Source organism: Bufo gargarizans, unplaced genomic scaffold, assembly GCF_014858855.1.
Source record: "Bufo gargarizans isolate SCDJY-AF-19 unplaced genomic scaffold, ASM1485885v1 original_scaffold_1365_pilon, whole genome shotgun sequence".
Lineage (NCBI taxonomy): Eukaryota > Metazoa > Chordata > Amphibia > Anura > Bufonidae > Bufo > Bufo gargarizans.
In genome coordinates, this window is record NW_025334325.1 from 311,509 (window position 1) to 435,747 (window position 124,239).

At 45.2% G+C, this 124,239-nt stretch overlaps 1 protein-coding gene across 1 annotated transcript; it reads left to right on the forward strand.

The window, feature by feature from the left end:
- Positions 1-59,695: 59,695 nt before the first annotated feature.
- On the forward strand, positions 59,696-114,607 carry MARK1 (microtubule affinity regulating kinase 1; the record flags this gene model as incomplete). The annotated part of the gene is made up of 3 exons (XM_044273957.1): positions 59,696-60,168; positions 112,393-112,596; positions 114,554-114,607. Coding segments are annotated over exons 1-3 (309 nt in total), but the record flags the coding sequence as incomplete, so codon positions are not given.
- Positions 114,608-124,239: the final 9,632 nt, after the last annotated feature.

The window sequence follows — 124,239 nt, forward strand, 5'->3', positions numbered from 1 at the left end:
TTGTTGGGACCTTATATATATAATTTTATTACACCATTTTCTTTCTATCTTATGATCTATCACAATGGAAAATGTGGAATTGGCTCGGTTTCATTTTTGTGTTATCCAAATGTCCCATCCCTTTCTTCACCCAAAGTGCACCATGACCTGCCTTTAAGAAGCATGACAAAGCGTTTACAATGCCTTTTGAAAGTATTCACATCCTTTCACTTTTTTCACATTTTGATATGTAGCAGCCTTGTACTAATAAAAAAAAATAAATCAAGTGTCCCCCTTATTTCTGCACTGAATCCTCCATAATAAGAAAGTGAAAACAGAATGTTTAATATCTTTGCTAATTTATTTAAGAGGAAAAACTAAAATCTTGCATTGACATAAGTATTCAGCCCCTCTACTCAGACTTCGTTGAAGCACCTTTGGTAGTGATTACAGCCTCTAGTCATCTTGGGGAAGATGCCACAAGGTTTGCATACCTGGATTTTGGGATTTTCTGTCATTCTTCTATGCAGATCCTCTCAAACCCTTTCCGGTTCGATGGGGGTAGTTGGTGAACAGCTATTTTCATGTCTCTCCAGATAATTCACAGAGTTGTCCCAAAGCCACTCCAGTGTTATCTTGACTGGTGCTTAGGGTCATTGTCTTGTTGGAAGTTGAACCTTCAGCCCAGTGTGAGGTCCACAGCACTCCGGATCAGGTCTTCAGTAACAATATCTGTGTACTTTGCTCCATTCAGTTTTCCCTCAACCCAGACCAGTCTCCCTGTGCCTGCTGCTGAAAAATGTTCCCACAACATGATTCTGCCACCACCACCATGCTTCGTTGTAGGGATGGTATTCAGCAGTGCATGGTTTCCTCCAGACATGATGGTTAGAATTGATGCCAAAAAGTTCATTCTTGGTTTTATCAGTCCTTTGGTGAAGCAGTAATATTTAACCTTTTTGAAGTTTTACCCATCTGCACACAAACTATTTGGAGCTCAGCCAGAGTGACCATTCAATACTTCACCTCTTTTACCAAGGCCTTTCCCCCAATTATTTAGTTTGTTGGGGCTCTAGGAAGAGACCTGGTTGTTCCAAACTTCTTCCATTTAAGAATTACGGAGGCCAATGTGCTCTTGAGAACTTTCAGAGCAGCAGACATTTTTGTACCCTTCTCCAGATCTGTGCCTCCACACAATCCTGTCTCTGAGCTCTACAGGCAGTTTCTCCTGATGGTTTGGTCTTTTGCCCTGATATGCATTGTCAGCTGTGAGACCCTATATAGACAGATCTGTGTCTTTCCAAATCATGTCCAATCAACTGAATTTACCACAGGTGACTCCAATCAAGGTGGAGAAACATCTCAAAGAGACCAAGAGAAATGGGAGGCCTCCAGAGCTAAATTTCAAGTGTTATAGCAGAGGGTATGAATACATATGTCCATGACGTCAATAATACTCAGTAAGCAACCATGTATTACATGACCACCATATTTTTGATCACCAAAGGGGCTGCACTTAAAAAAGGGGTTGCTTTGATCGGACAACCCTTCAGTTTATATGAAAATCAAAATGTGACAGGTTTGTGTCTTAACAGGACCCAAGGAGCAAGCATGCGCCATACATAAGTCTATAGCAAAAATCAAAATTTGTAACAGAGTTGGGTTTTACGATCTACTGGTCACTCCACTGGCCCCATAGCAGCCGCATGTTCTGTAAGCCTTTATATAAGTTCCATATACATAGGGATCCTGACGGGATTAGCAGAGCCTGTTATAATTTGGCCTCGGCTTCAATTACATAGAAGGACCTGTTCTGTTCGGTTTATTGACGACTAAATCATTGAACTTTGTGTGTCTTCCAGCGCTTGCGGATTTGGTCTCTTTCACCTCATTGTCTGGTGTGTTGAAGCCCTGCTTGCCTGTGCGCACTGGTAATTAGCAGATGATTGGCATGCTCACAGGAACAGGAGATAAGTGCGCCTGTCATGTTTGCTTGTGTGTGACAAGGGCAGCGTTATCGAGTGAGTGGCAGTAGACAGCGAGCAGGGAGCCAGTATTTGCTTCTACAACAGTAAAGCATAGTGATACGGGGCTATAGGAAGGACAAGGTAAAAAAAAAATCTTGCCCCATATAACCATTATACATGAACGGCAGAAGGGAGCACCTATTGCATCTTAAAAAAGCACCTGTAAGCAGGATCAGCCCTATTATACCAGGCATTCGGGGGTGATCCTGCTGATTGAAATGATACCTGTCTTGTGATAATGGATTGTGGCAGTTCTGAGGGGGAAAAAAGACTTTTATTCTTTATGCAAATGAATAATTCAGTACATTGGGGGGCATGGCCAGCACTGCAAAGCTGAAAAGCTGTGGTGCACTGAAGGGGCAGAGACCTGTCCTTCAGTGCACTTAAGCCTTAAAGGGGTTATCCAAGACTATACCATCTTCCCCCATATGCCGGGCTCCTCACAATGAATATACTTCCCTTCCTGTGCCGCTCCTGGTTCTTGCGCCACTGGTGTCGGGGGAGGGGGGCAGCAGCCAATAGCAGGCGGGAACGTGGACAAGCCTCCCTAGCGTCACCTGGATGTTTTCATCTGCGCACGGGGAGAAGCAGCAGCGGCAGTGCGAGGACCAGGAGCGGCAAGGGAGTGGGGCGCCACATAAGTAGATTCAGTGTGAGGGGCCCGGCATATGGGGAGCATCTTATAGTCTTGGATAACCCCTTTAATTTGCATAAAGAATAAAAGTATTTTTTTCTTGGGAATGAGAGTCGCAGGTACAGTATTGTTTAATCAGCATTATCAGCCCTATCAGGCAGTATGGCTGATTTTATAGGGTTGATTCTGCTCTTTAGGGCATAGTGCTAGGATATGCTGTAATGCAGGGACTGGTGGAGGTTTGACCACAGGGACCCCCCACTGATCCCTAGAATAAAGGAACCAACCAGGCACTGTAGAGTACTAGGTTGAAGGTGGCCCTATGCATTACTAGTGCTGCAGTCACTAAGGGCTAACGATCAGTTAGAATTCCAACTTGCTGCCCACGAGACACCACGATGCTAAATAGATAAATGAGCTCTGTAGGAACACCATTATTTTTGCTGTGAACCATCAACAGGAAGCCCAACCCAGTGCCACCCGTCTGCCTCCCAAAACAGGCAGCCATGAGGTCCTCTACAGATTGCAGAAGTTCTACTCCAACGGGAAATACTGCAGCAACCCAGCAAAAAAACTAAAATAAAAAGACAAAGAAAATAACAAGTGAGATTTTACAATTGATACATAAATAAATAAATAAAGAGAAATGTCATGATTTGATCACATCTACAGCTAGACAAAAATAACAGTGTTCCCTTTATGGTTATTGAGGTTTTCCACATATGTAGCAGAGCTGACTAAAGGCCTTTTTCTACAGTCCGTTCCTGTGGACGTCAGTTCGACCGATCATGGTCCTATCTACATACCCTTGTGAACAAATGCATTTTTTCAACTGATCACATCTTTTATGTTAGCATAAAAATAATGGTTTCTTGGCAGAACATCTTCCTGTGTAAATGGGATGTGCAGCTGACAATATGCCAACTTAATGTGGCGGGGGAACGAATGATCGTATTAACTATCATTCGTCCCCTGTACAGTGTGCATCGGCCTATGTAAAAGTCTCTTAAATGAGTGCCAATCGACTTGTTATATTCTCGTTCAGGGCAGAAATCAACACCCTAAATGACTTTTCTCTTCTAGCCTGTGGGTAGGTTACAAATATAACATAAGTATATTTGTGTTTATTGACATGTGGCTTTTTAGTTACTTTTATAGCTATACAACTATGTTAAGATTACTATCACAAAAGCCGCATACATGTAATGTAATTTTGTACTTCAAGGGCACATCTACTTCAATAAGTTCTTCCCTTTGGATAATCTCTCATTTTTAAACAGGCTCCATGACACTAAAAATAAAAGTCTCCCCCTGCAGGGAGTAAGTGTTCAACTTTCCTGCAGCGCCCCCATGGGGGAAATTAATTATTACACAGTGCCCATTCAAATCAATGCGTAGTCTGTGTAATACAGGAAAGGACATGTCCTCCAGAACAAGAGATGTTCTTTGTAACCTCCCCATTTGGCTGGACCTGTAAAGGGAAGATTACTTACCTGCTTTCCGGGGCTGGCTCACTGCTCTGCTTTGAAAATTCATGTCAATATGGGTGTCAGGCAGGGCACGTGTTGGAAATGCTATGGCCAGCATGTGGTGCTAAAAGAGTCTGAGACCAGGCCAAATGAGACTTATCAAGAGTCTCTCTTTACAGTATGCAGGGTTGAAGTTGTAGTACATCCAGAAGTATTTTATATACAAAGCAAAGTCCTCCAAGATGCCCAGCATGAGCTAAGCAGAATACAGCATTGGCCCTCAGATTTCTCTGGCTAAAATATCCGCTATAGGGATTTCTGGCTAATAGCTGTGCCCTGGCCACGATGGCTGTAGTGTTCAGTATTTTGGAGTGCATAGGGCGTCTTAACTTGTTATCCCTCTCCAGCAGCAGGATCTGGATTGCCTTAAGCTGGGTTACCTTGCTGTCTCTCTCTCTTTCTCGCTGTAGCCATGCAAATCATCCTCCTTTAGTTCTTGCTTGATTGCATCTCCAGGAGCTCGTGGAGGTGCCAGAGGCTCCAGGGCTTGGAGCTGGAGTTTATGGGAGAGGAGCACATGGAGACGGCTCATGCTTCTTCCCTTTCTACAGATCTCACTGGAACATTCTGGAGCCAAATGGTGGAGCCAGCCCACACCCTGAGCTCCAGAGAGGGCTGGGCCAGGATAGCTAACTCTGGCTCATGCTGGAACAACTGAGTATGCAGTATATAGCATTAGCATTATAAACAGTATATAAAAAACCCGATACCCCCATTATGCATTATGGTGGTGACAGGTGTCCTTTATGACGGGAACCCCCCTCCCTAAGAATTATAGGTGCAGCAAACCCAAAAACCATAGCAAATTAGTCTTGACTTCTATAATATAGTTATACAATTTATATTGTTACAGTTTTATTTGTCTGTTTTATAAGTTTGCACTTTAAAAACAAAGTGAATTATTTTACTAATTTTCTGAATTCTTTGAGAGTCTTTTAACCACTTCAGCCCCGCTAGGTGAAACCCCCTTCATGACCAGGCCACTTTTTACACTTCGGCACTACACTACTTTCACCGTTTATCGCTCGGTCATGCAACTTACCACCCAAATGAATTTTACCTCCTTTTCTTCTCACTAATGGAGCTTTCATTTGGTGGTATTTTATTGCTGCTGACATTTTTACTTTTTTTGTTATTAATCAAAATGTAACGATTTTTTTGCAAAAAAATGACATTTTTCACTTTCAGCTGTGAAATTTTGCAAAAACACCGACATCCATATATAAATTTTTCACTAAATTTATAGTTCTACATGTCTTTGATAAAAAAAAAATGTTTGGGCAAAAAAAAAATGGTTTGGGTAAAAGTTATAGCATTTACAAACTATGGTACAAAAATGTGAATTTCCGCTTTTTGAAACGGCTCTGATTTTCTGAGCACGTCATGTTTCCTGAGGTTCTACAATGCCCAAACAGTAGAAAAACCCCACAAATGACCCCATTTCGGAAAGTAGACACCCTAAGGTATTCGCTGATGGGCATAGTGAGTTCATAGAACTTTTTATTTTTTGTCACAAGTTAGCGGAAAATGATGATGATTTTTTTATTTTATTTTTTTTCTTACAAAGTCTCATATTCCACTAACTTGCGACAAAAAATAAAAAATTCTAGGAACTCACCATGCCCCTCACAGAATACCTTGGGGTGTCTTCTTTCCAAAATGGGGTCACTTGTGGGGTAGTTATACTGCCCTGGCAATTTAGGGGCCCAAATGTGTGAGAAGAACTTTGCAATCAAAATGTGTAAGAAATGACCGGTGAAATCCAAAAGGTGCACTTTGGAATATGCGCCCCTTTGCCCACCTTGGCAGCAAAAAAGTGTCACACATGTGGTATCGCCGTACTCAGGAGAAGTTGGGGAATGTGTTTTGGGGTGTCATTTTACATATACCCATGCTGGGTGAGAAAAATATCTTGGTCAAATGCCAACTTTGTATAAAAAAATTGGAAAAGTTGTCTTTTGCCAAGATATTTCTCTCACCCAGCATGGGTATATGTAAAATGACACCCCAAAACACATTCCCCAACTTCTCCTGAGTACGGCGATACCAGATGTGTGACACTTTTTTGATGCCAAGGTGGGCAAAGGGGCACATATTCCAAAGTGCACCTTTCGGATTTCACCGGTCATTTTTTACAGATTTTGATTACAAAGTACTTCTCACACATTTGGGCCCCTAAATTGCCAGGGCAGTATAACTACGCCACAAGTGACCCCATTTTGGAAAGAAGACACCCTAAGGTATTCCGTGAGGGGCACTGCGAGTTCCTAGAATTTTTTATTTTTTGTCACAAGTTAGCGGAAAATGATGATTTTTTTTTTTTCTCTTTTTTCCTTACAAAGTCTCATATTCCACTAACTTGCGACAAAAAATAAAAAATTCTAGGAACTCGCCATGCCCCTCACAGAATACCTTGGGGTGTCTTCTTTCCAAAATGGGGTCACTTGTGGCGTAGTTATACTGCCCTGGCAATTTAGGGGCCCAAATGTGTGAGAAGTACTTTGTAATCAAAATCTGTAAAAAATGACCGGTGAAATCCGAAAGGTGCACTTTGGAATATGTGCCCCTTTGCCCACCTTGGCATCAAAAAAGTGTCACACATCTGGTATCGCCGTACTCAGGAGAAGTTGGGGAATGTGTTTTGGGCTGTCATTTTACATATACCCATGCTGGGTGAGAGAAATATCTTGGCAAAAGACAACTTTTCCAATTTTTTTATACAAAGTTGGCATTTGACCAAGATATTTTTCTCACCCAGCATGGGTATATGTAAAATGACACCCCAAAACACATTGCCCAACTTCTCCTGAGTACGGCGATACCAGATGTGTCACACTTTTTTGCTGCCAAGGTGGGCAAAGGGGCACATATTCCAAAGTGCACCTTTCGGATTTTGCAGGGCATTTTTTACACATTTTGATTGCAAAGTTCTTCTCACACATTTGGGCCCCTAAATTGCCAGGGCAGTATAACTACCCCACAAGTGACCCCATTTTGGAAAGAAGACACCCCAAGGTATTCCGTGAGGGGCATGGCGAGTTCCTAGAATTTTTTTTTTTTTGTCGCAAGTTAGTGGAATATGAGACTTTGTAAGGAAAAAAGAAAAAAAATGAAAAATCATCATTTTCCGCTAAATTGTGACAAAAAATAAAAAATTCTAGGAACTCGCCGTGCCCCCCACGGAATACCTTGGGGTGTCTTCTTTCCAAAATGGGGTCACTTGTGGCGTAGTTATACTGCCCTGGCAATTTAGGGGCCCAAATGTGTAAGAAGTACCTTGAAATCAAAATGTGTAAAAAATGGCCTGCGAAATCCGAAAGGTGCCCCTTTGCCCACCTTGGCTGCAAAAAAGTGTGACACATCTGGTATCGCCGTACTCAGGAGAAGTTGGGCAATGTGTTTTGGGGGGTCATTTTACATATACCCATGCTGGGTGAGAGAAATATCTTGGCAAAAGACAACTTTTCCCATTTTTTTATACAAAGTTGGCATTTGACCAAGATATTTTTCTCACCCAGCATGGGTATATGTAAAATGACACCCCAAAACACTTTCGGGCCCCTAAAAAGCCAGGGCAGTATAAATACCCCACATGTGACCCCACTTTGGAAAGAAGACACCCCGAGGTATTCAATGAGGGGCATGGCGAGTTCCTAGAATTATTTTTTTTTTTGCATAAGTTAGCGGATATTGATTTTTTTTGTTTTTTTTCTCACAAAGTCTCACTTTCCGCTAACTTAGGACAAAAATTTCAATCTTTCATGGACTCAATATGCCCCTCACGGAATACCTTGGGGTGTCTTCTTTCCGAAATGGGGTCACATGTGGGGTATTTATACTGCCCTGGCTTTTTAGGGGCCCTAAAGCGTGAGAAGTCTGGAATATAAATGTCTAAAAATGTTTACGCATTTGGATTCCGTGAGGGGTATGGCGAGTTCATGTGAGATTTTATTTTTTGACACAAGTTAGTAGAATATGAGACTTTGTAAGAAAAAACAAAAACAAACAAAAAATGTCCGCTAACTTGTGCCAAAAAAAATGGCTGAATGGAGCCTTACCAGGGGGGGAGTGATCAATGACAGGGGGGTGATCAATGACAGGGGGGTGATCACCCATATAGACTCCCTGATCACCCCCCTGTCATTGATCACCCCCCCTGTAAGGCTCCATTCAGACGTCCGCATGATTTTTTACGGATCCATGGATACATGGATCGGATCCACAGAACGCATGCGGATGTCTGAATGGAGCCTTACAGGGGGGTTATCAATGACAGGGGGTGATCAGGGTAATCAGGGTGATCACCCCCCTGTCACTGATCACCCCCCCTGTAAGGCTCCATTCAGACATCCGCATGATTTTTTACGGATCCATGGATACATGGATCGGATCCACAGAACGCATGCGGACGTCTGAATGGAGCCTTACAGGGGGGTTATCAATGACAGGGGGTGATCAGGGTAATCAGGGTGATCACCCCCCTGTCACTGATCACCCCCCCTGTAAGGCTCCATTCAGACATCCGCATGATTTTTTACGGATCCATGGATACATGGATCGGATCCACAGAACGCATGCGGACGTCTGAATGGAGCCTTACAGGGGGGTTATCAATGACAGGGGGTGATCAGGGTAATCAGGGTGATCACCCCCCTGTCACTGATCACCCCCCCTGTAAGGCTCCATTCAGACATCCGCATGATTTTTTACGGATCCATGGATACATGGATCGGATCCACAGAACGCATGCGGACGTCTGAATGGAGCCTTACAGGGGGGTTATCAATGACAGGGGGTGATCAGGGTAATCAGGGTGATCACCCCCCTGTCACTGATCACCCCCCCTGTAAGGCTCCATTCAGACATCCGCATGATTTTTTACGGATCCATGGATACATGGATCGGATCCACAGAACGCATGCGGACGTCTGAATGGAGCCTTACAGGGGGGTTATCAATGACAGGGGGTGATCAGGGTAATCAGGGTGATCACCCCCCTGTCACTGATCACCCCCCCTGTAAGGCTCCATTCAGACATCCGCATGATTTTTTACGGATCCATGGATACATGGATCGGATCCACAGAACGCATGCGGACGTCTGAATGGAGCCTTACAGGGGGGTTATCAATGACAGAGGGTGATCAGGGTGATCACCCCCCTGTCACTGATCACCCCCCCTGTAAGGCTCCATTCAGACGTCCGCATGATTTTTACGGATCCATGGATACATGGATCGGATCCGTAAAAATCATGCGGACGTCTGAATGGAGCCTGACAGGGGGGTGATCAATGACAGGGGGGTGATCAATGACAGGGGGGTGATCAGGGAGTGTATATGGGTGATCACCCGCCTGTCATTGATCACCCCCCTGTAAGGCTCCATTCAGACGTCCGCATGATTTTTACGGATCCATGGATACATGGATCGGATCCGTAAAAATCATGCGGACGTCTGAATGGAGCCTGACAGGGCGGTGATCAATGACAGGGGGTGATCAGGGAGTGTATATGGGTGATCACCCGCCTGTCATTGATCACCCCCCTGTAAGGCTCCATTCAGACGTCCGCATGATTTTTACGGATCCATGGATACATGGATCGGATCCGTAAAAATCATGCGGACGTCTGAACGGAGCCTGACAGGGCGGTGATCAATGACAGGGCGGTGATCAATGACAGGGGGGTGATCAGGGAGTTTATATGGGGTGATCAGGGGTTTATAAGGGGTTAATAAGTGACGGGGGGGGGGGTGTAGTGTAGTGTAGTGTTTGGTGGGACTGTACTGACCTACCTGAGTCCTCTGGTGGTCGATCCTAACAAAAGGGACCACCAGAGGACCAGGTAGGAGGTATATTAGACGCTGTTATGAAAACAGCGTCTAATATACCTGTTAGGGGTTAAAAAATTCGGATCTCCAGCCTGCCAGCGAACGATCGCCGCTGGCAGGCTGGAGATCCACTCGCTTACCTTCTGTTCCTGTGAGCGCGCGCGCCTGTGCGCGCGCGTTCACAGGAAATCTCGCGTCTCGCGAGAAGACGCGTATATGCGTCCAGGAGGAATAAAGCAACCACCTCCCGGACGCATATACGCGTACGGCGGTCGGGAGGTGGTTAATGCCAACACATTAGAAGACACGGAAATTCTTTTGTCCCCTTCTCCTGACTGATGCCTTTTAACAATGAGATCCCTCTGATGCTTTGGAAGCTCTCTGTGGACCATGGCTTTTGCTGTGGGATGCGACTAAGAAAATTTCAGGAAAGACCAACTAGAGCAGCTGAACTTTATTTGGGGTTAATCAGAGGCACTTTAAATGATGGCAGGTGTATCTTGACTCCTATTTAACATGATTTTGAATGTGATTGCTTTATTCTGAACACCGCCATATTCCCAGTTATAAGAGGGTGTGCACACTTTTGCAACCACATTATTTTAGTTTTTTTGTTTTCTTCACTCCACATAAAAGATTTCAGTTTGTTTTTCAATTGAGTTGTACAGTTTATAGGTCACATTAAAGGTGGAGAAAGTTCTGAAATGATTTATCTTTGTCTCATTTTTTTACATCACAGAAACCTGACATTTTAACAGGGGTGTGTAGACTTTTTATATCCACTGTATATGCAGAATGAAAAAATAAAAATGGGTGCATGTTACTGCCCCTCCATTTCCAGGCAGTAGATCCCAGAGCTTTTTAGCTACCCAACCTTATGGGAGAAATGAACAGTGTGATTAATGGCAGACAAAGAAAGAAGAGGGTCCCCATTCTTCTCCAATAGCGCCTCGTAGATCACCCCCACTTAGCTCTCTCTAGTAATCACGAGCCATGAACATTATCTCAGTCTCTTACATGCCATGTAAGGTGAGAGTGGGACCCCAAGCAACTGTTTTGGTTACACATATGGTATGTCTGTAAGGTGAGGGAGAAGAACACCCACCTTGAAAACACCACCCCTTTCAGGAACCCAAGCAGCACAGATCACCAGGAGCAGGAGGTGTCTACTCATTCTAATGTATATGGACTGTATTGGCTACATCCAGTCACTATGATGCTGTTGCCCAACATATGGAGACACTACATTGCTCTATGGAGAAAACAGAGCAAGGATAAGGTCAGCTCCTTGTAAGGGAGCTTTCAAATAAGGACTGGAGGATCCATCAGAGGAATTTGGGCACAAGTCCACATGGCTTGCACACAGCCTCTATGCTGGGGGTGAGAACTAGAAAAGTCTGCTACAGCAGGCTGCAGTAGCAGGTGAAGAGTGCCTGCTGCAGTGATAAGGTATCAAGCACCTGAAAGTGTACCCCCTACATGAAAGTGGCACAGGAGCACAATGAGGTGCATATTCTCCAGCTGGGGATGCACCATAGTGAGGCCTGGGTCACTCATGGGACCTGGAGACTTAAAGTAGAGTTCCTGACTAGGCACTGAAAGTGGCTCCATAAGAGAGACAGTCCACAGTGCTGCAAAATATCCTGCAGATGAGACAGCAGGACAGGCAACTAGCAGTAGTGACAGGTCAGAAGAGCTGGCGCCCATTGAGAGAGAAGGAGTAAAGGTTAGTACTGCCGGCCTAAAGAAGAATCAACGCCCTGGTCTGTGCAACAGCCCCTTGGGAACATGGGAAGCATAATGCCTGGGGCAGATGTTGCAATTGCAAGGAAGTGGAGTTCCTGAGCTGGAACCTGGTGGCCTGGAGGTCCAACATTGCTTCTGTAGTTGTGAGGTCCCCCTTGGAACTATCTGTGGACTGTAAATAGTCAAAAGTGACTATGCCTCTATTTGAGTACCATTATGTTTCCTGAGCTTCTGCATAAACGCCATGGTGAGGTATATTTGCACAGGTTCATACTGCCTATGAGAGCAAAGGATAGGCCAAACTTATCCGGGGCCCTCCATGCTAGTTAGACTCAATTAGAGATATAGAAAAGGATAAGGTGTATGGAAGGTACACATGAAGGAGAAACCCACCAGACATGAATGCAGTCAACAAATGTATATCTGCTGTTTGTGTCAGCTGCATTCAGATGGCTAACTGGGGTCAATATCACAGATTCTGCATGTTTCATGGTGACCTGCTCCGAAAGGGTCAATTAAGTTCCCGGCCTGTTCCTCTTTTTATCTAAGGTACTGAAGACACCATGCAATAATATTTGGCCCATGACTATTTATACGCTCATTGACATGATATATAGCGTTACAGAGGCCACACCTGTTCCTACATCTGTTAGTGTCTTGTCCTGTATTTGTTTTACATTGACATCACCTGCTGCCTTGAGATAACATGGAGAATCCACACTTGTGAAATTACACACCAACTGAGATGACGGGAGTAAGGGCTTATTCACACATTGTAGTCATTTTGCATGTTTTCTGAAACTGAGGGTCTGTAAGGGGTATAAACCTAAGGAATGACCTAAAGATAGGTCATCAGTATCAGCGCTGCAGTACCATCCATTGCCACCAGCCAAGGTACAGAGCTGTGCCTGGTTTCTCCAACCAGCTTATCGGTGGGGGTGTTGGGAGTCAGACCTCCACTGATTTAATATTGATGACCCATACTTAGGCTAGGTCATCGATAGTAAAGTCCTCTTTAAAGGGAGTCTGTCTGTCATCAAAGTTTCACCTTTTTAACCCTTCCCATAGCTTTCTAGCAGCCTTACAGTTAATAAAAACGTTACCTTTATGAGCAATCCCGGCAAAAAACAACTTAGTAGCATATGCAAATGAGGGCTCGCAAGTGCCCAGGGGCGGCGTTACCCTCGTAGGTGCCCAGCTAGCTCAGCCTTATTGTCGCTTCCCCCCGCCCATCCTTTTCCTCTGCCCGCCCATCCTTTCCCTCTGACCGCCCATCTACTTACTTCTTGTTTCGCCGAGATCCTGCGCCTGCGAACTTAGTCCGTCGGCTGGTGCATGCGCACTGCGATGCCCATTCGTTGTACGGCATCACGTCCTCTTTAAGGGTATAAGGGGAGGGAAGGTTCCAGGTTTTTCAATTGATGGGCTGTCCTTAGGATAGAAGAGTAAAAGTGTCAAGGACCATTATGGTGATCTGGCCAGAGAAATGTACGTACCGTAAACTATGGCTTTATGTTGATCCAGGTGCTTCTATGTATATTGCTATGTCTTCATCGTACCCAGCTGATCAGAAATAAATGGCCTGTCCTAAAGATGGGTAACCGATTGTAAATCTTTGAAATAAAGACTTTTAGAAGAAATAATGTATTATTCGTGAAGGACAGGGTGGCCAAAATATATTAAATTTCACATGCCACTGTATCGACTTCCAGCGAGCTCTTCGACAAAACAAAAAGCACCAATAGAGCTTACATGTCACCATTCCCTGAGCATCAGTCTTGTGTCTCTGTCCAAAAATTGGTAGAGCTTATGTAATCCCCACCTATAAATGGGCATTCTTGGTTTAGTTGGGGTGTTCCCATGGGGAAGGGTTTACATGCCCTGAATTTACCAGTTACAATGTTGGGAAATATGCATATCCATACAAAGTGCACCCAAGCTAGTTGTGTTTACTAGTGTTGGTCGAGCACCAAAGTGCTCGGGTGCTTGAGTCGAACACCTTGGGATGCTCGGGTGCTCTACCGAGCACCCGAGCACAATAGAAGTCACATGAAAAGGTCAGAAATTGATGGAAACACCACTGAAATGGTTCAGGAACAGCATGGGGAGGATGTCTGGATGCATCTTGGACTCCCAGGTCGCTGCTGGGAACGATGTTGTCCGAGTAGTACGCCACTTTTACAGACTGACAATATTACGCACAAAACCGAAGATAAAATCGATTTTAGAGGAAAAATTGTTAGGAAACATTCTTTCCTGTATATTTACTTATATATAAAGTGCAAGTGCTGCCAAAAATTACAAGAAAGAGACACTCCGATACAACCTGTGTATCACATAAAGGAGGGCCTCATTCACATTGTGGTACAATTGTTCAGGTAGTGGGACTCCTACACTCATAAAGTCTATGCACTAAGTGAAAGGGGTGCAAAAAATTACAAGGAACCGCCACTCCAATATTATTACATTTATTACACATAAAGGAGGGCATCATACACACCCTTGAAAAATTATGATTGATGGATTGCTGGTGCCCCTTAAAAACTATTGGAGCAAGGGCCTGCTGATCTGACCATCCAAAACATTAGGGGCGAGGGCCTGCTCCTGATCTGACCATCTAAAACATTAGGGGAGAGGGTCTACTGCTGAGCTGACCATCTAAAACATTAGGGGTGAGGGTCTGCTGCTGAGCTGACCCTCTAAAACATTAGGGGCGAGTGCCTTCTGCTGATCTGACCATCTAAAACATTAGGGGCGAGGGCCTGCTGGTGACCCTCTAAAACATTATGGGTGAGGGCCTGCTGGTGACCCTCAAAAACATTATGGGCGAGGGCCTGCTGGTGACCCTCTAAAACATTATGGGTGAGGGCCTGTTGGTGACCCTCAAAAACATTATGGGTGAGGGCCTGCTGCTGAGCTGACCCGTTAAAACATTAGAAGCGAGGGCAGCCTAATAAGCATGTTGATATGATGGAGGAGGAGGAGAAGGACGAGAAAAGGGAGATTGAACCATATACCCTTTTTTGTGTTGGAAGGGATGCATGGGAATACAGTGTATTCAATGCACCATAAAAGCCACATTTAGTGCCTTTATTTTTAGCCGCTTTCCTCTGGCGGAGTAGAGAAGTCAGGGGCAATCCAGGCCTTGTTCATTTTTATAAGAGTCAACGGGTCAGCATTTTAAGTTGACAGGCGGATACGCTTTTCAGTTATTATGCCCCCAGCAGCACTAAATACACGCTCTCACAAAATGCTGGTGGCGGGGCAGGCCAGCATCTCCTAGGCGTAGAGCGCCAGTTCATGCCACATGTCCAGCTTGGACACCCAAGAGTTGTAAGGCACAGAGGGATCATGGAGGACAGTGACACGGTCTGCTACGTACTCCTTCACCATCTTCCAAAACTTTTCACTCCTTGTGACACTAGACCGCGCATCAGGTTGAGGGTGCTGGCGGGGTGTCATAAAACTGTCCCAGGCCTTGGAGAGTGTTGCCCTGCCTCTGTTGGAACTGCTGTGTGTTACCCTCGTCTCTCCTCCACGGTTGGTCAAGGAACTGTGTACTCTGCAGCCAGCGTTGTCAGCTGGAAATTTTTGGAGCAATTTTTCCACAAGGACCTTCTGGTATTGCACCATTTTGCTCGTCCTCTCCACCACAGGAATGAGAGATGAGAAGTTCTCTTTGTAGCGGGGTCGAAAAGGATGAACAACCAGTAATCGGTGTTGGCCAAAATGCGTACAATGCGAGGGTCACGGAAAAGGCAGCCTAACATAAAGTCAGCCATGTGTGCCAGAGTCCCAACAGACAAGAATTCGCTCTCCTCATCCTCATGACTCTCAATCTCCTCATCCTCTTCCTCCTTTTCTACCCATCCACGCTGAACAGATAGAATACAATTTCCATGAGTACTACCCTCTGTAGCAGAGGCAACCGTGTCCTGCTTCTTCTACTCCTCCTCATCATCCAATTTGCGCTGAGAAGACGAACTGAGGGTGGTCTGGCTATCACCCTGTGTACTGTCTTCCCCCATTTCCACCTCTTCCACATGCAAAGCGTCGTCCGTAATTGTGAGCAGCGAGCGTTTGAGTAGACACAGAAGTGGGATGGTGACGCTGATAATAGCGTTTTCGCCGCTCACCATCTGTGTTGATTCTTCAAAGTTTCTTAAAACTTCACAGAGGTCAGACATCCACGCCCACTCCTCGCTTGTAAAGGGCGGAAGCTGACTGGAAAGGCGACAACCATGTTGCATCTGGTATTCCACTACTGCCCTCTGCTGCTCACAAAGCCTGGCCAACATGTGGAATGTGGAGTTCTAGCGCATCCAGTCGATGACTTGTGTAACATCCCAGAGTATGTCACTAAAACTCTGTCTCCCTGCTACAATATGTCAAGTGTATATTTATTACCATCCTGTGTAATCTATCTTTGCATTTTCCTGTATGTGTACTTTCCAGGCTTGTATTATGTATTTGCTGTAATTTCCCTGTCCGCCAGCAGGTGGCAGCAATATGTAAGCAGACCATGGTTAGGTTAGTATATCTAGTCTGGAATAGTCTATTCCAGTCTAGGCTCCCCTGTGTGAGCAGAAGTGGGATGGTCCCATGTCCTGTTTCATGAGGAGGAGAGGAAGTTTAGTTAGTGTACCAGCCACCCCTGTCAGGGGTAGGTTGTGTTAGTAGGAGCTCCCAGAACCAGGGATCCCAACCCTGGATCCCGCCTCGGCTGAGGCAAGGATCCATCTTCCCAGCCCGAGTCATCTACCTCAGCTGGTTAACAAGCAAGCAACAACCTCCAGAACTTCAGATCTCCAGGACGACATCATTCCCTGCGAGCAGTGCTGTGAGTACATATCCAGAGTCCAGGAGAAGCCAAATCCCTCCTCAGCTAGTCAGGCCCACTACAAGCAGAAGATAAATACCTGCCAGATTCTTTAGGCATATGACAAGAAGCAGAATAGATGTAAATTCCTGCCACATATTGCCAATACCTGCTGGGACCCGAAAAGACTATTGCTGTAACTCGTTTGGATATCTGTTGCCATTAAGTAAAGACAAGTTGGATTATATCTCCTGTCTGGATCTCAGTCATTCCACCATTACTCCTACTGACCACACTCAATTTATTGCAAGTGAGCCAGGATCCAGGCGTCCAGCCGTACCAAGGTAGGAGACACCGTTGACACTACCATATCTGCTATACAGAGACATTATCCCCCTCTGGCATTCCTCACCTGGTACGTGAGTTATAACATCTTAAAGGGCCCTGCTACAGTACCTGCGCAAGCTGCAATTGGCGTCACAAACTATTACACCTTTATACTGACCCACTGCATAGCTGACCCACTGTACCAGTGTCCTGCTCATTGCACTTGCGTAAATCGGCACACACGCGGCGCACCTTCACCAGTAGCTCTGGCAAATTGGGGTAGGTTTTGAGAAACCGCTGACCACAAGGTTGAACACGTGGGCTAGACATGGTATGTGTGTGAGCTTGCCTAGCTCCAAAGCCGCCACCAAGTTACAGCCATTATCAGACACAACCATGCCTGGTTCTAGGTTGAGTGGCTAGAGCCACAGCTCAGTCTAGTCCCTTATCCCCTGCCACAGCTCTACGGTGGTGTGCTGTTTGTCATCTAAGCAGATCAGTTTAAGCGAGGCCTATTGCCGCTTCCCCATTGCAGTGCTACACTGCTTCCAGCTACTGACTGATGTCTGACTCGTGCTGCAAGATGATAATTCAGAGGTGGAAGCGGAGGAGGCGGAGGAGGAGAAGGTGGGATTGAAGCCACTAAGTAGGTGGTTGCAGAAACCCTGATTGAAGTAGGGCCCGCAATCCTTGGCGTCGGTAGCACCTGTGCCATCCCAGGGTACGACTTGCTCCCGGCCTCCACAACGTTTACCCAGTGTGCCGTCAAGGAACTGTAGCGTCCCTGGCCAAAAGCACTTGTCCATGTGTCAGTCGTTAAGTGGACCATCCCAATAACTGCATTGGTCGGGGCACGGGTGATGTTACGGGACACATGCTGGTGTAAGGTTGGGACTGCACACCGTGAAAAATATTTGGCGGCTGCCGTGGGACAGCTGCCGCCATCAGGCTGCAGAAAGCCTCAGTGTCCACAAGCCTAAATGATAACATTTCCAGGGCCAGCAATTTGGAAAGGTACGCATTGTTTCAGGTCACTTAGTCCAATTATGTTATCTGTGGGGTGGTGGGTATTTGTGCTTTCGTTCAAAGGCCTGGGGTATGGACATCTGTATGCTGTGCTGGGACACAGAAGTGGATGTGCTAGCTGATGGTGCTTGTGAAGGTCCAGGTGCATGGCGAGAGGCATTCGGGCCTGCGTCTTGGACAGGGGATTGGCCAGCACGTAACAAAGGGGAAGAGGAGGCAGTGGTGTGAGCCGCAGACACTGGTTGTGGACCCAGGCGTTCGGCCCACCTATTAGGGTGCTTTGATGCCATGTGGGAGATCATGCTGGTGGTGATGAGGTTGCTAGTGTTCACGCCCCTGCTCATTTTTGCACGGCACAGGTTGCACATGACAATTATTTTATCGTCCGCACTTTCCTCAAAAAAGCGCCAGACTGCAGAACACCTACCCCTTGGCAAGGGAGATTGCCACAAGGGGGTGCTCCGGGGTACAGTTGCGGGCCTGTTTGGTGTGGCCCGCCTTCTCCCTTTTGCCACCCCACTGCCTCATCCAGCCTGTTGCGGTGCTGCGGATCCCTCCCCCTCTGTACTGCTGTCCTCGCTCGGCTTGCCACCTTCCCAGGTTGGGTCAGTGACTTTATCGTCCAGCACCTCCTCTTCCACTTCCTCACTCTGGTCATCCTCCTGACTTGACCTAACAACAACCTTAGTTATTGACAACTGTGTCTCATCCTCATCATGAACCTCTTGAGACACTAATTCCGGTTGACTTATTGGCAACTGTGTCTCATCATCATCATCATCATCCAGGGCCGTAGATAATTTTTTTTCCTGGGGGGGGGGGGTTCAGCTAAGAGTCATCATCCACATCCACAGATATCCCCCCCCCCATAACAGTGTCCCTGACAGTGTCCCTATTGTAAGACGGACCCGCCGTTCTTTATGTAAGTGACTAAGTGAGCTAATTGTGCAAAGTATATGTACTACTACTATCTAATAATCTATCACTAACTTAAAATACCCCAAATTGGGTCCTAAACTGCAAAATTTGGTCGCCAAATTTAAAATACATATAATTGTAATAAAAAAACATGGAGGAGAATACAGCACCACATATCTCTTACATCCAGGGACATCTCCTGTCATGTAGACCTTCTCTTTCCTCTTCTCCTCCATTTGACCCAGACCACCATGGCAAATTCTTTCAGCCGCCTCTCGTCTCTACAGTTTGTAACACAGACACGTTAGATTTCTCAATTTTTCCATCAACCTCCTCATCCTGGTGTCCCCACAGTGTCATCCTGCAACCCCCAATACTGTGCCCGTTGTGCTCCCCAATGCCCCAGGAACTATACTGCTGAAAAAATAGTGACCCTAATAGACATAATTGGGGTAATTTATCAAACTGGTGTAAAGTAGAACTGGATTTCCAAAAGAGCTGTCAAATATGAAAGGTGGAATCTGATTGGCTGCTATGGGCAACTAAGCCAGTTCTGCGTTACACCAGTTTGATAAATTACCCCAAATGTTCCTATAGTGTCCACAAAAGCTATAATGTCCCCTAGAGTGCCCCCAGTAATAATACCACCCTCTAATGTGCTCCAGGAAATAATCCCTGTATAGTGTCCCCAGAAATAATAGAATTGCCCCTACAGTGCCTCCCCAATAGCAACACCCCCATATAGTAATTTTCACCACACTGCCCCCACATAGTAATCCCCCCATAGTAATTTGCCCCCACACAGTAATTTCCCCCAAACTGCCCCCATATAGTAGTTTGCCCCCACACAGTAATTTGCCCCACACTGCCCCCACATAGTAATTTCCACCACACTGCCCCCACATATTAATTTCCACCACACTGCCCCCACATAGTAATTTGCCCCCACACTGCCCCCACACAGTAATTTGCCCCCACATAGCAATTTCCCCACACTGTCCCCACATAGAAATTACCCCACACTGTCCCCACATAGAAATTACCCCCACACTGCCCCCACACAATAGTTTCCCCCACACTGCCCCATATAGAAATTTTCCCCCACATAGTAGTCCCTCCCATAATAATTTGCCCCCACACTGCCCCCACATAGCAATTTCCGCCCACACTGCCCCCACATAGCAATTTGCCCCCACATAGTAGTCCCTCTCATAATAATTTGCCCCACATAGTAATTTGTCCCCACATAGTATTTCCTCCCATAATAATTTGGCCCCATACAGCCCCCACATTCCCCCCCCCATGTACTCGATTTATCTTCCCTAATATGTCCCCCTGTGTCCCCCCCCACATGTCCCCCAAAGTAGGCACGTGAAATAAAAAAATAAATAAAAAAAAATTAAATCAAAAGCTAAATACTCACCTATGTCCAGGGCCAGGCGCTTGCTCGCAGAGGAAGGCGGGATGAGTCAGGCGCGTCACAGTGCTGCGTCCCGGCACAGGCACGCGATGACGTCATCACGCACACCTGCGCCGGGATTTCAATACCGCATAGGCCTCAGGCCTACAAGACCTGAAGCCTATGGCGGTGATCGGCGACGGGACAGGGAGCTATGCGCTCCCGTGCCCCGCCGCAGTATGTGGGCGTTCGGGGCAGCATTGGGCCCCCCAGCGGTGCTGGGACCGGGGCTGCAGACCCGAACGTCCCTATTGTAATCCGCCACTGATGCTGAGGAGAGACACTCTGGGGGGGGGGGGGGTTTGAACCCCCCTATCTCCTCCCTTATCTACGCCCCTGTCATCATCCATTTAGTGAAACACTAATTGTCGGTCCCCACCGTCATCTGTTCTGACTGTGGATGCTTCAGAGTTTGGGAATCAGGGGCACAAGATCTCCTCATGTCCCTCTTCAAGCGGGCTTGGCGAGAGGCCCAAATTAAGGAATGGTGATGAAAATAGCTCCTTGGAATATCCGAGTGTTGGATCACTTGTTTGCCAAGACTCTCCATGGTGGGTGGAAGGAGTATCAGGGTGAGGATTCTGTTGACCAGACTCTTGGCTACTGAGACTTGACTTCGTGGAAGACAGGGTGGTGCTTAAAAGAATAACTGTCATACTTAGACCCTAATTTCAATTTTCATATATGTAGTTACTAATAACATGATGTTCCAGAATCAGTTACTATTAGACTGACTTACCCCATATTTAATAAGATTCAGCCCTTAGCAACCAGTCTGCATAAAACTGCAATTTCACTATTCAGTTAAGATGGCCGCCACTGCCCTCACCCTGAGGCTAATCCCGCCTGCCCTCACTAGCCAGTAACAATAGCCCCCCAAAAGTGTCAGTAACCAGAGCTCTCCCCCCTAAAGGGTTAATCTCCTGCAGCACAAAGGGGTCCTCTTACCACATGTTGCTGTCATTTATACACTGAGCAGATGGCAGATCTTCCTTCCCTGGTCTGCGCTGCTTCAACTCTACTTCTCCAGCTCTGCTGAGTGAGGGAGCGTCTGCCAAGCGCAGGGACAGGGAGAAGTGCACACAGCCCAGGCACTGTTATCAGCTGCTGGGGAGGACCTGGCTCTAATCATTTACTTACAGTCCCTGGCTGTCTGTAATCTGACCTTGCAGGCTGCGTGCTTCTGCGTCCTCAGTCCTTCAACACATAGACGGACCATGCATAGCAACACTATTTTAAGCACAGGTAAAAATAGGCAGTACAGGGAACAAAACTGTGGAATTAAGGGGTAATTGAATACACAGTGAAAAGTTGAAATAGGGCCACCAAGGAGATATTAATCACCACAATCCAAAATACGACAGTTATACGTTAAAAGACTGGAAGCATTATCTGCTGCAATCCTACCACCACATGGTCACACTGGTCTGACTTCGAGAGTGGTGTCCTGCGCCACCCTGCAAACTGGCACATGAAGCTAGGTATCGTGGATGAGTGTGTTTCTTGCGCTCTGGCAGCAGGCACAGTTTCACTGCGCCCAGGGCCACGGCCTCTGCGTGCACCGTCAGCAGCACGGCCACTTCCCAGTCCCTTACTGCTCGCCTTGTGCATATTAAATGGTATATATGCTTGCAAGTATGTCACACGTACAGTAGCGCAGGATTTGTAAGTCTATGCACAAATAAAGTACACAGAATGTCAGATACTTTTAGGATGCGCACACGTTAAACAGGAGTTATAGTGCAAGTAATGTCGCTGTCACCACCGCCTAATAAAAGATAGGGCAGATATATGTTTCCTGCAAAAGACACACCTACGGTGTGGTCGTATTGCTAGATTTCCTCAACATCAATATTCCCTCTGGATTCAAAGCACCTTCACGTCGGCCTCCAGAGGAGTAAGCATAGGAATAAGCAGACATGTCCCCTTTACCACTACGCTGAGCCTACAAGATGAGAATGGGAGGTTTATTTTTGTAAAGGGCAAATTAGGCAACTTTACTCTCCCCCTAGCATGACTTTATGCTCCAAATAAAGGTCAATCTAAGTGGATTACAAAGACGCTCACTAAACTCAAACAGCTTGCTGAGGGTGCGATATTGGTTAGAGGAGATTTCAACATCGCCTTCAACCCTCTCTTGGATACATCCACTGGCACCTCAGCTCACTCCCAGAAGTCTCTGAGTGGCATTCACAAGACACTCAGAGACATGCAGCTGGTTGACACGTGGAGACAACATAACCTGTCCTCCAAAGATTATTCATTCCAGTCTTCCATTCCTCATTTCAGAGGCTAGATTATATCCTGGTCCCGAATTATCTCGCCAGTGTAGTAAAAAGGGTGGGGATTGGAGTAGTAACTGTGTCAGATCACGCACCGGTATCAGCTACACTCTCTTTTTCGTGGGCTTACCAGCAAGGGAATGGGTCTGGAGGCTGAATGAAACATTACTAGATAAGGAAGTAGATGTTCTAACTTTATCCCAAAAACTACAAAATTATTTCACTGACAACCCCCAGGGAGACACATCCACCCAGATAACTTGGGAAGCACATAAGGCTTTTATTAGAGGGGAGTTTATAGCTATGGGCACCAAGATTAAAAAAGAACGCCAGAAGTTGCTAAATTCCCTTATAGCCCAGATATCCTCTATTGAATCACTGCACAAAAGATCAAAACTATTTAATGCTCAGAATGAACTGATATCGCTGAGCCAACAACTTAAAGATCACCCGAATGTCCAATATGCTAAACACTACGAATATACTAAATATAAATTCTACGCACATGGCAACAAAGGTAATAAACTGATGACACACCTTATTAATGGATATGTCCATTCTATCCAGTCAGGTATTAGAGGCAGGGTCAAGGAGACTAAAGATATTGCACAGGAGTTTGTCAACTTCTACCATCAATTATACAACCTCCCTAGGGACTCAATTTCCCCGGGGACACACCCAGATCGGAGGTCATAGATAAATTCCTATCTAATCTAGACCAACCTTGCCTTACAGAAGAAGAGAACCTCCAACTAGTTCAACCTATTACGGAGGAAGAGATTTCTGCGACACTGAAGTCAATGCCCCTGGGGAAGGCACCAGGACCTGACGGATTGCTGGTTGGGTATTATAGATCTTTTTCTTCTATCTTGATTCCCAAATTGGTGGCTTGGTGCGGCTCGCTCTTGTCAGGGGGCTTGCTTCCAAAACAGGCACTTAACGCAACAATAACCATCTTGCCAAAGGAAGGTACCCGAATTATGCGCCTCCTATCGCCCCATATCGCTTATAAATGTGGATGTTAAGATTTGGGCAAAGGTTCTGGCCCTTCATCTTGGCAGGTTGGTTCTGACTCTGGTTCATCCAGAACAAACGGGCTTTGTTAAAAACAGAGAGGGAAACCACAACTCCGCCAGGCTTATACACGCTATAAAATTTGCAACCTCTAGAAATCTACCGTTGGTGTTACTTAGCACTGATGCAGAAAAAGCTTTTGACAGAGTGGATTTGGAGTACTTACAAAGAGTCCTTTTGCGTTTTGGCGTCCCACCCCTATTCGTTCAAGCAATCATGGCTTTATACAACCACCCTAGTGCTAGAATAAGAGTTAAAGGGATTTTGTCGGCTTCGTTTGAAATTTCTAATAGAACCAGACAAGGGTGTCCTCTATCTCCCACATTATTCATTTTAGCAATGGGAACTTTACTTGAAGCTATAGGAGAACATAAGCACATTCAAGGATTAAGGGTGGGTGAGGTTGTGCACCAAAACGCGGCCTTCGCAGATGATCTGCTAATTCTGAATACCAACCCTGCTATGGGCTTCCCTCATATAATCAAACTGTTTGAGGAGTTTGGGAAACTCTCCAATTTTAAAGTTAACTACACAAAATCAGAGACCCTCAACACCTTGCGCAAAACGATGGTTTTTAAGTGGCAGTCGTCCCAATTGAAATACCTGGGAATCTATTTGACCAGGGACATAGCTGGCTTATACGGAGCAAATTATCCTCCATTGATTGTAGAGATTAAAAAGATGTTAGCCTCATTGTTTATTCCCTTTGTCTCCTGGATGGGACGAAAGAACTTGTTGCGCACATACAGTATGTTTTGCCCAAATTTATATATATATGCTTCAGATGGTACCCATCTTTCTCAACAAAGCATTGTTCCGGATGGTCAGATCCATCTTCTCCTCGTTTTTGTGGCAGAAGAAGAAACCGAGACTGTCATACAATACTCTTATCCTCCCACGCTCTATTGGCGGCTTTGGCTTACCAGATGTATTGATGTATTATGAAGCCATTCAATTGAGGAGGTGGGTCTCACTATGTGTGGAAGGTAATGCTGCCCTGGGTGTGGACATAGAGCGGGCTGCACTGAATGACCAACAGATGTCTAGTCTATGGGGACTGACCACGCATAAAACCGCAATCTCAGGCCTGATGAAGGGAATCTATTGTGTCTTTCAATCCCTACAGGACAAATTTCCACTTCTGTCCAATCTTCCAATCTACTTACCCAGCCAATTAATCCCATACTATGTTCTTCCCTCCCGCACTCATTCTCCTAGCTTCTGGACTAAGATTAAAGATAAACCGTTTAGAGAGCTTTTATCCGAAATAGGTACAGAGAGTAATATCCCACAGTACTGCTCAACCGTATTACCATCAGGGAACTTTCTGGAAATTCATGAGCTCTCCTGCTCCCTTAAGATGGTCCTTCCCAAAGGGAAAGAACAAGGGGATCCTACCTGGCTAGAAAAAGCTTTAAACCCATCTAATACACGCCCTAGATGGATCTCTTTTTTGTATCACTCCTTAGTATCATTACAGCAAACACCTCGCCCGGCTTACATTGGGGGTTGGGAGAAGGAGCTACATAAGAATTCTACTGAGCCAGAGATAGTCACAATTCGCCTTAGATCCCACAGGTTCTCCAGGTGCGTCCATATACAGGAACACTCTTTTAAAGTGTTGACCAGATGGTACACTTTCCCTAAGAAACTGTTCCAATTAGGCCTATCACAGGACGATAGATGTTGGAGATGCCAACAGGAGCCTGGCACCCTCCTTCATATATTCTGGTCTTGTGTAGTCATACAAGGGTTCTGGCAAAAGGTAGAATCCAAGATCAATGTGATTTGCGGTACACACATAAGACTAACCCCTGAAGCTGTACTATTATGGTTACCAGGTGCCTCGTGGGCGCCATTGGCATCTTACTTACCCACTCTTCTGGTGCAAATAGCTCGCTTATTGGTCCCCCTTAATTGGCTCAACACAGACCCACCAACACTTAATCAATGGTATGATAAGATTATCCAGATTTACAGAATGGAAGAACTGGCTAGCTGGGCTGCCAGGAAACACGATAGATTCATTAAGCTTTGGCACCCGTGGAAACAATTTAGTTCAACTCTTGGGACCCAGGACCGTGGTAGTGGCTCAAGAAATGGACATTAGTTACCTCCCCCTCCCCCCCTTCATCCCATCTAGCTTGATCCCATATAACAGGAAGAACACACCTTTGTTTTTACATGCCACACTTTTTCTTACCCTTTCGCAACAACATATACTTACTCAGCTTCTTTAAGTTCTTTCTCATGAGCATATGGAAGTTGAAAGGATGTATGATGCTTTGTGCCATTACTGTATTATTGCTACTGTAGTACTATATATGACTGTAGTACTATATATGACGCCTGTCTTAACACTCGCTTTATTGGGAGTTGTACAATTTGTTTGTTACGACTGTTTGTTTCGCAACATTCGTGTATTATTTCTCTTAGAAATCAATAAAAAGATTTATTCCAAAACATTACACTGAATGAATGTCACTGATATTTAGGATGCACAAACGTTATACAGGAGGTATAGCGCAAGTAATGTCGCTGTCACCACCGGTTAATGAAAAATTACACTGAATTATTGTCAGATATTTAGGATGCGCACACGTTACACAGGAGATGTAGCGCAGGTAATGTCGCTGTCACCACCGGTTAATAAAAAATTACACTGAATGAATGTCACTGATATTTAGGATGCACAAACATTATACAGGAGGTATAGCGCAAGTAATGTCGCTGTCACCACCGGTTAATGAAAAATTACACTGAATTACTGTCAGATATTTAGGATGCGCACACGTTACACAGGAGATGTAGCGCAGGTAATGTCGCTGTCACCAGCGGCGGAAATAATTACACTGAATGTCACTGATATTTCGGATGCGCTAACGTTATACAGGAGATGTAGCGCAGGTAATGTAACTGTCCGCAGCGCACACCGTCTACAGAAAAAGTACACTGGATGTCACAGATATTTTTAGGCTGCGCACACGTTAGACAGGAGATGTAGCACAGATAATGTCGCTGTCTGCAGCGGCCAAACAATTGCAAGCTATTTAGCTCAGGTTGCGCTAAAAATATATATTGCTGCCACACAATAGTCCTTAAGTATAAAATCTAAAATATTCCTATTTCACTCCCTACACTATCTCTCCCTTCTGCTCTCCAGCTCTCCCTGACTAAGACTGAGCCGAACACGTTGCATCGGGTGCTATATAGCACTCGATGACGCGTTTCGGCTAGCCAATCACTGTAATGCGTAGCAGCCAACAAACATGCGGGGAGTAGACCCGAGCATCGCGCTCGAGCACACGCGATATTCGGCCGAACACCGTTATGTGCTGAGCATCGAGGTGCTCGAGTAAAATTAGTGTTTGGCCAATCATGCTCGCCCAACACTAGTGTTTACTGTGTGCCCTCGTCTTTTGGTGTCTAATATCAAAGGGCATATTTCTTTCTTTCACAATTTCAGCAGTAGCTTGTATTATCAGAAATAAATCAAGTTTCTATGTTCAATATATTAAACTTTTTTTTTTACATTTTTCCTTTCAATATCTATATAACAAAAACAAAAAAATCCTGAAATCTTGCCATTTTCACACTGACCACCAAGCTTAAAGGGGTCCTCTCACTTCAGCAAGTGGCATTTATTATGGAGAGAAAGTGAATATGAGGCACTTACTAATGTATTGTGATTGTCCATATTGCTTCTGACTGGATTCATTTTTCCTGACATTATACGCTTCTCATTTCCATCGTGACAACCACCCTGTAATCCATCAGTGGTGGTTGTGCTTGCACACTATAAGAAAAAACACCTGCCTTTCTGGAGGCCGGGACCGTGGGAGCGCACATAGTCTAGTGCCTTTTCCTATATTGTGCAAGCACGACCACCACTGATAAATTGCAGGATGGTCATAATCATGGAAACAAGCAGTGTATATTGTGATAGAAAAATGAATGCAGCCAGCAAAGGAGGCAATATGGATATTAATAATGCATTAGTAAAGGTACTTTCACATGTGCGGCAGAGGATTCCGGCAGGCAGTTCCGTCACCGGATCCGTCAAAACACATGCAAACGGATGGCATTTGTCATACGGATCAGGATCCTGATCCGTATGACAAATGCATTGAAATGCCGGATCCGTCTCTTGTGTGTTATCTGGCATTTATTTTTTTAAATTTTTTTGCGGTCTGAGCATGCGCAGACCGCAATGCCGGATCCGTTTTGCTGCAATACTCGGGGCCGATTCCGGAATTAATGCATGTCAATGGGAAAAAAATCCGGCATTCCGGCAAGTGTTCCGGAATTTAAGACGGAGATAAAACCGCAGCATGCTGCGGTATTATCTCCGTCCTGAAAAGTCAAAAAGACTGAACTGAAGACATCCTGATGCATCCTGAACGGATTGCTCTCCATTCAGAATGCATTAGGATAAAACTGATCAGTTCTATTCCGGTATTGAGCCCCTAGGATGGAACTCAGCACCGGAAAAGAATAACACTAGTGTGAAAGTACCCTGAGTGGCTTGTATTAACTTCCTCTACATGATAAATGCTGTATGCTGAAGTGAGAGGACCCCTTTAATAATAGGCTGACACTTCCTGTTCTGTAAAGCATGAAAGGAATCGTGACCAGCATCTTCTCTTTTCCGCAAGTTTTACTCCAGTTCACATACAGGGGTGGATTAAGTGCATGATAGGCCCGGGGCTGTCTAACCAACTTGGTGTCCCCAAAAATAATAGAATTGCCCCTACAGTACCCCCCCAATAGCAACACCCCCATATAGTAATTTACACCACACTGCCCCCACATAGTAATCCCCCATAGTAATTTGCCCCACACAGTAATTTCCCCTACATAGCAATTTCCCCACACTGTCCCCACACAATAGTTTCCCCCACATTGTAATTTGCCCCCACATTGTAATTTGCTCCCACATAGCAATTACCCCACACTGTCCCCACATAGAAATTACCCCACACTGTCCCCACATAGCAATTACCCCACACTGTCCCCACATAGCAATTACCCCACACTGTCCCCACATAGCAATTACCCCACACTGTCCCCACATAGCAATTACCCCACACTGTCCCCACATAGCAATTACCCCACACTGTCCCCACATAGCAATTTCCCCCACACAATAGTTTCCCCCACACTGTCCCCAGATAGTAATTTGCCCCCACATAGTAGTCCCTCCCATAATAATTTGCCCCATATAGTAATTTGCCCCCACATAGTAGTCCCTCCCATAATAATTTGGCCCCACACTGCCCCCACATAGTAATTTGCCCCCACACTGCTCCATATAGTAATTTGCCCCCACATAGTAGTCGCTCCCATAATAATTTGCCCTCACATAGTAATTTGTCCCCACATAGTATTCCCCACATTCCCCCCCTCATGTACTCGATGTCTCTTAATATGTCCTACTGTTTGTCCCCCACCCCCCACATGTCCCCCAAAGTAGGCACATGAAATAAAAAATAAAAAAGTGAAATAAAAAATGTAAAGCTAAATACTCACCTATGTCCAGGGCCAGGCGCTTGCTCGCAGAGGAAGGCGGGATGAGGCAGTGCGGCGTCCCGGCACAGGCGCGCGCTGACGTCATCACGCACGCCTGCACCGGGATTTCACTACCGCATAGGCCTCAGGCCTACTAGGCCTGAAGCCTATGGCGGTGATCGGCGACGCGACAGGGAGCTATGCGCTTCCGTGCCCCGCCGCAGTATGTGGGCGTTCGGGTCGGCGTTGGGCCCCCCAGCGGTGCTGGGTCCGGGGCTGCTGACCCGAACGTCCCTATTGTAATCCGCCACTGTTCACATATTACACAAGGGAATGTTTCGGCCTATATCAAGCCTTTCTCAAGCCATATTGTATGTCTCACATTAACAGATTTAAATACATACAAAGGAAGGGGTCATCAACAGACTGTGTATAATTACTAACATCTCCATACCAATCACAAATATTTGCATAATGTGAATTTAAATCTCCTCCATACAAAAGAGAACTTCTTACATGACGTTTGCTACAATGGACGAGTGAACTGCAACATGGCTGCAACAGCGTGCCTTTCCAGCATCTCGGCTGTGCATCTGCGCATGTTTTAATACCACGCACATCCGTGCGGACTGCGCATGTCACGTAACGTGATCTTCACCAAACTTTATTTATATGGACAATCATCTTAAGCCAACTTTCACAGCATTTCCCACACTACTCCTCGTGTGAGCATGTGCCAGCTAACGCCCAATGGGTAACAGGCCCAATGTTCCAATGGCAACCTATGGCCTAGTTCACACGAACGTTTTTTTGGCGAGTGTACAGACCGTTTTTTTGTGTTCCGTATACGGTCCGTATACGGAACCATTCATTTCAATGGTTCCGCAAATAAAACAGAATGTACTCCGTATGCATTCCGTTTCCGTATTTCCATTTTTCCGTTCCGTTGAAAGATAGAACATGTCCTATTATTGCCCGCAAATCACGTTCCGTGGCTCCATTCAAGTCAATGGGTCCGCAAAAAAAAAGGAACACATACGGAAATGCATCCATATGTCTTCCGTATCCATTCCGTTTTTTCTGAACCATCTATTGAAAATGTTATGTCCAGCCCAATTTTTTCTATGTAATTACTGTATACTGTACATGGCATACGGAAAAAGGAAACGGAAACACAACGGAACTCAAAAACGGAACAACGGATCTGTGAAAAACGGACCGCAAAAAACTATAAAAGCCATACGTTCGTGTGAACTAGGCCTATCACTCATAGGGCGGCACTTCATGTACTCGCATCCTGTAGGACTCCGTCTGTGTGCTTCGGCTCCCCTGCCATTTTTCCATTTGCCATTTGTACAAAATATTCCTCTTGTCCCACTGTATGCACTTCAATATCAGCCAGCAGACAGTTCAGTTCGTCCTAAAACAAATGCAAATAGACACATTGTGTTATATATCCACTGTGTGTTCAATTGGCATCATATCACCTATATGCGATTAAGGGTACTTTCACACTAGTGTTATTCTTTTCCGGTATTACAATCCGGTAAAGGGTCTCAATACCGGAAAAAAACGCTTCCGTTTTGTCCCAATGCCTTCTGAATAGAAAGCAATCCGTTCAGTATGCATAAGGATATCTTCCGTTCCGTCCCTTGTACGGTATTTGACCGGACAAAATACTGTAGCTTGCCGCTGTATTTTTTCCAGCCAAAGTTCCTAAACACTACCGCACTTGCCAGATCCGGCATTGAAATGTATTAATGCCGAATCTGATACCAAGTGCTCCGGAAATTGCCGCATTGCCGGAGGCAGTTTTCCGGTCTGCACATGCGCAGTTCTTTGTAGCTTTGAAAAAATTAAATACCAGATCCGTTATTCAGGATTATACCGGAAAAACGGATCCGGTATTTCAATGAATAAGTCTAACGGATCCATATCCGGATGCGGAAAAATAAGATATCCGGAACTGCCTGCCGGATTCTAACAACGCTAGTGTGAAAGTACCCTAAGGCTACTTTCACACTTGCGGTAGTCTTTTCCGGCAGGCTGTTCCGACGGGAGAACAACCTGCCGGATCCTTGCTACCGCTAGTGCACCGTGCCATCGTATGTCCGCTCCGGCCCCATTCACTATAATGGGGTGGGCCAGAGGTCAGGCCACAGCGCAGCAAACATGCCGAGAGGCGGCCGGACAAAAAACGCACCATGAATGGTGGAGGATTTGATAGACCCCTTTCTTTGTATGTGCGACATACAATATGGCTTATGAAAGGCTTGATATAAGCCGAAGCATTGCCTTGTGTTATATGTGAACTGGAATAAAACTTGCGGAAAAGAGAAGATGCTGGTCGCAATTCCTTTTATTCTTTACAGTTTGGAGCGGAGAATATCCTGAGCGCTGGTGACCGCGCATCTTGCTAAAAACTGGGAGATTGGTGCTGTCTTCATATACTATTGACTTCCTGTCCTGTAGAGATCACTTCTCAGCAGTCATCTCATTATCACAGGCAAGATTACAACAGCAGCTTTCACCTCTATATACAGTAGATAACACAGTATCCACCAATCACCCTCCCTGCACAATGACAGTGGCACAGGTCACTGAGCATGCCCACAACACTCTCCCATAAAAGTCAATTAACATCTCCAGTCTACAGGCTCCTATAGTCCATGTAGCTGCCGTAAAGCAAAACTGTTATAAGCCAGGCAAACATGGCTGCCCCATAATCATGTACAGAAAATAAATGATAAAAAATTTACAATCAGGGAATAAAAACAGACTATAAATAAAAAAAAAGAATATGTCTCGCTACCCGGGTATTAATTAGTAAAAAATAAAATAATGCATTCCCGTCAAGTTATAAGCTAATATCCTGCCTGCCTTGCATAGCGAATTAATTACATTTCATTACATATGGTAAAGATGTAGTCGTGGTAATCGCTAGAAATTGTCAGCCATAGCAGCCGTTTTTACAGGCACATCAATCATATTTGCTATCTGCTTGTTATCTAGCTGTGCTAACAGGCCCACAACCATCACATCTCGCAGCCAGTGGGACTGAAGGGGTTAATGCATTGCACACATCTCACTGCCGTGCGCAGTAATCATTTTTTCATGAGACATGCATTTGTAGGCCCTCTGAATAGCACGCAGATCAGGTTGCGCACTCAAGAATGACATTCCAGGTCAATAGCTCCATGTTTGAAGAAGGCAAAGTGTCCTGTCAAGTTGTAGGATCGGAGGAGTCACACCCATCTCCACCCCAAGACCAATTAACTAGGGTGGGATTCTGATTCAGATTTTTTTTAAAGCTTTGGCTGATTCCACCTTTGCAACAGTAACATAAAGCATTCATGCAGGGATCCAACTGGTACTACTTCAGAAAGGGCCCCAAGCTGCAAGGGTTATTTCAGGGGTGAAGCTTTAGGAGTAACAGTCTTACCCACGCCTTTGGTGCCTTAAGATCCCCCTGCCATGTAAGACAACACTAATATCACATACTTACTAACACTGGGTATGTAAGACCCACCATGGGAATGCCCAAACCCAACCAGAAATGTCCACGTATGGGTGGGGCCACATAAGTCCTGCCCATTTTTGGCCCGGGACAGCCTTGCCTGGTATTGAGGCTCAATCCCATTCCCATGAGTAGAAGAGGTTGAGCGCTGCAGTCTCTTCAAACAGCTGATCGGCAGGGATGCTGGGAGTCAAACCTCCACCGATCCTAAGGATAGGTCATCAATATTTAAGCCCCAGTGCAATGGCCGTGTTTGGGGTGGTAGAGGTGTCACCCCTATTGCTGCTCGCCGGAAGGGATACAGTAGGAAGGTTTGGTGCACCCCAATGGGAAATAAGTCCAGAGTCAGGGTCTGCAGTAAACCAGTGTGCTTCTTTACTGGAGGAACTCAAGTGCAAAACAATACAGGCAAGGGACTGAGCTGGCATCTCCAGTCTCCTCCCAGGCACAAGGCTTTAATGCTGAGGAAAGGCTTGAGCTAGCTGTCTCACTCTGCATCTCTCTCTCAGAAGGCTGATACCCTGGCTCTGCATTCCCATCTCAGCGTCTTCTTCTGGTCACTCTGGCAGTCTCTCTTAATAAGCACTAGCCCTATCTGCAGACATCTAGGGTCTCTGACTGTTCTCCTTATATGCAGTTTGTAGCTGAACTAGAACTTTCTAGTGGAAGGTATGGTGTGGAGAAGCACAGCCTAAACAGAAACATTGTTACAATTTCTGTCTGTCATAGACTTTTATAGAGCTTCTAATGCAGGTCTATGGGAATGAATAAGACATTTTGCCAGACATAAACAAGTCTTCAAACAGAAGGTTAGTGTGTCTGTTTTTTTCCTTTCAAAACTTTGCATAGGTAGAAAGTCAAAAAAGGCTCTCCGTATTAGCTGACTGTGCATTAACCCTTTCCGCAGTGCAGCAATAGTGCAATAACAGTGCAAATGAATGGGATATATTACAATAAACATATAAATGCAGTTCAACAATATGAAACAGCATCAGCGAACACAAAAGAATAAATCACAGTGCAAGTTAACCCTTCAAAGTGCAATAAAATAGGGAGTTGATGGCTTTGCATAGTAGCAATGTGGGCAAATGTCTAGAAATATCCATTGGCCAAAGTACCCCTGCTCCAGGGCACTACTCCAGAAAAAAACATTAATAGAGGCTAGTCCAGATAAAGAGCGGCTATAAAGAGCACTGCTCCCTTTGAAGGACACAGTCTGTCCATACATTACATGAATAGCTCTTTGATTTCAATGGGATTCGTGCAATGCTTCATTTTACCATAAGAGGGACCATATGGGGGCACTGCAGGAGAATTTCTGTCAGGTTTCCCTGCAGATTACAGCTGATCACTCAGGTCACCACAATGACCAGGTTATTTTAAGGGAACCCTCTTTAACAAAATGGCAATTCTTGAAAGTGAACAACCCTTATAAGTAACTATTTATCAACTCTCCAAAAGAAGGTCTGACCACCTTCACCGATCATCAGAACCATGATGGCCATGGAGTCGAAGGCTTGGATAGAACAGTGGCTGGGTTGCCTGCTACGGAGCTGTATGGAGCAGCAGAAGACATGATCGGCCACAGCTACATATAATTCCTACTCTCCCTGGTCATCATAGTGAGAAGGGACAGGAGTCAGACCTCCAACACCTAACATTCATCACCCAATCAGTGGATGGTGTATACAGTATATGCTAATGGTGGGAAAGCCAAGCTCAGGGAAAACATACTGTATGTGCAGAGGTATGGCACTTCTGATAAGAACATGGTGAGAGCTATTCACTGGATCAAGAAGTGGAATATTTCTGTCTGTGGTCAGCTTTAGTCATTTCTGATCGGGGGAAGCCATCTATAAGATGCCCATTTTACAAAGTCCCACTATTCCTAGAACCAGAGATTGGGGGTTGTGCATGGTTCCTGGCATCCAGCTAAATAGGACATTTGAGAGAAGCATTGCCAGTCATGGTTTTTCTACTGCATTCACTCATACAGTATTGTCTAGACTAGAGTCTAGACTGGCTGACCATAAAATTCAGGGAGTGCAGGTTCCACATGCATGCTGGGTCCACTCTCATTGCTCTCATTGTATTTATTGGAAACCATTGTATAGAGTGGGCGGAGCATGCATGTTGGTACCTGCATCCCTGGATTTAATGGAGGCCGTTATGGCACCAAAAATTGTAAAAAGCAGAGTGGACCCAGCATGCATGTGGACCCTGCACTTCCTGAATTTTATGGTGGCCATTATGACACATAACAGGTAGGATTTAGTGTTAGGTTCCCATCTGATAGAGATCGCCTTGACGTTTGGCAGACGGGCCCAAATAATTTTGTACAAAATGTATTTGCCAAGAATCTCAAATTTGCAAAATTAGCGTAGCATTAGCACTAGAATGTTTTCTATAATTATGGCATTATTGTACTTTATTTGTGTTTGCGGAGTGCCGCTGCATTGTCCTTTTTATCTGTCTTTTTTTCCCTGTATCTATACATGCTCAAATGTTCCCAGTTCCCTTAGTGCCCCAACATGGTAATTATTTCCAATCTGTGCCCCCACAGAGTAAATATGCTCCAGCCACACACATTAGTTATGCCCATGCTGTGCCTGCATACAGCCACATAATAAGTATTCCCCCTTTGTTCCCCCGTACTGTAGTTATGCCCCCTTACTGACCCCAGACATTAGTTGTGCTCCCTTTACAGTAGTAATGCCTTCCTTACAGTAGTGCTGCCCCCTTAAAGCTCCTCTTACAGTAGTGCAGCCCCCTTAGAGCCCATCTTACAGTAGTGCTGCCCCTAAGAGCCCCTCTTACAGTAGTGCTGCCCCCTAAGAGCCCCTCTTACAGTAGTGCTGTCCCCTAAGAGCCCCTCTTACAGTAGCGCTGCCCCCTCAGAGTCCCTCTTACAATAGTGCTGCCCACTAAGAGCCCCTCTTACAGTAGCGCTGCCCCCTTAGAGTCCCTCTTACAATAGTGCTGCCACTGTACTGTTAATAAAATAAAAAACCTCAAAAAACAGTAATTCTCGCCTAGCCCCGCTAAACTGTAGATAACACTAGGCAGGTGGCTGGGTTGATGAGTACAAACATACCTCTTGTGGAGCTTTTAATATTGGGGGTAGTGTGAATATGAAGTTTTATTCTGCCAGATTTTGCTCTCCCAAATGCCCAGGTGGTGGAGCTTCACTAGGAAGTTCTCTCTGCATTGAGTTGCGTCCCAGCCACTCCCTGAGTGACACCTGTAATGGTTCCTGGTTGGATGCTATGGCTGTCCCTCAAAGCAGAGAGGAGGGACTGTGAAGCAGCTCAATGCAGAAAGAAATTCCTGAATCTCTACCTCCTGGGCACTTGGAAGAGCAAAATATGGCAGAATAAAACTTCATATTCCTACTACTCTCAATGGTAAAAGCTCCACAAAAGGTATGTTTGTACTGCTCTCCCCACGCACTTCCTAGTGCTATCAGCAGTTTGGCATTGTCAAAACTGCTGATAGATTCCCTTTAAATTGAAATCTGGAATATGAAAAACAAGTTGTTTTTGCGACATCCATAGAGACTGGTTCATTCTATGCGTGAAATAATGTAAATAAATGGCTTTTGCTCTCTCATTCTTCTCATGTACCGGAGACAGATGATTCCAGCCGGGACTGCTCGCCTGTGATTTGGCTTTTATGACATCCAATACAATTCTCACTTTTTATCCTAAGCAGGTTTAACAAGACCCAGCCCTTATTATGTTATTATATTTTATACTTATAATCACCTCCAATGAGACGGAGTCATAAGGACAGGATTATTATCTCACAGATGTATAGCCGGCGCTGAGCAGGACTTTGTACTGGGATGAGTCAGCATGGTCCCAGCACGGATTCCAGTTAGAGGCATACAGGACAATCACTAATGAGAACATTGCAGGGAATGACTGTGCAGGGTTGGAATTTACTACTTCCTGGCCTCACTTTAAAGAGAATATAGCACATATTTTTCTTTTTTTTTTTTTACTAATTAAAACCAGATACTGATACATGTTATACATATTTTTTGTATCTTTTTTTTTGTACGTGATTATGGGGGCAGTTCTTCAGTGAGCTCCTGATAACAGCATTTATGAATTTGCTTTACAGCGGCTGTATAGACCATGGGTACCTGAAGAATAGCGATGACTCATTGCCATCTATGGGAGAGTGTTGTGGGAATGCTTTGTGACTTGTGCAGAGGTCATTGTGCAGGGAGGGGGAAGAGGTGACTGTGACCATAACTTATTGTGAATGGAGGATTTTGTGTCTGTCTATCTATTTATCTATCTATCTATCTTTCTATAATCCAAGGAAATTCATGGCACTTCCTTAAGTAAAAGCGTGTCGTTTATTCACCAAATAACTGTAATGACCGACGTCACGCACAGGGAGGAAAAAGGGAAAGTCCTGCCCAAGGGAGAGGGAAAGGTGGTGACCCCTAACTCTCCTTGCGGCTGGCACCTGACTGCCCTGACGTCCCTAGACGGGTTCCTCACCCGTGCGGCGATCACGTGCCTAAACCCTGGCTTTCCCTGAAATGAACCCTAGATAATGAACGGGCCGGTGGGATCGCTAGTCCGCACCACTGCACTAAGAGAGAAACACCAGGGAGAGGACAGACAAACACAGACAAACACAAACACCCAGGTGGACGACAACAACTGTCTACAAAGGTCCAACAGGGATCCGGAGGGTAGCGTTCTAAAGCAACAATCAGAGAACGCAGCAACACAGCTCCAGTGGGTCAGAATAGATGTCCAGGCAGGAAGCTCTATATCTGGCAACCAGAGAAGTGTGAGAGGGGAATATAAGGAGGATTGGGAGTGCTGGACAAGGAACAGCTGAGAGAAGGAGCTACGGATCCCTGAGTGAGCCAAAAGGGTTTGCAAAGCAAACCCAGAAAGCTACAATAAGGAAACATCCCTATCTTACATAGAGCGCGCAGCCAACCGCTGCGACCTCCTGACCCCGGGTACAACGGAGTCAGGCGTGGCTCTTGACACACTCGTGACAGTACCCCCCTCTCTACGAGGGGCCTCCGGACACTCAGGACCAGGTCTCTCAGGATGAGAGGCATGAAAAATCTGAACTAGCCTGTCGGCGTTTACCTCAGACGCAGGAACCCACATTCTTTCCTCGGGACCGTAACCTCTCCAGTGCACCAGATATTGGAGAGAGCGGCGGACCCGACGAGAATTAATAATTTTGGATATCTGAAATTCTAAATTACCATCCACGACAACAGGAGGGGGTGGCAGCGGTGATGGTTCTAGAGGTGGAACATATTTTTTGAGTAACGACTTATGAAAGACATTATGGATTTTAAAAGTCTGAGGTAACTCCAGGCGAAAAGCCACGGGGTTGATGATGGCTACAATCTTGTAAGGACCAATAAACCTAGGACCCAGTTTCCAAGAGGGAACCTTCATTTTGATATTCCTAGTAGATAACCACACATAGTCATTCACTCCTAGGTCCGGACCTGGCGACCGTCTCTTATCAGCCATGCATTTGTATTTACCTCCCATATTTTTCAAGTTAGCTTGCACCTTCTGCCATACCGATGAAAGAGATGACGAAAACCGTTCCTCTTCGGGAACCCCAGAAGACCCCCCCTCTTTGAAAGTACAGAATTGGGGATGAAAACCATATGCACCAAGAAATGGTGACTTGCCAGTGGATTCCTGACGACGATTATTTATGGCAAACTCAGCTAACGGTAAATATGACGACCACAACTCTTGGTTTTCAGACACAAAACATCTTAGATATGTCTCCAGGTTTTGGTTGGTACGCTCAGTCTGTCCATTCGACTGAGGATGGAAAGCTGAGGAAAAGGACAAGTGAACCCCCAAACGGGAACAAAAAGCTTTCCAAAATTTAGAAATAAACTGGGTTCCCCGATCCGAAACAACATCGGAGGGGACCCCGTGAAGCTTCACGATCTCACTGACGAATACCTGAGCAAGAGTTTTTGCATTAGGTAGTGCGGGTAACGCAATGAAGTGTGCCATTTTGCTAAACCTGTCCACTACTACCAAAATAACAGTTTTACCCGCAGACAAAGGTAAGTCAGTGATAAAATCCATAGACAGATGTGTCCATGGTCTATTGGGAATGACGAGTGGTAATAGAGACCCTGCAGGACGTGTATGTGAAACTTTTGCGCGCGCACAGGTAGAACAAGAAGACACAAAATCCAATACATCCTGACGCAACCTTGGCCACCAAAAACGACGAGACAATAGCTCTAAGGTTGCTTTACTACCCGGGTGCCCAGCAAGTGCCGAATTATGATGTTCCTTTAATAATTCGAGACGTAGGTTCAACGGTACAAACAATTTCTCTGAGGGGCAAGAGACCGGGGCGTCCCCCTGGGCCTCTAACACCTTCCCCTCCAAAGCAGAGTGTACCGCAGAGACAACCACTCCTCTTTGTAGAATGGGTACCGGATCACTCACATTACCCCGTCCAGGGAAACAACGAGATAGTGCATCAGCCTTGGTGTTCTTTGCCCCAGGACGATAGGTAATCACAAAGTTAAACCTGGTAAAAAATAGCGACCACCTAGCCTGTCTAGGGGTGAGACGCTTAGCTGATTCGAGGTACAGCAGATTTTTGTGGTCCGTAAACACAGTGACGGGGTGGACTGCCCCCTCTAAAAAGTGACGCCACTCCTCAAACGCAAGTTTAATAGCTAACAGTTCCCTATTGCCAATATCGTAGTTCTGTTCTGCTGCAGATAGTTTTTTAGAAAAGAAAGCACAAGGACGCCATTTGCCAGGAGACGGACCCTGAGACAGTACAGCCCCCACTCCCACCTCTGATGCATCGACTTCAACAATAAAAGGCTGAGAGACATCAGGTTGGACTAGTACAGGTGCTGAGGTAAACCTCTCTTTTAGAGAGGAAAAAGCAACTTTAGCGGCGTCAGACCATTTAGAAAAATCAGTCACCTTCCTAGTCATGTCAGTAAGGGGTTTTACGATCACCGAACAATTTTTAATGAATTTCCTATAGAAATTCGCGAAGCCCAAGAACCGTTGTAGTGCTTTGAGGTTCTCAGGAAGATCCCAATCCAAAATTGCCTGGACCTTCCTAGGATCCATACGGAAACCTGACGCAGATAAATAATAACCTAGGAATTGTATTTCCTGAACGGCAAAAACACATTTTTCAATTTTAGCATATAATTCATTCGTCCGTAGGACCTGTAGTACTTGTCTGACATGCTCCTCATGTGTTCTCAGATCAGACGAATAAATTAAGATATCATCTAGGTATATTACCACAAACCTGCCGATTAGATGACTAAAAATGTCATTAACGAAATGTTGAAAGACGGCAGGTGCATTGGTCAGACCGAAAGGCATAACTAGATTTTCATAATGCCCCTCAGGGGTGTTAAAAGCTGTTTTCCACTCATCCCCCTCTTTAATACGAATCAGATTGTAGGCCCCCCTAAGATCGAGTTTGGAGAACCACCTAGCACCCGCAATCTGGTTAAACAGGTCAGGAATGAGAGGAAGAGGGTATGGGTCTCGGATGGTTATCCGATTTAATTCACGAAAATCTAGGCAAGGACGCAGGCCCCCATCTTTCTTTTTAACGAAGAAAAACCCTGCAGCCATGGGTGAAGAAGAGGGTCTGATGTGTCCCTTAGCCAAACTCTCTGAGATATAATCCTTCATGGCTTGTCTCTCTGGACCTGAAAGATTATATAACCTGGTCTTTGGTAATTTTGCGCCGGGAATAAGGTTAACCGGGCAATCATAAGGACGATGAGGTGGTAACTTCTGACAACCCTTTTCAGAAAAAACATCCTCAAAGTCCGAAACAAATGTAGGTAGGGTAGCTATGGAGGCGACTAAGCAATTGCTATTTAAGCAATTTTCTCTGCACGGCTCACTCCACTCCAATATCTCCCTGGCCTGCCAATCCACCACTGGATTGTGCGCTACCAACCAGGGAAGACCCAGCACTACCGGAGCAGGAAGCTCCTCCAGAACAAAACATGAGAGCATCTCGTTATGGTGATCCCCTACCCGAAGGTGTAAATTATGAACAATGTGGGTGAGATTTCTCTGAGACAGAGGAGCAGAATCAATAGCGAATATGGGAATAGATCTCTGTAGTGTACAGAGAGACAAACCCATAGTGCGGGCAAAATGGGCATCTATCAAATTTACCCCTGCTCCACTGTCTAGAAAGAAAGAAATAGTCTCTGTCTTCTCTGTCTTATCACCAAAAACAATAACCGCTGGCAACACAAATTGCGATGTACGTATGGAGGAGACGTATACCCCCCAGCTGACATCCTCCACACAGCCTGGGGTTAGTAGTTTTCCGACGTTTTTTTGTTTGCTGAGGAAAGAAGGACAGACATTAATGAAATGACCCCTCTCCCCACAAAAAAAAAAAAACCCACGCCTACGGCGAGCCTCAGGAGGACGGCCCTGGCGAGTAGTTCCTCCTAGCTGCATAGGCTCGTCTAAGTCCGTACAGACTAACTGCTGCTTGGGAGGGGTTACCAATGGCTCCGGTTTTTTCAACCTGTCCCTAAGGCGTCTCTCCATACGGATAGAAAGGGACATAACTGCAACAAGGGAAAAGGGGGTCTCATACAATGCAAGCGCATCCTTAACCCTTTCGGATAACCCAGAGCAGAACTGACTCCTGAGAGCTGGGTCGTTCCACTGGGTATCTGTAGCCCACCTACGGAAGTCAGAGCAATACTCCTCTACCGGCCGCTCTACTTGTAGGAGTCTCCGTAATTTTGATTCAGCCAGTGCGACTCGGTCAGGGTCGTCATATATGAGACCCAAGGCCCCGAAAAACTTATCCACTGACCGAAGCGCCTGAGAATCAGTAGGTAAAGAGAATGCCCAGGACTGCGGGTCCCCCTGCAGCAGGGAAATAACAACCCCCACCCGCTGTTCTTCATTACAAGAGGAGTAAGGACGCAGTTTAAAGTATAATTTACAGGCCTCACGGAAAGTCAAAAACTTGTCCCTTCCCCCAGAAAATCTGTCAGGGAGAGGGACCTCGGGTTCCGCAACAACCTGGTTACCAGTAGCAACCGCTGGGCTTGCGGTCTGTTGTAATTGCTGCTGTTGCTGGAGGACCGACGCCTTCAATCCTGCCACCTCCAAAGACAGGCCATGAAATTGTTCGGACAGAGCAGCAATTTTTTTTTTTTACCTACACAAAAATAAGGGCCAGATATAATGTAATGACCGGCAACACGCACAGGGAGGAAAAAGGGAAAGTCCTGCCCAAGGGAGAGGGAAAGGTGGTGACCCCTAACTCTCCTTGCGGCTGGCACCTGACTGCCCTGACGTCCCTAGACGGGTTCCTCACCCGTGCGGCGATCACGTGCCTAAACCCTGGCTTTCCCTGAAATGAACCCTAGATAATGAACGGGCCGGTGGGATCGCTAGTCCTCACCACTGCACTAAGAGGGAAACACCAGGGAGAGGACAGACAAACACAGACAAACACAAACACCCAGGTGGACGACAACAACTGTCCACAAAGGTCCAACAGGGATCCGGAGGGTAGCGTTCTAAAGCAACAATCAGAGAACGCAGCAACACAGCTCCAGTGGGTCAGAATAGATGTCCAGGCAGGAAGCTCTATATCTGGCAACCAGAGAAGTGTGAGAGGGGAATATAAGGAGGTTGGGAGTGCTGGACAAGGAACAGCTGAGGAGAAGGAGCTACGGATCCCTGAGTGAGCCAAAAGGGTTTGCAAAGCAAACCCAGAAAGCTACAATAAGGAAACATCCCTATCTTACATAGAGCGCGCAGCCAACCGCTGCGACCTCCTGACCCCGGGTACAACGGAGTCAGGCGTGGCTCTTGACACCCTCGTGACAATAACATTTCGGTTCGCACACTGGAACCTTTTTCAAGCAGTGATCTATCCTGCATGTGATGATAATAAGATGACTACTGAAAAGTGATTTGTACACAGGCAGTGTTCCACTTGTCATAAGGCCCAGAGGCACGTATAAAAACTGCAAGATTTCAGAATTATTATTTATTTTTAATAGAATGAGACATAAAAAATAAAAAAAAATCTAAAATGTGTACACACAGTTCATTTACTCAGAATAAGTCATCAATATCTAATCGTCGGGGTCCGGCACCCGCGCCGATCAGCAAGCGCTGCTTCCTCTTCATTACACTGCCTGTCATCTCGGAAGTCTCAGTGGTGCAGTGTAATTACAAGTACTCTCCGCCTCTACAGTGGAGACAACACGCAGTGTAATGAAGAGGAAGCAGCATGGAGCGCCGCCTCCTCTTCAAACAGCTGATCGACAGGGGTGCCGGGTGTCGGACCCACCCCATCTCGATCAGATATTGATGTCATCAATATACCGGTATACAGCCTGCACAACCCATTTAAGTCTTGCATAAAAGGGCTTTTCAGGACCCAGTGAGTCCAGCAAACCCATTATTATTGCACTTAGCACGTCTGTAGGATAAAGTTTGGTATATACCTACCATTAATCAGCCCTTTAGGAACTAGACACTTGATGTTTCTTTTCTGAAAATCCTGCTTCTGCCAACATTCCATTCTTTACCAGTTTCCGGTCCTGGGTTATGGAAGGGACGTCACTTCTGCTGTGGACGGGGTCAGAACTATACCTCTTCCCTGGTGCATGTGCAAGCTCCTGAATCTACCTCATCTGCAAATGCACCAGGAAAAAGCATAGCTCCGGCCCCGTCTACAACGGCAGTTTTGACCCGTCCATAGTTTAAGATGGAAATCTGTTAAACAACATAATGTTGGCAGAAGCGGGGTTTTCAGAATAGAAGCGACTGGGTTCCCGAGCGGCTGAATTACATGACTTTGGTATATGACAAACTTTTTCCTGCAAATGTGTTATGTGTAATTATTATTTGCAGGATGTCCTGGAAAACCCCTTTAAGAGGGGCACTTTCTGATTACACATTCCCTTGAAACTAATTGGGGGACATTTACTAAGCATGCTGCACCAGAATGATGGCGTAAAATGAGCCCAAAAAAATGGCGTTTTGATTTGCACCAAATACATCATTTGTTTTCTCCAGAATTTTCACCATAAAGAAATGCATCACACCAGAAATGAGTTATAAATGTCAAAGTGGACGGGGCTATCAAACGCCTCATTTATCACCCTCTTATCGACAGAAATGGCTCAAATTTTTGCAGACAATTAAGCAAGCTTATGTGGTGGTGTTTTGTATAAAAAGTCGCATTTATGGCAGAAAGATGCGACTTTTTGTTAAAAAAAAATCGCATTTATGAAAAGAAAACCAACTGGTCTTGGGAACAAGTGATAGGTAAGTATTAAAACAGGGTGCATTTATTTTGATCTAATAGAAATGAGCTCTGGATAGATCATCAACATCTGATCGGCGGGGGTCCGACACCCGGGACCCCCGCCGATCAGCTGTTTGAGAAGGTAGCGGCGCTCCAGGAGTGCCGCGGCCTTCTCACTGTTTACTGCAGGCCCAGTGACGTCATGACTAGTATCAGCTGGCCTGGGCGCGGCTAAGCTCTGTAGACTTGACTGGAGATTAGCCGCGCCCAGGCCAGCTGATACTAGTCGTGACGTCACTGGGTTTGCGGTAAACAGTGAGAAGGCCGCGGCACTACTGCCAGCGCCGCTGCCTTCTCAAACAGCTGAACGGCGGGGGTCCCGGGTGTCGGACCCCAGCCGATCAGATGCTGATGATCTATCCAGAGGATAGATCATCAGTAAAAAAAAAAACGATAGAACCCCTTTAAATTGAGATTCAACAAAAAGCAAACCAATAACAAAAAAGTCCCGAATCTGAGACAAAAGTCGCAATTTACCAGTGGAAATGTTGCAAATATGTTTCAAAAGGCGCCACTGTGGTCTGGCAGGGTTGGCTGAAATGGCGCATTTCTGTTTTTAAAAAGTCACATTTTAGTGCTATTGGTGGTAAAATGTTGCAAATCAAGAGGAATAGGCGAATAATCAAGTTTATATTTTAAAAAGTCACATTTTAAAAGTTGTGTGCACCTTTATATATATATGAGGTGAAACAAATCAACACTTTTGATTTTTAATGATAGTATTTTTTTTTGGAGCAAATTACGCCATTATTTATAAATGTCCCCCATTGTGGCATTTAGGATATGATGGTCACGGGGGCAGACATAGACAACTGAGGTCAAGAGCAATTTATGGGCCTCCTACTCTCCAGTCATAAAGCACCCCCAGAAGGTCTCTCCAGCCATTAACCAGTAATTCCTTAGCAAACTTCCTTACATTCAATCTAATAGACAGTGGGATGCTCGTAGCTCATATGGTATGTCCATCCCTGGGCAGTCAGCAGTCCGGGCACCTACCTTCAATCTCTAATTAGACATTAGGCCCTGGAAGAAAGCCTTATTGTAAAGCCTCTCAAAAATAGAGTCCTAAATGACTTTTTTAAGTATTTATTTGAATATATAATATGTGTTGTCCCTGGTATCAGGGCTGATGGAGTTGGTGTTTGAATAGTTTTTACTTTATTAGGGCTCATGCACACGGCCGAGCCAGTATTGCGGCCTGCAAACAGAGGGTCCGCAATATGTGGGCATTGGCCGTGTGCACCCCACATCACGGATACAGACCCATTCACTTTTTGGATGGCTTAAATGGCGTGCCGATACGGCAGGTTGGCTTTCAGTCAATCTAATTCCATGGGACTATCAGAAATAATTGAGTACAGTGCCTGGCTATGTCAGACAGTCCCATAAAGCTGAATAAAGTTCCAGCTGGTCATTTAAATGGTGAAGCACGGGGCACCCATTCAGTAGTGGTCCCAGCAGTCAGATGCTTAGCTTGAAGATAGATTATAAGTACTGTTTGTGGGAAAAACTCCTTTAAGGTTGGAATCATTTTCCGTACCACGTTTTTCCACAAGCAAATCTCAACAAGCAGAGCCGCAGTATAAAGCAAAGACGTGTTACAGCAGCAGCAGGCTGAGTCTTTGATGAGTCAGGAATTGGATTTCATACAGAAAAAAAGAAAGTACACAATACAGTTACTTTATTCAGTATCCTTAAAGGGGTGGTCCACCTCTTTAGATATTGATGACCTATCCACTGGAAACACAACAGTTGACCGAGGCAGAAGCAGAAGGGGCAGTACTGCAGCTCACTTCTCATTCACTTAAAGGATGCAGTGGCCCTAAAGCCAAGAATCCTTGATGTAAATCATACCTACAATGGTAGAACCAGTGATAGCCTTTATTCCTCCAACGTGTATAGTGCAACGTTTCGACCCATGCAGGTGCTTGACACAGACCTCGAAACATTGCGCTATACATGGTGGAGGAACAAAGGCTGTAAGCCCTCCTCATGGCCGCCAGCCAGGTAGATCTGATGCTCTCAGCATTAATTAATGTAGGAGCATCAGGAGCTTATGCACTTGTCCAGAGGTTGCAGGTGTCCTCCTGAATTCAACTGTATTGCTGTCCTCAGGAGGATGATACAGTTTCATACTGTGGTATGGGCGGCAGTAATTTGTGCTGCACTGTGTTATCTTGTTCTGCTGGGGCCAGGGGCAGACTGGGAACTTAAAGTGGCCCTGGAAAAAAATACTACAAGTGGCCCTGTTTTGTAGTTGGGTCCAAATTGATGGGTAGGGACAGAAATTCCATATTGTGACACATTATACCACCCCAACAGAGCCAAATACCACAGTCCACCACAAAATGCTGCCAGCAGCACAAAATACATCCCCAAACACTTCCACTGGCCGGCCGTGAGGAGGGCCAAGGTGGCCCCTTGGGCAATCGGCCCACCAGGAAATTTCTGTGATATTTGGTTCTGCTGGGGCAGTATATTGTGCTGCACTGTGGTATTTGGTTCTGCTGGGGCAGTATATTGTGCTGCACTGTGGTATTTGGTTCTGCTGGGGGCAGTGTATTGTGCTGCACTGTGATATTTGGTTCTGCTGGGGGCGGTATATTGTGCTGCACTTTGGTAATTGGTTCTGCTGGGGCAGTATATTGTGCTGCACTGTGGTATTTGGTTCTGCTGGGGCAGTATATTGTGCTGCACTGTGGTATTGTCACCACCAGACATCTGAGAAGCTCTGACAGACGTCCTTCAGAACCTCCTCCTTGAGGTTCCTTTTGTTTTGCTTTCATTTTCTCATCTCGTTAGCCTCTCTCAGCTGTCATGTAGTTGCACTGATTGCATCCCTTTAAATCCCTCCCCATACTGCATCACTTGGCGGTTTATATTACTTCCTGGAGTGTGTGCATGCTGATCCTACTACTGAGTCTTCTACAGATAAGTTTTGTTCGTTCATTTGTGTTTTCCTGTTTGCTGGATCCCAGGTGACCCTGACTCCCTCCGTATCAAGTGTAGGGAGCCGGTGGTCGTGTCTCCTCACTATTATAGGGTGTTCAGGTGTTATACAGTCGAGGTACGAGGATATGCGATCATCTACCATTGGGATTTTTGCATAGGCTGAGCAGTTAGGGAGAGATCCAGGTCTGATGCAGGGCTCTCCCTTTTGTTCCTAAGTTTTGGATCCAGTCAGTCGGATCTTCTTTTTGTGTCTTCTAGTTTTCTGTACACCTTCCGTGACAGGTATCTGGTTCTGCTGGGGCGGTATATTGTGCTGCACTGTGGTATTTGGTTCTGCTGGGGTGGTATATTGTGCTGCACTGTGGTATCTGGTTCTGCTGGGGCGGTATATTTTGCTGCACTGTGGTATTTGGTTCTGCTGGGGCAGTATATTGTGCTGCACCGTGGTATTTGATTCTGCTGGGGCAGTATATTGTGCTGCACTATGGTATTTGGTTCTGCTGGGGCAGTATATTGTGCTGCACTGTAGTATTTGATTCTACTGGGGCGGTATATTGTGCTGCACTATGGTATTGCTGGCCCCACCTACTTTTGTTGTCCAGCCTTCTGCCAATTTGGACCCACCTACAACATGGGGCCACTTTTCGTTTTTTTTACTACCCTTGTAGGAATAGTATTTCAGGGGAAGGTAGCTAATTAACTCTTTGACAACTCATAATGAAAATGTACGTCACGGGTGGCTGCCCGTTAATGCTCTAGTATGTACATTTTCGTGGTGGTTTTGCGGGTGTTGTATATGCTCCCAAAAACACAAGATCAGCTGTAGGATCAAATGTGGCATCTAAGTGGTTTGACATAGGGTGGGAGCCCCCTATATAGCCCCATAAGTCCCCGACGATGAGATCCTAGGGTGGGAGCTCCCTATATAGCCCCATAGGTCCCCGATGATGAGATCTTAGGGTGGCGATGCAATTATATGGAAGACAGGGGCCTTAAAATGGCCCCACACCTGCCATGTTAATGTGCCTACTAGGTTCTGGCAGTCACCTACTTGGGGACTTGAACTCCATTCAGCCTGATTGCTAATATATACACTAGAATAGGCCAGAGGAAGCGCAAGGTGCGCGAAACGGCCGTCGCCTGTTTGACCACTCAGCATATACACGCTATCGTCCGCCCCAGCCTGCTGAACCTTGTATCCGAATCTACAGGAATAAAGTTATTATTTGCAACATCCGGGTGAGTGCCGCTATCTTTATTCTTTCTACTCACTGTATACACTAGAATAGCTTCAGTGAATTATGCTCGTCAGTGTTACACTGACAGGCATAATTCACTGCAATATAGAAATTATTGTAGTGTATTATATTAGCAATCAGTGTGAATGGAGTTCACCAAGTAGGACTAAAGTTAGAAAAAATTGTTTAGGTATATTAAAAAATAAATAACTAAAATACATTTAAAAATGCTTTATTATGTAAAATATTATTATTATCACTCTGTCCGTAACAGTCCAAAACTGTAAAACAATCATATTATCACAAAGAATGTCATTAACAAAAAAATAAAAACAATATCAGGATTGCTGTTATTTTTGTCACCTGATCTCACAAAGAAATTGAATAAAAGTGATGAAAAGTTGTATATGCCCCAAAAAGGTACCAATAAAATCATCAACTCATCTCGGTGAAAAAACAAGCCCTCTCACAGCTCCGCCAATGGAATTTTTTTTTTTTTTTATAGTTTTTGTACCACCATGTTCTGAAAGCTATTTTATAATTTCCTATCATTATCATTTATACTGCACAAAGAATGCTGTAAAAATTTAAACCAAAAAGAAAATCAGAAAAATTGCAGAATTGCTGTTTTTTAAACCTTTCTTGCCCCCAAAAGAGCTAAAAGTTATGGCTCTTGGCATGTGAGAATAAAAATAAATAAATTCAGGTCATTTAAAAGGGTTGTCCAATGTCAGTCATGGCCAAGATGAGAATAACCACACTAAAGGCTGGCGCGGGGGTTAACGGACCTACAAAAATATCTGAGTGGCTAGCGCTCTGCTGCAACTTCCATAGCAGTGAATGGGAGCTTCACAAATAGTGTAGCACAGCAAACTATGCGGCCTCCATGTAGCTTGCTGTTCTACGCTGCTTGCATAGCTCCCATTCACTGCTATGGGAGTTATAGAAACAGCAAAGCAGCGGACGTTCATCCGGTTCTGGAACTCTGCGTCCCCTGGCCAGTGCTTACTTTGGTTATTCCCATCTCGGCCATGAAAAGCTGAGATCAGACAACCCCTTTAAAGGGAATCTGTTATCAGTTATGGGTCCCATGCGAAACTTCTTACAGCAGTAGGTAAGGGCAGAAGAGAACCAAGACAAACAACTCTTTTGCTGAACTTTTATCAGGAGTAGTGTGAATATGAAGTTTTATTCTGTCAGGTTCTGTTCCTACAAGTGCCCTGGAGGTGGATTCACTGTGAAATGGTCTAAGGTCTGTGCAATGAGCTGCTTCACAGCCCCTTTCCTATGTGGTGGTGGTTGAAGTGGTCTCTTGGTTGGATTGATTGTGGAGCAGCTCAATGCAAAAGGCAGAGAGCACTTTACAGTAAAGCTCCACCTCCACTTCACTTGCAGGAGCAGAACCTGTCAGAATAAAACTTCATACTCACACTACTAATAATAATAAAAGCTCCACAAAAGGAATGTTTGTATTGTTCTCACCAACCCCTACCTAGTGCGGTCAACAGATTTGCATGGTCTAAACCGGTGACAGATTCCCTTTAAGGCTCAAAATAAGTGGGTCCTTTAAGGGTTTATGCCATGATTAATGAGGGTGCAGAGGTAGCAAAGGGGTTAGGTCAAGAATTTGGCATGGGGGGGGGGGTTGTTTACATTTTTGCCTCAGGCAGCACGAAGGCAATGTGTTTCCCTTCTCCTGGCCACAAAGCACTGAAGGAAGTGGCCCAAGCTGAAGGGGCCCATGAGCCATTAGCTACGCCCTCTGCAGCAGAAAGGACACGCCACCTGAGCTGCCAGCCTGAAATAAATATAGTAAAACAATTGGAGCAATGAATAGGGGAGATCTCTGAACCCATGTGAGCATGTCACGGCCTATGGTGTACGCTGTGACACTGTTGCCACACTTGCGGTTGCCAGTGGCAACGTGTTGCTGTGAGAGCATGCGGTGGCAGTGTCTCGGCCTTCTGGGTGATTGTCGTGACATGGTTGCTACGCATGCTGTTGCCGGTGGTAACGTGTTTAGTATGCTTGTGTGTGAACTTCCCCTTTAAGTTGTAGCCTCCCTCTGTCTGGTGCTGTAAGGGTTAACTCCCTGGACAGAGGGAGGCTACAACTTAAAGGGGAAGTGCACACACAAGCATACTAAACACGTTACCACCGGCAACAGCATGCGTGGCAACCATGTCACGGCAATCACCCAGAAGGACGAGACACTGCCACCGCATGCTCTCACAGCAACACGTTGCCGCGGGCAACCGCAAGTGTGGCAAAAGTGTCACAGCGTACACCATAGGCCGTGACATGCTCACATGGGTTCAGAGATCTCCCCTATTCATTGCTCCAATTGTTTTACTATATTTATTTCAGCTCAGGTGGCGTGTCCTTTCTGCTGCAGCTCTCTCCCTATCACAGTTCAGTGGCGTGTCCTTTCTGCTGTAGCTCTTTCCCTGTAACTGCCACAGCTTCTAACAGAAGATCTGGCTGGTGACAGTTGAAGATTTAAACTGAGCATGTGCGACCACCTCAGTGAGGTGGACATGAAGTCGAGATGACGCTATACAGATACATTTTATTGAATAACTCAGTGGTTATCCTAATTTTTTAATTACATGCAATTACAAAAGTGTTCAGTTCCAGGTGCTGGTTTAAAAAAAAAAAAAATTGACTATTTTTGGTGGGAAAACCCCTTTAATGTAAACATTAAAGGCTATGTACACCTTTGGAGGCAATTTCTGTTTATGATTGCATTTTACTCATTTTTGGCTAAAAATCATATTTTCAATTGGCCTTTATTAAAAATATTGAGCCATTCTGTCACAAACGGTTAACAGTTTTTTTTAGCTGTGTGACTGGTACTTTTTACTTTGTGCCGGTCATCCAATAAACCTTATCTCTAAACTACTGAGAGGTCATAAACACTTATTTAAGCCACATTCTTATTAGTAGGATAAGAACTGAGCTTTAATGAGTGTTTATAATGTCAGAGGGCGGGGGAAAGGTGGAACAGGAGGCTAGAGCTGAGCGCCAGGTCCTACAAGGTAAAAACAAGTGATATATATATATATATACTATAGGTGCACATGAAGCGCACTGGTTTCCAGTGGTGAATCTACGTGCGTCCGCTGTATTGGGTAACCATACTATTGGTTATATTGTTCTAGTGTCCAACATAAAACTATAAAACTATACAAATAGCAATATATTTCACATAGTAGTATAGGTCTTACTTCACTGGGCCTGGATTATAAACTCAAGACACCAACAGGTCCGCCTAACCCCCCGCCTTGCACAATATAAAAAAATTGATGTCAGCTTCAGGGGGCAGCAACTTCATGAATAATCTTTATTGGTAAGCTCAATGCATTTCGGGGGTTAACAAACCAAATCCAACCTTCTTCAGGCGCAGTCATAAAACAAAGTACAGGACAGGAGAACTTTGTTTTACGACTGCTCCTAAATTGTTATTACATGGGGATTGGATTGCAAGTAGTTACTAAAACTGACATGTCTGGAGAGGGGACGGGTCCTCACTCCTCTTTAAGGGGGTTTTCTGAGATATATTAACTGATGAACTATCCTCTGGATAGGTGATCAGTATCTGATCGGTGAGGGTCTGACACCCAAGACACCCACCGATCAGCTGTTTGAGAAGGCACCGGCACACTTATTAGTGCTGCGGTCTTCTTACAGCTTTGCCTAGGCCTTGTGACGACACGTTCATCGGTCACGTGGATCCAAGAGCAGGGCTGGACAAGTAGGAAGTGTCTTAGACTACCAAATGTACAGTCCGAGAAACGGTGCGGCCATTTTTTATGGCAGAAGAAGAACCCAAGAATTAGTGGATCTGCAACTATAAAAATGAAAAGGAGGTAAGTGTTCTGTTCGTTCTCCAGTTAATGTAATTTTTTTTCCCTTAAACCAGAGGGTCGCTTTATAATTTTTTTAATCACTTTTTGGAATGATACTCTCTGGATGCAGCACGGCTCGTTGAATTGTAGATACATAATTAGTTGCCCATAAGAAGACGTCTTTCAAGGTAGAGTACAGGCGTCTTCCACGTTTCTCCGAGCTGTGTACTTTACAAAATCAATATTGGCCAAATACACAAGATAACGCTCTCATCAAGTGAGATAAGACCTGTTCAAACATGGTTGTGAAAACCAGCCGCCCGTGTCATTCCAGTATACCTTTCCAGGTCATGTACCCACACTTTACAGTAAATTAAAGACGGCTGTATCGGGGTATATGCCGCTCATCGGTACAGAGCGGGACTCTGGCTAGTGAGATGCCCTGAATGCAGGGTAGGAGAAATGCAGTACCCCAGACCATTAATCAGCAGAGGAGTTATGGTTTGCAGGGACAGGGTTAACCACCATGTTCCTCCCCTCTTGGTAGGAGTGGGCTGAAAGGCAATCGGCCCACCAGGATAATTCCCAGTAAGGTACATTGCCAATCTGCCCCTGGTGGACTGGTCCTACTTCCTGCCAGGAGGGGGAGTTGGAGTGCTGACAGAGAGAAGATAGGAAGCACGTGCAGAAGCTACTACTCAAAGGGACCGTGACCAGTTCTCCTGTGAGATCTACACTTCAGGAGGAGTATCAGAATAGACAACACTGCTTCCATAAAGCTTCAGTTTGCCTAGTGATCAGAAAAATCTAAGGTTTACAGACCCTGATACAGGTGAGGGATTACAGTTCAGACACCCATCACCTAGACCTCTTCCAAGCCAGTTAAACACCAGGTCTGTATCATACCATGGACACCTATATCCACAGGTGCCTGCTAGTGCCATTCAATTGTCATCTAACCAGCCACCATATCTCAACATTTGGTGACCGAAGCTACACTTTGTATCTATTGCTGCTGGATGTATCACGGGTTGTATTTTGCACTTCATAAAGTGAGACTCTTACAGTTTTACTTCTGCCCTGCTTCTTCAAAGCACCTTTCCACTGCAATGATCCCCAGGGAGCAACGATCTGAGGGAGTACACCATGACACAACATTTCATCAGGGCCACTACCACTCCCATCCTCTACAGCTCGCTTCAGAAGCAAGGACTCTCCTCTCAGCTGTGTATGGAGAAATAGGGGCAATGCGCCATAAGAAATTAAAGGTTTTTTGGGTGTTGTCTGCTTTTTACTATAGATGAGTTATCCTCAGGATAGGTCATAAATATCAGTACAGCAGGGGTCCGACTCCTGGCACCCCTGCCAATCAGCTGTTTTAAAAGAAGACAGTTGATCGGTTGAGGTGCCAGGAGTCAGACCCCCGCCGATCCTTAGGATAGGTCATCAATATACTAGCACTGCTCAACCCCTTTAAAGGTACAGCTGTATTAATTTTTTATCTAGTTTATGTCCCACGGAGGATTAAAAACAAGAAAGACACCAGACTCACCCCGACTAATTCCCTGCTGCTGCATCACTGAAGCTGCTCCGGCCCCCGCTGCTCTCCACCCCTTAGTCCCGGCTTGACACGCCAGAAATTCGAGGCGATGGATCCTCAGCCAATCACTGGCCAGCAGGATAGACCATCAGTATCAAAATCTTAGACAACCCCTTTAAGATCTAAAGAGGAATCTCCCAGAGAAAGAGAACCGTCTAGCCAGTACCTCCTCTAAACCTGTATCTAAGGTATCTTACTTAGCCAGCCAGAATCCTGCTCCGTATTGACGAGGGGGGCAAACTCTCCGAAACAGCGGTCTGTGGTTGGCTATTTTCTCTCTTCATGTTCCAAGGCTTTTTAAAAAGTCAGACATTGGAATCACAGGGAGCCACTTCCCGAAGGTGTCGCTAGCGAGACAGTTGTCTTTCTCTGAAAGATACCTTTTTGCATATTAATTTCCCATACAGCATTGCGCTGAGTCTCCGCAAGGAAAGCCAGTACCTCCCCAATGTACAATAAAAAAAAAAAATGTTTTGCCGTTGAACAAACATCATAAGTACATTTGTGAATTTAATGAATTCTTACGTTAAAGTAGCAGTCCTACAAAAATGCTTATTCTCTGGCCTTTTAGAAAGGTGCATGATATAAACAGAGACTGTATTTGTGAGTTATAACCTACCTTCCGTTCCTCAGCTGTGTCATGTGACCAGCCCTCTGACTTTCCAAATAACACAACAGCATCTTATGTGTGGACAGGAAGCCAGTTTCTCCATGTATTCCTATGGCAGCCTCCATGTCAGTCTCATAGGAATGAGCAGAGAAGTAACTGACTTCCTGTCCTGTGTCAGTTGGAATCAGAGTGCTGGTCACATGACACAGCTGAGGATCAGAGGGGAGGTTATAACCCACAAATACAGTGAATGGTAAGAAAATTACCTTCACTGCAACTTACATCTGGTAGCTTTCTAACAGGTCCGAGAATAAAAACTTTTGTGGGAGTGCTTCTTTAGAAATGTGATAAAAAATAGCATGTACATTACAAGTTGTCACGGTTTGGGTCCCTACATCCTCTGCTCTTTTGGAGTGTCTCTTTCTGCCAAAAGAACATTTTTGAGGCATCAATATTGGATGAGAAGGACTGGCTCAGCGCTTACAACTTACCTTAAAGGTGTTGAATGGGGTTGATGTCAGTGGTCTGAGTGCACTTGCTGTGTGCACCGGAGCCCAGACAAAGACCTTCCCTAAACTGTGACCACAAAGTTGGAAACGACAAGTTTCTGTAATGTCTTTGCATGCATAGGGGTTGACCTATCACCCATCCACAGTTTCTGATGGGTGGAGGCCTGACCGATGTCCCAAGAATGGGGTGTCTAAGTGGCCCTGTGTGAATGGAGCATTGGTCGAGCATGCACTCTACCTTTCCTTTTGACTCTATGGGCTGCTGGAGACAGATGAGCAAGCTGTAAGCAGTCTTTTGACCACCCAAAAATACCCAAACACGTTCAAGGTCCTTTTCAATTTTCAACATGTTTAATTTACAGTAATGTCAGGATTTTAGAGTCATCGTGACTACTTGTCACCTAATCCCTGCCTTGCTGATCCTTCCTTCTTCTAGTTTTACATCATGTCCTCCTTGTTCTTGAGGTCACCAGAGATTTGTAGCCTTACAGGCACCACCACACTTGGCGTATTCATACCAACCAACTTTTTGGACGCTCAAAGAGGGACACTTAAAGAGATTATGCCATGACTGATGTAAAAAATGAAAATCAGACATCATATAGGACATGACAACCTCTTTCTAACAAAGCTAGAACCAGCCCTGGACCTCACATGGATCCAGAGATCTCCACATTCACAGCTCCAATTGCTCTGCTAGATTATCTTCAGCCTGGCAGCTCAGGGGACGTGTCCTTTCTGCTTCAGCTCTCCTTATAACTGACACAGCTTCTAACAGAACATATGGCTGTTGGCAGTTGAAGATTTAAAGGGGTATTCCCATCTTAATGATCACTGTTAAATCTGTTAATGATTTAACAGTGATCATTTTTCTAAATATATTTAATTAACAAATTCCCACCCCTTAGAAGTAAATAAACATATACTTACCTGTTGTCTTTCGTCTCCCCTGGTTACAGCCACCGCTCTTCTCAGGAATCGCGGTTGGCGCACGTGCGCAGACGACTTCTTCTCTTCTCCCAGCCGGCCGCGTGCTGTACTGAACGCGCACGTTGAGGCCGCGCATGCGCTATGGTGATTTCTTCCTGGCCAGTATAGTATACTTGCCAGGAAGAAGTCACCAGGGCGCATGCGCGGCCTCGGCGTGCGCGTTCAGTACAGCGCGCGGCCCAGCCGGGAGAAGACTTCAATCAAGATGGAGCCCGCCCCCTGCCGAGTGCCGAAACCAGGAAGTGGACAGCGCGCCGGGAGCAGGTAAGTATGAAATAGAGTCTTGAGAATGCCCCTTTAAACTTTGACCAACTCAGTGAGATGGACCAAAAATAAGGAAAAGAACAAACAGCAGGTGGCGCTATACAGATACATTGTATTGAATAGCTCACTGGCTATGCTAAATTTTCAATGACATGCAATTACAAAAGTATTCAGATCCAGGTGCTGATTTGAAAAATGTAGAATATGTTTTCTGACGCAACCCCTTTAAGGCTTAGGGTCCATTCACACGTCCGTAAATGGGGCCGCATCCGTTCTGCAATATCGGGAACGGTTGCAGACCCATTCATTCTCAATGGGGCAGGAATAGATGCGGAGAGCCCGAATTTCCGGAGCGCGGCCTTGAACTTAAGGGCTTCGGCACAGAACTTCCGGTCCGCGGCTCCGCCCAAAAAGTGAAACATGTCCTATTCTTGACCTATGCCGGCTGGGTGTTTTGCAGATCCGCAATACACTACGGACGTGTGAATGGATCCTTATAGTGTGTAAATCCAATCACAGGCTGAGCCGGGTCCATGTCTGCTGCCAGTGATTGGCTGAGCAGCATTCATAGCCATTTCCTGCTGTGTGGGGACAGTAGCAGAAAGTAGGGTGCAGCGGGGACCCAGCACTATCAGAACCGAGGCGGCGAGGGATCGTTAAGATGTTTTTTCTGTTCATTTTACAGCATGTGCAGCCGTAGGACAGCTCTTTTCTTGCGCTGGGATACCCCTTTAAAAATTAGCACAAAAATCCTCTGGTTATAGACTTTTCAAGATCCAAATTGCACCAAAAAATGTAAAACAAATAAATAATTTGAAGTCTAATATACAGGTAGGAACCAGGAAGTCAGTTCATTAGCGCACAGGTCAAAAAGAGGGACATTTAAAGGGGTTTCCCGAGATTTTTTAAATGATGACCTGTCCTCCGGATAGGTCATCAGTATCTGATCGGTCGGGGCCCGACACCCAGGACCCCGAACGATCAGCTGTTTGAGAAGGCACCAGCACTCACAGTAGCGCCGAGGCCTTCTCATAGTTTTCCCTAGGCCATGTGGTATCACGTTCAGCCAAAGTGAATCGGGCTGAGCTGCGATACCAAGCACAGCCACAATACAATGCACGGCGCTGTGCTTGATGAGCTTCTCAAACAGCTGATCGGCGGGGGTCCCGGGCGTCGGACCCCCTCAGACCAAATACTGATGACCTATCCAGTAGAAAAAAATCTTAGAAAACCCCATTAAAGGAGTATTTAAGTTATGACAAGTTATCCTCTTATCCACAGGCTAGGAGACAACTATTAGACTGGTGGGGTTCTGACCCGGGAACCCAGTACCCACAACTGGAAGAGGGACAGAGGGACTTGCGTCAAAATGAGGGACTGTCTCTCCAAAAGAGGGACACTTGGGAGTCATGCATATGCGCTGTGGACTTTATACAGCGGAGCTGCATGTGGTGAATACACAGGGTTTACAGCAGTCTACAGTCCGCAATGCACGGGCACCGTCCGTGGGGCAGCCGCATGGGGATCACAGACCCATTCACTTGAATGGGTCCGCGATCTGTCCGTTCTGCAAAAAGATAGAGCATGTTCTATCTTTTTGCGGTGCGGAGGCACGGAACAGAACCCCAGAAAGCACTTCGTAGTGCTTCCGTAGTGTTCCGTTCCGCATCTCCGGATTTGCGGACCTATTGAAGTGAATGGGTCCGCATCAGTGATGCGGAATGCACACAGAACGATGCCCGTGTATTGTGGATCCGCAAATGGGGCCGACAATACGGCAATGGGCAGCACACGTTTGTGTGAATGAGCCCTCAGATTGATATTGCCACGAATTAGACCTCTTCCACGTCTGTGTCCGCGATCACATCTGTGACAAGATGGTCAGTGGTTCATCTGTGCATATGTCCGTGAAGGATCCGTGTTTGATCCGTGTGTTCGTTTTGTGCTCTCCATGTGTCCTCCGTATTGCGTGGACACAGCTAGACCGATAATTAATTGCCAGAGCACCTCCTACCAATGGTCAGTGAAAACCACGGACCAAACACGACGGCATCCATGTTGTGTCCGTGTTCTTCATGTACCCATCGACTATAATGTGTGTAAGGGATCCAAAATCACGGACAAAAATAGGACGTGCTTCTGGGGTGTCACGAAAACCACTGATGTGTGAATATAAACATTAAAAAGGGCACTTGTCAGCAGGTTTGTACCCATGTTCATATGTGCCGGCATTGCTGGGAAAAATGCTGTTTTAATATATGCAAATGAGCCTCTAGGAGCAACGGGGGCGTTACCATTACACCTAGAGGCTCTGCTCTCTCTGTAACTGCCGCACCCTCTGCACTTTGATTGACAGGACTAGGTGTGAAGATGTTTTCACCGCCTGCTCCTATGAATTAAAGTCCAGAGGGCGCTACAGTTGCAGAGAGAGCAGAGCCTCTAGGTGTAACGGCAACGCCCCCGTTGCTCCTAGAGGCTCATTTGCATATATTAAAACACAATTTTTCTCAGCAATGCGGGCACATATGAACATGGGACCAACACAGATGCCAAGCGCACATGTAACAGGTCAGCCAGTGTCATAGGTACAGATCTGCTGACAGATGCCCTTTAATACGTGAGCGGTAAACACTTGCGCGATTCACTGGCATGTGAGACACAGATTTGCCGCCACATAACCCGCCACACGTACACGACACCCATACCCCTCCACCTGTATCCGATCTGAAGGAGGTGGCACACCCCTGAAAAGCGTTACATGTCCGTCTTTTGATAAACCTTTTTTAACTGGTTTTCTGCGCTTTTTATTACTTTTGTTTTTTTATCCGCATCCGCCTATAGTGAATTTGGTCTGCCAGGGTGTCGGGAAGCGAAATTTTTGTTTTTTACTTTATTTTTATGTCTAGAAAATGTCCAAAATCAAGCACTGTTGCACTTCTTGCCCCCGTCCGCTTGCACGCGTCCCCACCCTCCCTTTGCCGTTTAGGCTGGGTTCACACCACGTTTTCCCCATCCTTTTAACCTATACAAAAAACGTATACGTTAAACGGATGCCTCGGACTGACGCCATACAGTGGCATCCATTCACCATCGAGTTCCATAATAAAAAACAAAACGAAAAGTATATATTTTTTTTACTGTGCTGCATTTTTGTATCGTTTTATTTTTTTAAGGCATACGTCCAAACGGAGGCATAAAACGTCATCTTTTTTCCGACGCCCGTTTTGGCACCCTAACCAAATACTACAAGTCCGTAATAAAGTTCTCCCTCCCCCCCACCCAGTTTCGTCACATGCCGTTTTTATATCCAAATGGCGCAAAAACTCGTCAATACGGGTCATTTACGCCGTTTCTCTCGATAAACGAGCCCCGGGGGGACGTATCGCGTCGAGTCCCGTGGTCATTACAACCCAAAATCTTCACAGACAGCCCCCCCCCCCCTTTCCCCAGGATGATGATGATGATCCCACTGGAAGTAGTTGTTCTCTTCCTGGACAGGGGAGGGAGGGGTGAGGGGGAGGAGGATGAGAGTGCAGCTTGCTGCCTGGGATTTGCTGTCCTGGAAGAGGAGGAGATCTGTCTGCAGGGCTGATTTGCTTTAGATGTGTGAGAGAAATCTCACTGTACTCCATCCTGAGCACGGCCACCCTCCTCTCTCCCCTTTTTGCATCTACAAATTGGATTATTCTTTGCTTTTTTTTATTGCATTGGATTGATTTTTTAGGTTTTTTTTTTGCATTGCACTAGGATTTATGCCTTTTTCCCACCCTGCATCGGAGCCAGTGATGCAACAGCAAGACCTCAGCTTCCTCCCAGCCTTGGATGTCACCTGCAGGGAATGAGGACACCCCAGCCTGAAGCAGGGGTGGGGACACCCCGTTTTTTGTGCTCCCCCCCAGGAAGGGATGCTGTGATTGTGGAGGAGAGCGTCGCCTGCCTTTACTGACATTTATTTTTCTATTTATTGCTCGGTGACATAACGTGTGATAGCGGGGCCTGGCGGAGGAGGAGGGGAGACTACTGAGCTCTGCGAGCCCTCTCAAGATGTCAGCCAGGACGCCATTGCCCACAGTAAACGAGCGGGACACGGAGAATGTGAGTAGCCCTGCGGGCGAGTCCACTGAGGATGGAGGGAGGGGGGGGGGGCGGTATGAGGTAGGCCATCTAGGGAATTCTTTGGGATTAAATGGATGGCGGGGGAGGAAGGGGAGGGGGCATGTATAATCGCACTGTAATCAAAAGAGGCCTATAAAAAAAAGGGCGACTGTAGGAGGGGGACTGTCCATTAACCCCCTTTATCCCGGGCGTCATTGGAATCTTCCGGTTTGGCCGCCTCAGCTTGGATGTATTATCACAATATGGTTTCCTTCCAGATTAACCCCTGGTAGACCGGAGACCATGTGCACTAGGGCTTGTGGGCTAGGGAGGTGGCCACAGGATCTGAGGTAATTTTAGCAGTAATTCGTCAGTTGTCCATAAATCAGAGCATCAATCACAGACACAGTTATAGTTAGCGGCAAATAAAAATGATCCCCACTGTGGTGACAACTGTTGTGGACGATACGGCGGCGAATAAGCATGGGCTCTGAGACCGATAATAATGGCCTAAAAATCGCTCTGGTATCGAAAACGGTGATCATTAGCGCGAAATCAATCGGCGGTCTGTTGAGTAATTCTGCCGACAGGACGAGTGTCTGTGTTGACAGGATAATTTCCAACCGACCATCTTCAGACAGCCTGAAATAAGAGGGAAACCTCAACGGACGGCCTCTAAGTGTTTCAGTATGGCTACCAGTAGAGCATAGAGTTTCCCCATACACCAATTATTTTATTACATTGTTTTGGGGGTAATACAATAATCAGTGCGTTTATACGTTATCGAACGTCCGCTGTGGAGGAAAAACGTACTGGGACATATGGCCTGAAGAAAACGCTCACTATGAAGGAAAGAATGTATGAGGAGGCACGATCTGAAGAGGAAACGTATCAGAATGCTTGTTCAGGAAACTTGTTCCGATGGGAGCGCTCATCGGGACGCTAAACTCTGATGGGAGCGCTCATCGGGACGCTAAACTCTGATGGGAGCGCTCATCGGGACCCTCGTTCTGACGGGGGCGCTCATCGGGACGCTCGTTCTGACGGGGGAGCGCTCATCGGGACGCTCGTTCTGACGGGGGAGCGCTCATCGGGACGCTCGTTCTGACGGGGGATCGCTCATCGGGACGCTCGTTCTGACGGGGGATCGCTCATCGGGACGCTCGTTCTGACGGGGGATCGCTCATCGGGACGCTCGTTCTGACGGGGGATCGCTCATCGGGACGCTCGTTCTGACGGGGGATCGCTCATCGGGACGCTCGTTCTGACGGGGGATCGCTCATCGGGACGCTCGTTCTGACGGGGGAGCGCTCATCGGGACGCTCGTTCTGACGGGGGAGCGCTCATCGGGACGCTCGTTCTGACGGGGGAGCGCTCATCGGGACGCTCGTTCTGACGGGGGGAGCGCTCATCGGGACGCTCGTTCTGACGGGGACACTTTGTTCTGACGGGGGGGGGGGGGCGCTTATCTGGATGCTCGTTCTAAGCGGGGCGCCCATCGGGACACTCGTTCTGACACTGGTGCTTATCAGAAGGCTCGTTCTAACAGGGGTGCTCATTGGTAGGCTAGTTCTGTCGGGGTCCTCCTCGGGACGCTCGTTCTGACGGGAGCCCTTATAGGGACGCTCGTTCTGATGGGAACGCTTATCGGGACACTCACTATCAAGAAAACAAATATAGAAGTGCTTGTTCTGAAGAGAACACATATCGAAACTCATTGAATCTGAAAGGAACACATATCAAAATGCTTATTCATAAGTAACACATATTGGAACCCTCGTTCTCAAAGGAACATATTAGAGTAAGACCACGGTCACATTTACGTTTGACGTTCGTGGAAAATCCATCCGTGTTTCATCTGTAAATATGTACATGAAGAATTAGTGTTTGGTCCCCATGCCTTATTTTTGTCCATGATTACGGATCCCTTACCCACATTTTAGTCTGTGGATCAGTGAAAACCACAGACACAAATGCCATCTGTGTTTGGTCCATGATTTTCACAGGTTGTTGCTAGGAGATGCCTGGAAATTAATTTTCAGACTAGCAATATCTGTGGGATCCGAATGACAAACAAAACACAAAATCGGACACACAGACCTAAAACGGATTCTTCACGGACATTGTCATAGAAAAACCACTGACCATCTAGTCACAGATGTCATCAGACGTGTGAAAGAGGCCTAATCGATATGTGGAGAACTTACAGGAACACTTGTTCTGAAGGCAACGCGCATTGAAACTTTAAGCAGTAGGGAATCTTGCCACACTTGTTCTGAAGAGAACACTTAATGGAATGCACGTTCTGAGGTGAACCCCTGTCGGAACTTATTGGATCTAGAGGGAAATCTTCATAGTCATAGTGCTTTTTTTATAGTTAAGGGTAGGTTCACACTGAACTTTCTGGAGAAGGTTTTAAGTCAGATATTCCTGCAGGTTTTTCAGCCAAAGTCAGAAGTGGATCCAGCAGGAAAAAAAGACCTTTCTTTAAATTTCCAATTTCAAATACATTTCTGGTTTTGGAAGACCTGCAGGAAAATCTGCCTCAAAACCCCCAGCAGAAAACTTCATGTGAACCTACTCTTATTGGAACTTTTAGGAACACTTGTTCTAGAGGAAAGCATGTAAGAAATGTATGGGAATGCTTGAGTTGAAGGAAATGCTTATGGAATGCATCTCGAAGCAGTCGTTCTCAAGCGAGCGCATATCGGAATGGTCTTTCTCGAAGGAATGTATATTGGAACAGTCGATATGAACAGAACACTTACTGTAATTTTTGAGCTGGAAAAAAATAATTCCTTATTGGAAAGCTTGTTCTGAAGGCAAAATGTGTTTGTATGCCTGTTCTGGAAGATGTATCGGAACGTTTGTTCTGGAGGAAAGGCAAATTGGAACGCACCTTCTGAAAGAAAGATGTATCAGAATGCTCCTTCTGAAGGACAGATATAGCGGAGCATTTTTTCTGGGAAGGAGGACGTATCGTAATGCTTGTTTTGAAGGGAAAGAGGATGTGTCGGAACGCTAGTTCTGAAGGGAGGGGGGACGTATCGAAACGCTAGTTCTAAAGGCAGGGAGGACATATTGGACCGCTAGTTCTGAAGGGAGGGGGGACATATCGGAACGCTAGTTCTGAAGGGAGAAGGGACATATCGGAACGCTAGTTCTGAAGGCAGGGAGGACGTATCAGAACGCTAGTTCTGAAGGCAGGGAGGACGTATCGGAACGCTAGTTCTGAAGGTAGGGAGGATGTATCGGAACGCTAGTTCTGAAGGTAGGGAGGATGTATCGGAACGCTAGTTCTGAAGGTAGGGAGGATGTATCGGAACGCTAGTTCTGAAGGTAGGGAGGATGTATCGGAACGCTAGTTCTGAAGGTAGGGAGGATGTATCGGAACGCTAGTTCTGAAGGTAGGGAGGATGTATCGGAACGCTAGTTCTGAAGGCAGGAAGGACGTATCGGAACGCTCGTTTTGAAGGGAACAATTGATACACTCAGTCTGAATGGGATACATTTTTAAACACTAATCCAATTGAGGTACAAAAACCTAGGGGGTGATAATATTATTATTAATAATAATATTAATAATAATAATATGTTACTAACCCCTGCTGGCAGTGCAACCATCAAAGTTATGTAGAGGAGCCGGCCTTTACATAACTGCACCACATCGGCCACCGGTCTACACCTACGTCAGCTGCCTAGCAGATTTAGAACATTTTCTGCGCCTAAAACAGGCGTAGAAAATTATAAATGAGGCGGGCCTTCCTTGCCCCCTTTTTTAGACCTGGCGTGAGCGGGGAAAAGTCGCAGATTGAGGCACAAAAAACCTTTATATCAGTTAGTAAATGAAAGTGTTTATGGCCAGCACAACTAGTTGCAGGTGCAACCCATTCATATTGCTAATATCCAGGCAGCATGACGTGATGGCGAAGTCATGGATGGCGGTGGTGAATGTACCATCATCTTTAAGAATTCTTGAGGTCGTGGTGTTTTGGTGCTACATTGCAGGGTTAACCTTTTCCATGATTAAACTATTGCCATCCATATTGACTCTTCATTAACCCGTGTAGTGCGGGCAAATGGGCGAGTTAGTTTAGACTCCCTCCGAGGTGACACTCTGCAGCTGATTACCAGCGATACTAGTCTGCACGGATCTCTTTAATTAACCCTTGCGGATGGGTTACTCTGCAGTGTGTCTGTTTGACTGGATAATGGAGAATTATGCAATTTGGTGAACACACCCATGCCCGTTATAGGAGGAAAAGAGTATGTGTGTTGTTGCATAGATAATCTAATAATTATCTGCAGAATTGCACAGATTTCCACCGCAGGATCTCTTTGTTGCTGTTGTGAAGGATGTGTGTGCTGGGCTAGTGTTGATTGAGGTGGTCCGGCCATGGCGCAGTTGTTTTGCGCTGTACAGTATTGCATCAGGGGGATACATCATTTGCAGCCTGTAGAATTGCATCATGAACGTTATTACGAGGGACAGTACCGGTGCCCTGCAGCATCCTCCTTTGTATTTCTCTAGGCGGCTGAAGTTGAAATACGAAGCAGAAGACATGTAGAGAGGGCCTTTTGCAGATTTTTAGATAGTCCCTCTTTGTTCGTACATCTTGAGGAAATTACATCACTCCGTTGGCCTCCTGCAGTCCGCTTATCTCTCAAATTCCTGAATGCATTTCGCCCATCAAGTACCTGTGAGACGATTTATCCTCATTCTTCTGCTTTTTATGTCGACTGATGTAAGAGGGGGGTGGTATGGAGTGTACTTTTGTGGCTCAAAGTGAAAATTATGGGATTTAGTGTCGATAGGGATTTGACAGGAATCCTCAAATTACACTGTTTGGTCTGTTTGGGGGTCGTGTTTTATGATTGCAGTGCTGGCGAGGCTCCTTGGGTTTTCATCTGGTGTTCTGTGACCGCCCTGACATTTCCATAGATCGTCGTGCCCTATATATAGGATTTCAGCGATGATGCAGTTTATGGTTTTTTTTAGCCTCCAGGCGCCTTGAACGAGTAACCTGTGGAGGTTTCGTCTGATAAAAACTGGAAGCATCTGTGTGTTCTTTCAGTATATTGGGAGATCACAATGGTGAAGGTTCTTGAGGTGGGATCCATTGTCGAATGTGTCACACGTGTAGGTTTCCTTAGGCCGTGACAGGATGGTCAGTGGTTCATCCGTGAAGAATCAGTCTGTATTTTGCCATGTATATTCCTCGTATACTGCTAGACTGAAAATTTATTTCCTGAGCACATCCTAGCAAAGATCCATGAAAATCACGGGCCAAACTTGGAAGGTGTCAGTGTTATGTCCTTGGACTTCATGGACCCATAGGCCATAATTTGCTTGATGGATCCATAATCACAGACAAAAACCGGGCATGCTTCAGTAAAATACCACTGATGTGTGAATGCACACAATAAAGGTAAATATATTGATGACTTATCCTCAGGATTATCACATCGGCGGGGGTCCGAGTCAGCTATTTCAGGGGGCCACCGCGCCCACTGGAGCTCTGGTGAGCGCTGCTGGCTCCTGGCACTGCTTGGTATTGCAGGTCAGCCCCATTCCCTTCAATGGGGCTGAGCTGCAACTAGGTCATGTGACCGATGTACGGTGATGTCACATGGCCTAGGAAGAGGCAGCAGTGCTCACAGAGCACCAGCCTCTTCTAAAAACTGATCGGCGAGGGTCCCTGGTATCGGACCCCGCCAATATGATATTGACATGACCTATACTGAGGATAGGTCATCAATAGAAATGAACAGATAACCCCTTTAAAGTCACTGGATACGTGAGTGGTCCATGGAGACCACGGCTAGCACACGTCCATGTTTCACTGGCGTGTGAGAGGCCTTATATGAGGGTTTTGACTGCTATAATGATTAGACAATTGGACTTGGTTAATTGCTATACCAATATCTTCCTGCAGTATGGAGCTGTACATCCTCTGCGTGCCGCCCCACAGGTTCAGTGGGGTGCCGTATGTAGTTCTACATAGAATACCCTGTACGTGCGGCAGCCAGTGGGGCATGACTCGTGTATGATTTGAGGCATACAGTTCACGGTAGAGGACTAGTTTAATATTGCCGTGTGCATAGCCTCTTTGGGTTTTCTGAGTAAGAGCACTTGTATTAAAGGGGGTGTCCCTCGAGATATAATTTTTTGAAAATACAGAGCAGAATGGGTTAAAAAATTTATAAAAGAAGCATTACTTACCTCACCAATACTCTGCTACCATTCCGACACTTATCAAGTCCCCACTGGTCTCTGCTTTCTGGTCTTGGCAGTAGATGTGGTGGCCTGTCCTCACCAGTGATCGGCTGAATCGGCATCTCCTGCTATTTTCTGTGACCTGGTAAAAGTCTGTCCGGTCCGGCCCGGTCAGTAATGCATCTTCTATTTTTAACCCATTCTACTCCTTAAAAAAAAAAGTTATCCAGCCAGACAGCCTCTTCAAAGAGTTTACTAGGCATCTGATTGACCTTTCCTCCTCTCTTGTTTTACCGCCATAGTGTTTACTGGACATGTGCATGGTAGTATTAAATTCAGAGATTTTACTCCGTGTTTTGTCATCAAGGGGATTCTTGGACCCGATAAAGGTGACCTTCATAACTTATACATTGAACTGCTTTAGGATCTGTAATGGCAACTGTATTGTTTGCCACCTAGGCTTCCTTAAAATGACTCAAGAGGGTTACTCAATGATGATTTTTAATCTTAGGTAGAGAGACCTTTCCTTGATTTTATTTTATGCACCGTCTTCACTATTTCTGTATTTGACACTCGGGAACACTTCTCCGGTGCCTATGTAAACAGGATTCGGACATTTCGGTCTCTTTGACTTTGGATTACAGAAGGTTTTTTGAAGGATCTCTTCACATTGATAGAGACACACAGTCTATGGATTGGACCGTGTCCCACATGCCAGGCTTACCACTTGTGGATTTTGGTATGACATGCATTAATGACACTGGAGACCGGTGTCAGGGTTCTTGCACCTAACACCTTTAAAGGGTAACAAGAGGCCGAGAGAGTGTCCTTCATGTTGATTGATCTGGCACAGCTGAGGACACTATTTTACATAACCAGGAGCCGTGCCACTTAAAGAGTTTGTCTACTTTAGAAATCTTTTTATTTTTTTTGTAAAACTGTATATTGAATTCTAAGTTAGGGCTCATGTACACAAACGTATTTTTTTCTGCGTCCGTTCCGTTTTTTTTTTTTGCAGCCCGTATGCGGAACCATTCAGTTCAAGCGGGCCAAAAAACCCCAGAAATGACTCCATGTGCATTCCTTGTCCGTATGTTTGCATGGCCGTTCTGTAAAAAAATAGAACATGTCCTATTACTGTCCGCATTACAGACAAGGATAGGACCGTTCTGTTAGGGGCCGGCCCTTCTGTTCCGCAAAATTCCGGTATTCATGTCTTGTGAATCGGCAAAACATCCAACGGCTACCGTACCCATGTTGAGGACCGGAAATAGCGGTCTGCAATACACGGGCATCGGCTCTGTGCTGCGGAGGTGAACCCATTGACTTGAATAGGTCCGCGATCTACAAAATACGGCAAAAGATAGGACATGTCTGTGGTTTTTACAGGTAAGGGTACTTTCACACTTGCGTTGTTGGATTCCGGCAATCTGTATGCAAACGGATACCATTTGTAGACGGATCCGGATCCGTCTCAGAAATGCATTGCAATACCGGATCCGTCTCTCCGGTTGTCATCCGGAAAAACGGATCTGGTATTTATCTTTTTCAGATTTCGCACATGCGCAGACTGCAAAACCGTTTTTCCGGAACATTTGGGGCCGGATCTGGCATTCCGGCAAGTGTTCCGGAATTTTGGACGGAGAAAATAACGCAGCATGTACAGTGACTGAACTGAAGACATTCTGATGCATCCTGAACGGATTGCTCTCCATTTAGAATGCATTAGGATAAAACTGATCAGTTTTTTTCCGGTATTGAGCCCCTAGGTCGGAACTCAATACCGGAAAAGTTAAACCAAGTGTCAAAGTACTGTAGTCTAAACGCATTTAATTAACCTGTCACTATGTGTGAATATACCCTTAGGGCTCATTCACACGACCGTGGTTTTGTTCCGCATCCGAGCCACATTCTTTGCTGCTCGGGTGCAGACCCATTCACTTCAATGGGGCCGCAAAAGATGCAGACAGCACTCCGTATGCATTTTGTGGGCCCCAATGCACGAACACCGTCCGTGGGGCAGCCGCAGCGGATAGCGGACCTATTCACTTTAATGGGTCCGCGATCCGGCCGTTCCGCAAAAAGATAGGACATGTTCTATCTTTTTGTGGAAAGGAAGTATGGGACGAAACCCCACGGAAGCACTCCGTAGTGCTTCCGTAGGGTTCCGTTCCGTGCTTCCATTCCGCACCTCCGGATTTGCGGAACCATTCAAGTGAATGGGTCCGCATCCGTGATGTGGAATGCCCACAGAACGGCACCCGTGTATTGCGGATCCGCAAATGCGGTCCGCAATACGGCAACAGGGCGCACACGTTAGTGTGCAGGAGGCCTAAAGTTTACAGCCACATGTGGTGTAAATGTTGCAGACTCATGGGTAGAAAGCTATTGCTGCAATTATCCACCTCGGATTTCATCCTTTTGGGGGTGAAATTTGCAAATCCACAGCATTTACTCATCAAATTCTGAAGCAAAATCTGTAGGTGGTTTTTGGTGCAGTTTTGGTATTTATAGGTGACATGTTAAATATCATATTTTTTTTAACCTATAAAAACTGCAACCACATAAAAAACCGTGACTGCACTTTTAGACTCTCTTAGACCGGTTTTCCACGCTCTAACGTGATGGATGCCGACTGATTCCGCTAGCTGGAGCTGCGACTGATCTTCAATGAGGATTCCCTCATAAATCATTCAAAGTTTTTCTGACAAGAGAATTTCACAAAGTTTTGCAGCCTCGTCTGTGCCCGACATAGTGAGGGATGGATCACGCAATGTCTTGTAATTGCCGAAAGGCAGGTACTAATTATTAAACTGGATCGCTGCCCAGAGCGCGGGCTTCCTCCAGGAGCGGCTCACCTGACTGGTATTATTACCTGTCTGGGTAGTGGATGACATATGGCAGCACTTACTGGTCTCTGAATATTTTCTTGTATCTTGGGGTCATAACGGTGCTAAGGGCGAGGCCACAGGTAGTAGCTGTGTTGCGGTCAAAAACCATAACCACATACAGTGCCGGCATATTTTTGGGGAATTTGTTTGCAGTTTGTACTAAAATGTTGCATTTTGCAGCAAAACAAAAAATGACAAAGTGGAAACGCATTATTATTTTTATTTTTTTCATGCATTTTTTTTTATTGTACAATTTTAATAAAAACCTGCATGCAGTTGTAATTATTTTTATTCACCGCATAACTAATTTAGAATCTAATTATTAAAGGGCTTGTATAGGATTAAAGGTTTTCTTCCAGAAACACAGCTGTCCATAGGTTATGTCTACTATTGTAGCTTAGGTATTTGGAAGTGGATGGAGCTGGGCCACCATACCCCACTCAACCTGCGGACTGGTGTGGTGCTGCACTGTTTTTGAATGAGGCAGCCATGTTTTTCTAATCCAGTACAACGCCGGCTCCTGCCCTTCAGATTTGGCCTGGCCTGGACTCCCCTTGGATGCCCGTTGAGTCATATTTGACGACTCTCCCAATACATCTTGAACGTTCCTGGAAAATTAGGAGACCTCCTGGATGAGATTCAAGCTGCTGATATTCGAAAGGTTGTACAGTTTTACAGGCTAAAATCCTCCCTGCCTGGCTATTAGAAGCATCTTGGTCGATGTTAATTCCAAAAGTTGCCAGCTTGCCTATTGGCTTCCATGTAGGTGTCGAATATTGGAGACCCACCTTGCAAAGACTGGTCCATCAGATCAAAAATTTTTACCTGTACATATTTTTACCTGTCTCCACTTGAGTATCTAGCCATGGTCAGCATTTACAAATAAACATGAAAAGTGAAATAGTCCCCAGACGGTAAAACAAGTCCTACCAATAGTCCTCTTATGCGCCAGTCAACGTTACGCTACAAGTCCTTCTGCACTCCTTCAAATTGTCTTTCACAGGGCCCAATGCAAAGTTAATATGCATATTGTCGACAGTGCATCACTTTGTGATGTAAGCATGTGACAAATATTTTTTTTTCTAGTTTGTCAGTGATCAGCAGCACCTTTACACAAGACACTTAGCGGGATTGAGCATCCATAGGGATGTTCGCTATTTCTAGCAGTCCCGTAGAGATGATTAGAGAAGGGTGACTTTTGGCCTAGTTTGCCCTATAGAAGGCTGATCTGCCCGGAGAACCCACTCATATGTAGTTTGATTGCCTTGAGAAGAATGTCCCCTCTGGAATCTACCTCTGTGGGTAGGAGGCCCTGAGGAAGTCCCTGCTAAGGAGCTACTCCGTGAATGCACGCCTCCAGTGGCACAACCGTTCCAAGTTCCAACGCATTTCATTCGAGTGTTCAGTCTGAACTCGGCAGAGGACATATGAAGAAGAATGAAAAAGAAATGCGGCTGTGCTCTACAGCATTGCTGCATATACTGTAGCAGGAATGAAAGTCCAGGAACCAGATGGCATTCGCTGGAGGAGCGCCCTGTGTTTTCTAGCACATAAGCGGCATAAAGTTATCACACCACAAAGTAATGCCATAAAAACAAAACTTAAAAAACAATGTTGGAATGCTGAGTTTTTTATGTCCTCCGCTCCCCTCCACAAATAAATAAAAGTTATACAATACATGAGATGTACCTCAGAATGGTGCCATTTAAAAATACAACTTGTCTCGCAAAAAACAAGCTCTCATAAGTCACCGGAAAAATAAAAAAATTATGACTTTTGACATTTTGAAAGATATATAAAAAAATGAAAAATAAGTTCCACTCTGAAATCCAAAATAGGCTGCATCCTTTTGAGGTTAAAGGGGTAATTCAAGACTAATAAAGATCTCTCATAGTGGCTGACCCTCGGTGGAGATCATTCTTACCTGCTGCTGGGTCACTCCCAGGCTGACCTCTCCCTGCAACACTGAAAACAACATCCGTCAAAAGGGGGACACGTGACCACTCTGGGCAATCATAGACCGCAGTGGTGACCTGCTCCCCATGACCAATTGTCACCAGTGGGGCTTGTGATTGGCTTCAGTAGTCACGTGTCCAGGGGCGGATTGGCCATAGACCATACAGGGAAATTTCCTGGTGGCCGATCTATGCCCAGGGAACCGCCTGAGCCTTCCTCACGGCCAGCCAGAGGAAGTTTTTGGGGATGTATTTTGTGATGGACTGTGGTATTTGGCTCTGTTGGGGTGGTATAATGTTGGCCTTGCCTTCCATCAATTTGGACCCGACTACAAAACCGGGCCACTTTTAGTGGTTTTTCCAGGGCCACTTTAAGTTCCCAGTTGGCCCCTGCACGTGTCCCCTGTCATCTGATTATGTTTTCAGCACTGCAGGGTGAGGGAGAGCCGCCCCGAGAGCGATAGACACCGAACCCAGCGGCAGGGACTAGGTAAGTATGATCTCCACCGCTAGTCGCCCACTTTGGGAGGTCTGTGTTAGTCTTGGATAAACCCTTTAAAGCATGCAAATGGTTAGCATCATGCTTTGGGGATACTTCTGTGCCGTGGAAGGATGAAGGATAAAACCTGCTGCAGTCTACAAGAGAACCGCGGCTCGGGAACTTGCCAACAAGACGACAACCAACTCAAGAATAAAGACCCTCAGACTTTATAGCTAGTATTTCTCTTGGTTATTTTTTAATGCACAGGCACTTAACTCAGTTCTTATGTAGCACTGACTCCTCCGTAAGAGCTAATAAGGAGATTGAAAGTTCTTCTGCAGGGAACATAAATCCCGACGCAGTGGATGACATATTAATGTATCTGTCAGAATTACTAGTCGGATGAGGGCTTTGTGGTTGTATTGTGCGCTGGGAGGTTAAGTGATGGATTTGATTGTACTTTTTTATGAAGTGTTTCTAGATGAGTGGACCTGAAGATGTCTCCTGTTGAGATCACCAGAAAATATTACATCCCGTTCACTCACATAAAATAGTTAAAATATGGAAATAAATGGGAGGATGGACTTGTTGATTCTCTCTTCTTCAGTATTGTGTGTATATTCATTTATTTCGAGCATTTTTCAATTCTATCAGTATCCAGCATTTTTTTTGTCCATTGCTTATTCACAAATTTAGGGTACTTTCACACTTGCGTCAAAGTTTTCTGGTATTGAGTTACGTCCTAGGGGCTCAATACCGGAAAAAAACTAATCAGTTTTATCCTAATGTATTCTGAATGGAAAGCAATCCGTTCAGGATGCATCAGGATGTCTTCAGTTCAGTCCTTTTACGGTATTTGGACGGAGAAAAAAAACGCAGCATGCTGCATTTTTCTCTCCAGCCAAAATTCCGTAGCACTTGCCGGAATGCAGGATCCGGCATTTTTCCATTGGAATATATTAGTGCCGGATCCGGCATAATTGCCACATTGACGGATCCGGTCTGCGCATGCGCAGACCTTTAAAAATGTAAGAAAATAAATACAGAATCAGTTTTGCCGGATGACACCGGAGAGACGGATCCGGTATTTCTATGCATTTTTCAGCCGGATCCGCATCCAAATTTGGTCCCCTGATGAACTAGTGCCTGATGGGCACAGTGAAACGCATAGGGACGCATACGATATTCATGTGGACATAGTGTTTAACATCAATCATTTCCCTTTTTTCTTTCTTTTTTAATTTGAGGTTTATTATATTAATACGTGTAATTTAATAAAGTGTAACCTTTGACTTTGACGTGACTATTGGACATTCTTTTGGGCACTCTGGTGATGGTACTCTATTCTGTGTCAGGGGCCAGATAGGGCGACCAGGAGGTTCCTGACACGGGATCGCCCCTATCGGGGTGGCTATTCTGTTCTTAGGTTGGGACTCAATAGGGAGAGGATTAGGGACATATATTAATTCCTCCTCTTCTACACAATATGGAATTTCTGTAATCATAGGAGGTGATATCCAGCTATGTTTTTTAGGATATAAATTAAAAGTTTTAGTGGTGTTTGTCTGTGACACTCAAGTGACTTCTGGCCATAATACAAGAACCAGTATAGATACTTGAGCACAGCCACTGTTTAGTGTCTTGGTGTTGGTTTGTTGGGTAAATAGACAAAGCAAATCTCACCCTAGACCTCAGCTTCCTGGATCACTGTGACAGTGATTTTTGGGAAGTTAGGACTTGGAGAGTAAAGGAGTTGTCTCATGACAGACTTTGGAGGCATATCCTCAGCATATGCCTTCAGTGTCCAGTTGATGAAAAAAAATGTTGGCTTGGGGTAGCGTTTTAGATGGGGTGCATAGTCGAACATTGAGTTTTCTAGCAGAGATGCCACTTCATTCCAGCAATCAACAGACATCACAAAGGTTGAACCCTCATGATTGTATTGTGATGGTGATATGCCACCAATGTCTGCTCTCTTGCTCTTAAAGTGGTTGGCCCACCAAAAACATAACTTAATAAAGCATTGGTCATGCAGGCATACCACTGCTACGTTCATTGTTTATTGGACTAACAGAGATAGCAGAGCATTGGACACAGCTATCTCCACCAGTCGCTCCATTCATTCAAACCAGGGGACACTCACAAATCCTGGACCTCCAACCATCATACATTTATCCCTATCATGGGGATAGGCAATACGTGCTTTTCTTGGGCCAACTCCTTGTTGGCTTACAAAACAGCCGAGCTGGCGTTCTCTATGTTCATTTCGGGGATCCGTTCTGGAGATAGATGAAATCTGGGGTTGTCGTTTTAAGGGATTTCCCACTGGAGACATTTGGCTAAACCGGTGTTTACCAACTAGTGGCTAAAGAGCCACATGGAGCCCTTGGGCCACCTGCATTTGTCTGCCCGTCTGTTGGCAGCTCCAGAAGCTATTGTGCACTAGTGGCGCTAGGAATGTCCTAGCATTACTAGAAATTGGTAGAGTCCAATCATATTATTTACAGCCATGACACAACGTCTGTCCATATGCTGCCTTAGGTCATATGGGTGTTATGGGAATCCGCTTTTATGTGCCAGAATGGAGAGAGACAATGTGTAAGAGTCCATGGCAGCAGCAGAGGAATCGTCCGGCTGTTCACCGGTTTTCCCGGCAAATCAGTCATGAGCCAGGAGCAACCCGCCTATCTGATGAGAAAACCCTTTTTAACATGAAGGTAAAAGCCACATCCCTAGGCCATTGTTACACATAATTTCTCATATTTGAAAGTGGCGTACGACCTACAAAATGTTGGGGACCACTGGGCTAAGAGCCCTTTTGCACAGGCCGATGACCAGGAATGAGGAATATTTGTGCCTCATGTAAACATGCTGGTGATTACCGAGTAACGGCTCTTCGTCGGTGATTGTATCTTGCAGCCGGCACCCAAATTCATTGTTTGTCTCAGTACATCGTGTACCAACAATGTGAAGACTGAATGGGAGACGAATGATAATATTAAAGGGGTTGGCCCCTCGGGGACATGCCATAACGTCAGATGGTGCAGGTCCAAACTCTGGGACCTAGTTATATCTCCGGCACCATATCTCTGGCCCCTCGGGGGAAATTGATGCATATCCCTAGGATATGCCATCAATGTCAGGTGCGGGTCCCACCTCTGGGACCTGGTCATATCTCCAGAACGGGTCCCTGAAGTGAATGGAGATCGAGTGCACAGCAGTCCCACAGCAGTGAATGGTAAGCGCACCGCAAAAGTGTGGTCACTGCTATGAGCAGAGACAGTGCTCCCTGTTCACTTCAGAGGTCCTGTTATGGAGATAGGTGCAGGTCCCACCTCTAGGACCCGGACCTACCTATCGATATGCCATCATTGTCCCAGATGGGCCAAGCTCTTTAACAGTCATTCATCCCCCATATAATAACGAGCGCTGACTGACTTGATCTTTCTCTAGGTGATGTCTAGAGCTCTAGAACATTCTTTTCTCTGGAGATTTCTGTGAGAACCTGATAGATCGCCATGGATTTCCTAAATTTTTCTTTCATTGCATGTAAATACAGCCTTCTTGGACTACAACCTATCATTTTTTATTCTCCCATTTCTTTCTATTGTGTAAAATATGAGTCAGGCCCGTGAGATACTCATCCAAGTCCTGACGTATAGAATGAATACACGGATCCTTTAACCCTTTCTCCCAGATGCACGCTGAAGCAATTTACTTGCATTACAAAAGCCGCCAAGCTCTTATTTGCATACTTTTAATGGAAAACTGAATTAATCGCGGGTCCCTTGTGCGTAGGAAATCCCGGCTTCTATGAAACAGAATATTGAATTCCTGAAGGGTCTTATTTAATAGTTTTCTTCAGGGTAGACTATTAATTGGATGCAGATTGTGACTTAATTGCGGGAGTATGAATTCCCCGTCTGCCCTGCCATTCAAACACTGAATTTCCACCAAAATCAAACCTTCCCGATTAGTGTGCGTTCACACATACTGAGTGACACCAGTATCGAGTGCCTTCAACTTACAGTAGTTCATTTGTAGACGTCATGTTGCCGAGAAACGCATTGCAAAACTGCAGGAGTTCGCACTGAAACGCTCTTGGATTTTGACACATATTAATCGGTCTTGTGACACAATTCTGATTCCATTCGGTACTTGTGAAAACACCTTAATTGTAGGATTTTAAATCGTCCTTTTAATGGTCGTCACCCAGCTTTCCCAGTTAAAGGGGTATTCCGGCTAGGGAAAGTTATCCCCTGTTCACGGGATAGGGGATAGCTATTAGATCTCGTGATCGGTAGGGCTCACATTGCTCACGAGAACAGAAACTCCATTTTCTTTGTAGCACCCCTGAAATACATAGCGGCTGTTTGGAAATGTGGGGCTCCACGGACTACAGGCCCCCATTCTTGTCGATAGGGGGTAACTTTCTTTAACCAAAATATCCCTTTAACTGAATGGATGCAGTTTTCTCAATTACTATTTGGGGGGTACTATCCCTCCTTGGGGAGAGAGTGCCTTAATTGCGTAAGGAGGCTTATAGGCCATACGTTGTCACAGACGTACCAAGACATACGGACGTCTCGGCGATAGTGGCAGGAGATCTGTGAGACTGGCAACACGTGGTTTGATCTGACAGGTTTTCCTTGTGGATCAATAGGCATCTGTGTTGTTTCTGGTAATGGCCACACCCCTTGCCTCCAGGTGTTGCTTATGTGGTCATTTACCTTCCTGATTTATAGTTACTTTTCCCACTATGCTGTGCGGTTTATAGCTTCTGTGCCTGTGGATTGTTTGTGGTTGGATCTCAGCTGAGTTCCTGGTGCTTCCATAGCCTCTTTGAAGTTAAGTCTTTCCTTTCCCTTTTGTATTTTGTTTGGGTTCTGTGTGTTGCATTTCCCTATTGTTTGTATTAGGCCTGAAGTAGACTCCTGTTCGTCCTTCCTTTTGGAGGAACAGGTAGTCTCGTCCCTGCCATTAGTACCAAGGTCCTATAGGGCTAGATAGGACTCTAGGTATTTCTGCGTATGAACTCGCCTACCTTTTGGGGTCTGTTCATACTGGCAGTCAGTCAGATTTTGGTTAGGGTTTTCACTAGGAGGTGTCCATCTTCCTTCCCTAGTTCTCAGGCCTGATTCCCTGTTCCCCCTTCCCTCCTATGCTCGGTGTGGTGTTTCCCTCCCACACCGAAGCGTGACATACGTGCTCCTCTAGAATTCTGTGAAGAAGGGGATGCAAATGAGCTCCTAAAAAGCTCTGCCTCTAATGCCACCAGATGTAAGGCAGCTATCCTACAAGTCAATGTTGGACCCTTTAAATAGGCCTTGAGACTAATAGATAATAAATAATCCAGCATCTCATCTGAAAGCTGTTTTGGGGTGATTGCCCCTCATCAGTGCAGAGAGTACTGCCCAACTAAGTCAGGATTCTCCTTGGGGAGAGAGTGCCTTAACTGGCATGATAGTACCCCCCCAAATCCTGACTTGGGCCTCTCACCTAGTTAAGCAGTACTCTCTGCTCTGGACTGATGAGGGGCAATCACTCCAAAACAGCTGTCTGCAGATGAGGTTCTGGCTTATTTATTATCCAAGTCTTGTCTCAAGGCCTATATAAAGGGTTGAACATTGACTTATAGGAGAGCTGCCTTACATCTGGTGGCAGATCTTGTTAAGGAGGACATTGTATGTCGCAGTGGTCAATGATGCATGTTTAACGGGAGTTACGGAATGAGAACTGGGAAAGTTGGGCCATGTCCATGCTTGCCAATTTTTAAGTCAAAGCATCCAGAAGGTAAGCGAGTGCAGCACACAAATTATGCTGCAAAATTTTTTTGGAGTGCAAAGACGCCCCCTTTCCACAGACCACATCCTCTTTTTAACAGGTCGCATCACTTTTTGTGATGGGTCACACCCCTTTGTGTGATGTGTCTGCTCCCTATTGCACTTTGGGCCCTGGAGCTGCATCTGATGACACAGCATCCCCCGCGCCACATAAAGTTAAAAGTTTATAGAGGGCTGTTTTCCTGAAGAAAACAGGCCTCCATGCCCTCTAAATTCTTCCAGATGTCCCCCCTTTTTTCTGGGTACCTCCAGAACTTCCGGGGGAGTTGGCAAATATGGCAGTGATCCCTTGAGGAGCTGAGATGATAGCCATATGGATATAAGCAAGAGAATGAAGAAATGTCAATGTAAGGACACCTTCACACGTGGCAGATGTTGTTGCAGAACATTTCCGTAACTTAACGTTTTTTTTTTCCGAGATCAGAGGATAGGTCATCAGTATCTGATCGATGGCGGTCCGACACCTGGCACCCCCGTGATCAGCGGTTTGAGACGGCGCTAGCACTAGTTCCACACCCTTTTCACAGCTTTCGGTACCCCACCGATCAGACACTGGTGACCTATCCTGAGGATAAGTCATCAGTCATCAGTATAAAGATCTAGGAAAACCCTTTCAAAATCCGTTCCGTTCATCTGAATTGGGCCCTTTTTGGCGGGGAAGCTCATGGATTTTCTGCAAGCCTCATTCAGGTGACTGATTCAGGAAAAGGGAATTTTATGCAACAAAGTCTACTTCATGTGAAGGCCCCCTTACCCTCTTGTCACTATTCCCCTTTTTTGGAAAATATTGGAGCAGTCATTAAAAGACTGTGGAGTTTACCGCGCCGAGACTGCCTGGAGGTCAGGGCTGGAAGGACCTCCGTCGTGGTTCAGTTTCCACAGGAAGAAGCAGCTGTGAGATATTTATAGAGGGGTCAGAATGTGCGCAGATGAAACGTCTGGGGGTATACAGATTGCACATGGATCTGTTCACACGTGTCAGATTTGACACAATCTGCTTCCAATCATCACATGCATGGGAATAGGATTTCCACAAGCCCTTTCACATGCTATGGAAAATTTCCACACAGATTTTTGTCTGTGCCAATCAGTTGTGGAAATAAGTAGCGTGCATGTCGGGTTAGCATGTAAAGGCGGAGGATCGGTCCCACGGAACAGCAATAGGGCGCAGATTTGCTGCACACCCTCTGCATAAATGTCAGGAACACACTGGGCCTGATTTATCATGACTCTGACAGCTCACTCCACTTTAACATATGGCTAAAGTCAGTTTTAGCCAAGTCAGATTTATGATCGGCCCTTTAAGACTGTAATAAATGTGGTTTGACGGTAGCAGTTTATCCGTCAGTAAGCAGCTTTACAAAAGTCGCACATCTTTACAAAAAAGTCGCACGTTTTTATGAAAAAGTCGCATGTTCTATTAAAAAGTCTCATAAGATAAGCATGGTCCTCACTGGAGTGAAATTGCAACTTTTTTGCGACTTTTTAAATAGTCCCAATAGTAAATCTGTCTAGAGATTCATTTACATAAGAAAACACTCCCACTTTCAGAAAACTGGCGAGCATAGTGCAGAGCAGAAAAAAGTCGCAAATTTGTGCGCAGTTTTAGCGTTTGGGACTTTTTGGGGGACTTTTTCACTCCATTATTCTGACCTGAGCTAATGATAAATCTGACCCACAGAGTATTTAATGCTGATGTGGGTACCTGCACACGGTGTGGTTTATGCGCGTATTTTCCACGTGGATTCTGACGCGTTATACAGTACAAGCAGAATGTATCAAATTAGGCAAATCTCATGCACACTTTGCTTTTAAGTTCCGTGCGGAAATTGACCTTTAGGGCTCTTTCACACTTGCGTTCTTTTCTTCCGGCATAGAGTTCCGTCGTCGGGGCTCTATGCCGGAAGAATCCTGATCAGTTTTATCCTAATGCATTCTGAATGGAGAGAAATCCGTTCAGGATGCATCAGGATGTCTTCAGTTCTGGACCGGAACGTTTTTTGGCCGGAGAAAATACCGCAGCATGCTGCGCTTTTTGCTCCGGCCAAAAATCCTGATGACTTGCCGCAAGGCCGGATCCGGAATTAATGCCCATTGAAAGGCATTAATCCGGATCTGGCCTTAAGCTAAACGTCGTTTTGGCGCATTGCCGGATCCGACGTTTAGCTTTTTCTGAATGGTTACCATGGCTGCCGGGACGCTAAAGTCCTGGCAGCCATGGTAAAGTGTAGTGGGGAGCGGGGGAGCAGCATACTTACCGTCCGTGCGGCTCCCGGGGCGCTCCAGAGTGACGTCAGGGTGCCCCAAGCGCATGGATCACGTTATCGCATGGCACGTCACCCATGCGCATGGGGCGCTCTGACGTCATTCTGGAGCGCCCCGGGAGCCGCGCGGACTGTAAGTATACCACTCACCGGCTCCCCACTACTACTATGGCAACCAGGACTTTAATAGCGTCCTGGCGGCCATAGTAACACTGAACGCATTTTGAAGACGGATCCGTCTTCAAATGCTTTCAGTTCACTTGCGTTTTTCCGGACCCGGCGTGTAATTCCAGCAAGTGGAGTACACGCCGGATCCGGACAACGCAAGTGTGAAAGAGGCCTTAGAAATCCGCAGCATGTCAATTTGTCGGTCTTTTTGTGCGGATTTCACCCTTTTCAATGTAAGGGTGAGACCTGGGGCAAAAACAGCATAAAATCTGCACCGAAAACCGCAAGTGACACATGTGTTTTTTGGTGTGAAAGCGCGCAGAAATCTACAGGAAAAACCGTGCAGAATTTATGTTTTAAAATCTGCACGTACTCTTATTCACACAACAGATTTTTAAAATCTGCTTGCAAAATTAAATTCAGAAAAGATGTTTTTCGTGTAATTTTTGACATTTTTAATGTTTTTTTTAACGAATGGGTGCTTACAAAACTGCATATGTAGCTTGTGATTTTTGCCACGCAAACGTGCAAAAAGCGTGGGAAAAAAAAGTATCTGATTGGGGGTCAACATGTTCCCGTGGATTGTGAGATGACACTTATCGCACACTACCAGCTTCTTGCTTATGCAGATGACTCCATTGGCGTCAAGGTTGGCTGGTTATGATGTATTTTGCTAGGCAAATATTTTGGTTACAACTTGCAAAAAAAATTTAAAGAGCTTGTCCAGAATTTTTACAAGTGATGGCCTATGCTCAGGATAGACCGTCAATATCCAATGGGTGGGTGGTTCGACCCATGCCCCCCTATTGTGTAGTGGATGGAGCTGGTAGTGCAGTGCTCCTCCCAGTCACTTCAATAGGAGCAGCACTGCAGTAACCAGCTCTGTCCACTAGGCAATGGACAGCACTGTGTAGTCCCAACACCTCTGCAAAACAGACGATCGGTGGGGATGAGGGGTGAGGGGCCACCACCGATCACATGTTGATGTCCTAGCCTCTGGATAGGTGATAACATATAAAAATACTAAATAACCCCTTTAAAGAATAGTTAAAAAATGAATGCAAACTACCGTACCGAATGAAACTACCGTATGTTAATATCGTATTTTTTTTTCTCTTTGAAATTGGCAGAAAAACGCTCTACACAAAAAAAAGGATAAAAGTTTTGTATTTTACAAGGGTTTACGTATGCTGAAAACCATGAGCTTCATTTATCAACACTGTCAGAGCTCAGCTTTAGTATTCCTACTCTGCTTTGGGCAAAAAAAGACAGATTTTCGTTATCCTATATGATCTTCATTGGCCCTACGAAAAATGTCCTTTTCTGTGATATTTATGGTTTCCTTTCGCCTCCTGGTCTCGGCATTCGATGTGTCTGGGCAGGTTTCTTGAGATCCTCCTCTTCCTCCCAAGTCTTATTGAGGAGATCCTTGATAAAGACCATATAAGTCTAGTTTTCCCCTGGAGGCTGCGACACGTTTCGGGGCAGGTTGCGGTATGTTGTCTGCAGGACGGGGATGAAAGGAATTTGCCTCCTTGCTCGCTCACCAGACACACAACCTGTTGTGACAGCTCCTGCTCGTTGTCGTTTGTTGGCCTCTCTCACATTTCTGGAAGATCTCAGCAGACCTTCTACGTATTCCAGCAAGGGCTGAGGTCTTGGCGGTGGTTTGTCTGCGTGTGCACATCTGAAGACCTTTACGGAGACCTGAAGGCGTCCATACAAGTCTGAAATAGCATCTTTCCCTAAAATAAAAAAGTAAACACAAGTCCTTGACGCCGTCTTTTTCTGGCGACGAATTCTGGTTCTTAAAGGTATTATGCCGCAAAAATATTCTACATTTTTCAAGCAAGGCCCTGGATTTGGATACTTTTATTTTATAACTGCATCTAATAAAAAAATGTTGTAAAGCCACCAAGTTATTCAATAGTATTTATCTGTAGAGGGCCACCTGCTGTTTCTCTTATTATTTTTCTGTCCACCTGTCACGAATTGATAGGGATAGTGCAACCCTAAGATCCACGACACCACTATCCCTACCTACTTGCATTGTCCGTCCTAACCGACTGTGCGCAACTGGACGGCAGTCCCTAGCTTACGTACCTGCAGGGGCCTACAGGGAGGGAACAAGGTGGGAGAAAACAAGAGACAAAAACAGCAAACACAGAAACTTAAGCTACCAGGCTGGGTCAGAAACCAAATAACCAACCATAAGCAACAACCAGAACAAAATGGAAGCTGAGGTCAAGAGCCCCTGCTCGTTGCCTAGGGGATGGAGCACACCGGCCGCGCTGAGGAAGCATGCACCGTCGGGTCCTCCCCACCCCCTTGTTACCAGGGGTGCTGCAAGGAGGGAGCGCACAACCGATTCCCTGTTACACCACCTCTCTGAGGTGGTCGCACATGCTCAGTTCTGTGCTTCAACTGGCACCAGCCAGATCTACTGTTAGAAGCTGTGACAGTTACAGGGAGAGTGCTGCAGCAGACAGGATTTGCCCCCTGGCAAAGGACACAACCTGAGCGGTGACAGGGAGAGAGTTGCAGGACAAAGGACACATCCTCTGAACTCTGATATGGAAAGAGCTGCAGAAGAAAGGTCACCCCCTAAACTATGATAGGGAGAGAGCTGCAGCAGAAAGGGCACACACCCTAGTGACGAGAAGAGAGCTGCAGCAGAAAGAAGACCCCCTGAGCTGTGATAGGGAGAGAGCTACAGCAGAAATGACACACTCCCTGAGCTGTGAAAGGGAGAGAGCTTCAGCAGAAAGGACAAGCCCCCTGAGCTGTGATAGGGAGAGAGATGTAGCAGAAAGGACACAACTTCTGAGCTGTGATAGAGAGAGGGCTGCAGCAGAAGGGACACCCCCTGAGCTGTGGTAAGGAGAGAACTGCAGAAGAAAAGACCTGCCCCTGAGCTGTGACAAGGAGAGAGCTGCAGCAGAAAGGACATGCCCCCTGAGCTGTGACAGGGAAAGATGTAGCAAAAAGGACATGCCCCCGAGCTGTAATATGGAGAGATCTGCAGTATAAAGGACACACCCCTTTAGCTGTGATGGGGAGAGAGCTGCAGCTGAAGGGACACCACCCTGAGCTGTGATAGGACGAGAGCTGGAGAAGGAAGGACATGATATCTGACCTGGCAGCTTGACATAAATCTAGCAGAGCAATGAATGGGGAGATCTCTGGATCCATGTGAGGTCCAGGGCTGGTTCTAGCTTTGTGAGAAAGAGATTGTCATGTGCTATATGATGTCTGATTTTTATCTTTTATATTACCCGTAGCTTAATGCCTATTAAGCTGTACACATTCTATAACCGTCATGGACTCCAGCAGGACCAGCTGACGTGTGGGGGCCATCCAGGCAGGATATAGCCGCTGAATTTCAACACGTCTAATCCCTTTGTTTTTGGGGGAGATAAACCACCGCCAGAGACGTCTTGCATTGACTTACTTCCCTGTCTCTACTGAGAACACAGGCATGCTCGGCCGAGCGTGCACATGTATGGGGGGGGGGGGCGGCAATAGTGTCGGCCAACAGCTTTGTAATATGTCTGACCAGCCTTATTCCTGCGAGCGGACGGCTCCCTGCTTCACCATTGACTCTGAGAGTGGGACATGGCTCAGCTGTACCGGGACCGCGGGAGAGCTACCGAAATCTATGTCTGTCCAGTCAGGTCCAGGACAGTTGGGTGTATATGTCTGGCTCTGATGTGTGGCACCCTATATACATTGGCCATAATGTAAAGGGCAAAGTATACCGATTGGTATAGTTTGTCTTTTTTACAGTGGCCCACTGTGTAGGAACATACAGCAGACTCCGATGCTCTTGGCCTCCCTCGGGGTGAATGAGGGCCTCTGGATAAGTTTGAAACAGAAGCATGAAACCTTGGGGTGTATTCACACATCGAGGTTGAGTTGCCATATTTGCCAGGACTTTGCACAAAATGAAATCAAAATGGCTTGAAATAAAAAGTTGTGGGACGGCCAGTGTCCATGCTGACCTCCTTCCAGTTTCGAAAGTTCCTGCAATGGACGTGTAATCAACTTGCTTTTATTTTTTTAAGCAAGTTTTGACATTGACTTAAATCCGTGCTGAGACACATACATAAACATTTCAGATATGGATTTTTTTCCATCTTGCGTTCCGTTATGCATCGATTTGATTGCTCGGAAGGACAATAACCCCTGAAGAGCCGGTGGATCAGCAGAGAAGGGGAGAGAAGGTCAGCCGTGTAACAAGACACCATAATGCAGTTCTGTCTCCAGATCTGGCAGGTGTTCAAGTAGTCGACATCCAGAGATGAGAAATTCCTATTGGGTGGACGTGCATCAAGGGGTAGTTATAAATGGAGAGCGGAACTGCTCCAAAAAATATACCGCACGTCCTAGAACAGCTCGTCACCTCCTGACCTGATGCATTTACCTGTTTTTGCTTAATTTCTAGCGAGATGTCCGGGTTAGGGAGTTGGTAGGGCCATGTGGAAGCTGTACAGGCAGACATATTGGTTTTGCAAGCACTGTGCTTCTTTATTTTCAGAACCAGATGTCTCCGGATCTCTAAGGCCTCCTGCACATGACCGCAAATTCCAAATCCGCAAAACACTGATAATAGCTGTGTTCACGCCGTATATTTTGTGGATTTCAAAGTCAGGCCTTATAATAGAAATGCCTATTCTTGACCGCAGAACGGACAAGAATAGGACATTTTCTGTGCAGGGCAGCAGGACAGACATACGGAGGCTGACAGTACACGGTGTGCTGTCCGCATCTTTTGCAGCCAATTGAAATAAATGGGTCTGCGATTGCGGACTGAATATACTGTCATGTGCATGATCCCACAAACGTATTTTTTGTCTGCATTCACTTCAATGGGGTCGCACAAAATGCGTATGTCCGTACTGTAGCATCCGCTAAAATATCGACCATGTCCTATTCTTGTCCGTATTATGGACAAAGATAGGACTGTTCCATTATGGGCCTGACACTCCGTCCATGTTTTGCAGATCCGTAATTTTCGGACTGCAAAATAGGCTACGTTCGTGTGCTTAAAGGGACACTGACAGGCCAAATCAGCATATTTAGTTATATATATGACATTACAGGTCTTATACAGTCTATTAAAAGCATCTAAGTATCCCCCCTGTCCACCTTTATAAATGCCGAAAAATAAAGTTTTATAACCTGCCTGTCTCGTCACCAATCTGCCCAAGGGGCGGCGTATAATCTCAAATTGCGCCCAGCCAGCCGCTCCCAACTGCCGTTCTGAAGCCCCGCCCAGCTCATCAATATTCACTTCGCTGGGCGGCGGCTACAACTCTCCCCAGTCAAGATCCTGCGCAGGCGCGATGTAACCCCGGCCAGGCGCAAGTGCAGAAGATTAGACGAGGACGATGCCAAGAGGATTCAATTGCCCATGCGCAGGATCTTGACTGGGGAGAGTTGTAGCCGCCGCCCAGCAAAGTGAATATTGATGAGCTGGGTGGGGCTTCAGAACGGCAGTTGGGAGCGGCTGGCTGGGCGCAATTTGAGATTAAACGCCGCCCCTTGGGCAGATTGGTGACGAGACAGGCAGGTTATAAAACTTTATATTTTGACATTTAGAAGGTGGACAGGGGGGATACTTAGATGCTTTTAATACACTGTATAAGACCTGTAATGTCATATATATATAACTAAATATGCTGATTTGGCCTGTCAGTGTCCCTTTAAGGCCTAAGGTTGATGTCAGAATCTTTAATATTATTTTTGTGATCACTAGGCACTTTTTTTTTTGTCATTTAATTTTTTTTAAATAAATTTTATTTTTTAAAATATTTTTATTTTTGATTTATACATTATATATTATTTATTTTCACTTATATTTTATTTTTTATACTTTTTCCTTTTTCATTTAATTTTTTTCCTTTTTTTTATATATTTTATATTTTGTCCTTATTTATATTATTTATTATTTTATTTTTATTTTTTGTCTCTGGGCTGAATATAATTTTTAACAAATGAAAGAGATTATTTACTAGGATTTCCTTTTTTAATTGTAGAGTTTTTTTTTTTCGTTTTCTGCCTGCAATCTTCAGAGAGAATTTTCTCATGTCCTCTGTGTGATGCGTTCATAGTATTTGACAAGAGCAGTATTCTTTTCTCTGTGTATTAATAAATGAAAAGTGTCGTGCCAGAATCTCTGTACTGTAATTCTCCCCCTCTGTGTTTGCAGTCTCTCTGATCTAGTTTATTAGTGTAGTGCCTTTGCATTCATTGACACTGTTATAACTACTGCTTGTACATCCCATGGCGTCATTATTGGGTTCTAGTAAATGAGAATGTATCAGCCGAAAATAACATAATATTTCATTTATGTTTTTTTTTTTTTGTGGAGGTGTTTTTTATGTGAATACCCACCTAAATAAAAAATTTTGTTTTTGCACAGAGCTCTAGAGCAGTCAGAATTGGCAGGCACTTTCTGTTTTTTGTAACTCACTTGTCAGCTTTGCTGTATAGACTGAGGCATGATCAGCAGAGTAATCTCATACTTAAAAGGTGGGCTAGATAATGAGAGCTTCACTATTCTCCTGGAGGCCCACATAAAATGCAGGGTAGTAACACTATATTCAGCATTCCCAGGTAAACCTCTCTATGCAGATACCCTGTCACTACCTGGTCTTTGTAGGAACAACTGTGTTCTATCCCTTCCTGGACACTGCGCCATAAAGCACAAACACACTGCTGCACTGTCTATACAGACAATCTCGGAACGATGTGCCTGTCTTCATAATGCCCTCCTTCAGGAAATTTTAACCCCTTGTGCTAGGCCGTCGCCTTTTTACAGCAGCCTAATATAAGCACTGCATGAGGCTCCTGCTCTAGAGGGCCCGGACCGGCAGAAGTGTCAATCTGGGCTGTTTAACCCCTTAAATGCTAGGGTCAATAGTGACCGCTGCATGTAAGTGGTATAGAGAGAGCAAGATCCCTCTGTCTTCGCATGGCAGCCTGTGACCTAATGAAGGCCCCAGGCCTACCTGCATTGTGTGCCTAGAAGGCTGTGCCTCTCTAGCGCAGCCTGCTGATGTCTGTCGGTATGGCTCTGACAGTATAATACACTGCACTGCATAACCAAGCCACTTCGAAACGCATATGGCCATTGCGTTATCCTGAGGGACTCTGATACTAAACGAAAGGACTTTAACTAAGTATCCACAAATTGGCAATAGCGCGCTGAAGGGATTTGAAATCTGGCCTACAAGCCTGACCCGCTACCTAAAAGAGTTTAAATCACGCAGGAGATACGGTTAAACTGAACTATTTAACATTTGTTGACAACAATTTCCTGAGCCACAACTCAGTTGAATTAAGAGGAGTATTCATATAAGTGTACACAATACTAAATGGCATTAAGTAACTGACCGTGTGAAATTGGCAATACTACCAAAATAGATACAAATAAGGCCAGTATGGGTCACAGTAGATCCGATTGACCTACCATTTTTGCAGTTCTCATAACCTGATATATTCTAACTTGTTCTTATGTATTACACAGAGAAGTAACACGGTATAACTATCATATAAAGGAGGGCTATTGGGACATTATTTACCTATCCTCACCAACGCTATATGGATTGATATTTAACTATCCGATAGGGGTTTGCAAGACTAATAACCCAGTCTAATTCTTAGTATTTACTTCTAATTCACTGTTTTAATTAATCGCTTTGATCCTCCAATTCCTTGCAGACAGTACTTTGACGCACCTTGCTAGCTCTTTCTACTCCCACATACACAGCCCTGATTAGGGAAGTGTTGGAATACATCCAGCTTGTAATGTCTTATGTATAGTTTTTATATGTATTTTAAGAATTTTTAACCGTTGTTTGAAATAAAAAGTCTTTCTATCTTCAATTCCGGGTGATAGAGTGCCTGTTCCACCAGAAGCTATAAGCTTTACAGTGTATTATAGCATCGATCAAAAGATCGCCTATTAAAGGGTAACTGTCATGTTTTCATTAAAAAATCTGTTTTAGAATATGTTACTGCTGCAGCAGCATTATGCATAAAGCAATCTTTAGTTTCTTCACATACCACAGTTTTCCTTGAGTTTTTCCCTTAGTTACGGCTGTTTAAACATTTACAATATGAGGACCTTCTCAAGATGGCTCCTCTGCCAGTTCTCTGAGGCCAAAACTGCTTTCCCTCACTTCCCATACACACTTGCTGTAGTCAGCAGCTCCCTGCCAGCCAATCGGATTGGATTACCGAGAGACACGCCTCCTCACTCTAAAGTCTAATGCAGCCATGCAGTGTGAAGGACCGCCCCTCTGTCTTCCTGTCTTCTTAGCCAGAGACAGACGAGCCATAGCAACGGTCTTTTAAGGGAGCAGTGGAAAGGGACAGGAGACATTAATGAAAGCTTTTATTATAAGGTAATTACAGATCTTTTGACAATCATTGACAGACTAACTCAGGTATACATGTCTAGCTCTAATAAACTAGCAAATAAAAAAAAATATGACAGTTACACTAAAGTATGCTTGTGGGACTAGTAAATGGTTAAAATAGAAGATTATAAAATGTTTTATTAAATACAAATTTCCAAGTAAAAAAAAAATTATTCTTCCATAAAAAAAAATGCTTTTTATTAGCAGAAATGGCAAAAATTCAATCCCTTCCACATATTTGGTATTGCTGTGCCAGTAACGACCCGCACTATACAATTATTATTTAATTTATCCCGTTCAGTTAAGGCTACTTTCACGTTAGCGTTTTTTGCGGATGTGTTAAAAAAATGGAAACATTAAAATGGGAACAACCACATCATTACCTTTCTACAGGCTTTTTACATACATTAAATATCCCCTTTAATAGTGACGGTCAATCATGATGATATCATTGGCAATTTAAGATATCTACTGAGCACTGGAGATGGAGATGTCCGTGTCTGGCCATGAGCAGAAGGGGGAAAGGCTTCGACCAAATGGGATCCTGACGTCTGTGGTGGTGTGCCCAGGGGCGGACTGACCGGTCGGGCACTTTTGACATGGGGGCCCGCCGCAGAATAACATAACACCGGGCCCTGCTCACTGTAATACTAATATTCATATGTGAACAACTTGAAATCTTCTGCGATCCTCTCCCGACCCTCTGAGCTCTCTGTACTCACAAACTCAGTAGCAGGCCGGGCGGCAGCGCAACTCACTGACGTCACGCGCCTGCTTCATTCATAAAGTAGGAGGAGCAGGCGCGTGACGTCAGTGAGTTGCGCTGCCGCCCGGCCTGCTACTGAGTTTGTGAGTACAGAGAGCTCAGAGGGAGAGGATCGCAGAGGATTTCAAGTTGTTCACATAGGATCGATCTAAATGTCATGTTGTAGTTCTGGCACAACTGGCCGTCTGCTTCACAATCTTTCACCTCCACTTGGAAATTGACAGCGCCACTAAAGGCTCCACTTATATACGGTATGTTGGCTTTTGTAAAAGGGACAACTATCTTAAAAGAGATTTCCCATGCAATGTAAAATTTTGGAGTCCCTGACCTCAGTACTATGGAACCATAGGGAAATAGTGTGCACCATGCCGATCCTGGGCACGCCACTCATATACTGTACATGAGACGTTAGTAGTAATCGAAAAGTGTAATGTTCAATCTAGGTGAATGTAAGGTTATGCACTTGAGATGAGAAACAATCTATAAGCCAGGGAGAAGGAGACGCCTACTGAGAAATGCGTCCGTCTCCTCCTCCTTGTGCCGATGGTATGGAATAGCATACCGGGCAGGAAACCAGAACAAGGGGCACAACGGGGGAGCGGAGCAGATCATTGGAAAAAAAATAGATCCCCGCAACAGTGCCATCCACAGAGCCCCCATAACAGTGCCATCCACAGAGCCCCCATAACAGTGCCATCCACAGAGCCCCCATAACAGTGCCATCCACAGATCCCCCCCATAACAGTGTCATCCACAGATCCCCCCACAACAGTGCCATCCACAGATCCCCCCCACAACAGTGCCATCCACAGATCCCCCCCACAACAGTGCCATCCACAGATCCCCCCCATAACTGCCATCCACAGATCCCCCATAACAGTGCCATCCACAGATCCTCCCCATAACAGTGTCATCCACAGATCCCCCCCACAACAGTGCCATCCACAGAGCCCCCATAACACCTTTTTGGTTCAAAATATTTTTTTATTTGGCTATTCCCCACCCCTCTTGTAATTGTTCCGCTACTTGTGGGCTGCGCGGGAGTGAGTTCAGTCACTTCGGTGGGCAATCCCGTCCTGCAGCGCGTGATCCCGCAAGACCTGCCGCTGTAGGTCACGGGTCTCATGGGATCACGCGCCACAGGATGGGATTGCGCACCAAAATGACTGAACTCATGCCCATGTAGCCCGCAAGTAGCGGATCGGTGGAACAAGTACAAGGTGGGTGGGGGGAATCTGAGTATTTATTTTATGGGGAATCTGAGTATTTAATAACATACGTGTTAAGAGAGCAGACAGGGCCTTGATAGGGTTTTCCGAGACTTTGCTACTGATAACCGGTCCTCCCGATCGGTGGGGGTCAGACAACAGGGACCCTTGCTGATCAACTGTTTGAGAAGGCTTTGATGATCAGAGAAGCGCCATGACCTTCTCTCTGCTCACCAAGCACAGCGCCATACATTGTATAGTGGCCTTGCTTAGTATTGCAGCTTAGCCCCACTTACTTCAATGGGGCTGAGCTGCGCCTAGGCCACGTGACCGATGAACATGATGTCACATGGCCTAGGAAAAGCTGTGAGAAGGCTGTGGAGCTACTTCGAGTGGCAGTGCCTTCTTGAACAGCTGATGACCGGGTCCCAGGTGTCGGACCCCCACCAATCAGATACTGCTGACCTATCCTGATGATAGGACATCAGTAGTAAAGTCTTGGAAAACCCCTTTAAAGGGGTTGTGTTAAATTCACAACTTATGCCCTTTCTACTGGATAGGTCATAAGTGTCTGGTCCGTAGGGGTATGACTGCCTGTACCCCCACCATTCACGTGGTCCCATTTGATTGGAGTGGTGGTCGACCGTATACACTGCCGCTCCATTTGAAGCCTAGGGACTGGCGGAGATAGCCGAGTCCCATAAAGTTTGAATGGAGCAACAGCGCACTTGCCCAATGGCTGCTCAATTCAGAGGGGGAGGGGGCATGGGACCCCCGTTCTTGTGATTCCAGACAACCCCCATCATTTCTATAAATTTATAGACTTGCCTGCTTTTAGATCTGCATACAAATAAGCATAAAGAATAGTTGCAATAAGCGTAAAGCTGTACTTTGCCGTGCCCTTGCCGCCACAGTAATTACGGGCAGACAGTATCATGATCCTCGGCAGGAAGTCAAGCCCCCATTGATTGGCGTAAATGAGTGTTTCGGAGACCTTGCTAGCGGTATGTAAATGGATTTTGCAAGGCTGTTCATTTGCATCATGTGTGAGATCCATGATGTTCCAGACAGATGGGACTGGGAACAACAATTTTTTAAAACCTTTTATTTTATGGGCGCGGGATTTCAGGTTCGGGAACAAGCTGGTCCAGGAAAAGGGGTCATTTTTGGTTTCTGGTGGAAATTCTTATCCTATTGGTTCGTAGAAAGTAGATCACTTTTAATCTGCAGATCGTGAGATTAGATTGTGACAACTCGTACATGACCCGCTCCCTATGCAGTGTGGTATCATGCTTGTTTTGAAGGACCCCATGGATATCTTGACCAGCTCTCACTGGCAAAACCAGTTGGTAAACAGTTGACTTGCCCGTGGGCCACATTTTGTCTCTGATAAGATGTGGCAGAAATTTCTGTGCTGAAAATCTATTCCATTCATCCAACCTCAATACAGTTGCCCCGAAGCCGCACTCGGTCTCCCATCAGCCGCAGACATGCTGCTTAGCTTCGGCAGCGAGGTTCTGTGTTTGGCCTCGTTCCCAGGGCGGCTTTGCTAGCTGGGAGGCTCCCTGCTCCTAGGTCTGCCTTGAGCACCAAGCTGATCACTCGGTGCTCGACTTGTCTGTCTGTCGGTCATGTGACGCTGGCCACGTCACATGACCCTCACTCCCCACTATAAATACAGGTGGACTGCTGGCTACAGGTTGCCTGTGATTTTAGTCTCTTAGGCTGTGTGTATTGTTAGCTACTCTATTGATTGACCTCTGGAATTTGACCTTGACCGTTTCCTGACCTCCCTTTGCCTGCTCTCTTGGTTTTGACGCTACATCTCGGATTCTGACCTCGGCTCGTTCTCGGATTTGCCACCTGCCTCTTCCCTTTGTATTGACGTGACCTCCCGGACTGACCTCGGCTAGCTGACCCGCCTTTTCCTTCTCCTTCACCTCTCTCTTGTCCACTTCCTTGTCCATTTGTCTGCCTGCATCTTGCGTACCGTTCTCTGCCTAGCTGTCCGTTAACCTCTCTGTTCCTTCCTCCCCTACCCGGCACTTATGGAGGTTAGGGACCGTCGCCCAGTTGCGCCCCGTCACCTAGGGCGGGTGGTGCAAGTAGGCAGGGTTAAGAGTGGCATTCTAGGGGGTGCACTTCCTTCTACCTTCCCTTCCCATGACACCCAGCCTCAATGACAGGGATTGGAGATGATGCCGATCCAAGGCATATAACCCCTCTGATGTGCCGTGCTACCAGGAATGGCTCCCTTAGGCCTTTTACTGAAAGAAAAAGTAAAAAAATAAAAAACTTTTTTTTCTAAATCTCCCTATCACTAGTTAACATATTAAAAAAAAACAATAAAAAAAAAATATCGCCGGATATTGCCATGTCACAAAGTGCCTAAATTATTAAAATATAAAAATCCATAATTCGTAATTTTTTGGTCACCTTAAACCCCCCCCCCCCAAAAAGAAATATATATTTTTTTTTTAGAAAAGTTGAAAAAAAAAGTCATGCAAACCCCAAAAATGGTAACAGTTAAAACTTCAGTTTGCCCAGCAAAAAAACAAGCCCTCATACAGATCTGCAGATAGAAAAATAAAAAACTTGTGGCTGGCGATGCAAGGAAAATTTATATTTTCTCAAAGTAGGGAAACAGAAACTATATAAATTTGGTATTAACGTAATCAGACTGGCCCACAGAATAAAGTTGTCATGTCATTTTGAGCACACAGTGAACGTTGCAAAAACAAAACCCCCCAAAATTTGTCGGAATCTGCTTTTTTTATTTCAATTTCACCCCGCAAAGAATTTTATATGGTAAAATAAACAGTGAAAAATAGAATTTGTCCTGCAAAAACTGCAGAAAAAATTAGGCTGCGTTCCGAAAGAGTTGAAGTTGCGTTTCACCTTAATTTAAGGCTTGGGTTTCTCATTCTTCTTTCTGTTAGTGTCCCCTATTTCACGGACCTGCTGTGATTTCTTTTATCTACTGGAATTACTGTAGAGCACGCCCACAAGGACCCTACTTATAGGCTGCATTCTCCCCACCCCCGAGGACACAGATCGCTAACGCTCAGCTTCAGTGTTTCATGGTTTTATTAGATAGTAATTCATGTCTCCAGTGTGAAAGTTGTTTTATAGGACATTTTTATAAAATCCCACTCCTTACTCATTGGGAAACCACCCAAAATAAGCCCCCTGTGGATTATGACTAAAGAGCTTGAAACTGGAGAAGGAAGATCGGTGGCTTACAAAGTACTGAGGGAGTTCTTCTCCCAGTAGGCCCTTTGGAGTAATGCATTGTGGGCCATGATGGGATTTATAATGTATGGTGAATGGGGCACCATACATTACTCTAGCCTGGCTTGGAGTTCAGAACAGTGTTTGGTGTAAACTCTGTCAAATTTTTTTTTTTTGCAAACGGTGATTTTCACCCAATTTGAACCAGAATTTTCTACTTTGTGCCAAATCTAAACATTTCTTTTAATTTATCTTGTGCTTTTGATAATGCATCTCTGCCATATCCTATCACTACTGTTTTGTGCTGTTTTTTCCCTTTAACATCATTGCCAAATTATAACTCCATACAATGCTACACCATAGTGCAAAAATAATACTGCCATACAGTGACGTGATTTAAAGCTCAAATTCAGGGCCGCGTTAAAGTTTTAGTTGCCAGCTTCTTAAACCAGCCGTCTAAATACTCTGTCTATGGTGCAGATAATGTGAAGACTGCTGCCCAGTGAAGCTGGGTTGTATCAAGTTGAAATGAATGGCGTTTCCAGGCGAAAAAATATATTTTTTTCCCGACTACATCACAAACAAACAAAAACTAACATATTAACCTTACCTTCCTCCTGTTTTGGCGCTGCCTGGTCTCCAGCCACTCTCTGCTTCCTGGTCCAGCCATAATTTTGCGGCACTGGGGCATCTGATTGCTGCCGTGTTGGAGGACGGCATTGGAATGGGATATTTTGCTACATGAACAGTTTACAGAGGTTTTATAAACCGGAAACCCCCTTTAACCCCCTTTTTTCTGCCAGGTTTCAAATTATTTTGCCAGGGGCGGATTGGCCATAGACTCTAAAGGGAAATTTCCCGGTGGGCCAATAGCCAGAGGGCCGTCCAACCCCTTCTTGTGGCTGCCAGCCGGGTACATAACGATCTGATGGTCTCAGCATTAATTATTGCCAGGAGCATCAGATAAAAGGGCTAATCCGTCCTCAGGTTGGTTTGGTTCTCCTGGGGCGGTATTTTGTGCTGCACTGTGGTATCTGGTTCTGCTGGGGCGGTATATTGTGCTGCACTGTGGTATCTGGTTCTGCTGGGGCGGTATATTGTGCTGCACTGTGGTATCTGGTTCTGCTGGGGCGGTATATTGTGCTGCACTGTGGTATCTGGTTCTGCTGGGGTGGTATATTGTGCTGCACTGTGGTATCTGGTTCTGCTGGGGCGGTATATTGTGCTGCACTGTGGTATCTGGTTCTGCTGGGGCGGTATATTGTGCTGCACTGTGGTATCTGGTTCTGCTGGGGCGGTATATTGTGCTGCACTGTGGTATCTGGTTCTGCTGAGGCGGTATATTGTGCTGCACTGTGGTATTTGGTTCTGCTGGGGCAGTATTTTGTGCTGCACTGTGGTATTTGGTTCTGCTGGGGCGGTATATTGTGCTGCACTGTGGTATCTGGTTCTGCTGGGGCGGTATATAGTGCTGCACTGTGGTATCTGGTTCTGCTGGGGCGGTATATTGTGCTGCACTGTGGTATCTGGTTCTGCTGGGGGCGGTATTTTGTGCTGCACTGTGGTATCTGGTTCTGCTGGGGCAGTATATTGTGCTGCACTGTGGTATCTGGTTCTGCTGGGCGGTATATTGTGCTGCACTGTGGTATCTGGTTCTGCTGGGGCAGTATTTTGTGCTGCACTGTGGTATTTGGTTCTGCTGGGGCGGTATATTGTGCTGCACTGTGGTATCTGGTTCTGCTGGGGCAGTATATTGTGCTGCACTGTGGTATCTGGTTCTGCTGGGGCGGTATATTGTGCTGCACTGTGGTATTTGGTTCTGCTGGGGCAGTATATTGTGCTGCACTGTGGTATTTGGTTCTGCTGGGGCGGTATATTGTGCTGCACTACGGTATTGCTGGCCCCGCCTACTTGTGTCAATTTGAATCCGACTACAACATGGGGCCCCTTCTATTTCTATTTCCAGAACCACTTTAGGTCTCCAGTCCTCCCCTGCATTTTGTGATCTTGCTAAATGGTTTTATTGTATTTATGGTATTTGATTATTATTATTTTATGTCCATTTTTATACCCTAAAAATCTTGTCGTGTCAGTGAAATCCCGGCCCTGGTTCCTTCGTCCCCTGATTTAGTGCTTGTATGTTTCCCTGAGGGTTACACTTGGTAGATAGAAGCAGAACACGATAGAGGAAGCGTCCCAGGGAACAGCTTTATAGTAATAAGCGACGCATTACAGCCGTGTCCTAAGTCAGCCCCTTGTTAGCAGTATCGTTGCGCCAATCCTGATTGGCAGCGCTTGTATTAACCCTTAACCCTTTTCAGTCTGCTCGTGACGACTTCCCATGTGTGTTCATTTTGGAGCCTTCCCAGCCGCTTCTGTACAGGCTGCAGCTTGGCTCACACAGCAGGAGCCGTGTAATGCACTGTAGATATGGCCGAAGCTGTGCCAGCCTAACCCTGGAAAGATGTGCCGCCCATTAACTGGAAGCAGCTGCACATATACCAGCCAAGCTGAGACCTGATCTCCCAGGGATAGCTCATTCCACTGCCAGGTCACGTCAAGGATAATATACCACATCCAATGACCTGCGCAGGGTTCTCAAGGAAATACACCAATGTCTTAACCCCATCATCTCCCTTCCTGCACTATAAAAGAAAGTCTGTGAAATGTCCTACTTGTTATAGCATAGTACATATATATAGTAAGGCCAACCTTACAGACACAGAGCCAAAAAAACTGCCAGGAGCCACAAGCTATACATTTACACACGAGTCACCATATATTTCACCCCCTACAAAGATGCACCTAGGTTTTAACTAAGGGTACTTTCACACTTGCGTTGTTTGATTCCGGCAGGCAGTTCCGTTGCCTGAACTGACTGCCTGATCAGGCAAACTGTATGCAAACGGATGTAATTTTTTCTGACTGATCAGGCATTTTTCAGACTGATCAGGATCCTGATCAGTCTGAAAAATGCCTGATCAGTCAGAAAAATGCATTGCAATGCATTGCAATACCGGATCCGTTTTTCCGGTGTCATCAGGCAAAACGGATCCGTTTTTTTTTTCCCCTCATTTTTAAAGGTCTGCGCATGCGCAGACCGGAAGGACGGATCCGGCATTCCGGTATTTTGAATGCCGGATCCGGCACTAATACATTCCTATGGAAAAAAATGCCGGATCCGGCATTCAGGCAAGTCCACAGTTTTTTTCGCCGGAGATAAAACCGTAGCATGCTACGGTTTTCTCTTTTGCCTGATCAGTCAAAATGACTGAACTGAAGACATCCTGATGCATCCTGAACGGATTGCTCTCCATTCAGAATGCATGGGGATATGCCTGATCAGTTCTTTTCCGGTATAGAGCCCCTGTGATGGAACTCTATGCCGGAAAAGAAAAACGCTAATGTGAAAGTAGCCTTAGAAAAATAACAGACAAAAAATATTTTGCATCTGATCTGAGGTCTGATAAAAATATATTTTTCTTGTTTTTCATTATCAGAGAAAAAAAATATATATTTTTCATCAGACCTCAGATCAGACTCCTAAATCAGATCCCCAATCCTCATCTGACCTCCAAATCAGACCCCCAGTTCTCGGATCAGAAAACACAAATCGGACTCTCCCCCCGCCCCCAATGCTCAGATCTCCCCCTTCTCAGATCTGACTCCCCATGCTCAGACCTGACCAACCCATGCTCATATCTGCCCCCCATGCTCAGATCTCCCCCACCAGACCCCCATTGCTCAGATCAGAACCCCCCCATGCTCAGATCAGACCCCCATGCTGAGTTCTATAATAAATAAATAAAATCTCTTCCCTCTCCTGATCAGGCACTGGGCTGCTGCTACTCTGCAGGTCTGACGCGCTCTCCACTGTGACCTGATGAGCACAACGTACTAGTGTCTCCACGTACGTTCTCACAATGTGTGCATCCAGGGCTGTGGAGTCGGTAGATAAATGCTCCGACTCCGACTCCGACTCCTCAGTTTTTTGTACTTCCGACTCCCCGACTCCGACTCCTCTGTATTTAATATGCAAATGTATTTTATACATTCCTTGAAGGAAAGAAAGAAGTTCTTCTAAGCTCTTCTAGCACAGAGAGGTAGTTGGGCAGAAGCTGCTGCCTTCTCCTTTGTGTGCTGATCTTCTGCTGAAGACAGGGCAGTGGGAGGATCCAAGAAGGGACATTTATTTTAAAACATGATTTCCCTAGAAGAATCCCATAGTCATGTTTAAAGTTTAAGATAACATTCTGAGTTTACACGTTTTATAGCCTTAGCTGAATGACAGCAGTTTTTCCAATGGTTTACAGCAGGGATGTCAAACTCGTGGCCCTCCAGCTGTTGCAAAACTACAACTCCCATCATGCCTGGGCATACTACAGCTATCAGGGAATGATAGGAGTTGTAGTTTTGCAACATCTGGAGGGCCATGAGTTTGACATCCATGGTTTACAGCTTCAGTCTTGAACTATTGACCCTCCATTCCCTTCACTTATACAAGTGTCTCTAGTCCTGCAAAACACATATTTACTTAATCCCTTATCAGTGAGAGGCAGGTAAACCATGGGCATTGTGTTCCCTGTAACATCAGAACACAACACAATGGAAAGTATATGTATTGCCACTTCTAATTGTGCATTGCGTACCATATAGTGAAGCATATGAAAAGCATTCTTCTTCACATCACTGAACGCGTTTGTTTTGCGGTTACGTGAGGCACTGCATGCATTGACCTTTATTCTTACAGTAGAGAAGTCATTAATTATAACTGTTTATGAATTCGGACATTTAAACTTGCTTTTTTATTTTTTTATTCCAATTTAAATTTAGTAGGAGTCGGAGTCGGTTCATTTTTTGCCGACTCCGACTCCAGGTACCCAAAATTGACTCCGACTCCGACTCCTCGACTCCGACTCCGACTCCACAGCCCTGTGTGCATCAGGGCGTAGTGGAGAGTGAACTGGAGCTGCAAAGTAGCAACAGTGTCCAATCAGGAAAAGAGATCTGAGCATGGGGTGGAGAGTGAGCCGGCCTGACTGCTTCCTGGCTCCACAGCTAGAGCCGCACTTGAGGAAGCAAAGAGCCATATGAGGCTCAAGAGCCACGGGTTGGCCACCCCTGATATAGTGGTTATATTCTTGTACATTGGAGCAGTATTATAGTAGTTATATTCTTGTACATAGGAGGCAGTAGTATTATAGTAGTTATATTCTTGTACATAGGAGGCAGTATTATAGTAGTTATATTCTTGTACATAGGAGCAGTATTATAGTAGTTATATTCTTGTACATTGGAGCAGTATTATAGTAGTTATATTCTTGTACATTGGAGCAGTATTATAGTAGTTATATTCTTGTACATGGGAGCAGTATTATAGTAGTTATATACTATTACATAGGATGCAGTATTATAGTAGTTATATTCTTGTACATAGGATGCAGTATTATAGTAGTTATATTCTTGTACATAGGAGACAGTATTATAGTAGTTATATTCTTGTACATAGGATGCAGTATTATAGTAGTTATATTCTTGTACATAGGAGACAGTATTATAGTAGTTATATTCTTGTACATAGGAGCAGTTTTATAGTAGTTATATTCTTGTACATAGGAGCAGTATTATAGTAGTTATATTCTTGTACATAAGAGCAGTAATATAGTAGTTATATTCTTGTACACAGGAGGCAGTATTATAGTAGTTATATTCTAATCTATAGTGGCAGTATTATAGTAGTTATATTCTTGTAAGTAGGGACATTTCATCAATAGGTAGTATATTTTTGGTGATGGTATTATAGTAGGCAGTACTGGTACACTGTTGCAGACTGGGACAGAGCATGTGTCCCTTCCCTTCCTTTCCTTCATGTACTGTACATTGCACAATAGGGGTGACAAAGAGCCGAAGGGAAATCTTCTCCCAGTGTAAAAGCCAGTATGAAATCCGTGCTCCATCCTGAGGCTTGATGGAAGTGACGTTAAGAATAATGGGAAGGTAGTTTGCAAAAGCCATTTAAAAAATGTCCTTAGCATTTAACTTGAGAGCTCAGTCTGTACCATTGATGTTAATATCGGCTTTGTCTGGGATTGCTGGACTAGTTGCGTTCTTTCAGCAGCGCAATAATTGGTCTCTCCAGGAAAAGCTGTCGTTCAGTGACCTTGTCTGCTGCTTTTTGTTAATAATTCCGTTTTATCTGAGACCCGCGCTCGGCGGTGTATTTGTGCTCGGTTACTATGGCAGTGGCAGCACACAATGCATGGGCGAAAGGAGCAACTTGCAAGAATTGTGTGCCTGGGTAGTAAGGGCTCATTTCACTCCTGTGCTGCACACAGACTGAAAGCCAAACTATAGCCAAGTGCACAAAAATGTAACCAAAATAATCAGGGGTAAAAGAGGTCTGGAGGTGAAGGACAATTGCTCTGACTCACAAAAGTGGTTGTCCATTTAGCCATGGTCCTTACAAGTGTTTTATTTATGCAATAGAAAATGCACGTACGCATCCTGGAGCCGTAATCAGCTTAGTGAGGTATTTCAAGAAGGGAGGGTGTCATCCAGGCCGACAGTTCTCTAATGGACGTTCCATTTAAAGGGAATCTGTCGGCTCTCGTGTGTGGTGTAGTATAGAGGATCTGTCGGCTCTCCTGTGGTGTAGTATAGAGGATCTGTCGGCTCTCCTGTGCGGTGTAGTATAGAGGATCTGTCGGCTCTCCTGTGCGGTGTAGTATAGAGGATCTGTCGGCTCTCCTGTGCGGTGTAGTATAGAGGATCTGTCGGCTCTGCTGTGTGGTGTAGTATAGAGGATCTGTCGGCTCTCCTGTGCGGTGTAGTATAGAGGATCTGTCAGCTCTCCTGTGGTGTAGTATAGAGGATCTGTCAGCTCTCCTGTGTGGTGTAGTATAGAGGATCTGTCAGCTCTCCTGTGCGGTGTAGTATAGAGGATCTGTCAGCTCTCCTGTGTGGTGTAGTATAGAGGATCTGTCAGCTCTCCTGTGTGGTGTAGTATAGAGGATCTGTCGGCTCTCCTGTGTGGTGTAGTATAGAGGATCTGTCGGCTCTCCTGTGCGGTGTAGTATAGAGGATCTGTCAGCTCTCCTGTGTGGTGTAGTATACAGGATCTGTCAGCTGTGTGCAGTGTAGTATAGAGAATCTGTCAGCTCTCCTGTGTGGTGTAGTATAGAGGATCTGTCAGCTCTCCTGTGTGGTGTAGTATAGAGGATATGTCGGCTCTCCTGTGCGGTGTAGTATAGAGGATCTGTCAGCTCTCCTGTGCGGTGTAGTATAGAGGATCTGTCAGCTCTCCTGTGTGGTGTAGTATAGAGGATCTGTCAGCTCTCCTGTGTGGTGTAGTATAGAGGATCTGTCAGCTCTCCTGTGCGGTGTAGTATAGAGGATCTGTCAGCTGTGTGCAGTGTAGTATAGAGGATCTGTCAGCTCTCCTGTGGTGTAGTATAGAGGATCTGTCGGCTCTCCTGTGCGGTGTAGTATAGAGGATCTGTCGGCTCTCCTGTGCGGTGTAGTATAGAGGATCTGTCCGCTCTCCTGTGCGGTGTAGTATAGAGGATCTGTCAGCTCCCCTGTGGTGTAGTATAGAGGATCTGTCAGCTCCCCTGTGGTGTAGTATAGAGGATCTGTCGGCTCTCCTGTGTGGTGTAGTATAGAGGATCTGTCAGCTCTCCTGTGTAGTTTAGTATAGAGCAGGCGTGCTCAACCTGCGGCCCTCCAGCTGTTGCAAAACTACAACTCCCATTATGCCCGAACAGCCTACAGCTATCAGCCTACAGCAGGGCATTGTGGGAGTTGTAGTTTTACAACAGCTGGAGGGCCACAGGTTGAGCATGCCTGGTATAGAGGATCTGTCGGCTCTCCTATGGTGTAGTGTAGAGGATCTGTCAGCTCTCCTGTGCGGTATAGTATAGAGCAGGGGTGCACAACCTGCGGCCCGGGGGCCACATGCGGCCCTTGATACCATTCTGTGCGGCCCCCAACCATCTGGTAACAGACATGTATGCCTATGTCTTGTGGCTGCTCACATGTATTTTTCATGTATTTCTCCCATTAGATGGGAGTCCTAGAAGTGTAACTAGACATTAATGGTATATAATGTGTGTTCAATATGCCATAAGTACAATATTTCAGTTGTTAATACACCTTTAAATTTTAATTGCGGCCCTCATCATTGGTTCAGTCTGGCAATGTGGCCCCCAACCAGGAAACGTTGTGCACCCCTGGTATAGAGGATCTGTCAGCTCTCCTGTGTGGTGTAGTATAGAGGATCTGTCGGCTCTGCTGTGCGGTGTAGTATAGAGGATCTGTCAGCTCTCCTGTGTGGTGTAGTATAGAGGATCTGTCAGCTCTCCTGTGTGGTGTAGTATAGAGGATCTGTCAGCTTTCCTGTGTGGTGTAGTATAGAGGATCTGTCAGCTTTCCTGTGTGGTGTAGTATACAGGATCTGTCAGCTCTCCTGTGTGGTGTAGTATAGAGGATCTGTCAGCTCTCCTGTGTGGTGTAGTATAGAGGATCTGTCGGCTCTCCTGTCTGGTGTAGTATAGAGGATCTGTCGGCTCTCCTGTGTGGTGTAGTATAGAGGATCTGTCAGCTCTCCTGTGGTGTAGTATAGAGGATCTGTCGGCTCTCCTGTGTGGTGTAGTATAGAGGATCTGTCAGCTCTCCTGTGTGGTGTAGTATAGAGGATCTGTCGGCTCTCCTGTGTGGTGTAGTATAGAGGATCTGTCGGCTCTCCTGTGAGGTGTAGTATAGAGGATCTGTCGGCTCTCCTGTGGTGTAGTATAGAGGATCTGTCGGCTCTCCTGTGTGGTGTAGTATAGAGGATCTGTCAGCTCTCCTGTGTGGTGTAGTATAGAGGATCTGTCAGCTCTCCTGTGCGGTGTAGTATAGAGGATCTGTCGGCTCTCCTGTGGTGTAGTATAGAGGATCTGTCGGCTCTCCTGTGGTGTAGTATAGAGGATCTGTCAGCTCTCCTGTGCGGTATAGTATAGAGGATCTGTCAGCTCTGCTGTGTGGTGTAGTATAGAGGATCTGTCGGCTCTCCTGTGGTGTAGTATAGAGGATCTGGTGGCGTTTCTGTGTTAGGACAGCAGTTACTATATATGTTCTACCCTTAGAGGAATAGTAAGACCCAGCTGTCATTCTATCCAGACATTTCCAGGAAGAATAACAGAGGTACAGGACAACAGAGAAAAGATGCTCTAGATGTAGCAAGTTAAGTCTAGAGAAATGATGGATTCTTGTGGATAGCCTTCCCTGATGTATATTCGTATTAGCCATCATACAGACTGCCCCGTCCAAACACATTCATTACATGAAATGAGACAAATGGCGCTGGTTAGTTTTTCTTTTTTCACATTCCTTCCTCTGAGGGCTGGATATGAGGTCGGCTCTTATTTGTGGTGCGTCGGGTCAGAGACCAGTAAGCTGACGGCTCTGGGTCGCCAGTTCCGGCTATGCTGGTGCCAGATAGATGCAGCGTTCCCATGTCACAGCCATTCCTGCGGGGAAAACAGGAATCCAGAGCTCTGTTTATGGAAAGTTTTACAATTCCAGTTGTATTTTACACCATGGGCTGTATCTAATCCCATCTGTATCTAATCCCATCTGTATCTAATCTTATCTGTATCTAATCTTATCTGTATCTAATCTTATCTGTATCTAATCTTATCTGTATCTAATCTTATCTGTATCTAATCTTATCTGTATCTAATCCCATCTGTATCTAATCCCATCTGTATCTAATCCCATCTGTATCTAATCCCATCTGTATCTAATCCCATCTGTATCTAATCTTATCTGTATCTAATCTTATCTGTATCTAATCTTATCTGTATCTAATCTTATCTGTATCTAATATTATCTGTATCTAATCTTATCTGTATCTAATCTTGTCCCTGATTTATTTTATTTTACGCACTTATACAGTGCTATTATATTCCCCAGCGCTTTACAGACATGAGCATCAGGCTGTCTGCAATGGGGCTCACAATCTAAGTTCCCTCTCAGGATGTCTTTGGAGTGTGGGAGGAAAACGGAGAACCCGGAGGAAACCAAAGCAAACACGGGGAGAACATACAAACTCCATGCAGATGTTGTCCTTGGTCGGATTCGTACCCGGGACCCCAGCGCTGCAAGGCACCAGTGCTAACCACCGAGCCTCCAGCTTATCGGTGGGGGTCCGACCTATGACTAGAATATGAGCTTTCGCTCCCCGTTTGAATGGAGCATGTCTGCTGCGCATTCACGTCTATGGGACTGCTGGAGTGGCAGCACACGTGCATTAGTACCCCTCAATGTAAATGGGGAAGCACAAGCCTCCGTTCTCGCGATCAGCGGTCGGACCCCCACCGATCCTACATTATCCTTATCCCGTGGATTGGGGATAAAGTGTCCTAATGGGACAACCCCTTTAATAAGTGTTCCCTATTTTTCTTTCTATGTGCAGGTTTTTTTTTATTTCGCTATGGCTGTATTCACATGGTGCAGTTGTGCTGTTATTCGCTGCACTGCAGAAAACCTGTGCGCTCTCGTCTTGTATCTATATGTTGCTTTTCAATACCACCACGAATGTCTTTTCTATGGTCGCTCTTACCATGCACCATAGTTTCCGCTAGTGGTCATCTTCTTCTCTTGTGAGCATGCTTTTTCAGCGCATGCGGCTTTTTCTGCACTCGGCTAGGAGTGGCTGAGCATGCTCGGTAGCAGAAAACTGATTTGCCATGCTGTTTCACTATCCACAGGACATGCCATAAATGTCCCATAGATGCATGTCCCACCTCTGGGTCCAGTCCCTCCCCAACCCAATACCGCCTGGATGCGGTGGCCAGAGATGGTCTGATCTACGCGGACTGTGACGCACTGCTAGCCCCCATAGAAGTGAATGGTGTAGCACAGCACAAGGAGCGCTGCTCAGCCAATCACAGGCTGAGGCGGGTTCATGGCGGCTGCCAGTGATTGGCTGAGCAGCATTCAGACCCATTTCCTGCAGTGTAGAGACAGGAACAGGAAGTGGAGCCCAGCGGTGACCTTGGATCCGTCAGAACAGCAGGGGTGAGGGATCAGAGAGTATAAGTATCTTTTTAAACATTTTTTTATACCATTTGATGCCCTAGGGAACTTTTTTTTTTTTCTCGTGATGGAACACCCTATTAATTACTTTTTTGCGAATGACTGTGATATTTTGTGTGCATTTGTTTAGTTGCATTCATTTTGTTTTTGGCACTTGCTTTATTATTATTATTTCTGGTGCCCACTCCATCATCTTATTGGTCGAGTTGCAGTCCCTTACCAGACGTGAGGGGTATCATGTTTGGGGGAGGTGGCGGCAGCGTTCTGTGACAGGTGCAGGTGGCGGATCTCACAGCACAGTTTGGAATTTCTCCATATGTTCTCCTCCGCCTTCATCGGCTCAGCAATAAAAATGCTAAAACGCGCTGCAGTTGGCCCCAGACTGTTATACCATTCTGGAAATATTTTACATGTTTAAGATATTTCTAAAATTAAAAGCATGGCGTGTCTTCCTGTTTTATTTTGTCGCAACGAAATCCTAGAACGCTACTTCTACTACTACTACTACTACTACTACTACTCTAGTGTCTGGATTCTTGGGCTGTGTGGCTTCCTAAGGAGTAGATGGCTACGGAAGGGTCCGTCCCAGACCCTTTTTTTATTCAAGGGCTTGTCTTACAATCGACAATTATGACCTATCCTATGATTGTCAGGGGCCACAGCCCTGTGACCACCACCGATCAGTAGAACGGGTGTCCCGAGTTTGTATTCCTCTTCACTGTACTACCAAAGTATGGAGGAGTGTAAATAGAGTAGCGGTCCTGCCCCTTTAACTCAGAATTGGGTCACTTGAAATGAGCTTTTATTAACCAGACAATCCCTTTAATTATTTCTGTGAATGTTGGGTGACCACCATTATGGCCAGCATTTATGTGCCTACAGAGTTGTCACCAGTGATGTACTTGGAAAATGGGGTGGGGGATGGGAGGAGTCCCAGCGCTGACTACCTCCTCTTCCTGATGTAAAAACATTGCATGCAGCCACCACTAGGGGCGCTCAGTGCAAACAGATTGTTACAGCTTCTATTTTAGTCAATTGTATCTGCTTAAAGGGAACCTGTCACCAGTTTTATGGTGTCCTAACTAAGGGCAACATAAATAAGTGACTGATTCTCTTAGCAAAATGCTCGGTCACTTTCTTTAATTGACCCAGTCAATCTGCCAACATCTTATATTGAAAAGCTCCAGCTGATAATGATGAGTCATGAATATTTATGAGCTCCTGACTCTCCCCGCCTACCGGCTGCAGATTGACAGTTTTTTCCATATGAATCAGCAGCAGGTGGGCAGGGGAGTGGCTATAGCTCTGAATTAAATAAACGCTGGACTCAATGACATCACGCTGGACTCAAATCAGCTCGTTAGCATGTGGCATGTGGCATCTTTGTGTGTATATTATGAGGCAACCATCTGTCACACCAGTAAGTGAATACATCTAAGGTACATTTTAGTAGTTAATGATTGTATATAATTAGTTAGATTATAATCAAATATCCACATGACAGGTTCCCTTTAAATGTGTATGCACTGAGCTCCCCCTAGTGGTAGCTGCAGGCAGCCAGCTTTATAGAAGGGAAGCAGTGATTTATCAGCGTACTTATCCAATTATATGGTGTGACTTTATTGAGAAATATGGTGCTCAGAATGAGCGCCACTTTTCGGACTTAGAAGTTGGGTAAAAAAGGGGAAGGCCAAGGGTGACTTTACAATTTATTTTTTTTTATCCAAATTTCTTACTTTTAAAGGGGTTATGCATGTTTGAGTGGTGTGTGTGGCAAACACCCCTCCTGGGCAGTCCTGCGGAGGAAGCATACTTACCCTGCACTGTCTGGCCTCCGCTGCTCCGCTCATATCCCTGGATGTAAACTAACGTTTTGATGCTGCTGCAGCCAATCGCTGGTCGCAGTGGTGACCTGCTCCCCTCGCATTATGACAAATGGTCATGTGATGCTTGGGGAGTAGGTCACTGCTGCAACCAGCAATTGGCTGCAGCAGCGCTAAACCGTAAGTTTACATCCAGGGACCTGAGTGGAGCAGCTGAGGCCAGACAGCGCAGGAGCCGGGAGCCAGCGTCGTGAAGCAGGTAAGTATGCTTCCCTCTGCAGGTCTGTTCAAGGACGTGGGCTTTTCCTACCCCCCACCCCCTAAACCTGCACTACCCCTCGAATTTAAAAAAAGAATCGGAAATCTGGGGTGTTGTGCATTGAACTCTACATTACGTGTCTGGTGGACGCACACCGGAAACTGGTAGGAGAGTGCGGCACATATTAAGTTTTGCTATGGGACCCTATGAGATCTGTGTACATCCCTGGTTGTCACCCAGTTAAGTGATATACCGTATGGCCCCCTGCATCTGTGAACATGGACATTTTTTACACCGAGTCCTCTAGGGGTATTTCCGTCTGAAAATATAATGGATGACTCCGTGTTCTTTTAGCTGTTGTAGATGCTCCTGGAACAGAATTTTGCTCAGCCGTGTGACCACAGTGTAGATTGCGGTGTAAATATTCCGCAGTCTGCTTTTCTCTCACGTTGCTTACAATACAATATTGCTGTGTATGGCGGGGATTGTATTACGCCTGCAGTGTAGGCCTCTGGATATCACTGGTATCTGAGATATCATTATGGAAGTCCGCTCATCTTCAATGTCACTTGGCTCATTATAACAAGAGGCGGATTATTTTTACGTCTTTATGTCTTCATATAATCTATATGTTAAATGGATGCCTCCGATGGATGTCACACGGTGGCAGCCGTCACCCATAGGGTCACACTGTATAAAAAGTATACATTGAATGTATATGATTTTTTACTGTATACCGTTTTATTGGGTAGAGAGCGATGGCCCCTATTAGCGATCAGAGCATGTATTTCATTTTTCAATATTATGGGGGTCTGGTCTGGCACTGTTATGGGGCACTGCTATTGTCACTTATAAGTGGCACTGCGGCTGTCACTCTTATGGGCAGTCTGGCTGTCTTTTATGTAATCAATGTGGCCGTCACTCTTATGGGGGTGTGCTGTGGCCGTCACTCTTATGGGGGTGTGCTGTGGCCGTCACTCTTATGGGGGTGTGCTGTGGCCGTCACTCTTATGGGGGTGTGCTGTGGCCGTCACTGTTATTGGGGGATGCTGTGGCTGTCACTGTTATTGGGGGTTGCTGTGGCTGTCTCCCTCGTGGGAACTTTAAGGCTGGTGCCATTATGGAAGACCTGTGGCTGTCTCTCTTACAGGGGTACTGTCTTTGTCACTCTTATTGGGGCAGTGTGACTGTCTTTTATGTGGATAGTGTCATTGTCACTGTTATGGGGTGCACAGGTGCCGTCACTGTTATGGGAGCACTGTGGATGGTACCATTATGGGGGCTTTGTAGCTGGCACCATTATGGTGGCACTATGGCAGTCTTCTTTATTGAGCACTATGGCAGTATCTGTCAGAATAGCACTATGGTTGTCACAGTGAGGGTGCATTCAGACAACTGTATTTCTGGGTCCGCACCCGTTCCGCAATTTGGCGGAATGTGTGCGGACCTATTCATTTCAAAGGGGCAAAAAATGTGAAATGTGCTGTCCACATCCGTAGTTCCATTCCGCAGGCCCGCAAAAAATATAGAGCATGTCCTATTCTTGTCCACATTTCTATGTAGGGCTGGCCCTGTGCGTGCCGCAAAATGCGTAACAAGCACGGCTGGTATCCTTGTTTTGCGGATCCGCAATTTGTGGTCGTCTGAATGTAGCCTTATAGGGATGCTGGGAAAGTCACTATTAGGGGCACTGTGTAGCTGTTTACAATGGTTGGGGAGTAGTCTAGGACTGAGTGTAGGAAGTTAGCACATTATAGTGCCGCACACAGAGAGATGGTGTTAACCCCTTCACACATTGTCATGTACAAGTACGTGAGGGAATGCGGCTTCTTGACGCATCCTCATGTGCATGTACGTGATGTGATCGGGTCGGTGCAAGAGCTGCACCCGCCCGATCCGCAGCACGGATAGCCGGGCCCCTGCTGCATCCGCCGCCATCGCTGTATGAGGTGATGCCGGCGGAATTACCCTTTCACATGGAGCAGTCAGGTGCGCTGACAGGGGGCCGATGGTTGCCACGGCAGCCTGATGCCTTACACGGGCATCGGGGCCTGCCAGCTACAGAAGCCCAGAAGATCCAGCCTGAGGGCTTGGTCTCCTAGGCAACTGTCAGCCTCTTACTGTGTAAGACTCTGACAGTTCAATTCGGTACAATACAGAACTGAATAGAAACGGGGATCAATCCCTGAAAGGGTGAAGTCAAATATGAAGACAAATGTGAAGACAAATATAAAAAGTAAAAAAAGTGAAATGTGTTTTTTTTTATAATAAAAAAATTAAAGTTTCAAGTAAAAAAAAAAAAGGCCCCCTCACCATAAATAGTGTTCAAATAAAATAAATAAAAACCAGACATATTAGGTATCACCGGGTCCGTAACGACGTGCTCTATAAAAATGTCAGCTGTCTAAAATCTATACAAATAAGTCACAGGGGCCTGATGGGATACACCCAAAGCTTTTAAAAGAGCTCAGCGGTGAACTAGCAAAACCATTAACAGATTTATTTAACCAATCACTGGCAACAGGAGTCGTCCCAGAAGATTGGAAATTAGCAAATGTTGTGCCCATTCACAAGAAAGGTAGTGGGGAGGAATCGGGCAACTATAGGCCAGTAAGCCTGACATCAATAGTGGGGAAATTAATGGAAACCATACTTAAGGAGAGGATTGTGGACCATCTAAAATCCCATGGATTGAAAGATGAAAAACAGCATGGGTTTACTTCAGGGAGATCATGTCAAACTAATCTTATTGATTTTTTTGATTGGGTGACTAAAATAATAGATGGAGGAGGTGCAGTAGACATCGCTTTTCTAGACTTTAGTAAGGCTTTCGATACTGTCCCACATAGAAGGCTTATCAATAAATTGCAGTCATTGGGCTTGGACTCCCATATTGTTGAATGGATTAGGCAGTGGCTGAGGGACAGGCAACAGAGGGTTGTAGTCAATGGAGTATATTCAGACCAAGGTCTTGTTACCAGTGGGGTACCTCAGGGATCTGTTCTGGGACCCATATTGTTTAATATCTTTATCAGCGAAATTGCAGAAGGCCTCGATTGTAAGGTGTGTCTTTTTGCTGATGACACAAAGATTTGTAACAGGGTTGATGTTCCTGGAGGGATACACCAAATGGAAAAGGACTTAGGAAAACTAGAGGAATGGGCAAAAATCTGGCAACTAAAATTTAATGTTGATAAGTGCAAAATAATGCACCTGGGGCGTAAAACCCAAGAGCAGAATATAAAATCAGTGATACAGTCCTAACCTCAGTATCTGAGGAAAGGGATTTAGGGGTCATTATTTCAGAAGACTTAAAGGTAGGCAGACAATGTCACAGAGCAGCAGGAAATGCTAGCAGAATGCTTGGGTGTATAGGGAGAGGAATTACCAGTAGACAGAGGGAGGCGCTCATGCCGCTCTACAGAGCACTAGTGAGACCTCATCTGGAGTATTGTGCTCAGTACTGGAGACCATATCTCCAGAAGGATATTGATACTTTGGAGAGAGTTCAGAGAAGAGCTACTAAACTGGTACATGGATTGCAGGATAAAACTTACCAGGAAAGATTAAAGGACCTTAACATGTATAGCTTGGAAGAAAGACGAGACAGAGGGGATATGATAGAAACTGCTAAATACATAAAGGGAATCAACAAGGTAAAAGAGGAGAGAATATTTAAAAGAAGAAAAACTGCTACAAGAGGACATAGTTTTAAATTAGCGGGGCAAAGGTTTAAAAGTAATATTAGGAAGTATTACTTTACTGAGAGAGTAGTGGATGCATGGAATAGCCTTCCTGCAGAAGTGGTAGCTGCAAATACAGTGGAGGAGTTTAAGCATGCATGGGATAGGCATAAGGCCATCCTTCATATAATATAGGGCCAGGGGCTATCCATAGTATTCAGTATATTGGGCAGACTAGATGGGCCAAATGGTTCTTATCTGCCGACACATTCTATGTTTCTATGTTTCTACATTATCTACCACCTCAGGTGAACATCGTAAAAAATAAATAAAAAATGAGCAAAAAATGAAATTTTTTGGTCACCTTACATCACAAAAAGTATGATTTCAAGCGATCAAAAAGTCATACGCACCCCAAAATCATACCAATCAAACCGTCATCTCATCCTGCAAAAAACTAGACCCTGCCTAAGACAATCGCCCAAAATATAAAAAAAACTATGGCTCTCAGAATATGGATACACTGAAGCAATTTTTTGTCACCTTACATCACAAAAAGTGTAATACCAAGCGATCAAAGTCATATGCACCCTCAAATAGTACCAATCAAACCGTCATCTCCTACCAAAAATAATAAAACCCCTACATAAGACAGTCGCCCAAAAAAACTAAAAAAATATGGCTTTCAGAATATGGAGACAATAACATTTTTTTTTTTTTTTAAATGCTTTATTATGTAAAACTGAAACAAACAACCAAAAAAAGTTACGGTATATTTGGTATTGTCGCATTCGTAACAACCTGCTCTTTAAAAATACCACATGATCTAACCTGTCAGATGAACATTGTAAATAACAAAAAATAAAAACTGTGCCAAGACAGCTATTTTTTTGTTACTTTGCCTCACAAAAAGATTAATATAGAGCAACCAAAAATCATATGTACCCTAAAAAAATACCAACAAAATTGCCACCTTATCCCGTAGTTTCCAAAATAGGGTCTTTTTTTTGGAGTTTCTTCCCTAGCGGTGCATCAGGGGTTCTTAACCCAGTGAAATCTGCCCTTAAAAAAACATGTGGCGTTCCTTTCCTCCTGCGCAATGCCGTGTGCCCGTACAGCAGTTTACAACCACATATGGGGTGTTTCTGTAAACTACAGAATCGGGGCAATAAATTTTGAGTTTTGTTTGGCTGTTAACCCTTGCTTTGTTACTGGTAAAAATTGATTAAAATATAAAATCTGCCAAAAAAGTGAAATTCTGAAATTTCCTCTACATTTTGCTTTAATTCTTGTGGAACACCTAAAGGGTTAACAAAGTTTGTAAAAATCAGTTTTGAATACCTTGAGGGTTGTAGTTTCTAAAATGGGGCCATTTTTGGGTGGTTTCTGTTATGTAAGCCCCACAAAGTGACTTCTGACCTGAACTGGTCCTTAAAAAGTGGGTTTTGGAAATTTTCTGAAAAATTTCAAAATTTGCTTCTAAATTTCTAAGCCTCCTAACGTCCGAAAAAAGACACAAAATGATCCAAACATGAAGTAGACATATGGGAAATGTAAAGTAATAATGATTTTAGGAGGTATCAGTATCTGTTTTAAAAGAAGAGAAGTTGAAATTTTGAAAATTGCGAATTTTTCCAAATGTTTGGTAAATTTGGTATTTTTTTTATAAATAAAAATGAAATATTTTGACTCAAATTTACCACTGTCATGAAGTACAATATGTGATGGGAAAACAATCTCAGAATGGCCTGGATAAGTAAAAGCGTTTTAAAGTTATCACCACATAAAGTGACACATGTCAGATTTGCAAAAAATGGCCTGGTGAAATATGGCAGGGTCCTGAAGGGGTTAATACGTTGTCAGTCTCATCTCCAGATACTTATACTTATGCTTGTTAATGATACTGACAACTCTCCATCTTTCCTTGCAGCACACATCCCTGGATGGATACCAGGAACCGCAAGTCCCTCCCACCAAGTCCAGCAGTAGACAAAGCCTCCCGCGATGTCGTAACTCCATAGCGTCCACCACCGACGAGCAACCGCACATCGGAAACTACCGTCTGCTAAAGACCATCGGCAAAGGAAACTTTGCCAAAGTGAAACTGGCCAGACATGTCCTGACCGGGCGAGAGGTGAGTGTGAATAACATGTGACCCCGGGGCAGAGGGACAGCATTCAGTCCTCACATAGATTTCCTCCCATTGTTTGGTTCACCTTGGACGGCCGAAAGGAGTCAAGCAAAGTCCGGTGGCTGTGAACGAGATAGGACGGGGCAGCCGGCCAATGCCCCATCCATGGCCTATTGTTGTCTGCACAGTGCTGTGTATTAAAGGTGTTCTTCTGCTGTGTAGCCTGTGCTCAGCCAAGTCAGCCCCACAGATGAAGCTGATGGACGGCTGTCCCTGACTGTAATCCATTTCTTTGCCTTGATTTCCTCGGCCCATGCAAGTCACATTGTGGAAAAGCTTCGGGAGGGGGGGGGGGGGGGGGGGGGGGCGACATTTGTACATTTTAGTGGACCTGTTGCCTCTCCTGACCTGTCTGTTTTAGTAAATACTTGTATTCCCCATGAAATAACAGTGCTGGAACATAATTTCTCAGAATTTTGAATTGTGCCCTCCCTCTGTTATACCACCTAGAAATGTAGGAATAAACTAACTACAGGGTTTTACCGTTCCCATTTTCAATAGCTTGTTTCCCGATGGGAGAGTGTGTAGCGACGCATCCTTTCCAATAGCATGGCAGTGGAATGGTAACACCCAGTTGTCCATTTAATCATTTTTCCACGGGGAATAACAGAGGGATGGAATCCTGAAGAGTCCTAAGTAAAGACGCCCAGTGTTGTCTTTTATAGGGAATACAAGTATTTAGCAAAACATACATCTTACCGCAGCTGATAGGACCTCAGTCCAGATTCCTAATTTCTCTCTGTTCAAGAGCAAAAAAGGTTTCTCAACTTAAAAAGGTTTTACCGTAATGATTACATTTTATCAAATGCCCGCAGTCTGCCTCCTAAAACAGAGGATTTATACTTAAGCCGCTCCAGGCCTCCAGCCTGCCCTTCTCTTTGTTCATGTTCCGTTCCCCGTAGTGTTTACATCTGGCTCTGCATGGGCGTGGCCACATACACTGCTCCAGCCAATTATTGGCTTCAGAGGTGACTTGCTTGTGGCCACATTACCACTGTAGCCAATCATTGGCTGGAGCCGTGAATGTGACCATGCCTATGCAGAGCCAGAATGGCGACAAGAAGATGGAGACGTGAAGCAGGTAAGTATAAATCTTCTGTTTCAGGAGGCATGTAATTATCACCTGAGAACCCCTTTAAAACATCTGGTGGGTCTGCATATAACTCTGCAAGGACTTTCTTGAACTTCTGTTCCGAGACCGTGTAGCTGCAGGAATGGGGAGGTGCTTGTCACCTGGACTCCCCATAGAGAAGATGGAGATGGTTTAATACTGTCCCAGCCCTCCCTATCCCTGTATACACAGGCCAGTATGCTTCATGCTCTGGTCCCAATGATCTGTGATCACTTGGTAGCTGCATGAGCTCCAGGACTTTAGCAGACCCAGATCAGCTGTGCAGCGAGGCTCCAGAGACTGTATCCCCCTGTCAGTCGGAGTAGCAGGAGAAATCGGCAAAAAAATAAAAAATTTCATGTTAAATGCCCCCAGAAGGTCCTGTAGGACCTTTATGGGGGAACAGCTTGTACAATTCAATACAAATAAAGCAAGCTAAAATGAAGATTAAGAGAACTACACCTCTAACCCTCACTGCAGCTTCTCTTCTAGCCCCGCACCCAGGGACAGTGAGCTATATATTTTATAACAAAACGAATGTAACAGAAAAGGGACAGAATAAAAAAAATAATAATAATTTTAGTTGCACCGTGTGCTATTAAAAATGTGAAAACCTCTCATTTATAAAAAGTGACATAAAGATTTGTGCATCACCATAAAAAGATCCAAAAATATTTTGAATACCCAAAAAAATAAATAATTATTGCTTACAAACCTACATATACTAAAAACAATATAAAATGTGTCCGGTTAAAGCTATGAATCTGAAAATCTTATTTTTCTGTGCAGGTGGCAGTGAAAATAATTGACAAGACTCAGCTAAATCCTACCAGTCTACAAAAGGTAAGATTCCCATTTTCCTAATACTTTGCCTGCTCTAAAAGGACTGTCCAGGCTACAGATCCTGAAAACCCATCCTTTTGATACATCACCAGTATCAGGTCGGTGGGGGTCTGACACCTGACACCCCCACCAATCAGTGGTTTGGGACAGCCGCAGAGCTGGAAAATATATAGTGTATTAAAGGGGTTAAACCCGGACATACCCATTTTTTCACCCAAGGAGCCCCACTAAGATGAGCATCGGAGCATTTCATGCGCATTTTCAGGAGATCTGGTGACGTACTAGTCTCTCCTTAGGGCTGCCAGGTGGAGGCTTCCGCCCAGCAGTAAGCCCGGTGGCGTCACCGGCACTGATGGGCGGGCTAGGGCAGCGTCATCCCATTCAACTGGGAGCTGAGCTGATTACGCCGGCCCCTGAAACTACACATATTGTATAGAGTTTTCTGCTTCCACTCCATACACTATATAGTGTCCAGCGCCATAGCTGCCCCAAACCGTTAATCGAGAGGGTGTCAGTTGTCGGGCCCCAAGTGATCTAATATTAATGACCTATCCATAGAATATATCTTTGTATGGGATAGCGTAGTAGACTGCTTTCTTCCATACAGTTGAAAAAACTGTATACCAGTGTGTTCTGGCAAAAAGCAGGTGTCAAGTGAATGTGGCCCTAAGGCTAAATGATTACTGGGACCCCCACGATTGCTGTAATGGGGGTCCCATGAGCCTCACCCATATGACCAGGATGAGGAGGAGCAGTGGTCGAGCATGTGTACTGCTTCTCCATTCAGACTCTATGGGACTGATGGAAACAGCTAAACGATTGAGTAGGAACGGGGAGACTGGTAATGGTATTTTACTAGGACATACCATTGCATTATGGTCAGGCCTCCTGCACACGAACTTTGTGCCTCTGTTCCGTGCATTGGGGACTGCGATTTGCAGTCCCCAATGCACGGGCAACGTCCGTGAGGCGGCTGGGACGGATCGAGACCCATTCAACTTTTATGGGTCAGTGATCCATCCGCTCCGAAAAAAAAAAGAACAAGTTAAAAAAAAAATTGCGAAGCGGAGGCACGGACAGAAGCACTTCGTAGTTCCGATCCATGCTTCCGTTACGCATCTCTGTAATGCGAAACACACGCGGGCCTGGGCCCGTGTATTGCGGACCCGCCGTATGTGGGCCGCAATACGACCACGGGCACACTATGTTCGTATGCAAGAGGCCTCAGTGGAGGTCCAAACTCTATGACTCCTTCTAATCCTGTGTATGAAGGGACTGTAGCGTTGATTGAGCACTGCATCCTTTCCTAGCTTTGGGTGTGCAGGTATCTGCTGCCAGTCCCATTTGTTTTAACGGGGCTATGCTGCAGTACCTTACACATCTGAGTGACTGGGGTGCCGCTCTTCGGGAAAAAATAACAAAGGGGACGAAGGCTGTCAACTAGCGGTAGGGCCTCTTCATTCTCATGATTATACTACTAGGGGTATTCCAGCAGTATTTTTCTATATCGTTTATGGCCCAAAAAGGCTTAAAAATAAGAGATTCCGTACTTGCCCTCACTTAGTCCTCTCTGCTGCCTTTCTGAAACTGCTTCGGGACCTACTGCTCTTCACTCCATAGTCCCAGCTGGACCCCCAGAATTTCCAGAAGATGCATGCTCAGCCTCAAACTAGCCATAGCAGTACCCTTTTCAGCCTGTGATTGTCTAAGCAGACGTAGCTATCGGTTGAGCGAGCGTTCAGAGGACAGCTGGCTATCTAATGTGTATGGCCGGCTCTAGGAAGTGCTTCTGCTGTGCACTGATACGGCCCATAATTGAGCACTGATTGGGTGTTACTGAACGTGTCTACGACCAGGTGTTGCCAAAATGTGCAAGCGTTTGGCATCATTTGTTTAATCCAGTGCCATACATTAGTCACACTGCTTAGAAGTTAAAGGGAACTCTCCCACAACATTACTTTTGACTTCCGTGAGGAAAAAAATTAAATAAAATGTGTAGCCCTGGTCATAGGGTCTTTAAAAAGGTTTTATATACATTAAATGTTATTTTAATGAGTAAATTAGTCATTTACTTTCTGACAAAAATGCCCCAGTTGCGAGGAATTCTATATAATGGCGCCCCCTAGTGTTTAATCCTTATAGTAATATGCACGTCCACCACCTGAGGTGGTCGCACATGCTCAGTTACGTCCTTCAACTGCCACCAGCCCCGTCTACTGTTAGACGCTATGACCGTTACAGGGAGAGAGCTGTATGAGGAAGGACATGCCACCTGAGAAAGGATGCGCCCCATGAGATTCAGCAGAAAGGACTTGCCCCCTGAGCTTCCAGTCTTGAGAAAATCTAACATAGTCTCTGAATTTATGTGAGTAACAGGGCTGGTTCTAGCTTTGTTAGAAAGGTATTGTCATGTACTGTGTGATGTCTGATTTTCAGTTTTTACATCAATCATAGAATAACCCTTTTAAAGGGTTCTCCTCTTCAGTGTTCGATGAGCTGCTAATAATGGAGGGGTACTGTAGGTAGGCCTCCCCATAACCAACTGTTATGTACTCCAGAAAGCATCTGGTGCGTGCTCATTTTCCTTGCAGGAGCACTGCAGGATAAATTTGTATTACATGGCACCCATTGATATGATCAAGACTGTCCAGAGGGAGGGTTGCCCTTTTCAGCATCTTTCGACTCTTTATAATAGAATGAGGTCCCAGCAGGTAACCCTTTCCACACCCTATAGTGACCCAATAGAACTGCAGTTCTCAATAGAACTTTTAGTTTCTTTTTAAAAAATCTGATTAATATGACTCCGAGAAGAGTATAGTTTACATGCTCCCTTGCCCAAGTATTCTGAGACAGAATGGTTTCTATTGATCTGATGCCTGATAATCCAATTGAAAACATTGTGCTTGGCTCTGCACTGGCACCTCGGCGATAAGAAAAGCAACTTTGTAACAGTAATGTTCTGTAATCTGACATCTCACTCTGCACTATTAATCAGATTTTTCTAAAAATCTTTTTTTAACAACTATATTGTAAGTGAAGAACATTGTTGCCACTTTTTAGACTTTTTTTTTTTTTCAGCACACGCATTAGGGCCTATTCGTGATCTACGATGTTGTCATGTACCCACAGAAGCAATCCATTTTGTTTTTTTGTCCTTTCTCCTCGAAGTTGGCACGCATACCAGGCCCAGTTGGTGTTGTTACGTTTCATGCTGAGAAACAGCACTTCAGGCTGGATTAGAGCGTCGGGCGGTTGATTCATCAAACCGTTTAATATAACTCACCGCTCGATGAATCAGCTGGTTTAACAACTTGGCTTGAAGTGATATTTTCTTTGGGTCTATAAATAACGCTGAGGACTGTCGACCCCTCGCTGAACACTGAGCCGAGTATGAATGTAAATCAATTTATTTATAGAATGATCAGTAATTTTGCACTAAAAACTTTTTTTTATTTGCCTGTCATGGAACCTTTACATCTCAAAATATAGAACACAGACCAATCCTCTAATATCACAAGCTGCTTTGCTTAGTTTTTTAGGATGGAGAATCCTTTATGGGCCGGAGCTCATAAAGTAGGGCATCACTATGTGAAGAGTATTTACTGTCACGTCAGGTAGGGAACAGTTTAGACCTCCACCCAAACTACTGTCCCTACCTACTTGGATGATCAGCCCTAAACGCGGGCCCCCAACTGGGTGACTGTCCCTGACTAAGTACGCCTGACCCAAGGAAGAGTCACAAGAACCACCCTATACATGCACATCCGACAATAGCCAAGTAGTGAAATATATATAAAGTTTATTGAACACACCAACAAACGCACATTTAAAAAAATTGTATACAATATGAACAGCTTGTCGGTGTAAAAATGGGTATCACCGACACATACAGAGTCCACTGAACGTCCACTGAATAGGGACATACAATATAACCCAGCTATACAAAATATGCACCAATATAACCCAGCTATACAACATGGAGACCCTTGAGGAAGCCGGACTGCGCCGGCGATACGCGTTGGGCGTTACTCATCTATTCAGGTCCAGGTTTTGGCTCTTGCTACTTGACCTCATTGTGGTCTTCTTTTATCATTAGTGGCCTTACCTTATCTGACATTATCTCCATGTTGTTTATAGGTGCATATTTTGTATAGCTGGGTTATATTGTGTGGACGTTCAGTGGACTCTGTATGTGTCGGTGATACCCATTTTTACACCGACAAGCTGTTCATATTGTATACAATTTTTTTAAATGTGCGTTTGTTGGTGTGTTCAATAAACTTTATATATATTTCACTACTTGGCTATTGTCGGATGTGCATGTATAGGGTGGTTCTTGTGACTCTTCCTTGGGTCAGGCGTATTTAGTACCACTTTTTACCACCCTTTTGCACTCTCAGGATCACTCATATTTATTGGTGTGCCCCCTATTTTCAAATTTACTGTCCCTGACTAAGTGTGCAGGACCTACTTAGGGGAGACAAAATAGAAATCAGACAGGCCGAGTCTAAACCAGAGAATACCATCAGAACCAAGGAAGAAACAAATGCAGTGTAATATACCAAGCAGGGTCAGGTCAGAAGTCCAGTTTTCCACATGAAACACAAACTAAGGGCCCGTGCACACGGCCGTAGCTATTTTTGCCATTCACAAAACATGGTTACCGGCCGTGTGCGTTCCGCATTTTGAGGATCGATACATCCTGCCCTCTGTTAGAACTATTCTTGTCTGCAAAACGGACAAGAATAGGACATGTTCTATGTTTTTTTTTTTTTTGCTGGTCCGTGGAACTGACATACGGATGTGGAGAGCACACGGTGTGCTGTCTGCATCTTTTGCTGCCCCATGGAAATGAATGGGTCTGCATCCATAGCGCAAAAAATGCGGATCAGATATGGACCATAGCTACGGTTGTGTGCATGAGCTCTAAGCATGTGAGGCAAGAAAACTAAATTACAGAGAACTGTGGCCAGCATGCACGTACAGAATTAGTTGCTAATAAATGCATGGAGTAGGCTCACAAGCTGAGCCCACCCTATATATGGTGGGTGCTGGCTGTGTTATATAGCTGAAACCTGCCTGCAGTGGCCTGGATCGAAGATACTCCGTAACATATGAGTGGTTAAACAGCTGAGATCGGTCAATAGCAACTGAGGCATCTGAGCAGTTAGAGGGAGCATGCTCCCTCTGTCCTCCGATCGGTGCCCCCACAACTACATAATTGCAAGGTGCAATGCAGAAGTTTTGCTATGAATAGTACAAGCAATGAAGCCCTCTCAGGGGATTAATGGAAAAAAGGGAAAAATTCTTACTATAAAAGTTTTTTTTAACAATACTGAATAAGCTAAAAGTATTACAAATTAAATAAAACCCTTTTTCTCGATTCTCATATAACAAAATAAAATCGGTAGGAAAAATAAACATATTGGGTATTACCGCATTCAAAATAACTAAAGTAACATGGTATCACACCTGGTTAATAACGTCAAAATAAACCCAAGGCCAATAGTTTTTCTTTTTGGTCAACTTGCCCCCCAGAAAAAAATCTATAAAAAAAATAATCAAAAAGTCACATGTGCACAAAAATGGTATGAAACGAACTATGGCTCGTCCTGCAAAACAACACGCTCTCCCACTGCTCTAAAGTTATGGGTGTCAGAATATGGAAACACAAAGACATTTTAAATAAATAAAATACTGGGCACTCTCCAAATATATGTACCTCACAGTTTATTGATAATATTAAGCAAGCAATTCATAAAACACACATGATTAGAATGATTAATAAAACATATATATAAAAATATATAAAAAACTAAATGAGTTAATAAAAATATATCAAGAGCCCTGGGTAATGATATGTCCCAAATCTGTGGGGATGATAATGCTAGATGTAAATGTCCATTCCACTTTGATGGTAAAATTCTGTACAGTCTTTGCAAGAAAAATGAAATCCACAGTATTATTGTCCTTCAAGTAGAAGACAGAAAAGTAGCTGGTGAATAGCAGTGATTGATACGTGCGGCGTCCCGCTGTTACTCACTGTTACGATGTTACACCAGATTCTGCTGCTGTGCCAAAGCCTTTAGGAGTTGTAGATAGGATCGGTATTTCCTTCGGTCCTTTCCCCACGCTGTCTTTTAACACGCCGCTCTATAGATGTAAGTTTCGGCGCTTGTTGCATTCATCGGCTCCTTTTTCAGCGCTGGACGAGCGTCATACGTCCCTCTAGTGAATCTATGTCGGATGCGCCTTGGATCTCCGATCTTGACAGGGTTAACTTGGGGTGTACGTGGTCCTTCGGCTGGCAAGTTCAATGTCCATAGGGGGGTTTTTCTGGTGTAAAGAAAAACCCCCCTATGGACATTGAACTTGCCAGCCGAAGGACCACGTACACCCCAAGTTAACCCTGTCAAGATCGGAGATCCAAGGCGCATCCGACATAGATTCACTAGAGGGACGTATGACGCTCGTCCAGCGCTGAAAAAGGAGCCGATGAATGCAACAAGCGCCGAAACTTACATCTATAGAGCGGCGTGTTAAAAGACAGCGTGGGGAAAGGACCGAAGGAAATACCGATCCTATCTACAACTCCTAAAGGCTTTGGCACAGCAGCAGAATCTGGTGTAACATCGTAACAGTGAGTAACAGCGGGACGCCGCACGTATCAATCACTGCTATTCACCAGCTACTTTTCTGTCTTCTACTTGAAGGACAATAATACTGTGGATTTCATTTTTCTTGCAAAGACTGTACAGAATTTTACCATCAAAGTGGAATGGACATTTACATCTAGCATTATCATCCCCACAGATTTGGGACATATCATTACCCAGGGCTCTTGATATATTTTTATTAACTCATTTAGTTTTTTATATATTTTTATATATATGTTTTATTAATCATTCTAATCATGTGTGTTTTATGAATTGCTTGCTTAATATTATCAATAAACTGTGAGGTACATATATTTGGAGAGTGCCCAGTATTTTATTTATTTACTATTCACTTTTAAAAGGAAGGGTGATTCCTTTTTTACTGAGAGCACCTCCTCCATTGTTTGCACCATTCCTGTGCGTCACTCTCTGCACGTTTTTACAAAGAAATTTTATTTAAAAAAAAAAAGAAGTTTTTTTTTTATTTTTTAATTAGTAAAACATAACAAAAACAAATTATATACATAAACTTACATGCATGTCATGTTTACTGCTCAATGAACACCAAAAACAAAGGCGGAATTGCATTTTTTTCATTTGCACCCCATAAATTATTATTTTTTTATAGTATCTCAATATATTATACAACTTCCAGCAAAAAACAAAAAAAACAAACAAAGGCCCTTCTACAGATATTTCAATAGAAAATTTTAAAAGGTATGACTGTTCGAAGACAGAGCAGAAAAAACAAAAACTTCATCCCCAAAAATAGCTTGGTCCTTAAGAGGGTTAAAGGAATTTTTTGTTTTACATAAGGTCTTGCAGCCCTTTTTATGTCTTTATGGGCTAATCAGTCGGCCCTGCATCTAGGTCATGAGAGAGGTCTGTCTCTCCACTGAATACAGCCCAAATAGAGTCGTGGCATCCTCAGGTTTCTTCCACCGATCTTCCCTATTTATAGAGTCTTGTTGCCAACTCCTTATCCTTAGGATCTAAGCCGAATCTTCTTCGATGGAATCTTCTAATCTCAACTATGGCCTTCTAATCATCCTTCAGCTTCCAAAATTTAATTTCATTACATAGAGATTTGATTATGATCTATCTGGGCAGTAAGCCCGGACCACAGTAGTCATGAAAGTCTTATCAAGTCTTATACAGGATCTACATTTCTTTGTTCCGTCGTCAGGCCTTCTGCCTTCAGGAGGCAAGACATACTGTACTTCTGCATTTCTTGAGTTTGGTTTTCAGGTCAATTTTTAACTTTTGTCTCCACTTTTTTTTTTTTTTTTTTACTGGGGGAATTAAAATTGTTGAAAAAGTGTTCCATATTGAAAAAAAATTCATGGCTTTTTTTCTTGGCAAACTTTTTAACAGTTTCTGACCAGGGTCAACCATGGGAGTTGTTGGTTGACAGATGGTTGACAAACATACTTTTGTCTGATATTTACCCATGCATAGATAAATATCATCAGATGGAGCAGAAGTAATATCCAAGCTCTTTTATGATGTCCGACATATGAAAGTCTGTATATCTTGGCTGACTAATGGGCCTTTTTAACCAGGGTGATTGCCTCAATTGATCATTCTTATGGACATTTGTTCCCCATAATTGCCCATTGTAAACATGTTCAGAGCTTGAATGACAAATTGTAATTCATTTGTTGCTCATGTTGCTCAGTGATCTCATTTTATGAAAACACAAAAATAATCTTTTTTTGATGGCTGCACATTAATTCGAGGGTTTTGTGCTATTGCTTGTAATGGAAACAAATCAGTTGTGAATAGTTGTACTCTCGTTCCCGATAATCACCTAGTGTTAAGGACCCTTAAACAAGCACTGATCGACTAAGGGCTCTTTCACACTTGCGTTGTCCGGATCCGTCGTGTACTCCATTTGCCGGAATTACACGCCGGATCCGGAAAAACGCAAGTGAACTGAAAGCATTTGAAGATGGATCAGTCTTCAAAATGCGTTCAGTGTTACTATGGCAGCCAGGACGCTATTAAAGTCCTGGTTGCCATAGTAGTAGTGGGGAGCAGTATACTTACCGTCCGTGCGGCTCCCGGGGCGCTCCAGAATGACGTCAGAGCGCCCCATGCGCATGGATGACGTGATCCATGCGATCACGTCATCCATGCGCGTGGGGCGCCCTGAAGTCACTCTGAAGCGCCCCGGGAGCCGCACCGACGGTAAGTATACTGCTCCCCCGCTCCCCACTACACTTTACCATGGCAAACAGGACTTTAGCGTCCTGGCAGCCATGGTAACCATTCAGAAAAAGCTAAACGTCGGATCCGGTAATGCGCCGAAACGACGTTTAGCTGAAGGCCGGATCCGGATTAATGCCTTTCAATGGGCATTAATTCCAGATCCGGCCTTGCGGCAAGTTTTCAGGATTTTTGGCCGGAGCAAGAAGCGCAGCATGCTGCAGTATTTTCTCCGGCCAAAAAACGTTCCAGTCCTGGATTTCTCTCCATTCAGAATGCATGGGGATAATCCTGATCAGGATTCTTCTGGCATAGAGCCCCGACGACGGAACTCTATGCCGGAAAAGAACAACGCAAGTGTGAAAGAGCCCTAAATCATCAGTCCGTTCTTTTTCAGGCAATTTATCTGACCGTGTAAAAGGAATCATTTGCACAAAAGAATGTGGCCAATTAAAAGTTGGTAATTGGGGTGGAAACCGTTGAAATTGATTGTTTTGGTGGATACTTACCACCAGTCTGTGACCAGATTTAGAGACTGCTTTGTTCCTTCCTGTTGCTTTAACAGAGGACCCAAGATCAAAATAAGTCCTCCCAGTATGGTTCTTGATTTTGCCACCGAGAACAGTAGTATTTGGTTCTCGTTCCTCCTCTTCTTGCATTTTCCCTGACCCACTTGCTTACATAGAAAAGAGGACCCCAAGATCAAAATGAGTCCTCCCAAGTGTGGTGCTGGATTTTGTCACCGACAACAGTAGTATCTGGTTCTTG